Source organism: Rhinolophus sinicus, chromosome 5, assembly GCF_057876585.1.
Source record: "Rhinolophus sinicus isolate RSI-liver-muscle chromosome 5, RSI-T2T, whole genome shotgun sequence".
Taxonomy (NCBI): Eukaryota; Metazoa; Chordata; class Mammalia; order Chiroptera; family Rhinolophidae; genus Rhinolophus; species Rhinolophus sinicus.
Genome location: NC_142505.1, coordinates 69,537,697 through 69,681,328, shown reverse-complemented (window position 1 = coordinate 69,681,328; position 143,632 = coordinate 69,537,697). Strand labels below are relative to the sequence as shown.

The following is a 143,632-nucleotide window of genomic DNA, read 5'->3' as shown; positions in this document are numbered from 1 at the left end:
ATATAAATTTGGGCTTCCATCCAATCCCTCACCTCAATTTCCTTAGGAGGAATTGAGTCATGGAAGCAAGCAACACAAAATTGTAACCACAAGTGACTGCACTTTAAACATGATTATCAATTTTAGGGGACAGAGACACATGAATGATTTGTAATACCAAACTTAAATGAAATGGGTTACGAAAACTGCAATTCATCCCCCTAGCATTTCTATAGGTTGGTGTTATTTCTGCAGGGACAGATTAATATATTAAATTAAGCCAAGATTTTGAAGACTGGCAAAGTTCTATGACTCTATTTTAAAAAACAAAGATGTTTAAAAACAAAACAAAACAAGTTAGTTGCTTCATGTTACATTTCACAACCATTATGCTAAATGCTTTCTTTCTACAAACACAGGGTCCTTTATGTCACAACTGCACTTATTTACTGCTAGATGTTTAAAGTTACACGGGCTAGTGTTTGACTGGAACCTGTTGAAGGTGACATCTGGAGGTTTTCTGAGTTTCAACCTAAGGTGTGTCAAGTCCTCTCCTAGGACCACACTTGCAGGGGAAGGGGAGGGAGGAAATCACAGATCAAGTTCTTAAGATAGTTTCACTCTCTTCGCGGTTTTCTGTTTCTTGGTGATCTGTTCAAAATTTCATCCTCCTGTTGGTTGAAAAAAAACAAGAAATTCACTAGGATTAGCATTAAAAGGATCAGACACCATGCCTTCACATGTTATCTTGTTTAATCCTAAATGATCTACTGGCCTGTGGGCACATGAGCCCCATTTTGGGGCTGAGAAAGTTGGGTTTCATAGAGACTGAAGACTATCCAAGCCGAGTGCCACAATACTCAAGACTACAAGCCCAGTGTTTTTTTCTATTCTACACAGTGACTTCTTAGTGTGGGAGGAAGCCTGGGAATTTATAAAAAGGCATGTGAGAATGGTCCCTACCTGAAAGAACTCTGCATTCTAGTTGAGACAGAATATACCCATTGAAAATATAAACAGCATTGACCTTCATCAGTAGGAGCGCTGAGCTGTGGGCGCTATAAATGGACACTGGGTAGTTCTCCAGGAATAAACAGAAGGGAGCTGAGAAGTGCTTGGAAAAGGCACCTTGGTAGGAAAGGTGTGGACTACTCTCTTTCCCTCATACCTCATAACCAATCCACCAGAAAATCCAGATCCAGAAGCCCCGAGTTCTCACACCCTTCTTGCCCATCACCCTGCTCAGAACCACCGTATCTAGCTTGGATTATCACAGCAGCTTCCTAACTAGTCTCCCTGATTCTCCCTGCTCTGTAGAAAACATAGCAGCTGGAGTAATCAGACCGGGTCACTCCCATTTCACTAAGAGGAAAAGCCAAGCCTGTTCAAAGCCTAGGAGACCCAATTAACACTTTGTAAGCGGGCATTTTCCCGCCAAATCGCGTCGCAACGCGGGGCTTTTTTGACATTTTCTCGCCAAAATTAGACTTTCCATAAAATATTCGTATCTTTAGATCTATTTGATATTTTTCTATGAAACTTTCAGTGTTTTAGTTTAAAAAGAGGTGCAAAATATGTGTTATTCTCGTCTCCCACGCTTTGGTATAAAAAGCGATATGACGAGTTCACTCGTTTCCCGCAAAAAATGTGTTTAAGTGAGGACCTAACCTGGAGCCTTTCCCATACCCCGCTTTTCTCTGCTTGCTCACTCTATCGGCCATACTGGCCTTCCCGACGACCACTTCAGGCCCTTGTACTGGCTGTTCTCTCTGCCAGGAATGCTCTTCCCATAGACATCTCCATGGAAAAGTCCTTCTTGATCTCTTTCAAATCTTCACTCAAATGTCACCTCTTCAACGAGGCCTACCATTTTTAACACTGCGGCCTACCCCACCTCCAGCACTTTCAATACCTTTTCCTGGCCTACTTTTATTTTTCATGGCCTATCGCTTTTTAGCATACTGTTCATTTACTTCCTTTTGTCTACTGCTTAGTGTTTCCTCCCACTAGAATTTAAGCTCCCCAAAGGCAGGGTATCTTTGTCTTGTTCACTGATGATGCTTGGCACATAATGAGCACTCCACAAATATTTGTATTCTGAATAAATTAATGAATCCATGAGCAACAGGGACAAAAATTTTAGAATGCAGTGATTTGTGCAAGAAATACTTTTTAGGGGCAGTGAGGAGAGGTGGATGAAGAGACAGAACGGTAAAATAAAACAGTTGCCATCTTAGAAAGCATTTTATTTGTTTTTCCCTATAATCTTCTACTTATTCTAAAAATCATTTTCAGCACAAAAAAAACTTGTGAGATTCAGATGTAATGTGAAGTTGTAACATGCTGATCTGTATTTTTAAGAAATTTCACTTTTGCAAAACTGGCTATAACAGAATTTACAGCTACAGCTATTAAAATTACCCTATGAAAATACTCCCTCTACTTAACTGTACCTTAAAATAGAAAATGTACCCCTTTCTGTTACCTCTGCTTTAGGTTTCCTATCTTCCTCCTCTTGACTGACAGTGCCACCATCTTCTTCAGCATCACTTTTTTGTTTCTCTTCTAAGACAGAAGTCAAAGTAAAACAACTGAGCAAAACCTTACACTTGTTTTCAGTAATTAGACAATTAGCATTAGAACGCACCTAAAACCACCTTTACAGTAACTCGCTTAGAGGGGTTTGAAACAACTTAGGGTCTGGGCTTAAAGCAGATACTGTGGGATCTACTTCTTACCAAGTTTCTCTTCACCTTCTTCCTCCTCATCTCCCTTGTCCTTTTCCTCTTCCTTCTCTTCTTCCTCCTCCTTCACATCTGGCTGAGGAGCATCTGTCTTCTTGTACTCCACAGGACTGGACTGCTTCTGAAATGTTCCCAGAGGACAACAGTTTTGTCCCCACTGTTATGCAGCATGTTAGACAACAACTGAATGCCTATGAGCCATGCTCTGTACCAGGCTGCAGACTGGGGCAGATACACAGAAGTGCGTAAGGTGGCCTTCCCGCCCTGGGAACTTTCCCTTGGGTGAGTGTGTGGGGTTCAAGACAGAGGGAACAGTACGAACAAAGGGGTCAGGCAGAAACGTGCAGGTGTAAATAGTCAAGATGACTGAGGCACAGATTTGCGGAATAGTGGTGATGCTAAGGCTGGAAAAGGCACTTTGGGACCAAGTTATAAAGCATCTTGAGTGCAGCAAAGATGCAGGTGAAGCAACATCATTTAATAGAAATAGAGAGCCTAGACAAAATTTTCTTCTCTTTTTGATTGCATGTGACAAAGGATGAAAAAGAAAAACTAAAATAAGGCTGTACTACTCCCACATGTATTTTTTGGGGAAAAGCGTAGGGATGCTGAGGGAAGAGTGGGTAATGAGAAATCAAGAATGAACTATAAAGTGTATAAATAGAAACATCTATGCCAGAGGAAAAGCTGGTTTGTGCCCAGATGGCTGGTTTTATACATAAGTGTTTTTCTGTTGTTTCCCTCCCCACCCCAGAAAGCTGCTGCCAAATATTAAGAGTAATATAGTTATTCTTAAACACTACTAGAAACAGAGGGCTACAAATCCTACTCCCATCTGGGCACAGCCCATGGCCACTGAGAGTAGTGAATAAGGCTTCAGAAGCCAACACCAAACGGGGCCCAGTCACTACTGAGTTGCTACAAAGAAAACCTCAGGCAACAGATCTTAGTTATTTTTTTTTTAACATCATAAGAGTTCGTTCTAAAAGTGACTCAAAACCAAATCAAACCTCATACCTTTCCAGAACAGCAGAAGAGGATAACGAGAAACACAGGCAGCGCTACCGTCAAAATGTAGACCACCCAGAGCCAGGGACGCTCCTCCGCTGCCTCAAGCATCTGCCCCACTACACCTGGCTGGAAAACAGGACAGAACGACCTTAAGTTCTGGCTTTTGACACCAATACAGTCTGCACCGGACTGCTGTTCAGTGACTGTGTGGCACGACTCAGGCTCCGTTCAAAGAGTTCAAGCCAAGATGTTCATACAGCATAAAAAGGAAAGAAGAGAAAAGCCTGCATTTTCCTGTTGTCCTTCTCATCAAGGTTCATTTCCCTTTCACAGGTGTAAAAGCTGGTTTCTTAATCACCAGCAAAAGGCTCTCTTAATTTCAGGAACCAGTGTATGAAGAATTTTTTTATCTTAATGTCTCTAGGTCTTTAATTCACAGCTCAGTCATATGACCAACTGCTTAAAAATTCCACACAGTGGGTAAACCAAGATTCAACAGTTAAGAGTGCATTAAAATATACTCTGAATGGCAAATTTCGTTAAATATATTTTAACACAATAGTAATAAAAGTTCCCTACATGAAACACAGAGATTCTAAAGCCACTGCATCAGATTAATGTAATCATGTCCCAAAACCCAATATTTTGTCTTTAGCAGCCGTAAGATTATTTTTTATGCCAGTATGCCCAAATAAGGGAAAAGACAAACCCTAAAAGATAGGTTTTCACAAAAGTAGCAACTAGTTACCTGTAATTACTAGTATAAATGCTCAAGAAACAGCCAGCACAAACCTCGGCAGCCCCATCGGCAGCTTTCTTCAGACCCCATCCATCACTGGCCCAGTCATCAACTACTCTTCGATCGCCACAAACGATAAAGTTGTCAAAAAAAATGTCCGAGGTCATGGACCACAGTTCCAAACCAACAGCACTAAAAGGAGTCATTTTGAAAGGTTCCAGATCTTCAAAGAAATCTGGATTTGGTATTTTCCGGGGTTTCCAGATTCCCTAGAGAAAAATGTTTTTAAAAATAATTCAGGTAATGATCAACACAATTTACGGTTAACCTAAATAAGAATTAAGATGAATTCTGCATGATAAATGAAGATAAGTGCCAACTTTGTGAAATTTAATTGAGTAACAGGAAGAAAACAATAAATGCTAATGTTTAAGCCCATATACTCTGCCTCTAAGATGTCTGGACTCCAAATGCTTTCCATTTCTAGTAACATCCACCTTGATTCAAATCAACACCTCACTCTGCCTGGCACATCCCAACAGCCTCTATCTAGTCTTAGCAGCTAGTTTCCTCGTGGAAGTGGGAGCATATGTGGGTGTAGACTTCTTTAGTGGTGATTTAAAATGTACGTGGTCAACAAGCCATTTCATCTCGAGGTAACTACCTAGAGAAACGGCCACCACGTGCACCCAGACATGTACAAGGATGATACTGCACCAAGGACTCAACAAGCAGAAAACGGCCACCCGCCTAAATGGCCGTCAACAGAAGAGGCAAAGGGCAGTGTTTTTAAAGGGCAGTTTTTAACCTTACTGTTTGACTGCACAATTAAAAAATACATTTTAAAACAGAAAAGTATACACATGGCATATGCATAGACACAGACCTAAACCTTACATTTTGAAGTGCAACAAAGTGGAAATTAATGATTATAAATCATTTGACTAGGATGGAAACAGAAACGAGGCCAGGGTCTGAGTGATTACACATCCATAGTAAACATGAAGCTTTATAACATCACTACCTGTATTCTCATCATCTCATTTGAACCTCACAGTCTTTCTCCAGTTCAAGATACTGAAGTCAAGCAACGAGCTGACTGGTGGTTGGGAAACCGACTCCCAGTCCCCTATCCACCCCACCACACAGATTGCCAATTTGCATCCTGTAGCTGCAGCACCGCACCACACGATAGCAGGGTGCCCAAATTGCAAGTCGGCCATTTTCTTTCTTTGCTTTTAAACATAGTTACAAAGCAATTATGAAAGCTCTTCTTTCTAGTTTCTAGGTTTATCTTTTCAACACTGAACACATTAATTTATGAAGTTTACTTTGTAATTCAATAGCTTGAAAATAGTGATCAACCTGGTGGCCTCACTGCAGAGAAAACCTCTATTTGAACACAAGCAGATCAATGAAGCACATCCAGGGCACACACCTGATAGTTAGGATTGTCAATCATGGGGGGCTTCCATTTGCCCTTATAATTAGGGTTGTCAATCATAGGTCGCTGCCAGACACCACACCCAGGGGCCGACTCGCACTTAGGGTTGGCAATCTGAGGAGCCTCCCATTCTCCATCCATATCTTCATCCCTGTGGAGACATAAACCAATTACAAACAGGTTCTGTGATGCAGGATTGTGAACTGCCATCCCCGGCTCCCTCGAAGGCCTGTAAGAATGCTTTCAGTGTCATACTATGAGCATCATCTCGTTTCTGCATTTCTAGTAACAAGGAGTTTTCACAACGTTAAAAGAGAGACACGAGGGGCGGCTGGATGGCTCCGTTGGATGGAGCGCGAGCTCTGAACAGGGTTGCCGGTTCGAATCCCACATGGGCCAGTGAACTGCGCCCTCCTCGACTAGACTGAAGACAACGAGCTGCCAGAGGGGCGGCCAGATGACTCGGTTAGAGCGCGAGCTGTCAGAAACAAGGTCACCAGTTCAATTCCCCCACGGGATGGTGAGTTGCGCCCCCTACAACTAAAGATTGAAAACGGCAACTGGACTTGGAGCTGAGCTGCGCCCTCCACAAATAAGATTGAAGGACAATGACTTGAAGCTGATGGGCCCTGGAAAAACACACTGTTCCCCAATATTCCCCAATAAAAAATTTAGAAAAGAGATACGAAAATATAATTAAATCTGTTGAGCTCTACACTTAAGTTTGGGCACCTGGCGGTACTCGAGTATAAACTGTTAGTTGCGTCAATAAGGAGCCTGTCATTTAAATAGCTGACTAAGGCACTCACCAATCCTCTGGCTTCTCCGCATCTGGGTCAGCTACATATTCAGGCTCATCATCCAACCAGCCGTCAGGCTTGGTGGCTTCTTCATCAGGAATCTTAGCAGGGGCATCTTCATCCCTTAAACACACAAGAAAAAGCCAGTTACAACAACACTGGCCAGAGAATCATAGTGCGGTGCCAACAGGGCAATCTAAAAATATTTAGATCTTAATCTCCAAACTTAAAATTCTTCCTAGAAATTATTTGTAAATCATCTATCTAATGAGGGCTGAGTATCCAGAATATATAAAGAACTCTTACAAATCAATAATAAAGAGACACCCCAATTTAAAAAACGGCAAATAATTTGGAAAGACATACAAATGCCCAAAAAGCACATGAAAAGATGTTCAGCATCATTAGCCATCGAGAAAATACAAATCAAAACCACAATAAGATGGCACCTCACACCCACTAAGGATGGCTATAATAAAAAAAGACTGACAAAAACAAGTGTTGGTGAGGTTGTGGAGAAAACGAAACCCTCATACATGCTGGTGGGAGAGCAAAATGGTACAACCACTGTAGAAAACAGTGTGGCAGTTCCTCAAAAAGTTCAACACAGAGATACTGTATGACCCACAATTCCACTCCTAAGTATATACCTAGGAGAAATGAAAATGTATAACCACTCAAAAACCTGTATAGGAATGCCCATGGAAGCATTACTTAAAACCATAGCCAAAAAAGGAAAACAACCTAAATGTCAATCAACTAAGAGATGGATAAATAAAACTGGTATTATCCACACAATGGACTATTTATTCAGTCATAAAAAGGAATGAAGCACTGATAATGCTCCAACATGGATGAACCTTGGTAACATTATGCTAAGTGAAAGAAGCCAGACAAAAGGTCACAAGTTATTCTACGTGCAGAATACGCAAATTCATAGACAGAAAGTAGAGAATGTAGAAATAGGGAGCGACTACTTAATGGGGATAGGTTTCTTTCTGGGTAATAAAAATGTTCTGGAATTAGACAGTGGTGATGGTTGCATAACAATGAAAGTACACTAAGTCACTAAACTGTACAATTTAAAGGGGTAGATTTTAGTATGTGAATTACAACTCAAAATAAGAGTTCATGAAGAAGTACCTACTTTTAAAGTTTCACACAGTTGCTGCAAGATGGTGCCACTTTAGTTGGAAAGCAAGGACATCATCTATCCTTGCTCAGAATTATGCTTATTTTTGAACTATGCTATTTTAAATTAATTGTGTGAGAACTGAACTTGTATAACATTTTAGCTGACCCTTTTAAGCGCAACATTCACACCCTCACCCTCAAAATAAAACAGCTAGGCCGGCCCTGTGGCTCAGGCGGTTGGAGCTCCGTGCTCCTAACTCCGAAGGCTGCCGGTTCGATTACCACATGGGCCAGTGGGCTCTCAACCACAAGGTTGCCGGTTTGATTCCTCAAGTCCCGCAAGGGATGGTGGGCAGCGCCCCCTGCAACTAAGATTGAACACGGCACCTTGAGCTGAGCTGCCGCTGAGCTCCCGGATGGCTCAGTTGGTTGGAGTGTGGGCTCTCAACCACAAGGTTGCCAGTTCGACTTCCAGGATGGTGGGCTGTGCCCCCTGCAACTAACAACGGCAACTGGACCTGGAGCTGAGCTGCGCCCTCCACAACTAAGACTGAAAGGACAACAACTTGACTTGGAAAAAGTCCTGGAATAAAAGTCCTGTTCCGCTTCCCCAGTAAAATCTTTAAAAAAAATAAAAAATAAAAAAATAAAACAGCTAGTTAAGGAACACAATACTGAACAACAAGGCTGAGTCCAAAACTAATGTTCACCAAATACACAAATAAACTTGGCATTTACACAAGGTGTAGCATAAAAGTTCAGGTACCCATATTTTAATTTTAAGGAAGGAAAAATATCAACTAGAATTTCACTGCCAAGCTTAAGGGGATACCTTTACAAATGAAGATCCGCTGTATCATTTGCTTGTTCACTTTCTGACATTTCCCAAAGTCACTGTATCGACTTCACACATGGTCACATACAAGACACTCCCCAGTCTGTCCCCTACATCAAAGGCCACATGTACCCCACTGCCCTCACACATATAGAGCTCACTCCTGCTCTCCTCTGCTTTAACACCTCAAGTTCTTCAACCAGGAACACCATTTCCCATCTTCACCACATAGTTAACTCTCCCCACTTCCTAGTCTCAATTTGATTGGCGCTGCTCTAAGAAAACATCCCTGGATTCAGTACACCTGGTGCCTTGGTCACTGAGTAACACCTACTATTAGACCACTCACATATGCATGCCAACTTCATTCACCTGCCTCACAACAGAACTGGGAGCTGTGTGGGCAGCTGGGGTCCTGTGGCTTTGGATTCCACCACCCAGCACAGAGCAGAGATATCTCGAATTTTGTTTAAATAGGAAGACTATTTTTCAAATTAAAATTTAAAACTTCAGGACTCTAGCTTCAATGTGAATTCACACCCTGTTTCCCCCAAAATAGGATCTAGCCGGACCATCAGCTCTAATGTGTCTTTTGGAGCAAAAAGTAATATAAGACCCGGTATTATATTGTATTATAATTATAAGACCGGGTCTTATATTACTTTTTGCTCCAAAAGACACATTAGAGCTGATGGTCCGGGTAGGTCTTTTTTTTGGGGAAACACGGTAGAAGCACTGGAAAGGCCAGGCCAAGAGACCCAAGGTTTTGCCACAAACCAACCGTGTCAGCCACAAGCAAACTCTTATCAATTTCAGCATTTTGTTGACTGCAAAATGTGGAGGCAATCCAGGTGATCAATATGGCCCCCTTTCAGCTACAGTGGTCTATAGTTTTCCTACCATTTATTTAGACTGACTGCATCACAGATTACTGAAATTATCAGATCTCAATCAACATTCAGCTGTTCAAGCCATATGGAATACACAAAATGCTCTGCTGTACTCAAAGACTCACCAGTCATCTGGTTTGACAGCATCAGGATCTGGTATTTTTGGTCTTTCATCCCAATCTTCGGGCTTCCGGTCTTCTGGGTCTTCAATTTCACGTGAAGGATTTACAGGAGGAGTCATGTCATTTAGTAGATTTCCACTGTTCACAAGAGACTGGTCCACTAATATTTCAAAGCTATTATCTGGATTCAAGACTGAAAAACAATTAAATACAATTTTAAAGAGTTAACTAACCACTTATTCCAAGCTCTCCTTACCACAAGTTACCACAAAACAAAAGACTATTTTTCTAACAGAAGCGGAAGGAAGCACAGAGTAAAGACCTCAGGCAACAGAATCAGAACAGGGTCTTGGGGCCTTCGGCCAGTTAATCCTCTTTTCCTTATCTGTAAATCCTACAAGCTCAGATCTTTAGGAATTAAAACAGATAAAATTTAAAACACTAAGACTTCATTTAAGGACATAAAAAACATCCAAAAACCCAAAGGTACATAAACTAATGTAATACTGGCCTGACACAAATGGTTATACACCAGTCAATAGGCAAATAAATTTATAATTATAATCATCCCAGTAGAAAAGGTCCATTTCCTCACTTTTTGAGTTGCCACCAAAATTTCAAATCACACGAACCTTTTTATTTATTAAACCACATGTCTACGTATGGTTGTACTTTTGGAGTCCAATGGAGAATGAAAAAACACAATTTTAAATCCATAAAGGCATCTTAAGTGTGACTTAGGCTAAAGTCTGGATCCCACACCTAAATGTCTCATTGGCAACTGACTGGGTCACAGCACTTCTAAATACCATATTTACCCGAAAACAAGACCTAGCCAGACAATCAGCTCTAATTCGTCTTTTGGAGCAAAAATTAATATAAGACCTGGTATATCATATCATATATCATATAAGACCCAGTCTTATATTATAGTAAAATAAAAACGGGTCTTATATTAATTTTTGCTCCAAAAGACACATTAGAGCTGATTGTCCTGCTAGGTCTTATTTTCGGGGAAACATGGTACTATAGAAGACAACAGAATACTATGCCATTGCTCTCAATGGTGATGAAGGTAGCAGTGTTATCAATATGTATTCTCACATTTGTAAAGTTAAGAGAGCAAGTGAAATATAGGATGTTTAACTTTCAATGAAAAATTACATGTGTTTATACATGTACACGTGTTTATTCACAACTGGCTAAACACATATCACAATGTTAGTATTTCAGATAATTCTGAATGTCTTTATATTTATTTCTATCTTCTGAATTTGTATATTGAATATGTATTACTTTGTTACATAAAGAAAAAAGGTCAAATATATGGTGATGGAAGGAGAACTGACTCTGGGTGGTGAACACACAATGGGATTTATAGATGATGTAATACAGAATTGTACACCTGAAATCTATGTAATTTCACTAACAATTGTCACCGCAATAAATTTAAAAAAAAGAAAAAAGGTTATTTTATTCTTTCAGAGGCATGTCTCTATGTGATCTCAAACCAGCAGAAAAAGCTTCATTAAAATAAAAAAAATCCATTTCAATGTCCAAATGATTAAACTCAACTGTCCAGGTGTTGGAGCATCCAAGCAAAGTTCAACTAAAAGGTAATTTGAAAATACTGCATATATTTCTACTGTATGTCCTGTGACTTAACATTTTATCAACAAGAAAATAAACAAAGTGTAGAAATGAGGGCATCAGTGAAGAAGCTCTTTATGGAACATAAAATTGCTTCAAACCCCAATTCTCAATTCAAACTGGAAGAGAAACTTTTTTTCGTGCTGAGAAATGAAGCTCATTTCACCACTAAGATACTAAGTCAATAGAGACTCTGATTTGCAGGCTTGATTGAGTCTTCTCCAGGAGTGCAATCTAAGCGAATGATAAACCTGTAGGGCCATAAAACCCCCAAATTAAAGGTTTTCCTTACTTAATGTATAAAGATGTGTTTTCTTATCAGTAAAATAGGTCTTCAGATCTGCATCTGGCCTCTTAGCGTGCTTTTCTTCATAAATGCCTGTTTTGGGGTTTTTGTGGCGGAAGATGAAGTGCAATTTATAGTCCTCTCCACATTTATCTGGACCAAACATGATCGTGTAAGGGGTCTTGTCATGGAACTCGTCCTTCAGAAATAAAAATGGATTATTTTAAGTAAATCAAAGTGTTCAAATAACTTTTCAAAAGTGTGTTACGTCCTTTTATAAAATCCCAAATAAATTAGTATCACATTACAGGGAAAGCTGGTTTGTTTATGAGGTTCATCTAAATACCAGTGAAAAGGAATAACCAGCAATTACCAGGAAATTTTACATGAGAAAAATAATGCATATATATCTAGATAGTTACTGCTTCTTTCATAAAACAAAGAAATACGTTTGCTACAACTAACAATTACACAGAACAGAAACCAGGGATAAGACAGAACAGCTCTGAAATTCACATTTCAAATTAAAAGCACAGAAATGTCAGTCATTATTCCCTACCATCTAAAATATTTCAACAACAGAAGAGGCCTTTATTTTCACAGGTCTTACAAAATTTTCTTTCCGTTTCTCTAAGACTCTTAAAAGGTAATTGTGGATGGCCACATAAAGAAATAGGAAGTACCCACCAGGTTGAGTTCTGGGGTTTTGGAAAGCAGTTTCACATACGCACCACCACATTCTATTCCATTTTGGAAATTAACCTCATACCTAATTTCAGAGAGAAAAGCAGAAAACCATATGGCACTTTGAAAGATCAAACTTCTTATTGATTTCCCCTTTCCCCATCTTGGTCACAGGTTTTATCAAAGGTCGTATATTTATCCTCAAGAAAGATTCCATATTCTGTTACTTTTGAATGGCTTCCCAATCCCCTCCCCCTACACACACAAAATAAGTAAAATAAAATGAAAGCTTAATGCAGATTTCCAGCAAGTATTTTTTGCGAAGTCCAGAAGTTCATTTGCTATCAAGAGGAAGACTATGCAGTTTCTTTCAAAATAATTTATTGGGTAGGAAAAAGTATTAGATTACAGGATGCTTAAATACACTAAAAAATCCGTATTGTAACACAATAATTCTCATAGTTTGATAATGACTTCTGAGATCACCCTTCCTAGAAAGCTTCTATAGAAGACGTGCTTCACTTACTGAACAATAAGAGGCTTGGTATCAAAGAGGAAGGGCTTGTTCAGTTTAGCGGAGATGGCATGATGCTTGGCCCGAGACATCAGTACAAGTCCTTTATCACCTGGAAGCTTTGTGTCCTTCATTTCATCTACCTCCCATTTTCCTACAAAATATACACAAAAAGGTCCACTCCTGAACTATACCTTGAAGGATGTTTAAATGGTAACAAACAAAACTCCAAGTTGTGCAAGCATATCATACTGGCATATTTTAATATATTCCATGTACCTATGGGAGCTGGCCTAGTAATATTAAACACACATATATTTGACAAATATTAGGATATGGTTTTTAAAAACCTGTAGCATATTTATTTTACTAATGCCTAGAAAAGACCTTCCACTTCCAACATACAACAGCACAGCTGATAAATTACATGTCTATTTTATGGCCTGAGAGAGACAGGTCTAACCCTATAAAACATAATGGAACACATAAAGACAGCAAAACTTCTAAGGAAAAATCTTAAAATGTATATATACTCCTTTTAAACTAGTCTTAAGCGATACCATGGAAACACTTCAAACCTCAATGTGTTATTATATTTAAATCAAATTTAAATCTCACCGTCATATTTGGCAATTTCATCATCAGTGTCATCTTTCTTGGCTTTGGATAAAACCCACCTATAATTAAGACAAACCCCAACATTAAGATCCAAATGACAGTTGACCTGTGAAAAGCAATGTAAATACTAATAAAAGCAATTAAATACTATTTAGGAAAAACTATTATTTTCCTTAAAAAACACACACAAAAAACCTAAAAAAAAACAACAAAAAAATAAATACTAAAAAAAAGGAAATACTATTCAGCTCTTCCTTGCCTATTTAACCACTCTACTTTCAACTTTTAAATCTGCCATATTTAAGTAGCGATATTGTACTCAATTCACAAACTGGTAAGAAGTACCAAACCCATGAAAAAATTCCACCATTTTTTAAGGCTCAAGAGAAAAAAATTTTTCTCAAAAAACAAAACGTACGGTGAAGAGGAGGGAGAATGAGAGTGAGAACCACCTCTTTAAAAGATGACTTTCCCAAACAGGCATCAACAGGGGACACAAAAATTAGACATTTCACTATGTAAGATGCTATACTTAAAGAAATCTAGTATTCCACCTTATTTACATGATGTTTGCCTCTAAGATTTTTTTCCCCCGTAAGAGACACTTACCCCGACAGAGTTCCTCTGTCAAAGGAATCAGCAAAATACACTTCCCCTGTTGGAATGGGAGCTTTGTAGGTGACCTGTGTTAAATGTAAAAATGAATTGAGAATTGACATTTTCAACAACATTCCTTTCTTAGTAGGATTTATTCTCTTGGTTTGCTTCCCATTATCACAAAACTTTCATAGCTGGTCCTTGAATTCAATCCATATAATTTATCTTTGGCAAGATGTAACAAAGGCTGCCAGAGAGATCAGTAAGTATTTTAGCAGATTTGCTCTCCCTCTGAAAAGGATGCAAATGTATCTTCACCCTCTGATTCTCTCAAGAAGTAAGGCAAATAGATTCAAAGACCACGTCAAACCTTGGGAGATGGAGGAGTGCTGGTCTCTGCTTTCGGTTTCGAGTCTTCTACCTCTTCAATGACATCATCAAGGTCATCCTCAATATCAATCACATCGTCGTCATGTCCCTCGTGAGCCTGAATGACAGCACTTCCAAGGACCAAGAACATACACAGCAACCACTTCCCTTCCATGATCTACATAGAAAAAGAGTAAAGAAAGTCAAATGTATCACCTCCTTTTAAAAATTGTGTGAAGACCACGAACCCCTCTCTTATTTTAAATTAAGGCTTTCAAATTAGAGCTAAAAGGAATTTTATTGGGAATATTTCATTTTATAGATAAAGAAAGCCCAGAGAGATTCAGGCGTTTTCCTAAAATAAGTTAGTCAAAAGATTCAATTTCAAGAAAATTTCAAAAGAAAACTCAAACAATTGTCCTCACAGAATATGTTAGCTACACAGATCTAGAATGTTCAAATACAATTTCAAACTAACCTCTTGCATTTGTAAAAAGCCTGACAATGGGCAAAAGCCCCTTTCATGTATTAATTTATAATGAGCACTGATTAAAACATTACAATGAAATTAGACACTAGCCTCACATTACTTAACACAGATACTGCTGCTGTTGTGCAAAGATCAAGTGTAGATATAGTTTTAAATGAGTGTTTTAAGACTCAACAACAAAAAATATTAAACCAAGGACCAGCTACTTTTCTCTCTTATTTTCTAAACACTTAAGTGCCTTTAGTATTGTTGTTAGACTCTCATGGGTGGTTGGGGGTCCTCTTTCCAAGGACCACAGGAACTGAGCCACATGGATGCACAAAACATGGTAGTATGTAGTACAGAATTCCAACTCTGTATGATGAAGAGTTCTGGAAATGGAGGTGACAGGTACACACTAATGTGAGTGTACTTAATGCCACTGAACTATACACTTAGATGGCAAATCATATGATACGTGTGTTCACCACAGTTTTAAAAAAGGGCTTAATTTTTTTGGTCTCTTGTTTACAATGGAGACCTTTGTTTCTCAGGCAAAAACAAAGAAAAACAGAAAAAACTGAAGTCGGAGCTCGTTCATCAACTTCAATGGCCCCAATTCACAACCATGGCTGCCATCTGACCAACTACGTGTATAGGAAAAGTGTAAACAGTTATTCTAATGCTGAATTCAATGCCTAACTCCTTGTAAACCCTAACCCTTTAAAGTGAGTAACTCAGCACACAGAACTAGACTTCCGTGTATCATTTGGTGTATCTAGCATCTTAGGACTGTGTTCACAAAAATGGAAGAAGGTCAAGTTCGCTAGATTTCTAAATGTTTAGAACTCAATAAAACAAAAGTGCTCAATAAAACCAACCTTTCTGGGAACTGGTATTTTTTAGAAGAAACGCTCTATGTCAACATTCTGCTATGGTTTCTTACATATGTGCAAAATACCAGCAATCTTTTATTCACTGGAAAGACTCCTATTGTCTGCCGTCAAAATAATATACTTGGCGTAGCAATATGGCTTTGTTTATTTACAACTACAAGAGGTTCTCTAAAGCCACACAGGCTGATTCAACACTTTTATCTAAATCAACTCTACACAACTCCCAAGTTCTCTCTCTCACAGAAGCCATGCTGTAAATGGTGGTTGGATTCCCAGGGATAAGCTACAAACTAAATTAGCCCAAAACATAGCTAAAACAACATATGGTTACAACTTTTTAAAAGTAAAACAAAATGTGGTCAAACCAGCAGTAATTAAGTAAAGCACAAAACCACAGGATTAATTAGGGCCAAGTATTGGTGCTGGAAGACTTGCACAAGGAAAAGCTAGTCAGGGAGATGGTCCAGTCAGCTATACTTACCTTTAAAAAGGACAGGACTGATTGTTTTCTCAATAATTTTTAATTTGCTGATATACTGGTGTCATGGACTGAATCACGTTGCCCTAATTCATATGTTGAAGCCCTAACTCCCAATGTGACTATACAGTAGTACCTCGGTTTTCCAACGTCTCCGTTGATGAACATTTCGGTTTACGAACGCCGTAAATTTTATGGATCTATGGTATCATTAGATAGTAAAATTCATGCTAAATTTGCAGTTTTAGGGGTTGATTTTAAAGGTCTGGAACGGATTAATCCATTTTGCATTACTTTCTATGGGGAAACCGTGCCTCGGTTTTCGAACATTTCAGAACTTGGGCTTCCGGAATGGATTACGTTAGAAAACCAAGTACCTCTGTATTTGGAGGTAGGACCTTCAAGGAAGTAATTAAGTTCAAAGAGATCCTAAGGGTGGGACCCTACTCCAGGAGGACTGGAGTCCACATAAGAGTGCTTGCAGAGGAAAGTCCGGTGACGACACAGAGATGGCAGCTCTCTGCTAGGCAAAGACAAAGTATTCACCAGAAAAGGACCCTGCTGACACCTTGATCTTGGACTTCAGCCACCAGATCTGTGAGCAAATAAGTCTCTAGTGTTTAAATCTCTATTGTTAAGTCTGATATTCTGTTACGGGAGCCAGAGCAGACTAATACAACTGTCCTTAGGTTTTTAAGCATAATGCTGTAAGACAGGCAGCAGTGTCACCTGGGGGCTTGTTAAAGCAGGCTGCTGGGCCTTACCCCGAGCCCGTCTGGGCTGGGCCCAAGGCCCAGATTTCACCTCCTAACAAGTTCCATGGGATGCTGAGGCTGCTGGCTCAGAAACACACTTTGAGAACTAGTGATCGAGGTTTATGAACAGTCCATTTGCACTTTGTGTTCCAGTTTATAAAGCACTTTCACACACACTGCTTCATGTAAGACTCCCATGAGGTATTACTCTCATTTTGTTTTTACACATTAAGAACTAAGACGTAGTGAAATTCGAATAACCTACTGATTAGCACAACTAATAAGTGAGTCAAAGACTCCAAATCCTGTATTTCTATTACTAGACCCAATGTCACTATGTAGCTGAATAATGAGGGGTGTGACAGAGGACAGGAAGACCAGTCAGGCAGAGCTGGAATAGGGGGTGTTCAGGGGAGGTAACGAGAGGGAGGGTGTGACTGCACAGCACCAAGGAACCTGGGAGCGAGGACGCATCCCCACAGGGGGAAGCAGAATGACCCCATTAGAAAGGAAAAGTTTTCAGGTCGCAGCGGCTACAGGCCAGTCAGGAACAGACAGAAAGCCGCAGCAAACCAGAAGTGTACTTCTCTCCCACCACCATTTCCCCTACACCCTGAGTTGCAGACCTACTCTTTTAGGTAAGAGAAGTAAGCGCACAGCTACTCACCCATTATTTTCACAATATTCAGAGGGTTGTTAAAGCTATGAGGAACAACTATTGCCAAACCGTGACAAATTGGTTCTCACAGCTGCGCACTTACAAGCCTCAGCCACTGCTGGCTTTACCTATGATGTTTTAACAACTGTAATTTGCCAATACTCCCAAGAAAATGCGACAATAAACAGGTGTAGTTCCAAGAGCCACTATTAAGCCATCTTAAATGTTCCAAGTGTTGTTAGAGACCTGTCCACACTTACAATTGAAGACTGTATTTTAAGGTGATCTTAATTTAATACTCTGCTTTGCTACGGAAAATCTGACATTATCAGGAAACAAAATCTTCCCTCATTTCAGTACTACCCATACTCCTTGTATCAAATGGAGTCCTTTTAAAAGGTATATATTTTTACATATTTAATATAAATTAAAAATTAATATAAACACATACCTACTGGGTAGGTATATATAAAAAGGATACTGCACTATTATGCTCATTAGAAGAACACACAGGAGAACATTTAGCTGATTTGGGTTTGACAACAAGTTCTTAACACATCAAAAGCAAGACACATGGGGAAAAAAATCAGTAAGTTGGACTTTATTAAAATTTAAAACCTCAACTCTGAAAAACATGTAAGAGAATTAAAAGACAAATCTGACCCAGAGAAAAAATTTGCAAAATGCCTATTTGATAAAATACGTATCTGATCAGACTGATTTCCAAAATATACAAAGAACTCAAACAACAAGAAAAACCACCCAATTAAAAAATGGACAAAAGATCTGAACAGATACGTTATAAAAGAAGATGTTCAGATGGGAAATAAGCGTATTAAAAGATGCCCCACGTCATTTGCCATTACATAACTGCAAATTAAAATGAGATAACACCATACATCTATTAGTATGGCTAAGATTAAAAACAAAAAGCTGGCAAGAATGTGAAGCAACAGAAACTCACTGCTGGTGAAAATGCACAATGGTGCAGCCACACTTCGTAAGATAGTTGGGTAATTTCTTATGAAGCTAAACACAGTCTTACCATAATATCCAGCAATTGTGCTCCTAGATACTTACCCAACTGATCTGAAACCTTACAAATGCACAAAAACCTGCACTCAAATGTTTATAGCTGCTTTATCCATAATCACACCAAACTTGAAGAAACCAAAACGTTCCTCAGTAGGTGAATGAATAAACAAATTGTAAGACACCCACACAATGGAATACTGGTTCAGCAATTAAAAGAAATGAGCTATCAGGCCACAAAAAGACTTAGATGAATCTTAAACGCATACTGGTAAGTGAAAGAACCCCGTCTGAAAAGGCAACATGCTATATAATTCCAATTACATGGCATTCTGAAAAAGGCAAACTCTAGATATAGTAAAAGGATCAGTGGTTGCCAGAGGATCGGGCAGGGGTCAGGTTGATAAGCACAGTGAAACTAATCTGTACGATGCTATAATTATGGATACATGACACTATGCATTTGTCAAAACCCATAAAACTTTACAGCACAAAGAGGGAATCTTAATGTATGAAAAAATTTAAAAATCATCTAGGAGTTCGAGTGATCCAAGGACAGTATGCAGGATGTGACAAAACAATCGAACTGTATTACAGATATATGAAACAACTTCACTTAAGGTGAAGGGAAAAGATGCTGAGCAAAGTCACTTTGGAAGTGAGTACAATCTGTAAAACCAGACCATACGATAGCACTTTTCTTAGCTGATAGTTGTTTCACGTTGAGTGTGAAGGTTAACAATCCCAATGCTGAGATACATGTATATTGGAATGGAATTATTAAGTAAAGAAATGGTGGAAGCCATTTTCATGTTGGATGTGGGAATTTACAGATAAGCAAGAGAAAGAGGCCAGGGTAATCCACACGGTAATGGGCAAGAGCTGGAGACATCAGAATGAAATCATGTTTTGCTTAATACAGAGGGTTACATACAGAAATACTTATAGATATGTGCATATATACCAGTTAGTTTACACACATGTATTTCCTTGTCCTGTCAGCTGAGAGGGCCTAGAAGAAACTACACCCCAGTAGCAATAAATACACCTGGTACTGGGATATTGGTTTCTAATCATCTCCAATAAAAGGAAACGGGGCTCCTTGGAGAAACACCGGATTCTAGAATCAGGGCAGAAAATATACAACATGAGCCTGACGTATCTTGTAGCGCCAGAAAGGAAAGAACGTTCAAAAAAGATAAAACAAAAGGCCCACAATTATGGGGACTGTGTCACTGAACATAAGGACTCCGAACGGCCAAAGTGGGAACAGTACGAGCATTTAGTATTAGATCATGCCAAAGTATAAAATAAATGCCCATAAACTACACTGATAGGTATGACTAGGTAAATAAATAAATGGGAGAGAAGATAAATTTCCTGTGCAGAAATATTCCAAGTAATGTCTGTAGCTACTCCATTCTCAAGGCATTGGCGCCTAACACCCCACTCCTTCAGTGTGGGCTGCACATACTGACTTCTGTCCAGAGGCCAGACAGATGGGAAGGGGGAGAAACAAACTTTACAGAAAAACCTGGCAAACACACCTTAGCCAGGTGATCAAGGTCAACATCAACAGTGACAGGTCATGTTGATAGTATGTGCCCTTGATACAATGTGATGAAAACAGTACTTTAACCTCTGTGGTCTTCCTCCCCAAAATCCATATCCCTAGTCTAATCATGAGAAAACATCAAACAAATCCCAATAGAGGGACACTCTACAAAATAACCTGACCAGTAGTCCTCAAAAATGTCAAAGTCATCAAAAACAAGGAAAGCCTGAAAATCTGTACCAGCCAAGAGGAGCCTAAGGAGACATACTGTAATGTGGATCCGGGAACAGAAAAAGGACAGTGGGTAAAAACAAAGGGCATCTGAATTAAATATGGACTTTAGTTAGTAATTAGGTATCAATATTGGTTCATTAACTGTAATAAATGTACTTTCCTAATATAAGTTGTTAACAAGGGAAACTGGGTGTGGGTTATATGGGAATCCTCTGTACTATTTCCGTAATTTTTCTGTATATTTAAAACTGTTCTAAAAATTAGTTTATAAAAAAAGAAAAAAAAGGATATTCTACTATTATGCCTCAAATGGTTGATCTTCCCACTCCTCCCCAAAAATCCTTGGGCTGAAATGTGCGCGTACTGTTGGAACCTAGTCTAACTCTCCTTTTGTGAGAGGAAGCTGAGGTCCAGAAATTAACTTGCCAAAAATCAGATACTGGCAGAATCTGGATCCAAAGCCAAGGTTCCTATCTCCCAATACAGTGCACCCTACCTGGTCTGGTAATTCTATACTGTTTTTGTCTTAAAGACACAAAATGATTTTCCACGTATTTTAAGGTGTAAGAGGATTTCGTAGGGTTTTGTCACTTTTTAAGTCTTCATTTGTCTTCACATTTACACAATCCTAAACAGAAGGCATACTTGCTTCTTTGTTACCCACTGTTTCTAAGATTATCAAGAGGAAATATGTAACAAGTGGCTCAACAGTAAATGTTTTTAAAAAACAAACACACCGTCCTGTCAACTTCCCCCAAACTACAGATCAGGTGGTCCCTAGATTAGGAATGCTCAAGCATACAAGTGAATCAAGATATTACCTTTAAACCAAGTCACGCTGTCCTGTACTGAGAAACATTTACCGCATCTCCTATATTCCCTTCTACTTCCCAGTCCCTGCTCATTAAGATGCATTAGCTCCTCTAGGGCAAGGGTTCTTGCATTCCTGAGTGACATTATAGCAGTTCCCCCCCCAACTGTTATTTGCTGCTTGAAAGCAATTATTTTCTTGAAGCACTTCATTTTCTGGTTTACTTTTAGGAGCCATTTTCTCTTTCTCTCATACTTTTTATAACTGCCAGATTGTTACCTTGAACTCTACAGCAGCTGGGATGCAAATGCTGGGTGGATGTGTAACTCATAACTAGGTGACTCAGGGCTATCCGACTCTCACAGTGGGCCCATTTAAACTCCAGTCTTGGCCAAATCACTAATTACTGTACTATAGGCATAGGGCTCCAGGACAGCCAGCAATGAAAAATCAAAGCAAGCACGCAGTAGAGACACACAGATGTCAAATTATAATCCTGTACCCCTGAAAATTCTGTTATTAACCAATGATACCTTAATACATTCAATTAAAAACTAATGATATTTGAATAAAATATGGACATTCGTTAATAATGTTTCAATACTGGTTCATTAATTCTAAGAAATGGATCATAATGTGGGATGTTACCAGAGAAAACTGGATGTGGAATATTTGGGACTTCTGTGTGCTATCACAATTTTTCTGTAAATTTAAACCCTCTAAAAAAAAATTAATTAATGTGTTAAAAACCAACGACAAACCTGAAAATCTTTTAATATCTTTGAATCTACAGAAGTGGACAACTTTTCTCAAAAATATCCTTGTTATATGCAATGTGAGTTTTGTGTGGCTTTCTTATAATGATATCCCTTATGTAAGCAAAGGCTAAGTCAGTAAAACCAATACTATGGGGGCCAATGCTGTAAATGCCAAGTTCCGATTTCTGTTGATGTAGACCTTGATCTAAAAATAAAACTTACAATATTTATGTTCTAGAGAAATGAACAGATGGCTTATCCTTCAAATACTCATCCAGAAATCTCTTAACTGGGCTTTTGATAAAAGTTGGGTGGCAGAGTTCAAGACTTTTTTGGCAGTCACAGGCTTGAACTGTGGGAATTCTGTGCTACAAAGGAGTCAAAGGAGAAAATGCATCTGATGCACATCAGAGAGCCTAAAACTCACTAAATGCAAGTTTGCTGATGGAGTTCAATTCCATAAGCGCCAACTAGATAATTATTATTATTATTTTTAAAGATTTTATTGGGGGAGGGGAACAGAACTTTACTGGGGAACAGTGTGTACTTCCAGGCCTTTTTTCCAAGTCAAGTTGTTGTCTTTTCAATCCTAGTTGTGGAGGGTGCCGTTCAGCTTCAAGTTGTTGTCCTTTCAGTCTTAGTTGTGGAGGGCGCAGCTCGCCTCCAGGTCCAGTTGCCGTTGCTAGTTGCAGGGGCGCAGCCCACCATCCCTTGCGGGACTTGAACCGGCAACCTTGTGGTTGAGAGGACGCACTCCAACCAACTGAGCCATTCGGGAGCTCAGCGGCAGCTCAGCTCAAGGTGCCCTGTTCAATCTTAGTTGCAGGGGGCGCTGCCCACCATCCCTTGTGGGACACAAAGAATTGAACCGGCAACCTGTGGTTGAGAGTCCACTGGCCCATGTGGGAATCGAACCGGCAGCCTTCAGAGTTAGGAGCATGGAGCTCTAACCGCCTGAGCCACCGGTCCGGCCCCGATAATAAGTATTTTTTTTAAGAACTGGTCTCTAACCTTCAGGAGCTCAATCTATACAGGCATACGAAATCTGGAAACATAAACATTTTTTTTTTACAGATTAAAGGTGACCTTGATGACAGTGTATATTTGCCCATGTTTGCAGACTTTATGAATTTACTACATTAGTTCTAAAAATCAAGTTTTTTGGGCTTTTTTTGTTAATATCAAAATACTCATTATAATCTATCTTTTATCTAATGTTAAAAAATGCACACAGGTTTGCTAGTACTACTTAAGACTCATGCTACTATTTTCCTTCTATAAACAACAATGCCAAGAGAGTGAAAATTTCAAAAATGAATTACTGACAGAAAACTACATAGAACTATGTACACACAAGGGTATGTAAAGCCTGGTGAAATCTGAGTAAGGTCTGTAGATTGTCCCAATGTCAATTTCCTGCTTTTGATATTGTACTATAGTTGTGTAAGATACTACCATTGGGGGAAGCTGGGTGATAGTCAAAATGGATTTTTGCAATCTCTTGTGGGTCTGTAATTTTTTCAAAGTTAACAGCTTTTAAAAATATATATATTATTGGATCATTGAAGACGGTTCTTTAAATTTGATCAAAGTTGTCTAGAAACCAGCTTTAAACTGACCTGGTCCTCTAAAGCACAAAACAACAGAGGAAGACTCAGAAATGTGCGCTGGATTAGAAATTTAAACTTGAAGAGGTAAAGTCTTTCTCCCTTTCTTCCAGTTGATAAGGGCTTTGCTTTTAGTAATTAAATATAATTATCTACCTATACCCAAATCAATCTCCACCTTCTGGGATCACATGGACAAGTGTACACAAAGCCAAGAACACGGGAACCAAACACATGCACATGTATAATATACACTTACAATATAAATGATTTCGGACTTGCTTCTAAATTTCCCAAGGACAGGGGAAAAAGCCCAGCACTCAAAATCGGAGGGTCAGGAGGATTCAAGAGCATCTAATCTACTCTTAATTTCAACCCACTCTTAACTCAAAAGAGTGACTTTATCTTGCGTTCTGGAGATGGAAGTTTCCTATTTTAAAACTGATGATTCAGAAAATTAGTTCCTTATACTCAAGGCAGTATGATATATATATATATATATATATATATTACATATATAATCTGTCCCATCAGAGAAACCTGGGTCCCTGACTCTCCTGCTCCTCTCTGTGGCTTTGGTCAGCTTACTGAACTTCCAAGAGTCTTCTGTCCTTATGTTACGTGCATAATAGTACTACTCACTCAAAGGCTCGCTGTGAAAACATACAAAGATAATACAAAGTCTATCAGATAGACATCAGAATCTAGTACTTTATAGGTATACCCAAGTGGTTTGTTCTTTGACGCACAGAAGTACAACCAGTGAGTACATTTTCAATTCTCATACTGGACCAAAAGGTCTAATATGCCTGCCTACTCCTCCAACATATTTCAACAAAACTGAATGATTTGGGGGGTGGCTGGTTAGCTCAGTTGGTTAGAACACGATGCTTCTAACACCAGGGTTGCCAGTTAGATCCCTGCATGGGCCAATGTGAGCCGCGCCCTCCACAACTAGACTGAAACAACTATTTGACTTGGAGCTGATGGGTCCAGGAAAAACACTTAAAGTAAATAAGTTAAAAAACAAAAAACAAAAACTGAATGATTTTGCATAACAAGAAAAACTCGCTTTCCTGCAATTACATTATATGATTTCTTCTTTAACTCTTCCTTGCAATAGTGCATATACAATCTTAACATTTGGATATGGAAATGTCCATGTTTATCGATTTCCCCCCCTGCTTTGTCACAAATTACTTTTCTTTATGAATTCTCCTAAATTTATTTTTGGTTAATAATTCTGTTCGCAGCACACATTCTAAAAAAGATAGTCCATATTAATTTACTATACACATTTAATAATGTACATGAAACTTCAATTGAACACAAAATACTCTACAGAAACAGACACATTCTGCATCAAATTTTAGCAAATTCAGACAACTATTTAGATCAACTTTAGGAATGGGCAAACACTAAAGAAATATTAAACTTGTCACCTTCAAAGGCAGAAGCTTTATCCTCAATTAAGGGTCCCTTATTGAAGGGACCTATTAAAGAAAAAAACAATTCTGTTAAAGAAAGAGATCTTTAAAACAAATGGAGGTTCAGATTATTTTTAAGTTTATTAAATAAAAGTTTTTGTATTTTATCTTTGTGTCTACTTTTGCATCTATTTTCATGAGATATTGGTCTATGGCTTTCTTTTCTTGTGAAGTCTGTCTGGCTTTGGTATCGGGGTATAATCATTGGCTTCACAGAATGAGCAGGGAAATGTTCTCCCTGTTCTTCTATTTTTTTTTTTTTTTTTTTTGGAAATTTGTGAAGGATTGGTGTTAATTCTTCCCTAAGTATTTGGTAGAATTCACCAGTGAAGCCATTTGGTTCTGGGCTTTTCTTTGTGGGACTCTGTTGGTAAATTCCAACTCTAATTCCTTCAATCTATGAGAAATTAGAAAGAGGAATAGAAGAAATGATCTAGCTAACGTTCTTGGTTTTTTTTAAAAAAGTGATTTTTTTTTTTTAAAGGAAGTATGTAACAAAAGGTGAGGAGGCAATCTTTCATGTAGGCTACCCATTCATCTTTTTAAAGTCTTTTTGGGTTTAAATATCTTAGGTTGTCTGATTTAATCCTCACAAAAATCCCAGGATGTTCTTTCATACCCATGTGACACAGGACGAATTTAAGACTAAGCACATAAGTTACACAAACTGTCCAAGGTCACAGTTAGACATACAGTATTGTTTATGAGCAGGAACTCATCGACTACTTAGGTAGTAACTTGGCATACTGGGTGAATTACTCGTTTCAGGGCCTCAATGTCTTCAACTCTAAAATGAGAATAATAACATCACTATATACTTCTTAGGGTTGTGGTATAAACAAAATGCATGTGAGGCGCTTACGAAAGTGCCCAGCTCACAGCATATGCTCAGTATCAGCAGTGAGCTCTATTACTATGGCTGCCAAGGGGTGCCATTTAAATTTTAATGGTTCTAAAGCTCTAGAGTTTTAAGGCAAATAAATTGTTCAATCTTAGACTAGAAAGGAAGCAGTTAAAAGATCTGATTCCGGTCACAGATAGACTGTTTTACTTTTACTACCCTTTTGTGCCTTCTGATTTTACCACGTGCTAGTCAAAAAACAAAAGCACTTAAAGGGGAAAAACATATATAAAGTTCCAAGTGGTCTTTATTGTAAATGCTGATCCATTTAAAAAGAGATTCGTACTATCTTTAGTTTTGAATTTTGTTTTTCAGACAACATGAGAATTGATTTTTCCATAGTACATTCTTTTTCGTTATAAACTACATAGGTTTAAGATGTGAACACTCAAAATATACTGAAGATCGTCTAAATTCTTTAGAAAACAAAATTCTCCAATTTTCACAGCTCAGTATTAAGCTTAATTTAAAAGTACATTATGTTGCAGTAAACAAAGCATTTAACCAGCACTTTCCTGACAAAGTTCAACAGCAAGCTACACATAGTTTACAACTCTGTTTAGGCACTTTTAGTATTTCCTGGGAATTGTTCTGAGCTGCCAGTTGTTTGCACAGTTCATTACACTATTCAAAGTAATTTCATGTTCGTCATCCTAGCTGTCCCTCCCAATAGCCCCCTAATGGTAAGGTAGACAGAAGACTTCTCATTTCCATTTTAAAGATGTTTAACCAAAGTATTTCATAAGCTAGTTACCCATGCTGGGCCTGGAATGCAAGTCTCTTGAGCCTGCACTGATGCTTACCAACTGTCACTTCATCCCTTTAAGCTATTTGTGGGGCATAGTGAACTCTGTAACAAAAAGGATGCAATAGCCTGATTGCCAAAACTGCAGCAACAACTTGTCAAAACGTTTACCCTTTGTGGTCCTTGAAGATAATGTGCTAGTTGACACTGTTGAGTTAAGATAAGATAGTAAGATGTAGAGGGATGCTGACACCCATTTTCAAATATGTCAGAAAATGTTTGCTGCAGGACACATTCACTCCCATGCAGTTCACCCTAGCCTTCTTATGATCGTTACCCGGCTTGTTTGCTTGTGCACCGGGGTTGGAGCGCAGAACTCCCACCGTTCTCTACCTCTGTTCTAAGTATAATTATAATGTATGTACAACATGGCAGTGATTCTATTCATGACCCTCAGACACTGCTGGAAAAAGACTAAGCTACAGAACCGTTTTAAATATCAACACAATTCTTCCCTTAAAAAAAAAACCTTTTACTTATTAAAAATATCAAGCAAAATGTTCCATTTCCTAAATGAGACTTAACTGTGGCTCACCTTTGTCCTCCTCAGCTTTTAATATTCAGCTCAGTTTAACTTCCCTCAACCAGCATTCAGTGTCATGCTCAGCAGTTGATCCACTAGGTCCAGTTTTTTCCTCTCGTTGCCATAAATATGACTGCAGGCCATGGGAAACGGGACTTAACCAACTTTAAGAGTAGGATGTCTGTCAGTGTGGAGGACCAACAGCATCAGACTATAATTTATTGCAGAAATTTGTTGTGTAGTTAATATGTATCAGATATCTTTGCCCTATTTTATACACACCTTAATTTAATTCTAGTAACTCCAACAGGTATTATTATACCAATCACTTGGGGAGAAACGTGGTACAAAAGGTAAGTAAATTGCCCAAGTTCACACAGCAAAAAATGGCTGATGAAGGCCATGAAACAGGGCCTTAACCTTAATACGCAAACTGCCTAGCCCTCAACTATAATCCCAATGTGATCATAAAATTAACTGTATGACCTTGGGCCAGTCATTTCATGGCTTTGGGCCTGCCTGTTCCTCCACTATCAAACGACCTGCCACAGTGAGCTTTTGGGTGCTTCCCTGCTTTTAATGTCCGGTGAATTTGCGACTGGGTTTCACCCCACCCCGGAACAGGTGAAAATGTTAAAACAAGTTTTTCAACCACTGCGTGTTCTAGCACATTCTCTTCAGGGTGCTAGGATCCAGTCTTCGCCCTGCGGTTTTATTTTCAAATATTGAACCTGTAACACTAGTCCTAAATATTGTCTCTCGGTCCGATATCACCTTTCCCACTACTAAGGGTAGTGACTAAGCCCGATCCCACTCCAGATCTATACCCGGTTACTCCAGCCCACCTCGAGGCTTCTCAGGCAGTCAGCAAAAGGCCTGAGAGAGCCCTGCAAGCAAAGCCATAGAAAGAAGCTGGCTTTCGCTGAGGTCGAGGGAGGCTTCAGGGCACCTGCCACGCCTCCCAACCCCAGCGGCGCGGCCTGCGACTGGCTCCCCAACCAAGGCGTCCCAGGTTCAGGCTCGCCCCTCACGGCCGGAGCCGAGCGTCGGCCCGGGCCTGAGCCCTCGAAACCCAGCCCGACCCCTCGGCCCCGGCCACGCCCGACCCCTCGGCGGCCGCGGGGCCGCGCACCAAGGCCCCCGGGGTCCTCACAGGCCCAAAGACACCCGTAGGCCTCCAGTCTCACCTCGAGCCTCCCCGAGACCGCCGGCGGCGCCCGCACCTCCTCCTGCCCGCACACCTGGCCCCACGCTGCAGGAGAGACAGCAGCAGAGGCGGCACGACCGTCACGTGCCGCAGAACCGAGAGGCCTAGGCTGCCGCTGCACCTCGCCAGCGAGCACCCCCGCACGAAACCCGGCCCCACGTCCTCCCCTCGCTCCTGAGTAGCTACGGCTAGTGCCAAGTTCCGCCCCCACCGCGCCAGCTCCGGAATGCGGTTGGTCAGTGTGGCCATCGCTCTAATCACCTTCCCATACGCCCCCTAGGGCTATTCTTCGTGGAGTGTGGGGGTTGGCTGGGAGTGAGGCAGGAAGTGGCTGTTGGTTGGGCGGGAGGGGAAGGGGCGGGCCACGGCCGATTGGGCACCGCGGGCGCGCGCCCTGGGGCGGGGCCGGCCGGGCAGGCGTTCTCGCGCCCCGTTGCCCTGGTGTCTTAATGGGCAGACAGCCGGCGTTTCATCCCACCCCTGTAGTTTCGACCCCTCGGTTCCTGGATCCGGACCTGGATACGGGCATGCCGTTCCCTTCGCTGTGGGGGCAAATGGCAAGCGGCTGGAGGAGTGGGCGGCCTGGCGGATCATCGGGAAGGGCCATTACCCCTTGTAGCGAGTGCGAGGCCCAGACAGGGTGCAGGCGGAACCCGCACCGGCTCCTTCGGCGCGGCCTGCAGTTGCCTGCACAGCGCTGTGTAACCACGCGTCACCGTTCCTGCAGAGTCATCGCTCTGGGCCTAGCAGAGTGCGGCCTCCACTTTACCCATGGAAAACTAGAGTCCAGAAAGCTTTAATCCAAGGTTTTTTCAACTTTCAATTTGTGATGTTTCCTGAAGTACAATTAGACATAAGGTCACAGACACATGGCAGGATTGAGAGAAAAGGATGGTGCAATGGTAAAAGATTTCAAACACACCACAATTTTTTAAGCCCACTTTTAGCGTATCTTCGCTGGTCAATATGCCGCATCAGGAAATGGAAGTAGCTTCAAGTTTTCTTAGACCCTTATGGGTCCTGGTCTCTGTCTTCCGTTTGTTTGGATACCCAGAGGCTGAAATGGAAATGGAAAAAACGAGAATCAATAGGTGTATTACCTATCCTAGAACAAGCTTTATTCCCTCATGCCACCCAGTAGGGGAAAAGAGGTGTTAGAGTGTGGTGTTTGCATGTTTGCATGAGTTTAATATTCTTAAACTCCCAGCCCCAAAATTTGCGTAACGGAGTTTTGCTTTCTTGTTTACTTGAGGACGTGGATATTCAAGGCAGCATAATATTCTGGATGCCACATGTTCCAAACAACGAGCTTAAAATGTAGTTACAGAAACTATGTGAGCAAAAGAGCTACTCCAGCAAAGGTATATGCTAAAAGATGGTGGTACTAAACAGAATTTGGTGGGGTTTTGAGTTGGGAGGAACTGCTTTTCACCTGTAATGGACCGGGAAATAGGTAAGATTTGAGCTGGGCTTCACAGGATGCGCAGGATTTCTATAGGTGGAGAGTTGGAGGAAGGCTTCTTTACATGAGGGAACAGCATATGGAAAGGCAGGAAAATGGGTATCGTGTGTTTGGGAACACCATGTATGGGAGTGTTTGAACTGAAGAAAGGTGCTCACGAAAGTCAGCTCCAGAGTTGGTTAGGAGCAGACCTTGAAGGCCTAGCCAAGGATTTGTAGGGAGAGTTTTTAGATTTGGATCACGATTTAGATGTTTTTCAATCATTATTTTAATATTATTCAGGGAGGTCTAAAAGAGAGAGAGACTAGCAGCTGTGAGGCTGGATAGGAAGCCACTTTTTGCAGTTGATTAAAGTGCAGGATTAGGAAATGGTAGGTTTATGGAAACAAAAGCATTAACTGTCGATGCTAAAGAATGGTCCATTGAATTCAGGGGCTAGGGAAAGGGCAACCAAAGCCAACACTAAGAGTGTGAGCCTAGGGAGGCCGCATAGCTCAGTTGGTTAGAGCCTGGTGCTCTTAACAAGGTTGCCGGTTTGATCCCTATATGGGCCACTGAGAGCTGTGCCTTCCACAACTAGACTGAAACAGCTACTGGAGCTGATGGGTTCTGGAAAAACACACTTAAATAAATGAAAGTTAAAAAAAAGAAAAAAAGAAGAGTGTGAGCCTAAGTGATGGCAGGTGAAGTGTGGAGCCCCCAAAAAGAGGGAATTCATGCTTGGCTGGTCCTGGGGATCCTGGGTCTGGGCTCAAGACACAGCAGGCTCAAGACAGTGCAGGACTGGAAGACCTGCAAAGGATCCTGCCAGGGATTTTTCAGCTAAAGCATAATGTTTCAAAGGAGGAAGCCAAGGACAAACTTCCAAGGACAGAAATAAGATTTCCTTTCCTTCCTCTCCTGTCCTCTCCTGTCCTCTCCTGTCCTCTCCTGTCCTCTCCTGTCCTGTCCTCTCCTCTCCTCTTTCCCTCAATTTGAAAGCAGTCACTGTTTATTAACTGACCAAATTACAAAAATAATCATGGTAAACATCTCAGTTCATCCTTCTAATAAACCTGTCGATCCAGTTTCTCTTGGAAAAGATAATTTGCAGGCCGCAGGAAGTTGAAGGTTTTTCAACGGTATGGATCTCATGAATCAGATCCTCCATGCAAATGATGCCATATTTACCATGAGACGGAACAGTCTAAGTGTTATCTCAGGGCAATTCACTTCCTGTTGATTTTGCCATAACCACACTTATAGATCCATTCATTTCTGACTTCAGGTTTGGGTACCCCCATGCAACATATGGTTGCACGCCCCCAGCATGTTAACTGAAGTTTTGTTGAGCTTAACAAAGGTGCCATTGAAGATCCAGTGAAGGCAAAGAAGCTGCAACACCTTTCAGATCCTCATCTATGTTAACATTGAATGCTTTTAATTCCTGAGTAACATTCTATTGGACAAGTATGCCATTTGTTGCTTTTGAATCATTTGTTGCTTTTAATTCCTGAGTAATATTCTATCGTATGAATGTGCCACAGTTCGCTTATCCATTCATCAGGTAACAGACACCTGGCTGCACCCAATTTTTGGTTATATGATATAAACCTGCTATACACATGGTGCACCACTCTTTGTATAAACATATGTTTTAATTTTCCTTTAATAACCTTTTTCAAGGTCTACTACCTCAGTTGGTAGTTACGTCCTCCGGCTGCTTCCTGAGAAAGACTGTGTAGTAGTTTTTTGGAAATCTTGCACATCTAAAATTGTCTGTATTCTGCCCTCTGACAAGGAGAAAATTCTGAAATGTCCTAAATTAAATTACAGCACACTAAAGGGTGGCAGGAAGAGACAAGAGCGATTAATCAAATAAAAACTGCAGGGCAGGGGCCGGCCCGGTGGCTCAGGCGGTTAGAGCCCCATGCTCCTAACGCCGAAGGCTGCCGGTTCGATTGCCACATGGGCCAGTGGGCTCCCAACCACAAGGTCGCCAGTTCAATTCCTCGAGTCCCGCAAGGGATGGTGGGCTCTGCCCCCTGCAACTAAGATTGAACACAGCACCTTGAGCTGAGCTGCCTCCCGGATGGCTCAGTTGTTGGTTGGAGCGCGGGCTCTCAACCACAAGGTTGCCAGTTCAATTCCTCGAGTCCCGCAAGGGATGGTGGGCAGCGCCCCCTGCAACTAAAATTGAACATGGCACCTTGAGCTGAGCTGCCACTGAGCTCCCAGATGGCTCAGTTGGTTGGAGTATGTCCTCTCAACCACAAGGTTGCCGGTTCGACTCCCGCAAGGGATGGTGGGCTGTGCCCCCTGCAACTAGCAACGGCAACTGGACCTGGAGCTGAGCTGCACCCTCCACAACTAAGACTGAAAGAACAACAACTTGAAGCTGAACAGAACCCTCCACAACTAAGAAAGGACAACAACTTGACTTGGAGAAAAGTCCTGAAAGTGCACACTGTTCCCCAATAAAGTCCTGTTCCCCTTCCCCAATAAAATCTTTAAAAAAAAACCACAAAAACAAAACAAAACTGCAGGGCAAAACCAACAAAACTGCTTACATTCCTGAGTATATGTTGAAACTAAATTAACTTCCAGGTGACTATTTGTACAATTATCTAAAGAGAAAGTCCAGTCACCAGTACTTCTTGCTTACACCTTCTGGACTGTTGCCCACCATCAGTCTAAAGGAGCAAACATGTCTTCCTCACAGATTCTGCACATAACCCAGAACTCTTCCCGCGTCACCATCTCCCACTCTTTCTATCTAGAACCAATGTAAATTCTTTCAAAACAACGTACATGTTTCTTCCCCAAACTGTTTCCATAAAAGCCCATCAACCCCAGGATTGCAGATATCTTGCGTTCTCCCTGTGGCCCTGCTGGTGGTGATTCAGAGTGCATGAGCAGGCCCTGGTCCTTTTCTGGCTAGTGTTTTGGCTAAGTAAACCCCTTCCTTCAGAAAAGCTTTTGGCCATGAAATGTTTTTTAACACCTTACATCATTTTTTAAAATCTTATTGAAATATAATTTACATACCATAAAGTTTGCCTACTGTAAGTAAAAGATTCAATGATATTTAGTAAATTTATAGAATTGTGCAACCATTATCACAATCCAATATTAGAATATTTCCATCACCCAAAAGTTCCTGTGTACCCATTTGCAGTCAACTCTTAGCCAACCTCAGGCAACCATTGAACTGCTTTCTCCGTCTATTGATTTCCCTTTTCTATATATTTCATATAAATGGAATCATACAATATGTGGTCTATTTGATTTCTTTTACTTAGCATAATGTTTTTGCAGTTGATTCATGTTGTAGCATGTATCAGGAATTCATTTCTTTTTATTGCTGAACAATATTCCATTGCATGTGTGGGGGAGGCACAAACTATCCTCTACCCTCAAGGTTCTATCAGCTGGTCTAATAATCAAATAGACATGAGACAGATTAGCAAGAGAAAATAACATTTAAATCACACATATGTATGGGAGCCCCACATACAGGAGAGGTTCAGAGATAGAAAGGGAGGTTGAGATACATAAGATACCAAGCAAGAGATGATGTAAGGTGCCTTCCGGGCCTCAAAGGGTCATTGCAGGATGATAAGAGCAGGCACTCAATAAATAGAAGTTTGCCCTGCCCTACAGATAGGTCAAAAGAAGTTCTCTCTGATAATCGCTTATGGACAAGGCCTCTAATTCAAATTCTTCTAGGTAGTTAAAAGAGAGGGGCAGAAGTTTCTCTTGAGACTAAAGCTAAAATTGCCTTTAGCTCAAAGTAATCTGTATACCACTGAGGCACATCTTGGGGTGGCTCATTCTGGACCCCCACACATGGGTATACCACATTTTGTTTATCCATTGAACAGCTGATGGACATTTAGATTGTTTCCAGGTTTCAGCTATAATAAGTAATGATACTATGAACAATTGTACACGAGTCTTTTTTTTTAATTGGGGAAGGAGAACAGGACGTCATTGGGGAACAGTGTGTACTTCCAGGATTTTTTCCAAGTCAAGTTGTTGTCCTTTCAGTCTTAGTTGTGTAGGGCTCAGCTCAGCTCCAGGTCCAGTTGCCGTTGTTAGTTGCATGGGGCGCAGCCCACCGTCCCTCGCAGGAGTCGAACCAGCAACCTTGTGGTAAAGAGGACGTGCTCCAACCACCTGAGCCATCTGGGAGCTCAGTGGCACCTCAGCTCAAGGTGCCACGTTCAATCTTAGTTGCAGGGGGCAGAGCCCAACATCTCTTGTGGGACTTGAGTTGAACCGGCAACCTTGTTGAGAGCCCACTGGTCCACGTGGGAATCAAACCAGCAGCCTTCGGAGTTAGGAGCACAGAGCTCTAACTGCCTGAGCCACCAGACCGCCCCCTGTACACAAGTCTTTATGTGGACATAATTCCATTTTGTTTGGGTAGTACATCAAGATAGAATTGCTGACTTGTATGGTAAGTTTGACTTTTTGAGAAACAAAGTGGCTGCTTTATTTTGCATTCCCCTGGAAGAGGGTTTCAGTTTCTCCACATCAGCACCAACAATTGCTATTGTCTGTCCTTTTGATTACAGCCATTCTAGTGGGTGTGTAGTGTGATATCTCACTGTGGTTTATTCCAAATCCAGGAGCTCCCTCTGGCAGTGAAGCCATTGGCTTTTGCAGCCTGCCCTGTCCCGGTACAGCTTATCCTGCTGACCAAGCTGGGGACTGTGAGCAGCCCCAGGCAAAAATGCCACAGATTGTTACTGTTCTCACCCAGGTTTCAGCAGTTATTCATGGATGAGTGCGTCTCAATTTCTTGGTTGCTTTTGGTCGATTTCCAGAGCCCTGTTTAAAAATTATTTTCTCCAGTTTTATAATTGTTTTCTGGAGAGAGAATTTGCTGACTTTCTCACTCCACCAAACTGCTATTCTCATACTTTTAGTTTAAGATTTTTTAATCTCTACTTTTCCCTGTTTCCTCTAAGTCGCTTTTTTTTTTCCTTTTTTTCTGTTTGCTTGCCTTGGTCTCCATGTTTTACATTGCAAGGCTTGTTTGCACATTAGCTTTTAAAACCCCAGTGCCCAAGCTATACCCACAGAACATTTCATCAGAATCTCTGGGGGAGGGCCCAGCCATTTGAAAATCAAAACAATTAAGTGAACTATGAAACACTGAAAAATACAACTGTCAACACATTTTTAAAAAGAAAAATAGAAATTAATGTCTATACCTGTAAAGAGAAAACCTACTGTCGTGCAGGAGACCCTGCTCGCTGCGCCATTTGTCATGCGGGGGACCCTGCTCGCTGCGCCATTTGTCGTGCCGGGCGTCAGGCGGAGTCTCTGCTCCCACTCCCCATACAAGAACGCAGGATATGGTGGGGCCAAAAAGGAACACCCACGGAGCCATAGATGGGGGAGTCATACCACTATATTCTCTCTGGCGGCACTATACTCTCAATGGAGGCTGGATCCACACTGTCCGCAAACCGCCATCCACGCTTGCCAGCCCAGCCGCCATCTTCTTGCTAGCCCCCATTCTTCTCTCCCTTCTCTCTGCTAGCGTAGCCACAGCAGTTATATTGTGGCCAATGGCTCACTGGTTATAGCTGACGGCCAACTAGCCACAGCTGATGGCCATGCAATCACAGTTGATGGCCATTTACTACCTGAGCCAGCACTTGTCTATGTGAGGCCGAGAGCCTGGAAACTACTTTCTGGGGCTCAGTCCCCACACCTACACTATTCCATGTTTCTCCTGTACTCTCACACTACTACCACACTCACACTTCCTACACAAAATGTGCGGGGTTTCCCCCCACCAAGCAATTCTCTGACACCCACTGGATGTCCTACAATTTAACTCAATTCTGATACTACCTACCTGGAGACAGCATCAGATCACACAGAGTAAGAACTCAGTCCCAAGAGACCCCCCCCCCCCACCTTCAGGTGCCAATCACATGTAATGGGTCCCAAGTTACCCACAACTTCTGCCGAACTTGGATACAAATCGGAGGTTCCCATGACCCCCTCCCCCTTGGATTCGGTTATTTGCTAAACAGCTCACAGAATTCATGGAAACACTTACTGTGGGGGAGAGAGACTATTCTGTGATGGAATCGCTGCCTGTCTGCTGGACCTGCCAGCTAGATCCGGGCCAGAATGGAGACTGCTTCCCGAAAGTCCCTTCAGAGACTGTCCCATGGACCCCTCCCCGTGTCCCACCTCATGCTTGTTCCTGGAAAAGGTCGTTGCACACACATCCCACCTCAAGCATATAAGGCGTTTTCCCCTTATCTGGGGCAGGTCACACCCCAGTGCCCCATTCATCCTGCCCTGTCCTTAGTGCCTGTCACGTGGCCTGGAGGATATCCATGTTATCTCGCTCCCACCCAAGACGAGCCACCTATGTAGGTTCTCTTAATAAACTCTTGATATAATGCTGGAATTGTCAGCCCTCACTATGGTCTCTTGGCCCTGGGAAATTTTACATAACACTCACATTTACCAGTTTATTAAGGATATGATAAAGGATACAGATGAACAGCCAGATGCAGTGACACAGGGCAAAGTCTGGGAGAGTCCCAAGTGCAGGAGTTTCCGTCCTGTGGAGTTGGGGTGTGTCACCCTCCTAGTATGTGGATATGTTCACCAACACATGGAAGCTTCATGAAGCTAGTACTTCAGTAATTTTTTTTTTAAATTAATTGGGGAAGGGGAACAGGACTTTATTGGAGAACAGTGTGTACTTCCAGGACTTTTTTCCAAGTCAAGTTGTTGTCCTTTCAATCTTAGTTGTGGAGGGCACAACTCAGCTCCAGGTCCAGTTGCCGTTGTTAGTTGCATGGAGCGCAGCCCACCATCCCTGGTGGGAATCGAACCAGCAACCTTGTGGTAGAGAGGACGTGCTCCAACCAACTGAGCCACCCGGGAGCTCCGCGGCACCTCAGCTCAAGGTGCTGTGTTCAATCTTAGTTGCAGGGGCGCTGCCCACCATCCCTTGTGGGAGTTGAGGAATCGAACTGTCAACCTTGTGGTTGAGAACCCACTGGCCCATGTGGGAATCGAAACAGCAGCCTTCAGCGTTAGGAGCATGGAGCTCCAACCGCCTGAGCCAACAGGCCGGCACTTTCCGGGATTTTTATGGAGGCTTGATCAAGCATTAACTCCATTTCCAGCCCCTCTCCCTCTTCAAGAGAATGGGGGAGGGAGTGCTGAAAATTCCAATCCTCTAATCATGGCTTGGTCTTTCTGGTGACCAACCCCTCATTCAGGAGCCCACCAAGAGTCACCTCATTAGAACAAAAGACGTTCCTATGACCCAGGAAATTCCAAGGGATTCAGAAGCTCTGTGTCAGCAACAGATGTCAAAGACCAAATATAAGAACAAAAGATGCTGCTAGTGCTCTTATCACTTAGGCAAGTACAAGGATTTTAGGAGCTCTGTGCCAGGAACCGGGGGCAGAGATCAATATACATGTTTTCTATTATCTCACAGTGACAAGATTGGAGAAGGAAGATCTCATTTAAAGTAGAATTCTGAGAGCCAACTGATAAATATGAAGTGAGCGCTAGTGTTGGAAAAGCATCATTTGGCAACCATAATAGTAAAGATTGGATCAGGCAAGAATCACCAATGGATGTTAACCATAGAGGGAAATTTTGATGACGACCAGGATATTTAGGTCGTCTTGAAGTATCTGCCCACAATAGAGAAGGCTCCGTGGCAATACTTAAATGCAATACCTATTTCTAGATGGGATCTGATCCTGGAGGGACAAAAATGCTATAAAGGGGCCAGCCCGGTGGCTCAGGTGGTTGGAGCTCCGTGCTCCTAATGCTGTGGTCACCGGTTGGATTCCCACATGGGCCAGTGAGCTGCGCCCTCTACAGCTAAGACTGTGAACAACAGCTCTCACTGGAGCTGGGCTGCCGTGAGCAGCCGGAGGTTGGCATGAGCTGCCAGCTGCCACTGGCTGCTGTGTGCTGCCGGGAGCAGCCGGCAGCCGGCGAGAGCTGCCATGAGCTGCAGTGAGCAGTCGTCGACTGGAGACCAACTACCCCAGCCGGGAGGAGCGCAAGGCTCATAATACCAGCATGGGCCAGGGAGTTGTGTCCTACACAACTAGACTGAGAAACAACGGCTTGAACCGGAGTGGGCGGGGCGGGGGGGGGAGGCAGAAGAAAGGGGGGAAGAAAAAAAAAGAAGAAAGGGGGGAAGAATGCTATAAAGGACATTATGAGTGAACTGATAAAAATGAAATATGGATGGTCATTGTGGGGACAGAGCCCCAGAGAGTAGTTTACAGGCTCTCGGCCTCACGTGAGGGGGTGCTGGCTCGGGTGGTGAATGGCCGTGGGCTGTGGCTGATTGGCCGTCGGCTGTGGCCGGTTAGCCAATTGGCCGCTGGTATAACTGCTGCTACGGAGGGCCGAGGAGAGCGGAAGAGGAGAGCCGAGAGAGAGGAACAGAGTCGAGAGAGTGGAGGAGAGTCGTCGGTCGGTCGGTTGGCAGAAAGGCGGACGGCAGGTCACGCGTCCGGTGAACCCAGCCTCCAGTGAGACCGTGGTGGTATGACTCCCCTACCTATGGCTCCGTGGGTGTTCCTTTTCGGCCTCACCATATCCTGCGTTCTTGTGTGGGGAGCGGGAGCAGAGACCCCGCAGGCCGCCCCGCCTGAAAGATGGCACGGCGAGAAGGCCTCCGCGCACGACAAATGGCGCAGCGAGCAGGGTATGGTACCGGCCGAAACTCACCGAAGGATGGTCGAGCAGTTTATGCGTACAAAAGTTCAGCTTCGGGAGGCCCGCGAGGAGCTACGCCGGGAGCGGGAGGCACGATCTGCCTGGGAGACTCGAGCCTCCAGATGGCACACCTCCCTCTTGGCCATGGACGGCATTGCCTTCATTTTGGTGATCTGCTGCGGCCATAAGCTCCGAGGGTGGTGGACATCTTACACCGAGGCCTCCACCCACTCAGACACCTGGCACAGTGAGCAAGATTCCGACCAGGTAGGAATGGCGTCTGACTCTGGGCAGGAGGACGTGTGGCCCCCACACAGTGTATGGTGTTCGGTGGCTACTGTTCTCAGGAGTTGGACCCCCAAGGAGGGGTGGGAGGACATGGACGGCTCTCCGGCCACTGTGGAGAGGGCCCTGCAGGCTCTGGCTGAGCGGTTGCCGGAGGAGGAGAAGGCTACAGCCGGCTGCGTGGGCTGGATGTTCCTCACGGCCTTGAGTCTCAACACGGAAAATGGGCTTAATGAAGTGTCCCGGGTGTCCCGGTTGGAAGGGCTGGAAGCCCGGGTCCGCCTGTTAGAACAGGGGCCCCAAGGTGGAGACTCTGAGGCAGAGGCGGAGGAAGCAAGTGGAGACAATGTAGCTCCCAACCCCCAAGCCCGGCCAATCTTTAAGCAAAGGGTAAAACGTGAGCAACCTTTGGGCCCTGGGGGCGTTGCTGCCGGCAACCCAGCTGTGACTGAGTTCACAACCTACACCCCATACACTCCCACTGAGTTGCAGGAGCTAGGGATGCAGTACAGACAGCGCCCTGGAGAGCCAGTCTCGGCTTGGCTATTACGTTTATGGGATGAGGGAGCAGACAGCATTCTCTGCTCCCCAGGTGAGATGGAAAAGCTAGCCTTCGTGACAGTGCATTCGTCCCTGCGACAAAGGTTACAAAACTGCCATAGATTGGCCAACAACCAGGGCAACCATTCTCTAATGGCGTGGCTCACTGCTGCGGTACGCACCGTATGGGAACAGGCTGGCGAGCTGCCAGACAGTGTGAGTCAATGGCAGTCATATACAGAACTTACGCAAATAATCCGTGAAATGGGTATGAGACATGCTATTTTTAACCTCAACATGCAGGGCCCAGATGACGAGCTTTTTACTGCCAGCATGAGAGATCTGGTTTTGGATACTGCACCTGCGAGTGCTTTTGGATCCTTGGTTGCTATTCTTACACCGTATGTAGGGCGACAGATCCATGAAGTTACAACTGCCATGGCCACCCTAGGGGATGTTGAAAGCCGGAGGCGAAGGAAGTTAAGACAGGAGGTCTGCACAGTTGAGACCTGGAAGCCCAAACCAAAGGTAAAGGGGCAAGGTCGCGGGCCTCAGAGAGTAACACGCGCACAGATGTGGCGTGATCTCGTGGCAGCAGGGGTCGATAGGAAGAAAACAGACCGACAACCCAATGCACTCCTGCTAGAACTTTGGAAACAGTTGCGTCCGGAACAACAATTCCAGAGAAACATAAAGGAGGAGTCTGGGAAAGCGCGACCCGTGTCCCTCCAGGACTTCATGCAGCTGCTTGAGGCTGACCCCTTGCAGCTTGATTAGGGGTGGGGCCAAGGTACCCGGTCAGAGGGGATGAGCAGGGACCGGAGGCCCCACGTGGAACTGTCCGTACATTGGTCCCCTTCGAATGTACAGAGGGTTTTGGCTCTAGTTGACACTGGCGCCGACTGCAGTCTCGTTTATGGGAATCCAGAACTGTTCCCTGGACCAGCAATCTGCATTGATGGCTACGGGGGAAAAACTGTGACTGTGAAAGCCGTTTCCTTACCACTGGGTATAGGAAGGCTTCCTCCTCGTACCTACAAGGTTTATGTCTCCCCCGTTCCGGAATATATTCTAGGGGTGGACGTGCTACATGGCCTCAGCTTACAGACGTCGGTAGGAGAGTTCCGTCTCCGGATCTGGGTGGTGAAAGCGGTGACACGCGGGCATGCTCACCACCCTCCTCAAGTGTTGCCACAGCCCTGGCGCGTGGTTACAGTGCGACAGTACCGCCTGCCAGGAGGACAGGAGGAGATTGGTCGTACAATATTGGAATTGGAGAAGGCACATATAGTGAGGCCAATGCACAGTCCCTTTAACTCCCCAGTATGGCCTGTCAAGAAGCCAGATGGGACCTGGCGAATGACTGTGGACTATAGGGAGTTAAATAAGGTGACGCCACCCTTGCACGCTGCAGTGCCTTCAATTCATGATTTAATGGATCGTCTGACTGTCCGCCTGGGGATATATCACTATGTAGTGGACTTGGCCAATGCTTTTTTTCTCCATTGACATTGCACCCGAGTGTCAAGAGCAGTTTGCTTTTACGTGGGATGGGCGGCAGTGGACTTTTCAAGTCCTTCCGCAAGGATACTTGCACAGCCCCACTATCTGCCACGGGCTTGTGGCCCAGGATTTGGCACAGTGGGATCACTCATCCTCTGTGGCCTTGTTTCATTATGTTGATGACATTCTGTTAACCTCAGATTCTCTTTCTGATTTAGAGCAAGAAGCTCCCTCTCTTCTCCGCCACCTGAAGTCACGTGGCTGGGCGGTGAACGAGGAAAAGGTCCAAGGCCCTGGCTTATCCGTCAAGTTTTTGGGTGTTGTGTGGTCGGGTAAGACAAAGGTTATACCTGAGGCAATCATTGATAAGATACAAGCCTTTCCCCGGCTGACCAAGGTCTCTCAACTGCAGACGTATTTGGGTCTGCTAGGATATTGGCGGGCATTTGTACCCCATTTAGCACAAATGGCAAGGCCCTTGTACAATATGATAAAAAAGGGGGCCTCATGGGATTGGACTGAGGCTATAGAGCAAGCCTTCGTTGCCACGAAACGGGCAGTGCAGCAGGCACAGGCTCTGCAAGTAGTGGACCCCGGCCGCCCATTTGAACTTGATGTTCACGTAACCCAAGAGGGGTACGGATGGGGCCTCTGGCAACGGCAGGAGCATCTCCGGTTGCCAGTGGGATTTTGATCCCAATTATGGAAAGGAGCGGAGGTTCGCTACTCTCTAATAGAGAAACAGCTGGCTGCTGTGTATGCAGCCCTAGTGGCCACAGAAGCCATCACAGGAACGGCACGCGTGTTGGTTCGAACAATGTATCCTGTCCAGGGGTGGGTCCGTACATGGACCCAGGGACCCAAAACGGGGGTGGCACAGACCACCACCCTCGCCAAGTGGGGTGCCTACTTGGAGCAACGTAGCACCTTTAGTTCAAGCCCTTTGAGCACAGAGCTACAACAGGTCCTGGGGCCTGTGGAGCTTGTAGCCCAGGCTCAGCCAAGTGCTCTGCCTAGAGGGGAGGACTTGGAGCCCTCGCCCTACAAAGAAGGACAGTCCCCAGTACCTGAGGATGCCTGGTTTACTGATGGTTCTAGCCGAGGGGCTGCAGCTGTTTGGACGGCTATTGGTGTACAGCCCAAAGCAGACACCATTTGGTTTGATACTGGGACGGGCCAGAGTAGCCAGTGGGCTGAATTACGGGCTGTGTGGATGGTGATCAGCCATGAGCCTGGGCCCCTAGTTATTTGCACTGACAGCTGGGCGGTGTTCCGGGGCCTAACGTTGTGGCTCCCTACATGGAAACACCAAAACTGGTTGGTGGGACACCGTCCACTGTGGGGTCAAGCCATGTGGCAGGACCTCTGGGACCTAGGGCAGAGAAAGGAGGTGACTTTAATGCATGTCACAGGTCACTCCCCCTTAGTGTCCCCAGGTAATGATGAAGCAGACGCCCTAGCACGGGTACGATGGTCAGAGCGGGCTCCTGCCACTGATGTGGCCCATTGGCTGCATAGGAAATTGCAGCACGCTGGAAGCCGAACCATGTGGCAGGTGAGCAGACGCTGGGGCCTGCCTTTGAAATGGCAGGAGATAGCAGATGCCTGCTATGACTGTGCCGTCTGTGCCCAGGACAGCCCCCAAAGGCGGAGGCTCCCCTGGGAGACACAGCAGATTACGCGAGGGAGAGTGCCCCTCACTCGCTGGCAAGTGGATTACATTGGACCCCTGCCTAAGGCCCGCAATGCGATATATGCATTTACAGCAGTGGACACTGCTACGGGGTGGATGTTTGCTTGGCCTTGTCCGGCTGCGGATCAGCGGCATACAGTGGTCGCCCTTACATGGCTGTGCACCCTCTATGGGCGCCCCCAAGTCATTGAAAGTGACAGGGGTACCCATTTTATGGGGCAAGAAGTGCAGCGCTGGGCTGCCAGGATGGACGTGCAATGGTTGTTTCACACCCCGTACAATCCACAAGCAGCTGGCATGATGGAACGCTATAATGGCCTTTTGAAGCAAGGTCTCCGGGTGTCAAAACACCCTCCCACGATGCGTGACTGGGCCTCTCGTCTATGGGATGTCTTGAGAGTCCTAAATGAGAGACCACGGAAGGGAGGGCCTGCACCAGTAGAAGCTCTGCTACATCAGACGGCTGCTCCCATTCAATTACAAGTTGCCACTAGTGAGACTCTGTTAAAGCCAGGCTACGGCAGAAATGGGAACATTTTGCTGCCAGCACCCACATGCTTGAAAGCAGGGGAACGGCAGCAATGGACTTGGCCCTGGCAGGTCAAAAGCCCCCACTGTCGGTGGTTGGGTCTGATAGCCCCATGGGGGGCCGGTTTGACTCATGATTTGCAAGTGACGCCAGGGGTGGTGGCTGAGTGGCCACCGCAAGTGACTAGTATACAGAGGTCCCGATACCGGGATGATTTTGCGAGGAAACTATGTGCTCTCACTATGGCCTATTATGGGGTCCCCTGTTCTGTTACATGTTGAAACTATGCAAGGGACCCCAAGTACTGCCATAAAGGTCTGGTACCACAAACCGGGAAAGGTGCCAGTGGCAGCGACCCTCCTTTCCCAGGACAAAAAGCTAGCATGTATCCTCCCAGATGGGAGGGATTTGCCATTGTTGGTTCCTAAGACTACCGTTTCTTTTCGTCCGTAGGTGTCAGTAGGCTAATATGGCACAGGGACCCTCGTGGAAGACGCTAGTCGTGTAGATTGTGAGGCGAGACCCTGTAGGGGTGCAGTGTGGGGACAGAGCCCCAGAGAGTAGTTTACAGGCTCTCGGCCTCACGTAAGGGGGTGCTGGCTCGGGTGGTGAATGGCCGTGGGCTGTGGCTGATTGGCCATCGGCTGTGGCCGGTTAGCCGATTGGCCGCTGGTATAACTGCTGCGACTACAGAGGGCCAAGGAGAGCGGAAGAGGAGAGCCGAGAGAGAGGAACAGAGTCAAGAGAGTGGAGAAGAGTCATCGGTCGGTCGGTTGGCGGAAAGGCGGACGGCAGGTCACACGTCCGGTGAACCCAGCCTCCAGTGAGACCATGGTGGTGTGACTCCCCTACCTATGGCTCCGTGGGTGTTCCTTTTCGGCCTCACCATATCCTGTGTTCTTGTGTGGGGAGCGGGAGCAGAGACCCCGCAGGCCGCCCCGCCTGAAAGATGGCGCGGCGAGAAGGCCTCCGCGCACGACAAATGGCGCAGCGAGCAGGGTCTTCTGCACGACAGTCATTTAAAGTACTGTATCAATATAAATTCACACAGGGGCCGGCCCGGTGGCTCAGGCAGTTAGAGCTCCGTGCTCCTAACTCCGAAGGCTGCCTATTCGATTCCCACATGGGCCAGTGGGCTCTCAACCACAAGGCTGCCAGTTCAATTCCTCGAGTCCCGCAAGGGATGGTGGGCTCCGCCCCCTGCAACTAAATTGAACATGGCACCTTGAGCTGAGCTGCCACTGAGCTCCCGGATGGCTCAGTTGGTTGGAGCGTGTCCTCTCAACCACAAGGTTGCCGGTTCGACCCCCGCAAGGGATGGGGGGCTGCGCCCCCTGCAACTAGCAACGGCAACTGGACCTGGAGCTGAGCTGCACCCTCCACAACTAAGACTGAAAGAACAACAACTTGGAGACAAAAACAAAACAAACAAACAAAAAAAACATATATATATATATATATATATATATATATATATATAAATTCACACAACTACTGTGGTTATATACGAGAATACTCACTGAGGTATTTAAGGTCAAAGGGCCATAATATATGTAACTGGCTCAGAAATGATACATGAAATGGGGTAAAATGTTGACTGTAGGGGAATCTGGATAAAATGTATACAGGTGGTCCTTGTACAATTTTTAAATCTACAACTTAAAAAAAAAAGCCAGGCTCTCACAATTTAAGACAATTATTTAGAGCCTATTTTGGAAGTTAAAAGCCCAGAAAATGTTTCTGTTTTCTGCAGAAAGCCTCAGACTTTCATTTAAAAGATAACAGGTACCTGTGTAAAAGGGAATTATTTGGGACAAACCATCCATGAGCTAATGAGTTTAACCCTCCATACTCTTGTTTAAATACCTCTACGCATAAGTCCACACTGTACATTCATTTATTTATAGCTCGCATACAAACATAAAGCCATAAGGTTACACCTAGAAAACAAAAATATTCAAATTAACATTTAAATGGGACAACAAAAAACTGTGTTTCTGCTGACAATGAGTGTGTTTGACCGGTGACCTGGTCCCAATGCCTGAGGCAGATGTTCTGAAGTCCAGCTGGCTCATGCTGTGTGGTGTGCCACGATGCACACTCGGTCCCCTTTTCACTCTTCAGACTCTGAAATCTCCCATTCACAGAGAAGCTCAGCACTCCCATGTCTACTTGCCTTCCCCTTGGCCTCTGCCACCCAAACCCAGATGCATCCTCTCAGGTTCTGTGGCGCTTCCTAAAGGTGGTTATCTCAAGCAGATAGAACATCATAACATTTTTTTCAGATTTTTTTATTAAAACAAAAAATTTAAATACTCAGAGTATTGCAGAGTCCAAAGGACTGCATGGAACTAATTTTAAGGCATAATGGGTAGGGAGCCAGCTACATGGGGGCAAGGGATCAGTGTACCCCTAGACACCACTGCAGTGCCACCCACTGCTGTCCCCACCCAGCCCAAGAAAAGCTAAAGAAAGAAAAGCCCAGATGTGGGGGCAGAGCCCCAGAAAGTAGTTTCCAGGCTCTCGGCCTCACATAGAAAGGTGTTGGCTCAGGTAGTAAATGGCCAACTGTGATTGCATGGCCATCAGCTGTGGCTAGTTGGGCGTCAGCTGTAACCAGTGAGCCATTGGCCACTAATATAACTGCTGTGGCTACGCTAGCAGAAGGAGAAGAGAAGAGAAGAATGGGGGCTAGCAAGAAGATGGTGGCTGGGCTGGCAAGTGTGGATGGCGGTTTGCGGACAGTGTGGATCCAGCCTCCAGTGAGAGTATAGTGCCGCCAGAGAGAATATAGTGGTATGACTCCCCTACCTATGGCTCCGTGGGTGTTCCTTTTTGGCCTCACCATATCCTGCGTTATGAGGGGAGCGGGACCAGAGACCCCGCAGGACGCCCTGCACGACACATGGCGCAGCGAGCAGGGTCTCCTGCACGACACCAGGAGAGGACTAACCAGAGGGGTTCGTATCCTTTCCTGCTAAATTTGCTCTTCCTAAGAAGGCACCTTGCAGAAAAGGATGTGTATAACCAACGCCATAGACAATGGAGGTGCTGGGTGAAGTGTGTGCATTTTTTATTACTGTGCTTTTGTTTTATTTCTTGTTTTCAGCAAGTTTTATACAAGTGCAGAATGTTTTTTTAAAGCTGTAATAGCACAGAGAACACCTTATTATTTCCAGGAAGGGCCAATGTCACTAACAGAATATCTTAGCAGCAGAACTGAAATCACACGATTTTGCTTCCTAGGTTTTGGAAATATTCCTCTCAGTCACCAGAAGAGATTCATCGACATACACAGTGACTACGGCATTTACCTATGGTGTGGGGAAATGGAAATTCATTTAGGTCCTTGTGGGGGCAGAGTCCCAGAAAGTAGTTTCCAGGCTCTCGGCCTCACATAGACAGGTGCTGGCTCAGGTAGTAAATGGCCATCAACTGTGATGGGATGGCCATCAGCTGTGGCTAGTTGGCCGTCAGCTGTAACCAGTGAGCCATTGGCCACTAATATAACTGCTGTGGCTGCGCTAGCAGAGAGAGAGAAGAAAATGGGAGCTAGCAAGAAGATGGCGGCTGGGCTGGCAAGCATGGATTGCAGTTAGGATGGCAGTTTGCAGACAGTGTGGATCCAGCCTCCAGTGAGACTATAGTGCCGCCAGCGAGAATATACTAGTATGACTCCCCTATCTACGGCTCCGCGGGTGTTCCTTTTTGGCCTCGCCATATCCTGCGTTCTCTTGTGGGGAGCGGGAGCTGAGACTGCATGACACCCTGCACGACAGTCCTCTTCTCCTTTCCTCTATGCCATCAGAATGAATCTCACATCCTTAGATCTCTTGGGACCTGGCACTCCTTTTCTCACGGGCTCCAATCTGGTCTTTTCAGTGACAACATTAAGATGGAGTCCATCAAAGGAGCGAGGACTTATTGTTTTAATTGTGGATCTTCAAATTTTGCAGTTTTCATTAAATTTCCTCAAAATCAAGGTCTGCTTGTGAAAGGAGTTAACATGTTAAAAAGAAATTGTTCCTCAGCTCCATAACCTTTTCCTGGTCAAATTATCAAATAAAGACTTCCTTGCAGCTTTTCCTTTTTTGAACACGGAAATAAGAGAAATTGAAAGTTGTTGTATCCCATTGGGTGGGGACAGAGCCAGGAGTGCAGTTTCCCAGCTCTCACCCTCATGTGGAAAGGTGCTCACTTGGGTAGTAAATGGCATCAACTGTGATTGCATGGCCATCAGCTGTGATTGGATGGCCATCAGCTGTAACCAGTGAGCCATTGGCCACTAATATAATTGCCGTGGCTACGCTAGCAAAAAATGGGGGCTAGCAAGAAGATGGTGGCTGAGCCTTCAAGCGGCACAATGAGGGTTGAGAATTGTGTGGCTCCTGTTTCCTGTTTCTCCAACCCAGTCGCCAGCGAGAATACAGTGGTGTGACTCCCCTATCTATGGCTCCGTGGGTGTTCCTTTTTGGCCTCACCATATCCTGCGTTCTTATGTGGGGAGTGGGACCAGAGACCCCGCCTGACACCCTGCACAACAGTCACCCATGATCTGCCTGAAATATCGTGATTTTTAATGAAAATTAGCTTTAATAACACAGATACTCTTGGGGGGGACGCGAGGGGCAGGGAGAAGGAGAATATGAATAAGAACGAGTCACAGGCTTTGTTATAATACTCCTAGGTTCCGGTTCCACATCCATCAGGCAACCTTCTGAGGGCTGATCTGAGCTCTCAAGTGTCCTGATGATAGGAAGAGAGAGCTGTGGACACTGAGCAAGAGGGTTTAATTTGTGGAAACTGACATTCTAATTTTAAAGCTAGAATGCAAATTCAGTTATCTGGAATTGAAATTACATGGAAATTCAAAGAACCTAGAAAGCCAAAGTAATCTTTTAAAAATATTGTTAGAAGATTTACACTACCAGCTATCAAGACTTACTGTAAGCTACAATAATTAGGAAAATCTATTGGTGCAAGAATAGAGAAACCAATGGAAGAGAAGGGAGCTCCCAAGAAGAGACAGTCACATGATGAACAACAAAGACAGGACTACAGCTGGGGGGGGGGAGGCTAGTCTTTTTTATAAATGGCACTGGATCAACTTGACATGTATATGAAAAAGATGGACTCCTGCCTCCACTATAAACAAATATTAACTCAAAATGGAGCACAGATCTAAATGTAAAACTAAAACCAGAAAACTTCTAGAAGAAAACAGTGGAGAAAATCTTACTGATTCTAGGTTTGGCGAATTCTTAAATATGACACAAAAAGCATAAACTACAAAAGAAAAAGACTGATAAATTGGACTTTATCAAAATTAAAAACTTTAAAAGGCAAGCCACAGACTGGGAGAAAATATTTGCAAAGCATATTGGACAACTGTGTAGCATTAAAGAACTCCTTACATCAATAAGACAAACAATCCAGCGGGGAAAAAATGGGCAAAAGCATTGAATGTCACGAAGGAGGGTAACAAATAGCACCTGAAAAGACACCCAACCTCATCAGTTGTGAGGAAAATTAAAACCACAATTTAGACAACACCCACGCGAATGACTAAAAGTAAAAAGGTTTACCATAAAAGGGGTGACAAGTATGTGGTGGAACAGAAACTCTTTCACTGCTGGTACAACCATTCTGGGAAAAGTTTGATAGCTTTTCATAGAGAGGTTTCATATATACCTATCATGTAACCCATTCAAAAGAAATGAAAGCACATGGACACACAGTACATGGGTGTTCATAGCAGCTGGACTTGCAATAGCCCCCAAACTAGAAACCCAAATTTCCATCAAGTGGATGGGAAAACACATTCTATATAACGGAATACTACTCATCAATAAAAGGAATGAATTGTTGATAAATGCAACAACATGGATGAATCTCAAAATAATTATGCTGTAAGAAGCTAGTGCAAAACAAAGTACTCAATAATTGCATCTATATACACTCCAGAAAATGCAAATGAATCCATAGTGTTGGGAGCAGAGGAAACTTCTGAACATAATGGATACCTTCACTATCTTAATTTTGGTAAAGATTTTTATTTTTTATTTTGGTGATTTCATACATTATCAGAACATATCAAATTGTACATTATAAATATATGTAGTTTATTGTCAATAAAACTGTTCAACAAAAACGTTTTCCAGGAGATGGAGCTACCTGGCTCTGCCCCCGGGTGTGAGCTCCCCTGGAGCTGGGTCTGATCCCTAGTAGGGCCATGCAGGAGGCAGGATTAACAGGGAGGCCCTTGGAAGAGACCCTTGGAGTCAGAAATTCCAAATAGAGGTGATGGCAGTCAACGAGGTGTGCTTGGCAGGTAGGGTTGACTTCACTTCCTTCCACCACCTCAGGGGGCTTGTCCTTCAAACATGCCCAGCTCCTTCCTGCTTCTAACCCCTGATCTTCATGTAGTTGGGGGTCTCATTACTCAGCTCAGCATGAATGTCAATCAAGTGCCTTCACTGAGCACCATGTCTATTAGTGCCTACCCCGCACCCTGTCCTAGTCACTTTACTCTCTATTTTCTTCATTGTATAGATCACAAATTTTTACTCAGTTCATCTTTATTATGTAGTCTCTTCCTCCTCCTCTATGCTGTTGGCACCTCACAGATCCCTTTTACTGGGGGTGCACCCACCCCATAGGGGCCTTAAGTGTTGGTTGACAGCTCACAGCTCCCCTGCCAATGACTGAAATGAGAGGGCACAAAAGACTGGGTCCCCGTGATAAGGAGGCCTGCCGTTGTGGTGGATTCTAGTTTCCAGTGGGATCAGGCTGAAGACAGTCCCCCCGGGGCCACACTCTTGCTTAGCTTTGGCTCTTTTCCCTGCCTGTCCTGCTTTCCTCACTTCCTTCTTCCAAGAGCACTTCCCCAATAATTCACTCAAACAAGAATTCTTATTTCAGACTCTACTTCTTGGGAACCTGACCCATGGCACCCTACATTAGTAGCTTCATGAGGGACTATCTTGTTCACTCTGCCAGAACAAATGCTTATCTCAGGCTCTGCTTATGTCCCCTTCCAAGAATGATAGCTTGACGATGGCATGTCTTCACATTTTCTAGAACAGTGCCTGGAACACAGTAGGAACTCAATACATGTGCTGACCAAATAACAGGGGAGAGCCTAGGATCTGTTTTATGGCTTGGCAGTCAGCACCCCTTTTGTTCTGGGCTAATCTGTCCTGGAGACATTGTGAGTCATAGCAGGTGGACATCAGCGGAGTGGTTCAGAGATGGGGCCAGGCCTGGGACAGTCGGCACCTCCAACATATCCTCCAGGTGAGGAACAGCATGAAGTGAGGCTTCTCAGGAAAGAGTCCTCTGGGAAGATGCAACCTCAAGGGTGGGCCTAGTTGCACCTCTTGGGTCCTCTGCAGGCTTCCCAAAACCTGTCCCTGAGCCACAGCTAGGGGATAGCACCTCCCAGCCTTTACCCAGCTATGTGTGAGGAATAAGCGTGTGTTGAACTGATGAAGGCATGACAGAGGGAACACTGCCCCAGGGTTCTTTCCCTTTTCACCCTTCACGGTGAGAAGAGGAATTTCAAAGAGGGCATAGTCCTCTTCTCACACAACAGAATTAGCACTTATGGGGGGTGATGGGGAGGAGGAGGGAGAATGGGACCTGGACTTTAGCTTCTCTGAGGATGTAGTCTGCTTGGAACAAAAGTCATGCATAGTCTGCACAACTCGTTACCTCGAGCCCTAAGCAGAGGTCCTAGCCCAGGGCTCAGTTACCCCCAGGATGTAACTGAGCACACTGGACTGTGAACTATCTACACACACATCTGGCTTCCCAGCTGGACCAGCAGCATCTTGAGGGCAGGCATAGACTGTGCTGGGTGGGGCTCCCTGCCCAGACCAGGGCCTGAAACGGAGCATGTGCCAGTTCGAGGTTGTAGAATAACTCAGTGATGGGGGCAGTCACGCTGCTGGTTATGCTGGACATCCCACCAAATACTTTTCAGAATCCAGATCCAGCCCTGGCTTTGTAAGCCTTCAGCGTTGCCCTCTTCCCCGTCCAGCTTCCTCTTCTGCTGTCCCCAGCTGAGTACCTTACACAAACCCCACCCTAAGCTCCTCCTCACCTCCGGGAACGTGCAAGCCTTTCCTGGCTCTTCACTCTCCCTAGAGGCTCTCTTACCTATCCCCAATCCACCTGGCAAAGTCCTGGGCACCTTCGAAGTACCTGGGTCTATCATTCCCCCCTCCCCAGCCGCCGCCCAGCCCTCAGAGAGCAGTGATCTGGTCCTTCATTGGCATCTCTGTCCCCAGGGCCTAACCCAGAAGTCTTTGGGGAAGGTGGTTTCGGGAGACTGCGGCTACAGCAAGTGTGCATGGATGGGCTCCTCAGTGGCCAAACCCTGTCCACCGAGCCTCGCGGTTTTCGGGGGCAGTCGGCACCGAGCAGGCTGCTCAACCGTACCTTTGCTCTCTAGCAGTGCCTAACCTTCATCAATCAGGACACCGGGGTCCCGAGGCAAGGGCCCAACCCCTATCTCCTGCATCCTCGCGGCTCTGTTCCGGACACCCCGCGCGCCCCCTGGGTGCCCACCTGGCCCTAGCCCTGGAAGCCTTACGGTGCCTGGCCTTGGGCCACGCCAGCCGCCTATGGGAGGAGTTACAGCAGTTCTGGGCCGACCACTTCTCGCGGCGCTTTTCGCCGCGGCGCCCGCCGCTACGCCACATCTCCTCCATGTCCACCTTCTACCTGCTGGACCACCGCACGCGCCAGGCCGAGCTGGGCCTCAACTACGGCGCGCCGCGGACACGCCTCAGCAACGAGGCCTTCGTGTTCCGCGACGGCCGCTGGGCGGCCGAGGACCCGCCTGGGCGGTCAACGCCGCTGCCGCCGCCCTCGCCTACCGTCTCGGGCCAGAACGCACAGGGGCAGCGCGCCAAGAGCCAAGTGCTGCTGGAGGAGAACAACTACCTGAAGCTGCAGCAGGAGCTGCTCATGGACATGCTGACGGAAACCACCGCGCGCATGCACCTGATGGAGAATCAAAGCAGCGAGACCAGCACTGCGGGCTCGGCGCGCGTCTGGCGGACGGAGCAGGCGCGACGGCGCGCACGGCGCGCCCACGCTGGAGCCGCGGTGACGCAATAAAGGCCGTGCGGCGTTCGCGGGCCTCTTTCCTCGCGGCGGCCCTGGCGCCCTGGTGGGGCCCGGCGTGGGAGGGTTGGAGGCTGCGCGCCCCCGGGAGCCGTATTCCGGTTCCTGGGGTGGAAAGGTGGTTCAGCTGGCAGCCCGTCTCGGGACGGGGCGATAGGGCCGTGGAGTAGGGTTGTGTGTGGCCCGCTAGGAACACAGTGGGAGCTAGGCTTGCAGCAGGCAGTGCCGCGGGCGGGAGATGGCAGGGGTGGCAGGCAATGGCATTCTTGGCCCAGGGGACAGAGGACGAAGTCCGGGAGGCAGCGAAACCTTGGGCTCTCAGGGATGGAGGGTGCGGTGAGGCGGCCGGCAGATCGCGGACCTTGCCCTCCCAGCCTCGAGGTGTTCGTGGGAGGGGTTTCAGTCTGAGTCCAGGGCAAGTGTATTTTAGGACCAGGAAACTGTTCCCCTAAAGAAGCTTTCTGGAAACTTTGGGCTCTGCCTCCCTACCTGGCTGGCTTTTGAGGAGTTGCTTCTCTCCTGCTGACCGCCTACGTGGAATGAGGGGTGTCTGCCCGACCCAGGATATAATCCTGTATAGATAGGATTTGCCCAAGCTACGCTATTTTAACATTCTGTGTTAGTTGCCAGCATTTAAGAATTCGGAGTATTTCTCATAAAAAAAATCTAGATTTCCTGTGTTCTGCAGAAAAACCAGAAGACTTGGCCACCCTGGACCTTCATTCTACCCAGCAGCAGTTCCCTTGAGCTGAATTGCAGCTGTCGCCGCCTAGTCAGCTTCACTCCTCTTTCCTCCTATCGGTGGCTGATTTGGGTGTCGCTCTAGATGGGTGTTCTCCCGCAGGACATGGGGGAGTCCATTCCCCCAACACACACATACACACACACACACACACACACACACACACACACACACACGGTATTGTATAAGGTGCTGTGTGTGTGTGTGTGTGTGTGTGTGTGTGGTGAGTGATGTAGTTGCACAACATCACTCAAAAGGTGATGGATGACACTGGTCCTTGCAATGTACAACCTTTTCCCCTGGAATGTAGACAGGCCATTTGGGCATCCACCAGAAACTTGAGTCTGGTAGGACTCTGACCCATTTTCCTAGGGCCATGTGAAACGGTGAGAGAAGTGGCTATCCTGCCTCAGCCTAATTTGCTTTCAGGAATGGGCTAGGGATTACTAAACCACTACTTTGTAGTGTCGACGGAAAGTTGAAGGTTATAGGTGCCAATTCAACAACAGGAATCCCCAATTTGGAATGTGGTGAAGGGGGAGAATTTATTCAGTGAAAACAGCTCAGTCGTAAAACAGCTCTGATGTGGAACAGCGTGGCTCTGAGACAGCCAGGGCAAGGAGGCCTGTGTTTCAGCTCAGCTCTGGTGCTCCAGCCCATTGGCTGAAATACAATTCCAGGAACTCCTTTAGAAGGACTGGCTCAGCCATCTGGAACACAGCAGGCAGGCAGTTCAGCGCAGGCTTCTCCCTGAAGCACAGAGAGTATGAGAGGCCCCCATTTAATGATGGTTGCTAGACTCTATAAATTTTAGCCCAGTTAGCCATCAGAAGTCCTTAACAGGCACATCATTCTCGGGTTCACAGTATAAAAATGTGGCCTTATGAAATTAGCAAAATGTCACTAAACACGAACCTTAAAAACTTTTTTGAATAGTGTTTTTGTATTTTAATTCTGTATATTAGTACAGACCAAATATTTAAAATAGTTATAATTGTGAAATAAGATTTAATTTTAAAATAAAATTTAAAAATACAGAAAAGAAAATGAGAAGGGAATAAAAATGATACACTAGGAAAAAAATGAAAAAGAAGGCATTAATGAAGAAACTAAAGTGAAAGAAGCAAGACAAAGAACCACATTGTATGATTCTGTTTATATAAACTATCCAGAATAGGTAAATCCCTGGAGACAGAAAGCAGACTGGTGGTTGCCAAGAGCTACGGGGAGTGGGGTGAAGGGTGTGACTGCTTAACAGGTGCAGGGGTTCCTTATGAGTTGAAGAAAAACTTCTTGCAACTATAGTGATAATGGTTGCACAACATTGTGAATGTTCTAAAAGCCACTGAATTGTACATTTCAAGTTTTATGTGAATTTTATCACGAAAAAAATTTTAAAGGCGGAAAGTGATTTACATGTAAACATGAAGTAAAAATTATATAATCTGGGGAAATAGCAAAAATAATAAAGGCGATCCAAGAATGACTAAAGTTTAGGAACTATTGTTTTGGCCTGAGTACTTGAAAACAAGTAGTTCTAGAGTAACAAAAAGCATCTGCCTGCCAGATCAGCAGCAGGCAGGCAGAGTGCCCCATGTTTAGGGAGGGGCATCCGAGTGGTTAAAGGGCCCGAATTAAATGGGGCTGGATAAGATATTTTGAGATATCTGACTTCTTTCTGCTCTGGAATTTTACCCCCTGAATGAGGTGGCCAAGTTCATTGCCCCTGGGAGGGATGTGACAGAGCAGAAAGCAGGAACAAAGGAATCTGTGGCTCTCACCACCTACAGTTCAGAACCCTCTGGGGAACAGACCTCTGTAAAAATGTTTTTTGGGCTTGAGAGAGGGCACAGTAGCTGTAGATATGTCTAGAGCAAGAGGAAAGATGAAAGGAAATAGGAGTAGAGATCCTGCTAGGTCTCCCATCTTGGAAAAACTTTTCTTGACTCTACATTAGTTTCCAGCTACTGCCCTAGTTTTCTGCTTCCCTTTATAACTAAACTTCAAAAAGCTGCTTATATTCACTGTCTTCAATTCCTCCTCCTCCCTCTTTGCTCTTAATCCCCATCAGTTTCGGACTTCTCACCCCGCACTCTCCCCAGTCTGCTCTTGTCAAGGATGCCATTGACCTCCAATGTTTTCTGTTAAGTCTTTTGGCCAATTCTCCATCCTCATCTTGGCCCATCAGCAGCATTTCTGACCCCTCCTCCTTGAAACACTGTCTTCACTTGGCTTCTAGGGCCCCGCACTCTTCTGGTATCCCTCCGACTTCGCAGTTGCTCCTCGTCAGTGTCTTGCTGATTTTTCCCACTCACTTCCTTCAGGTGTCTGTTTAAATGTCACTGTTTCAGTGAAGTTTTCCCTGATGATTTTATTTAAAAGAGTATGCCTTCTCTCCACCCCTAACAAACTAGCACAACTTGTCCTCGTTTCCTGCCTTGTTTTCTAGCGTCTGTCACTATTTGACATGCTATACATTATATTTATTGTCATCCCCCCACTAGAATGTAAGTTCCATATGGCTTTTTGTTCTCTCCTGTATCTAAGTGTAGAAAAGTGCTTAATATTTACTAGGCAGGTCCTCTCCAAATATTTCTAGAATGAACAAAGAGCCACAAGAGATAGGCATCTGAGTGCCAGGGAGCAGAAGGTTTTTGGCCTTAGTTATTGTCACAGACTTCTGATGCCTAGGAGGTGGGGAAGGTGTACCAGATACTTTGGAACTTCTGGTTACATCTGATTAGGCTTCCTCTGGTTTTAGCCGCAGCTCTGGTGGATGCTGTGTACACTGTTGGGGCCTCATTTCAAGTGTCTGCTGTAGTTTCTCTGCCTTCTGCCTGGGAGTGTGGAAGAGTGAGTGCCTTCTGGGGCAGCCTCAGCCAGTAAGGGACAGAAGTTGAAACACACTTGGTTGGTAGGAAGTACAAATTGGTAATTACAAAATAGTCATGGGCATGTGAAATACAGTATGGGGAATCTAGTCAGTAATGTAAAACCTATGTATAGTGCCAGGTGGGTACTGGACTTATCGGGGGATAACTTCATAAATTATATAAATGCCTAAACATTATGCTGTATACCTGAAATTAATATAAATTATTGAATGTCAACTAAAATTTTAAAAATATATGAAGGTCTGACAATTAAGTTTGCATACTTGTTGCAATGATGTTGCTAACCTTTTTTGATATCAGAGGGATTATTCATTATGAATTTGTACCAATTGAACAAACAGTTAACCAAGTTTACTATTTGGAGGTACTGAAAAGGCTGCGTGAAAAACTTAGACGACCTGAACTTTTCACCAACAGTTCATGGCTCTTGCGTCACGACAATGCACCAGCTCACACAGCACTGTCTGTGAGGGAGTTTTTAGTCAGTAAACAAATAACTGTATTGGAACACCCTCCCTACTCACCTGATCTGGCCCCCAATGACTTCTTTCTTTACCCGAAGATAAAGGAAATATTGAAGGAAGACATTTTGATGACATTCGATACATCAAGGGTAATACGATGACAGCTCTGATAGCCGTTCCAGAAAAAGAGTTCCAAAATTGCTTTGAATGGTGGACTAGGCGCTGGCGTCAGTGCATAGCTTCCCAAGGGGGAGTACTTTGAAGGTGACCGTAGTGATATGTAGCAAGGATGTATGTAGCACTTTTCTTGGATGAATTTGCGAACTTAATTGTCTGACCTCGTGTTAGCTATATTTTAATAAAAATTTTTAAGAAAAGAGATGGTTGCACAACAACGTAAATGTATTTAATGAAAAGTACCACTGAACTGTACACAAAAATGGTTAAGACAGTAAATTTTATGTCATGTGTATTTTACCACAATAAGAAAAACAGGAAGAAAAAACGGTTAGTGGTGACTGTGTAGAGATTGGGGTCCAAATGCAGTATTAGCCAAAGGAGCATAAGAAGCAGCACAGCTATGAAGAGGAAAAACAGATGAATATCTATCAGAAAACAACCTTTAAATCCCAGGACAGAAGTGCTTGAGAGAACGCATGTAGGATGAAAGGGGAGAGGAGCTGATGTGATTGCCTAGTCGCATACACAATGGTCATGGGTCTGGGAGGACCAACGCATTGGTCTTATGTTGGCTAGGACAGGGCTGTGTCCTCCTGCCTTTCCTAGGGGACTCAGCTGCTGGATCAAGCTGACCTGGAGTGTTCCCAGAAACCCTCCTGCTTGCCCTGTGTCTGGCCAGTAGCAAAGACTCCCAGCCTCGCCCTTTGCCTACCTTCCCTGCTCCCATCTAGCTGAACTCAGAACAGCTTCCCATGGTCACTTATCCTTGCTCCTGCCTCACCCATCAGTTCTAACACGGGTCTATGCTCCTGGGACCACTCCTACCAGGACCCCCTCGCCCGAGCAGTCTGGGAGGCCGGTCGGGCACTGCCTTGCCTGCTGTCGGTTCATGTCTAAATATGTCTAGCACAGGGACAAGATCACTCAGCAGCCTGTGCCATGGTGTTCCACGTGAATCTACACATGCAGGATGGGATAACTGCAGAAGCCTGTGGTGACCGGGGGGACTGGGCAGGGACCAAAGGCCCACAGAACCTGCATGGTCACCAGGAACAGTGCCATTCGGGAGGTAGGGGGCCTCGAGTGGGACCCTGGAAGCAGGAGTTGCCTATAGCTGGGCCTGGCACTGGCTGCCCCTGGAGCCACACAGCAGAAGCCCTGCCCCCTGCCCCTTTGGAAGTCCGTTGCTCTCTTCCCTCCTAATACATTGCACTTGCAAAATTTAACAATACTGTATATCATCAAATACTCAGTCCGTTTTCAACTGGTCCATGTCCAATGTGAATGTATTTGATGCCATTAGCCAAGGCTGAACTGAAGGGAAGAGGGTGGTGGGCTTATGTGCACTCAGCAGGGACAGGCGCAGGGTATCAACTGTTGAGATCCATGTCCTGGGGCTCCACTGGCTGTACCACACCCATACAGGGAGAAAGTGCAAGGCGGGTGACCACTGAGGAGGTCCTGCATGTGGCAGATGGGGGTGTGGCGCCTGGACCCTCAAGTCTCGGGCGGCCTATGAAGAAACTTAAGAGACATATCAACCAGTCACAGTTTATACATTATCTGGCTCCTGATTTTCAAATAATGAAACTAAAAACAAAAATATACCACCAACAAAGGCAATGCATAAGACAATCAGGGAAAGATGAAAATGGACTGAATATTTTATAATATTACATACAGACTTGTTAGATTTGTGCAGGTGCAATATATAAGGGTTATGTTTTGTGTGTTTTTAAATCCTTATCTTTTCGAGAGACTTACTGGAATATTTCTTGACAAAATGATAAGATGTCTGGAATTTGTTTCCCAATAGTCTAGGATGTGAGTAGGGGTGGTGGACAGGGGTACAGATGAAATAAATTTGGTCATAAATGGTTAATTGTAGAGGTTGAGTGATGGGTACATGAAGGTTCATTATACTCTTCTCTCTAGTTTCATGTATGGTTGATATTTTCCATAATAAAATTTTTTGGAAAGTAGAGAAAGAAAGGAATCCTGAATTTTCCTTGAACCCATTAGAAAGATTTAATTAGTATTTAGAAACCACGAAGAAAATACTAAGCCCAGATGGCTTCATAGGCAGACTCCATCAAACTGTCAAGGAACAGATCATTCCAACCATAAACGAACGAACTCTTCAAAGAACAGAAAGAGAGACAACAGACTTCCACTCTTGGCCACTGTAACCTTGAGAGAAAGCCAGGCAAGGACTGCAAAAGAAAACCACAGGCCATTCACAGTAGGAACAGAAAAGCAATTAAATTAGTAATAAAAAAGATAAATGCAAAAATCTCTACAAATTATTAGCAAATCAAATTCAACAGTGTATTAAAATGACAAGTGTCATGATCAGGTTGAGTTTATCAGGAATACAAAGGTGACTTGTTGAAAATCTATAAATATACTATAGAAACAGATTAAAGGAGAAGAGCCAGATGATAATCTCAACAGATGCTGAAAAAGTATTTGATGAACACTTCACCTGAAATAAAAAATGTTACTAAAAACTGAAAATAGAGGGGGCAGCCAGATGGCTCAGTTGGTTAGAGCGTGAGCTCTCAACAACAAAGTTGCTGGTTCAATTCCCACATGGGATGGTGGGCTGCACCCCCTGCAACTAAAGATTGAAAATGGCAACTGGACTTGGAGTTGAACTGCGCCCTCCACAACTAGTTTGAAGGACAATGACTTGGAACTGATGGGCCCTGGAGAAAACACACTGTTCCCCAATATTCTCCAATAAAAATTTAAAAAATTAAAAAAAATAAACACCTGAAAGTAGAAAGGAATTTCTAATTGGATAATTGGATAGAAGATATCCTCCAAAAACTTACAATATTCATTGTTTTAAAATGTTTAAGTATTGTTTATTATCCCATCCTTTTTTGAACAAATTAACTGTCATAATTGAAGTGTGCAATTGGATGAATTTTGATGTATGTCTACACCCATGGAACCATCGCCACAATCAGGATAATGAACATATTCATCACCCTCCAAAGTTTCTTTGTGGCCCTTATCTTCCCTCTCACCCTGCCCACAGGGCATCACTGATATACTTTTTGCCGTTATAGATTAGTTTTCATTTTCCAGACTTTTCTGCAAATGAAATAACACAGTATGCATTTTTTTAAGAAACCTAGTTTCTTTTATTCTGCATAATTATTTTGATTTTCATCTATGTTGTTGTGCACATCAGCATTCCTTTTTATGACTGAGTAGTATTCCATGGTATAGAAACCTACAATTTGTTTATTCATTCACCTGGTAGGTTGTTCCCAGATTTTGGCTATGATAAATAAAGCTGCTATGAACGTTCATGTACAAGCTTTCCTGTGGACATATGTTTTCATTTCTTTTGAGTATGTGAATCCTGTGTTTACATTTTTGAGGAAATAGGACTATTTTCCAAAGCATCCACACCATTTTACATTCCCACCAACAATGTTTAAGGGTTCTGTTAACCTAAGAGTAAAAGGCCTTTCAAAGTGAGAGGCAACAAGTATTTTTTTTAGATCAAACAATAGCTATTTGGGAATCACTGATTCAAACAGAAATCCAAGTAATGTTCTGATTATGAGACAAAGGCAATGGGTATTTATGAGAAAAGGAAGGGGAACAATTACATCAATAGATGGAAGGTATTTCTATTGGTCCAGATAAGTTAACATAGTGATGTTAATTCTAAATAATGTTTTTAATTTTCAGTCCAATAGTTATCAGTCCAGTAGTCATAATAACTGCTTATGCTTGCAAACAGTTCTCTGGGGCACCATGCTGTTTTAGGCTCAGTCCAATGGTCATTTTGCCCGTTTTAACATCCCAAAGATTTGAGGAATAAGATGTGCAAGGCAGCAGCTATCTACTCTAGACTCTGTCCCTGGCAACTCTTCTGCCAGTGTTTCTCCCCTTAAATAAACTTTCTGACTTCTATAAAAATAAAAATAAAAAGACGTGCAAGGCAGTTCCTTTGGGTAGCAGCTCCGACTCCATTTTAAAGTGGCTCCATTTATTATTTTTTTTTACATTTCCCCCTTTTGAACAAGATCATCAGTGATCAATTATTGGAATGCAGTACAGATCAGTTATTAAAAGCATCGTTGGTCCTACACTGTCAGGGTGGCTCATTTTCAGTATGTCACGCTAATGTTGGTCCGTCATCACTAGGAAGTCTCATTCCTGGTATGTCATATCCCAAGTAGAAGGGAAAGTGGTTTTCTTTTTTTTTTTGAAGCCTTAGGCCACATTTGAACAATAAGAATAGAGGGAGACTTTACTGCCATGTTTCTTTAAGGGGAAACATCTTCTGCAGTTTCTGGAGGTCTCTCTGATTACAAGAGAATAAAATTAAAAATTAACAGCAGAAGCAAATCTGGAGATTTCAGAACTATGTGTGAATTAAACACTCTTCTTGTGTTCACCTTAAAAATACAGCAGTTAGTTATTTCTCCAGCAAGAAATGGATTAATTAAGAATATCAATGAACAGCAATTCAGGACATGCAAGTTAGCTGAACACTATAGGCAAATCTGGAGGAAAAAAGAAAAGAATTTTAGGCCATAAAGAAGAATGAACTGTTACCATTTGCAATGATATGGATGGACCCAGAGAACATTATGCTGAGTGAAGTAAGTCAGACAGAGAAAAACAACTACGATATAATCCCACTTGTATGTGGAATTTAAAGAACTGAATGAATGAGCAAACTAAACAGAAATAGTCTCAGAGATATAGAGGAAAAACTGATGGTTGCTGGTTGGGAGAGGGGAGGGGATGAGGGAGAAGTTGAGGGGATTAGCAAGCAAAACTGGCATTCACAATATTGTCATGGGGATAGGAAAGCTAGTTCGAGAACTACAATCAATAATGTTGTAAAGATTATGTAGGGTGTACAAAGTCTCACAGGCCTTAATGATCATCTCAAAACATTGAGCAACCATTATCGGAGTGATGTCTTTATAACATCAAGCTGTGCAAAACAAATAGAGTTTTATAACACAAAATTTTCTATAATAACAAACAAAATGCTAAGTTCAATTTGAAGAACAGATTTGAACCAGGAAGTAAGTAATGCCTGAGGGCAGTCAGCTGAAGCTATTAAAGAACCATGAGGTGTCAGTGGACACTGTATTTAATCATTTGGTTTGTGCCCAGATTTTATCTAGTTCCATCTCTAGTTTACCAGAGGTGTTTTATTCAAGTACAACAAGAGGTACTAACAACAGAGCAAACCCCACCTTGCCTAGCTAGGATATGGTCAAAAGGAATTCTGTTGTCTAATATAACTCATGCAAGGGAATTTAAGATTTGTCTGGTTGGCTATTGCTGTGGTGGTCATTAAAATACCTGCCCAAGGAAAAAGTGTTTTTCTGAGCTTGGTCCCTTCACTGGGGCTGACATCACTGGACACTGAGCATCCTTGACTACGTGGATGACCAGTTGTATGTTTTGACCTGTGAAATAGGTTTAAAAATGATGCTCAATGTTGAGTTATTTTTTTCAGTCAGAAATTAAGGGAAAAAGAAACAATAACTCTTAAAATGAGTGCTTGGCCTCATGTATTATTTGTGATACAGGAAGAAACTAAAGGGAAAAAAGGAAAAATGAAGGTGTAGGTTATACAGGCCTGGTCCTGAATCATGGGTTAGCTGTCCAAAACTGATGTCATCTACTTCACTTTCTAGTTACTTTTCATTTCAAATCCTGTGTTGGTTGAGCAGTCCAGTTCGGTGCAAGAGCTTTCTTTAAATTGAGAAACTTGAATCTAAGAATCAACATCTTTAAATTTGGTAACACATGCATTCCTTAAGAGTACCTGAAATTTTGGAGGGATTAGGTACAAAGGAAAAGATAACTGTTATTTTATTTGCAAAGGTATGACTTACCAAATTGCTGTAGGTCATAGGTAGCTTAGGAGGAAAAAAAAATCTTATATCTGAAAAACAGATAAGTTTAAAAACCAGTAATATTTCATATAAAAAGTTATGAATATGATATTCATCCTTATCAGTTTATTTAGTCCCATGTTATTAATTCTTATTGCTCTTGATCTTTTTGTTAGCAGTTTCATGAATGGAGTTTTCCTTAGAGTTCTCTAAACCTTTACCCAGTTCAGTGTTATGTTTTTAAAGTTATCAGAAACATGTATTTTACAGTACTCGTCACTTTTTTTTTAATGAATCTTTGAAGACAAAACATATCTGTAGGAACATTTTTTTCCCCAAAACATTGGAGTAAAACAATTGTCTGTAAATGATAAAAGACTTTTAAAAATGGCTACGGTTAAAGATCTGGTGAGAGCTTACATATGTAAATATAAAGAATGCAATTGTCTTAGTTATCTATTCCAACGTTAATTACTTCCTGAAGATCCCTCCCTCCATGAACCTTCTGCAACTTCCATATAACTTTTAGTTTTTGTCCTATCTTTTCCTTTCTTACTTTGAAACAATAATTTTACTTTAGGACAAAATTACTTTCCTTTATAAAAAAAAAAAAAAAAGAAGTCATTTTATTCTCCTTTCCCTATACAAAAATGCATCTCCATGCTTTGTACCTTCTTCTACTAAAAACATACATCCTATTTTCCATATACAGTAGTTTTGTTTCATTCTTATTATTTTCTAGTAGTTTTGTAAAACACACACACACACACACACACACACAAAAACATAGCTCTTTTACAAATTACTTTTGGCAAGGGCACTTACACAGCAATCTGTATTTTGAAAAAGTCCTCTTTTTTTCCTTCAATCTCTGTGGGCAATGGCTAGTTCCCAGGAGTTTACATTTTCAAGACATAAGAGTTACAACAGAGAAAGACTGTTTTTTTAATATATCAAGATGTCAGAACTTGTGTAATTTAATATATCAAGTAAGCCTAATTAGTTTAACTTCCCCATTTTAAAAAGTGAGAGAACAAATCTTTTGAGGTGTTCTAGGGGGCCTCTGGAACACACCCAAGTTATTCTTAGGTCAGTAAAACTTAATTTAGAATCTGATCTTGGAATGTTTGTCAAACATATCAAAAGTTTTAAAACATTTGCTCAAATGGAATCATAGGTCATTGTGGAACACTTAATGAAATAATACTTAATTATCCATTTAAACAAAGTGACAATAAAAAATTTTAAAGACAAATACAGGTTACATAGTTGTAAGTAAAATTTTAGCTCTCTTAATATTAAGAAGACTCAGTTTACTTAAGCAATTAAAGACCTGATGATAAAGTGTACAGGAAATCATTTAAACAAAACAAAATATTTGCTTTCTCCTTTTAATCTCTTATTAAGAGTATATCAGGGGCAGCAGGATGGCTCAATTGTTTAGAGCTCAAGCTCTTAACAACAGGGTTGCCAGTTCAATTCCCGCGTGGGATGTGGGCTGCGCCCCCCCACAACTAGATTGAAAATGGCAACTGGACTTGGAGCTGAGCTGCACCCACCACAACTAGATTGAAGAACAATGACCCGGAGCTGATGGGCACTGGAAAAAACACACTGTCCCCCATATTCCCCAATACAAAATACAAAATAAAAATAAAAAAGAGTATATCATTAGTACAGGAAAATTTTGTTCCTTTTGGGGTGGGTGGGGGGGTGGGGGGTGGGGGGGTGGGGGGGTGGTAATACCAGCATGGGCCAGGGAGCTGTGTCCTACACAACTAGACTGAGAAGCAATGGCTTGAACCAGAATGGGGAGGGGGGGAGGTGGAAGAAAGAGGGAAAAGAAAGATTTTGGGAAACTGTTTTTAATTTATTTTATTTACATCTATTTAATTTATTTGTTCTTAACAATTCTCATCCCAAGCTATTTTCCTGCTGAAAAACCCTGTAACAGAGATAGCATAAACTTATATTTTTGTAAACCCAAATAAAATAGCAATATTATATTAAAGTTGATAACTCTAAAGACATGTCTGTCTTAATTAAACCAATGCACTTAAATCAGCAGCTTAATTTTAAATAATTTTCCAGATCATGTGATACTGGAAAGGATTTGGGTTAGTTTCTGTTATATTTCTTTATTTATATAAACATTTAATTTCTTTAAGCCAATTAAATAAACCTCTTTATATAAGCCAATTCTAATAATTTCCTCCAGAGGTAGACATACATACACATACTATATAGACACAACCAGAGACCTCATACTTTCATTAAAAAAAAAAAATTTAGCCATGAGACAGGTACAACAATAAGGCAAAAAGCCATTTATCCTTTTCTTTTTTAATTTACCATCTTAATCTTTTTTCCCCTTCTTCCGCCTCCCCCCCCCCCCCCCCCCCCGCTCCCCCGTGCCCCCACTCTGGTTCAAGCCATTGTTTCTCAGTCTAGCTGTGTAAGACACAGCTCCCTGGCCCATGCTGGTTATTAATGAGCCTTGCGCTCCCCCAGGCTGAGGCAGTTGGTTCACAATCTTAGCTGTAGAGGGCGCAGCTCACTGGCACATGTGGGAATCGAACTGGTGACCTCGGCGCCTCGGCGTTAGGAGCACAGCGCTCTAACCACAATCACCTGAGCCACCGGGCTGGCCCTTTCTTCTCTCTCTCTCTCTCTCTCTCTCTCTCTCTCTCTCTCTCTCTCTCTCTCTCTCTCTCTCTCTCTCTCTCTCTCTTTTAATTTTATTGGGGAATATTGGGGAACAGTATGTTTCTCCAGGGCCCATCAGCTCCAAGTCGTTGCCTTTCAATCTAATTGTGGAGGGCGCAGCTCAGCTCCAAGTTCAGTTGCCGTTTTTTTCAATCTTTAGTTGCAGGCACGCAGCCCACCATCCCATGTGAAAATTGAACCAGCAACCTTGTTGTTAAGAGCTCACACTCTAACCAACTGAGCCATCTGGCTGCCCCTCCAGAAGCTTAGGGGAAGCTCAGCAGCAGTTCCTTGTCTTCAATGTAGTTGTGGAGGGCACAGCTCACTGGCCCATGTGGGATTCGAACTGGCAACCCTGTTGTTCAGAGCTCACACTCTAACCAATTGAGCCATCCGGCGACCTCAAAAACCCATTTATCCTTGATAAACAATTCTTTAAGGAGACTGGGAGGGGGGCTACTTAGGCAGGGGAAACTTTTCAGCCAATTGTGTTTTAAAAAGCTTTCTTCTCCTATATTTTCCTTTGGTTTGTTTAGTCTCAGGCAGTTGTGGGCTTGGTTTATATTTTTGATTATCAGTAGGGAGACCTTGGAAGTTACTGAGGAAAGTTTAAAAAATCCTATTCAACTTCTAATTTTGCCAAATTTCTGATCATAGTTATTAAATTCTTTGAAATATCTTGTCAGGTTTCAAGCAGGACAAACAGTAAGAAATTTTTAAGCACCTGCTCAGATGGCCAAAGTTTCATTAAAAGAAGTTATTTTGTCTTTTAGAAACTTCTTATTAATCAAAGAATGCATTCCATTGTTCGCAAAAGTTTTGGATTCCTCTCCTTATGAAATCTCTTTCTTATGACAAACAACATAACAGACAGAGACAAGAAAAGGAAACAAAGAGCACAATTAAATGAGTACTCACCTAACAGAGAAATCCCTGCCAGCTGCTTACCCTCCCCACCCCCACTTTGTGTAAGCGTGAGAGCTGTGAAAAGTCCCTCCTGAAAAAAAAAACTTCTTTCCCATGCGGTGGCAAGCTCCCCTGGCATCTCTCCACATGCTGGCACCTGGAGTAATAAGCCCCCCTTGATGGGAAAACCCCTCCCTTGAGGAAAAAAAGTTCCTCTTGATCTCAAATAAAGGCATTTGACCTCTGGCTCCATTTGTCATTTTTTTGTTTTTGTTTTTATAGTTCCAATTTCTCCACATCCTTACCAACACTTGTAATTTTCTTTTTAAAAAATTATATCAATCCTAGTGGAAGAAATCTCAAAAGTCACCATCCATGCCCCTCTCAAGTCACACTTATCAAGATTGCAGAGAAATCAATCCAATTAACTCTACATTGATTAAAATTTTTAAAGATTATGTGCACATTTACATGTTCCCTAAGACAAAACTATAAAGCAAGTATGAATGGACAGATCTAGCTGCACCCATGGCCCTTCTACCCTGATCCTTCCTCCTTCTCTAGGTAAATGTTTATATGAATGTTTTATTTACCCTCCCATTGTTTTCATTTGAAAATATAAGCATACAAGTATATATTTGTATTTACTCCCTTTCTTGGCTACTGTAGCATATTGTGAAACCGTAAAGCTCCTCACTTAGTGACCTATCCTAGAAGCCACACCTCAGTAGGACATAGAAATGCCCCTCATTCTTTTTCATAGCTGTATTGTGTTCTGCTGAGTGAATGTGTGCAACTATCACCAATACCCATCTCCAGAACTCTTTTCATCTTGCAAAACTGAAATTCCGTACCCATTAAACAACTTTTCATTTCCCCCTCCCCCAGCTCCTGGTAAGCACCACTCTACTTTCTGTCTCTATGAATTTGACTAAGTATAGTGATTGTGACTGGCTGATTTCATTTAACATAATGTCCTCAAGGTTCATCCACATTATAGCATGTGTCAGAATTTCCTTGCTTTCAAGGCTGAATAACATTCCATTGTGTGGCTATACCACATTCTGTTTATCCATCTATCTGTCAGTGAGCACATGGGTTGCTTTCACCTTTTGGCTATTGTGAATAGTGGTGCTATGAGACCCTGCTTCCAATTCTTTTGGGTCTATACCCAGAAGTGGGATTGCTGGATCATATGGGAATCCTATGGTAAATATTTTTAGAAACTGCAACACTGTTTTCCATGGTGGCTGCACCATTTTACATTCCCACCAACAGTATACCAGGGTTCTAATTTCTCCACGTCCTCGCCAACACTTGTTTTTTTGTTTGTTTGTTTGTTTAAATGGTAGCCATCCTAATGGGTGTGAGGTGGTATCTCATTGTGGTTATGTGTTTCCTGTAATTTGCTAACACAATTGGTATTGCAATGAAAAGCTTTGTGCATAAAGTGGAATACTCCATTTTGCTTATAATAACAGAAATGCAAACTAAAAATGCACTAAGATGTCATTTCTCAGCTAAAATCTAAGGGTTTGCAGCATACTCTGCTGGCAAGGCTGTGGGGAAGCAGGCATTCACATAAGTTGCTGAGGGAAATGCAAAATGGTCCAATCAGCTGTTTATGCAGGTTTGACAATATGCAGCAAAGTTGCATGTGCCTTCATCCTCTGAACAAGCCATCCCACCCCCGGAATCTATTCCAAACGTACATCTTAGTATAAATGGCCCTGAAGCGAAGAGCTCTGTCTCGATTGTGGGTGGTTTCCTTAGGCTCCCCTTGATTCCTTTGGGTCTCTTTCTTGGCTGACGTTCTGAGATGCACACGAGCTCTTCAGACCCTCTCACTCACCTTTTCTCCCTGCCAGCCGCCACTGGGAGATCATTCTGGGCACGCTTTGCACAGTTGCAGCTGGACAGCGTCTCCCCTCAGGAGGGTGTCAGGAGCCCTTGGATAAATTCCTCCTCCTCCAAACCAGGAGGATAGTTCCCAGACACACTTCATAAAGTGTCCGAGTGTCCTGGGGGACTAAGCGGGAGATCACCTTGGTAACGCGGGCTTGTGTTGGCTCTCCTTCCTCTCCTGGTCACTTATGTTACTTACTGTCACCTCCTAAATCAACTCACACAGGCTCCGTTTTCAGCGGAACCCAGGCCAAGTCAGATACAGAACTGTGAACTCGATCGTATTAATACAAGTTTATAAATGTCAACCAGTATGTGTAGTATTAAAAGAGCAGGATTTAAAAAGAAAAGCAAAAACGAAAAGTCCTACTCCTGCCCAATGAAATTCCACATGGGAATCAGTGATTCTAGTATTCAACCACTTTCTTTGTACAAACGAAAAGACTTCGCTGGGCTCCCCAAGCCCAGCCCACCCACAGCCTTCTCCAGGGTTAGGATGGGAGCACGGAAATAGGGCGTCCCCTGCTGGTAATGCGGAGAGTAATGAGGCTTCTGGGTTTCGCCTCCAGAAGCCTCAGCACCCCTCCTTGCGCGGGTAGTGCTGGGGATGGGTTTACTCCAGCGTGCTCCTGGGGCTGCTTTGAGATTCCAGGAACTCCTCTCCCTTAGGTGCCTCACCACCCAGGAACCCAGGGTTTCTCCCCCAGCTGCAGCCTTGGAGTGCAGTCCCACCTTCTTCGCTGGAGCTTGCAACTCCTTTAGTGTTCGTTTTGAGCAGGTGCCCTTGGCCCTCCCAATGGGTGAAGCTGTGGAAGGAGTGCTGGATTTGGACACGGCCTGGAGTCTAGTGCCGCCCTGCCCCCTCACTGGATATCTGACTGTTTACATCTCTGAGCCTGTTTCTTGAAGATTTGGGATTGCTAAGAGGCCCCAGTGAGACAGAGAGGGTGAAGCATCAGCTTTGGGTCTGGCCTTGAAATACTCATTGACCCAACTGCCTTACCTCCTCCCTCCTCTCCTCCCCTCCGTTCTTTTAACTTGTGACTGTTCTGTTCCTTCTGCTCAGCTGGACTGTACACACAACCCATTCCTTCCAGAACCACTCCGAGTGACTTTGCCCTGCCCTTAGGCCTGACCATGGACTTCCCTTTATCGTTTGCTCAGGGTCATAAGGAAATCTTACATTTCTCCAACTCATTTGACTCAATAACTCAACTCTAAAATAATTATTTGTCAATTTCAGGACCAAAACACTAGGTCTTATCAGTTGACAGACTCAGCCCTGAATGGGGAAAACTCAGGGGGAAGGGTGTGGAAGGTGAGGAAACCTAGGGCTTTAGTGCAGCATGGGTGTGGAGGCAGCCTGTCTCCTGACTGATTGGGTGGATGGGTATTGATTGAGGTGGATCTTTGAAAAGCTAAATTTTGAAATTTAGGTTGGTCGCACCCCTATTTTATTTGTAAGAGGCACTTCCTCTTCAATGTGTGTATACAAATGCCCCACCTAGGGTGGTCATTCCTATTGTTCACTGATACTTCCTTTCCTGGCCTCCTGAGCAAGGGTTTGGCCATGTGACTTATTTGGTTAATGAATTGTTGGCAGAGATATGTTAAAAAGAAAAGCTACAGGCCAAGATGGCGTCACTTGTGCTAAAAGCATGTAATACCAAACCTAGATTTAGTACCTAACCTAACAGCAGTTTTAGACTCTCCCAGGAGTGGAATTTTAAACCACTAGGTCAGGAATTTCCTAATCCACACTAGTGAGGTAATCTGTCTGATAAGACCCCCTGCTGTCCCCTAAGGGAAGTTCTCCTTGCCAGAAATAATCCAAACTTCTTAGTCCCACCCTTGTTCTGACTATAAAAACCTTCCATTGTGTACACCCCCCTGAAACACCCTTTAGTTGCCAGATGGGATGCTGCCCGATTCATGAATTGTTTAAGAAAGTCACTTCAGATTTACTCGGTTGAATTTTGTTTTTTAACAGGCAGATGTGTCACTTCTTGGCACAGTGGTTCTGGATGGTGGCAGCTCCACCAGCCTGAGTCCTTGAGGCAGGGAAGATGGAGCAGAGCTGCCCTGACCTAAGGACATGTAATACTGAGACAGGTTAGTTAACATGTTGTTAGGCAGACAGGAAAGATCCCTGGTGAAATTAGCAAAAGGCAGCCATATCCTGAAACTCCAGGTTCTGGAATGTCTCCTTCACTTCAGGACAAAAATATGCCTTGAGGTTAATAAATTATCTCATAAACCCCTTTTTGGCCAGACAAAGGAGCAGATCTGATAGATAGGGATGGGTTCGTTAATCCCTTTAGGGGGGCAAACAGGACAAACCTGATAGACAAATTCCATTAGAAGGCACCAGCCCCCTTTCCCAAGCAGGCAAGGGAAGGTATAAAAGCAAGAACTTTTGCCTCAGTCACTGGGCAATACGGTCGGGACTCCCTCTCGTTTCGTTCCCAGAGTTGCGGCTTTTTACTCTTTACTTTTAATAAACTATCCTCTTTTAAAACTCCTCGCCTCTCCTTGGTCTGTGCTTCCAATCTTCAGTTTCACAAGACACGATCCTGGCACAAAGAAAATATCCTACATCAGTATGAGTGTGAGAAATCAATTTTGTCATGTGAAACCACATGACAAATTTGGGGGCTGTTATTGCGGCATAACCTAGCCCATCCTGACTAATGCATTCTAAATCCTTTCTGAGACAAAACAGGATACAAGCAAACTAGCAAATGGGCAGGCAGACAGATTATTTCCCTTGAGACTATGTGCCCTAAGAATCCAGAATTCTTGTTTGAAGGATGGATGGCAGGACAAAGTGTCCTTCAGTGGAGGCTGGCACACCTCACATTCATACTGAGCTTACACTGTGTGAGTTTGCCCACTCTGGGCTGGGGCTGAGGTCACAGGTCTTCAGTGAGGCTAGCCTGTCACTGCTCATTGTGCACATTTGCACAGCAGCCCTGGGGGCCCAGGCTGCAGATGGACTCCCTCGGGCTTTGGGCCATCTCACAGTTCTTCCTCCAGGACTGCTCTGTGCCTCCAGCTGTCAGTCAGCCTCCTCCCTATCCCGGTTGTTCTCCTGTTGTTTGTTCACGAGTGGACCTTCAAGAGTGGCTGCAGCCTCTACTGAGCATTGCCATCTGCACCACTGTGTGTGTGGCAGGGGCGGCTCGAGTGGGGGATATGTATACACCTGCCTCAAATGGGAAAAATGCAATTTTGTTTTTGACTGGGGAGCACATCCCAGTTGGAGCCCCATTCCTGCTGGAGGGAAACTGAGCTAACTTGCTCTTTAATGGTGACAGACAATCTGGATTTAATTTAGTCTTTTTTCCCTCCCCTCCCCGCCCCCCACTCCAGTTCAAGCTGTTGTTTCTCAGTCTAGTTGTGTAGGACACAGCTCCCTGGCCCATGCTGGTATTATGAGCCTTGTGCTCCCCTCAGCTGAGGCAGTCGGTCACCAGTTGTTGGTCAGTGGCCCACAGCAGCTCACGGCAGCTCTCAGCGGCTGCCAGTAGCTCACGCTGGCCACTGGCTGCTCATGGCAGCACATGGCAGTCCACGGCAGCACACGCTGGCTGCTGGCCACTCACGCTGGTCACCAGCTGCACATGGTGGCACATGGTACCTGCGGCAGCACTCAGCAGCACACGGCAGCCCACACCAACCTCCAGCTGCTCACAGCAGACCAGCTCCAGGGAGAGCCATTGTTCACAATCTTAGCTGTAGAGGGTACAGCTCACTGGCCCATGTGGGAATGGAACCGGCGACCTCGGTGTTAGGAGCATGACATTCCAACCACCTGAGCCACCGGGCCGGCCCTAATTTAGTCTTTTGGGTAATAGACACTGGGTTGCCAGCATAACCTCATTCCCTGCTTCTTTGCCAATAGAACTGTGAGTGGGTTTCATCCTCACTGGTGTCCCTTGTCTTGGATCAGGGATAAAGCCAGTCACAGCAGAGCCATCTTGGCCTTGGTTGGCTGTGGCTCAGCACATGACCACGAAGACTAGAAGTGTGGCTATTTACCATGGTGCTTGTTGCTAAAAAGAAACACAAGTAAAGAATTGAATTAGTTATCCAAACCTTCCCAGAAAGAAAAAGGTCCAGATGGTTTCACTGGTCAATTTTATCAAGCAGAAATAAACAACAATTACACATGAACACTTGCAGAAAACAGGGGTGGGGAACACTGATGGCTCAGTTACTTTTCTGAGGCCAGCATCACTTAGGACAGAAACCTGGCGAAGTCATTGGAAAAAGAAAACTGCAGACCAATAGCCCTTGTGAATATAGACTTAAATGTCCTGATAAAATATTAACAAATCAAATCCAACATTATATAAAAAGATAATACATGACAACTGAGTAGGAATTATTTCAGGGATGCAAGGCTGTTTTAATTTTTGAAAATTGGCTAATGCATGCTTCTCTCACTCTGTATTTTTGCCAGCCCTGGAGATTACAGATCTATAAGCTTGTAATAAAAATCATTACATATATTTCAGAATGCCGAATTTCCTGGATTTTAGGAAATAATATGACACCCCCAGTGGGCTCTGAGGCAGCATCTCCTAATCAAACACATTCACTAATGGTTCTGCAACAGAATAGAAAGAATACTCTCACCACACAAGGTGAGTCGAGACTGCAGAGAGCCCAGGTGAGCTCAGGGTAAGTCTTGCTGCTAAATGAATTGACCTTAAACTTAACTAAGTCCAGACAGCTTTCTGGTTGTTAGAACTTTATGAATTTTAGATTGTGGGTAAGGGACTATGGATACAAATCGTTCTTTAATCTTTGCCAATACTACTACTACTTTAACTTGCATTTCTCTCACTACTTGTGAGGTTGAATCACTATTCATAAGTTTTAGGCCATTTGCTCATCTCGTTTTCTTATTGGTCTGTTAAATACTGTAGGTACCATTGCATATATTAAGACTTTGACTCTTTGTCTTTCATGTATTTATAAATATTTTCTTAACCTATCATTTACTTATATATTTTCTTGATATATCTTTTTCTAAAAAAATGTAAAATTTGTGTGTAGTCACACACACACACAAGGTCTGACAATTAAGTTCGCAAACTTGCCACTGTGCGCTTACGTTGGCAGCACTGTACAAACAGCTGGGTAAGGTTTCATAACCTTGGTATATCAGTGTCTCACAGCTGTGTTCATGTCGTCGTGTGACAGTGTCTTGCTGAGTGATGTTCATTATTGTTGTGTGGTTTTGTGTGTTGTCGCGAGAGCTCTGAACTTGAATTAGAGCAATCAAAAAATATTAAATTTCTTGTTAAACTTGGCAAGAGTGGAAGTGAAATTAGGGACATGTTAGTCCAAGTTTATAGGGATAATGCCATGAAGAAAACGGCAGTATACAAATGGATTAAACGTTTTTCTGAGGGGAGAGAATGTGTCACTGGTGAAGAGAGGTCAGGGCGACCAGTAACCAGCAGAACTGACAAAAACATTGCAAAAATTTGTTGAATTGTGCGTCAAAATCACTGGCTGACTGTGAGAAGCATAGCAAACCAAGTGAACATCAATAGAGAAACAGGAAAATCTTAACTGAAAATCTTGGCATGAGAAAGGTGTGTGCAAAAATAGTCCCGAAGGAGCTCTTGCATCACAACAATGCACCATCTCACAGGGCACTGTCTCTGAAGGAGGTTTTGGCCAGTAAACAAATAATTGTATTGGAACACCCTCCCTATTCACCTGATCTGGCTCCCAATGCCTTCTTTCTTGACCTGAAGATGAAGGAAATATTGAAAGGAAGACATTTTGATGACATTCAGGACAACAAGTGGGTAATACAGTGACAGCTCTAATGGCCATTCCAGAAAAAGAGTTCCAAAATTGCTTTGAAGGGTGGACTAGGCATTAGCGTTGGTGCATAGTTTTCCAAGGGGAGCATTTTGAAGGTGACCGTACTGATATTCAGCAATGAGGTATGTAGCACTTTTTCTAGGATGAGTTCACAAACTTAATTGTCATACCTTGTGTGTGTGTGTGTGTGTGTGTGTGTGTGTGTGTGTGTGTTAGCTTCTTGGTTTCCAGACTTATTTAGGGAGACTTTTTTTCCACCCCAAAGTTATGTAAATATTCTTTTGTTTTTTTCTCCTAGTATCTCAATTTCTTTTATAGCTATTATTTATTATGAAACATTTAACACATTAGAAAGGTATTTTGGGGGCCGGCCCGGTGGCTCAGGCAGTTGAGCTCCGTTCTCCTAACTCCGAAGGCTGCCGGTTCGATTCCCACATGGGCCAGTGGGCTCTCAACCACAAGGTTGCCGGTTCAACTCCTTGACTCCCATAACGGATGGTGGGCTCCCCCCCTTGCAACTAAGATTGAACATGGCACCTTGAGCTGAGCTGCCTCCCAGATGGCTCAGTTGGTTGGAGCGCGGGCTCTCAACCACAAGGTTGCCAGTTCAATTCCTCGAGTCCCACAAGGGATGGTGGGCTCCCCCCTTGCAACTAAGATTGAACATGGCACCTTGAGCTGAGCTGCCTCCTGGATGGCTCAGTTGGTTGGAGCGCATCCTCTCAACCACAAGGTTAGACTCCTGCAAGGGATGGTGGGTTGCGCCCCCTGCAAGTAGCAACGGCAACTGGACCTGGAGCTGAGCTGCGCCCTCCACAACTAAGACTGAAAGGACAATAACTTGAAGCTGAATGGCACCCTCCACAACTAAGATTGAAGGGACAACAACTTGACTTGGAAAAAAGTCCTGGAAGTACACACTGTTCCCCAATAAACTCCTGTTCCCCCTCCCCAATAAAATAAAATTTTAAAAAAAGAAAAAAAAAGAAGAAAGATATTTCAGGTTGTTTTCCCCCCCCTTCTTCTGCCTCTCCCATCCCCCTCCCCCAATCCGGTTCAAGCTGTTGTTTCTCAGTCTAGTTGTGTAGGACACACCTCCCTGGTTCATGCTGGTATTATGAGCCTTGTGCTCCCCCCAGCTGAAGCAGTCTGTCCCTGGTGGTCCCTCGGCTGCTCATAAAAGCTCATGCCACTCACAGCAGCCCAGCTCCAGGGAGAGATGTTGTTCAAAATCTTAGCTGTAGAGCACGCAGCTCACTGGCCCATGTGGGAATCGAACCCACGGCCTTGGCTTTAGGTACTGGGTGCTCCAACCACCTGTGCCACTGGGCCCACCCGGCATTTCAGATTTTTTTTTTTTTTTTTAAGATTTTATTGGGGAAAGGGAACAGGACTTTATTGGGGAACAGTGTGTACTTCTAGGACTTTTTTCCAAGTCAAGTTGTTGTCCTTTCAATCTTAGTTGTGGAGCGTGCCATTCGGCTTCAAGTTGTTGTCCTTTCAGTCTTAGCTCTCAACTCAGCTCCAGGTCCAGTTGCTGTTGCTAGTTGCAGGGGGCGCAGCCCACCATCCCTTGCAGGAATCGAGGACTCGAACTTGCAACCTTGTGGTTGAGAGGATGCGCTCCAACCAACTGAGCCATCCAGGAGGCAGCTCAGCTCAAGGTGCCATGTTCAATCTTAGTTGCAAGGGTCAGAGCCCACCATCCCTTGCGGGACTCGAGGAGTTGAACTGGCAACCTTGTGGTTGAGAGCCCACTGGCCCATGTGGGAATCGAACCAGCAGCCTTCAGAGGCAGGAGCATGGAGCCCCAATCGCCTGAGCCACTCGGCCGGCCCTATTTCAGTTTTTGTGTTATGTTAGAGCAGGGTTTCTCCACCACAGCACTACTGACATTTGGAGCCAGGTAAGTTTTTGTTGTGGGAACTGACTGGCCTGTGTACTGTAGGGTGTACTGTACTGTAGCAACATCTCTGGCCGCTACCCACTAGATGGCAATAGCACCCTCCAGTTGTGACAACTAAAATGTCACCAGACATTTCCAACTGTCTTCTGAAGACAAATCCCCCCTAATCGAGAACCACTGGGTTAGAGTCCAGTTTTAGTTTTTTTCCCTATAAACATAGCCAATCATGCCAGCACCATCCATCAAATAAATCATCTCTTTTCCACTCAACAGAAATGCCATCTGAGCCATATATAATATTAATTAATTCCCTATATACATCTGCAGCTATTTCTGAATTCTGATTGTCTATTTCTTGGCCAACCCCACTCCATCACCATTCGTCTACTCAAACTTTTGTTCTTCCCATTGTATCACTTAAATCTATTCTAACTGCACTGTCTACTAGATGATCCAATAGGATCTTTTCTAAAAATTTTTTTTCTTTCATTTTTTAAAAATTATTATTATTGGGGAACAGTGTGTTTCTCCAGGGCCCATCAGCTCCAAGTCATTGTCTTTCAATCTAGTTGTGGAGGGCGCAGCTCAGCTTCAAGTCCAGTCGCTGTTTTCAATCTTTAGTTGAGGGACGCAGCCCAGCATCCCATGCGGGAATTGAACCGGCAACCTTGTTGTTGAGAGCTTGCGCTCTAACCAACTGAGCCATCCGGCCGCCTGGTCCAATAAGATCTTAAACAGAAGTGGGGACCCATGTCTTGATCCTCGTTTTAGTGGATACAACTTCGGTATTTCCATTATACTTTTGGTTTTAGTAAATAATGTTTATCATATTTAAGTATTTTCCTTCTATTCCTGTTTTGGTTATGATTTCATTAGGAATAGACAGAGAATTCTATCGAGTGCCTTTTGAGTATCCATGGATATAATCATGTGATTTTTCTTCTTAATTTGTGAGAAAATGAACCATCCTCTTTATTTCTTAGAGTAAATCCGTATTCATTTCCTGTTGCTGCTATAACAAATTAGCACAAACTTAGTGGCTTAAACCGACACGAATTTGTTATATCACGTTCTGAGAAGGGTGTGTCGATGGATGTTGCATTTGTCTCCCCTCAATCTCCTCTGCTCTCCAGTCTGCCATCGCCCCTTCTGCTCTTGCTAAAGGCACCCAGACCTCCACCTTGCCAAATTCCAGGGCCGCAACTCCTCTTGATTTTCTGAGTCCTCTCGCCAGAATTTGCTGCTGCTGACCAGACTTTCACCTGAAACCCTGTCCTTTTGTTTCCTATGTCACCCTAACGCTTTCCAGGCTTTACTGTGTCTCTGGCTACCCCTGTTCAGCCTCCTTTGCTGTTTTCTCCTATTCGTTCATTCATTCTTTCATTGACACAACCTCCCAATCTATAACATGTGTGATGCCTGATGTTAGAATCCCTGAGGGCCTCTTTTCAAAGGTGAGCCCCTTTACTCATCCCTAAGGTTTTCAATATCGTCTATCCAGGAACATCCAGATTTATATACCCAGCCTAGATTACTCTTTTTAGCTGTAAACTCGTAAAACTCCAGCTGCTTATATGACATCTCCACTTGGATATCTTGGGGGCATCTCAAATTTAATGTGTTCAAAATGGATCTCCTGGCATGTCCTCTCCTTCCTACCTGCCTCCAGCTCTCCCCATCTTAGCAAATGGTCCTTCATTCACTCCAAGTGCTGACCTTCACATGTCCTCTCCCTCCTTTTGTTAGTCCTCCTCTCATCCAGTACTTCTTGTTGATGCCAACTACATGCCCGGCACTCTGTCTGGTACTAGCAATATAACTGACGTCTTGTGTGGGGCACAGGCAATGAAGAATAAGCCCATAGAGCGGATGGGTGAAGAAGAAGAAGGGATTCAGAAATACAAATTGTCTGTTGTAAAAACAGTCATGGGGGTGGTGGTGGCCGGTTCGCTCAGTTGGTTAGAGTATGATGCTTGTAACACCAGGGTTGCCAGTTTGATCCCCGCATGGGCCGGTGTGAGCTGTACCCTCCACAACTAGATTGAAACAACTACTTGACTTGCAGCTGATGGGTCCTGGAAAAACACACTTAAAATAAATGAAAGTTTAAAAACAAATAAATAAAAATAAATAAAAATAAAAACAGTCACGGGGATCCATTTTGAACACATTAAATTTGAGATGCCCCCAAGATATCCAAGTGGAGATGTCATATAAGCAGCTGGAGTTTTATGAGTTTACAGCTAAAAAGAGTAATCTAGGCTGGGTATATAAATCTGGATATTCCTGGATAAACGATATTGAAAACCTTAGGGATGAGTAAAGGGGCTCACCTTTGAAAAGAGGCCCTCAGGGATTCTAACATCAGGCATCACACACCATAGGGAATATAGCCAATAATATTGTAATAACTATGGTCTGTATGGTGCCGGGTGGGGACTAGCCTGATCAGGGAGATCGCTTTGTAAATTATATAAATGTCTAACCACTATGTTGTACACCTGAAATGAATATAATATTCTATGTCAACTGTAACTAAAAAATAAGAGTAAGCTCATAAATAAACAAGACAATTACAGAGTGTAGAAACACTAGGAAGGAAATGAATAGAGGAATCTGATAGACAGAGACCTGAAGAAGGAGCTAGTGAATCAGCACTTGGGGGAAAGTGCTCCAGGCAGAGGAAACCCCATTTGCAAAGGCCAGTGGGTGGAAAATAGCAGAAAGGAGGTCAGTGTGGCTAGAGCGTAGATAAGAGGGTGGAGATGTAAGGAGAAGAAGACGGCACAGTTTGAAGGAGTCACACCATGCAGAACCCTGTAGTTTATGGCAAAGAAATGACTTAATTTAAAGTGCAGTAAGAGGCACTGGAGCATTTAAAGCAGGGTAATTACATGCTCTAATTGGCAGTTTTGAAAGATCATTCTGAAGTGATAATGGATGAGGGGGTTCTTTTTGGGGTGATGAAAATGTTCTAAACTTAGAATGTGGTGATGGTTGCACAACTATGTGAATATCTTAAAAAGAATTGTGTGGTGTGTGAATTATATCTCAGTAAAGCTGTTAGCAGGGAAAAAAAATCATTCTGACGGTGGTGAGAGTGAGCAGGCAAGGGACAGGAGTATAGCCAGCGAGATGCATCGTGCTCATCAGGTGACACAGGGATGATGGGGCTTGGGCCAGAGAGGTGCCTGTGGGTATCAGGCAGGATGTGGTGAATGTGGGGTGCAACGTGTGGAGGAAGGAGGTCCCCTTATCAAACTGTTCTCAGCAGTACAGCAGAGAGAATAATCTGCGAAAGGTGTAAATTGGATCATGTCACTGTGCTGCCTGAGCCTTCAGTGGTTTCCCACTGTAAGTAGAACTAACCTCTCCCACCCTTCCAGCCTCCGGGCTCCATTCCTGCCCTCCACCCTCCAGCCTCAAAGTCGAGTTCCCTCTGCCCTAACCAGGCCCTATTACCTGTCAAATCTCAGTCTAAACACCACCTTTTCAGACACTTTCTCCAACTCCCAAATCAAATTAGGGTCTGTTGCTATCCTGCCAAAATCTGTAGTCGTGGAATGAATTGTTTAATTTTTCGTTTTTTGTTCACCTCCCCCACTAGATTGCAAGCTCCTTCAGGGCAGCAATTGATCGTGCCTCCAGTGCTCAGTCCAGAGCATGGCACACAGAATGCACTGGAACATTTGTTGGGTGAGTGAACATATGAAATGAATGCATATGTGGGAAGCTAGTAAGCAGTGGGTCAAGGAAGCTTCGAAAAGGAGAATGAAATTACAAAGACTCAAAAATGTAAAGAACAACCCACAGGATGAGAAAAAAACATTTGCAAATCACATATCTGAAAAGAGATTAGTATCCAGACTATAAAGAGAACTCCTGTAACTCAACAACAAAAAAACAACATACAACCCAATTCAAAAATGGACAAAGGACTCGACCGGACATTTCTCCAAAGAATATATACAAATGGCCCATAAGCACATGAAAAAGTGGTCACCATCACTAATCATTAGGGCAATGGAAGTCAAAACCACAGTGAGGTACCATTTCACACTCATTAAAGTGGCCACTATGAAAAAGAACAAAACCAAAACTAACAAGTATCGGCAAGGAGGTGAAGAAATTGGAAGCTTCATGCCTTGCTGATGGGAATGTAAAATGGTTCAGCCTCTGTGGAAAACAGTTTGGTGGTTCTTCAAAAGTTAAACATAAAATTACCATATGAACCAGCAATTCCACTCCCAGGTATTTACTCTAAAGAATGGAAAGCAGGGAGTCAAACAGACACTTGTACACCAAAGTTCATATCAGCATTATTCACAATAGCTGAGAGGTGGAACCAACCCAAATGTCCATCAAAGACGGATAAACAAAATGGGGTGTCGTGCGGGAGACCCTGCTCGCTGCGCCATTTGTCGTGCGCGGAGGCCTTCTCGCCGTGCCATCTTTCAGGCGGGGCGGCCTGCGGGGTCTCTGCTCCCGCTCCCCACACAAGAACGCAGGATATGGTGAGGCCGAAAAGGAACACCCACGGAGCCATAGGTAGGGGAGTCATACCACCACGGTCTCACTGGAGGCTGGGTTCACCGGACGCGTGACCTGCCGTCCGCCTTTCTGCCAACCGACCGACCGACGACTCTCCTCCACTCTCTCGACTCTGTTCCTCTCTCTCGGCTCTCCTCTTCCGCTCTCCTCGGCCCTCCGTAGCAGCAGTTATACCAGCGGCCAATTGGCTAACCGGCCACAGCCGACGGCCAATCAGCCACAGCCCACGGCCATTCACCACCCGAGCCAGCACCCCCTCACGTGAGGCCGAGAGCCTGTAAACTACTTTCTGGGGCTCTGTCCCCACATGGGGTATACTCATATACAAACCACACAATATTATTCAGCTTTAAAAATGAAATTCTGACATGTGCTACAACACGGATAGACCTTGAAAACATTGTGTTAAATAAATCATACACAAAATTTAAAATATTGTACAATCCCATTTATATCAGGTACCTAGAACAGGCTAGTTCCTAGAGACAGATAGAAGTTACCAGGTGCTAGGGGAGGGGGACTGAGGAGTTAATATTTAATGGGTTGAGATTTTCGCTTGGAGATTGAAAAGTTCTGGAGAAAGATAGTGGTGATATCTGCAACATTGTCAATGTACTTAACACCACTGGATTTGTTTACTTAAAAATGGTTAAAATGGTAACTTTCATGTTATGTATATTTACCATAATAAAAGTTTTTTTAAATGATATTAACCACCAACATATATTGAACGCATGGCTGAAAAATTCAACCACAATGAGTGACCCGGCTGAATCCTGGGGAAGCCAGGACCAGTACCTGACTTCAAAACCAATGGTTGTCACACTCTGCCTGAAGGACTTGGGCGGAGCGGATCGAAAAGGACGTGTTAGGATCCCTTTCCAAGTCGCTACCAGCCGCAGGCCCCACCCCTCGGCCTGCACGCTCTGCCAGTGGTCCCTTTGCGAGCGCCAGCCACTCGGCCAGAACGCTCTGCCAGTGGTCCCTTTGTTTCCAAGGCTCAAAGTATCTGAATTCACATTGAGTGGTTTAAAGGGTTAAGGAGCCCTAAGGGGGCGTGGGAAGAGCTTTCTTAATTAGGAAGACCGTAATCACACAGCTGGAAGGACACGGGCCACGTCGCTGGGGACTGAGCAGTGGGGGTGGGGGTTGGGGGTGCTTAGGACCCCATCCCGGACTCTAACCACTGGTCAACCGTGTCTATCATTGCTGCCTCCAGCTTCAAAATATGCTGCTGGGAAGATGCGAGGAAACACATGGTGACGTTCTTTATCCTTATCACTCAGAGAATTGTTAAGTTTTGCTATTTACAAGTAATAAGTGTTTAGCATTAAAACAATTGAAAATACTTAGAATAGAAGGAAAAAAGATCACCCATGCTCCCACCACTTAAAGATAGATTAAGCCACCCACATAAACATTTTGGATTATATTTTTTCCAGATACACATAGAGGGTGCCAAAAAAATGTACACACATTTTAAGAAAGAAAAAAACTGAGTTAAAATTGTAATACTCAATATATATGGATAACAAAAGATGAATACAAGTCACGTTTGACTTCTGCAATTACAAGAGGTGTTCAAAGTGGTTACCATCAGCGTAATTTTAATACCGGTTTTTTTTTCTTTCTTAAAATGTGTATATATTTTTTTGGCACCCTCTGTATATATTCTATGCATATGCATAATTATACCTAGTTCCGAAAACTGAGCTGTACTATGTTATTGTTTCATAATTGATTTTTTTGCACTTAAGGAATATTGTAAACATCTTTCAGTCAAAAATATACTGTCACCATTTCTAATAACTGCAGAGCATTCCGTTATAGAGATCAGTTTTTCTCAATTTTTTTCATGATCGCCATCGAAAAAAGAGCCTTTTTAGATAAATTTTCCCTAATTCTCTCCCACATGAAAATTTAATAGCATAGATATATGGTATATCTTTTTATGTTCTGTGCCCTTTGAAGAGCCACAAACCATTGTAATAGCTAAGATGTATTCACACCCTCTCCCCCACTCAAGAACCAATTTTTGCTCCCTGGGGGTGATATTGCCCCAAGTGAGAATTATTCAAAGCATTGGACATTTGTTTTCTAAAATGTGCCTATTTCATGCGTTGGTAAACATTTTTGCAGTTTAAATCTATGTAAAGTGGAAGTGGAATGTATGGGTCAAAAGGGATGTGTATCTTTAAGACTTTGAATATATATTGCAAGTAGCCCTCCAGAGAGTGTTATCAATTTACATTCTGGCCTCAATGTGCATGCATGGCCTCTCCCTGCATCCTTTCCATCTCTAGTAATGACTTTTTTAAATGGTCATTAATTTGAAAATGAATGGCTAAAGGTGTTGCGTTAACTTGGCTTTTTTACCACCAAGACATGCTTTTTATGTATATTGATCATTTGCATTTCTTCTTTTGCAATTCCTATTCCTCAGAGGCTGTACGGTGAAGGGTGGTCTGGAGGTCCTAGCAGACTAGTGAATCAATCCCTGTTCCACTGTTTATCAGCTGTGTACCAGAGCAAATTTCTCTTTAAGCTACAGTGTGCCTATTTGTAAAATGGGGATAATTATAGTACCTAAGTGCTATTGGGTTGTTTTGGGGATTAGATGAGATACTGTATGTAATACACTGGGACAGAGTAAGCATTTCTTATGTCTATATATATATCACACACCACACACACCCCTTTTGTGTTTTATATGTGTTGCAATTTTTTTCTGTTTGTTTGTCTTTCAATTCTCCCACTTTATTTAATACAGAATTATTATTATTTTTTTTAATTTATTGGGGTGACAATTGTTAGTAAAATTACATAGATTTCAGGTGTACAATTCTTTTTTTTTTTAAAGATTTTATTGGTGAATGGGAACAGGACTTTATTGGGGAACAGTGTGCACTTCCAGGCCTTTTTTCCAAGTCAAGTTGTTGTCCTTTCAATCTCAGTTGTGGAAGGTGCTGTTCAGCTTCAAGTTGTTGTTCTTTCAGTCTTAGTTGTGGAGGGCACAGCTCAGCTCCAGGTCCAGTTGCCATTTCTAGTTGCAGGGGGCACAGCCCACCATCCCTTGTGGGAGTCGAGGAATTGAACTGGCAACCTTGTGGTTGAGAGCCCACGCTCCAACCAACTGAGCCATCTGGGTGCAGCTCAAGGTGCTGTGTTCAACCTTAGTTGCAGGGGGCGGAGCCCACCATCCCTTGCGGGACTCGAGGAGTTGAACCGACAACCTTGTGGTTGAGAGCCCACTGGCCCATGTGGGAATCGAACCGGCAGCCTTCGGAGTTAGGAGCATGGAGCTCTAACCGCCTGAGCCACTGGGCCGGCCTCAGGTGTACAATTCTGTATTACATCATCTATAAATCCCATTGTGTGTTCACCACCCAGTCAGTTCTCCTTCCATCACCATATATTTGCAATACAGAATTTAAAAAATTATTTTTATGTAGTCAAATGTACCAGTCTTTCCTTTTGTGGTTATGTCTTTGATTTCATGCTTAGAAATGTCTTCCTCACCTCAAACATTTATAAATACATACACATATTTTAATACCTTTAGCTTTAGCACTTTTAAACGCTAATGAAATCTTTCTAATCTATTTAGAGTTTATTTTGATGTATGCTGTGAGACAGACCTCTAATGCTATCATTTTCCCAAATTGCTAGTCATTGATTTTAACACCATACATTGAACATTCTTTCCATTCTGATATGAAATGTCACCTTATTGAATGCTCAATTCTCAGATACACTTTGGACTTATTTCTAGATTTTGTTCCCATTAAGTACTCTCTTTCTGTGCTGGTGCCATAGTGTTTTAATATAACATTAACATAATTTTACATGGTTGACATACTACTTGTTAATTTTGTATTCTGCTGTTTCCCCACATTCCATTATATCACAAACATTTCTTCACAGTATTATAAATCTATAAAACATAATTTTAATGGCTTCAGTATGTCATCATAAAAGTTACAGAAAAATATCGGATATACCAGTTTCCATCAAGTCTAAGATGTCATCAATTTTAAGACACACCATTATTTTACATACTACTAAGAATGCTGCCAATTAAACTATGACATGCCATTGATCTTTAAGATATATCTCTAGGGCCGGCCCGGTGGCCCACACCATTGGAGCTCTGAGCTCCTAACTCCGAAGGCTGCCGGTTCTATTCCCACATGGGCCAGTAGGCTCTCAACCACAAGGTTGCTGGTTCGACTCCCGCAAGGGATGGTGGTCTGCGCCCCCTGCAACTAGCAAGGGCAACTGGACCTGGAGCTGAGCTGCGCGCTCCACAACTAAGATTGAAAGGACAACAACTTAACTTGGGGAAGAAAAAAAAAGTCCTGGAAATACACACTGTTCCCCAATAAAGTCCTGTTCCTCTTCCTCAATAAAATCTTTTTTTAAAAAAGGATACATCTCTATTTTAGAGAGGTTAAACTATAAAAAAATGTGTTTTAGAATTGATGAAAAAAATAAATGAATAAATATGTACGTCATCTCTGGATGGGGAAGGGCTTTCTAAAGACCAATAAACTCAAAGGAAAGTGTCCACGACTTTGACTTCATCAAAATAAAAAACTTCAGTATGTCTAAACATTAAAAAAAAAAGACAATAATTAAGATAAGTGAACAGAAAAATGTTTGCAACAACTATGGCCATAGATGAATAGCCTTAGTAAAGATCAAAAGATAACTGGAGGAAGAAGTCAAACTGACAATTTATATAAGGGAATTGGCTATAAACGTGTAACATTTATTCCACCTCACTGGGAATCAAACAGATACAAACTAGAGACATGTTTTTTTCTCAGTATGCAATTAGCAAGTTTAGAGGAAAGGAAATTTTCGGTGCCAACAAAACAAGGGGACATGGAACACTCACATACCAGAGAAGATTGCTAAATACTATACCATTTTATCATTAGTATCCTTTAAAACACTCAGATCCTTTCATTGAATATTTTTACTTCTAGAAATCTATCCTGAGGAAATGATCTAATTTTTCTATGATGATTATGCATTTACTATTATTCTGGAAGAAAATCCCAGAAAACTATAGGGAAAAAAACATTTCAGAAGTGTGGCCATGTTATTAAAAAGTTAGAAACATTTCTTTTTTTAAATGCACTACCGAGGTGATCAGGGTTTTCCCCTCACCTAATCAGAAACCAGTGTTCGTAGGTCGGTAGTAGGACCACAGCCCTCAAATGCTATGACCTATTAAGACATCCCTAGGAGGTGTCTTTGTGATGTCCTGTAGAATATCCAAGAACAAAACGTGTTCTCCTTGCTTTTGAATCACCCAGAGATAGACCTCCTGTCTGGAACACTTGGGAGTACCAAATTTTGGTGACTTCAGCCAAAATGCCTCCCATTCCTCTAGCTCCGTTTGCAGTTGAGGGCAGGCATCATTCATCTGTTTGTTCCATTTGCATCCACCACAGTGTTTCTTACAAACAGCTCCTATTACTCCGCTGAAAACCTGCCAATGCTTGGAGTTAACACCCCTTCCTAGTTAACACCCCTAAATGACCTTTGAAGATTAGGCCCTGCCAACCTCTGGGATCCTATCCTGGATCACCCTCCCCTTTTATTGCATTGAGGTCCTCTCTACAGTTTTCTCAAACCTGTCAAAACTGGATTCGGCCTCCAGACCATGGCATGGGTGAGAACAGCCTTGGCCAGCATCTTCCCTTCCCTAACCGTGGTACCCTTGTGGCACTGTCCAACACTGCCTTATTATTAATTTATTGTCTGTGTTCATCAAGCCTGGGGTGGGGCGGGTGGCCAGGATCAGACAAGGGGAGGTCTCGGAGGCTACGGGCATCGTCCGTTTCCCGCAGTGCTGCTGGAAATCACAAACATCACTAACTCGTGCCATATGCGCACACGGGAGACACTGGAGTCTCGCCGAACTCAGGGCCTGGCCTCCACCTGGGAAACAGTCATAACCGTACCTATAGCCTTGGAAGCATTAAGCGGGAACCTGCTCCGGAAAGCAGAGTCCGGCGCGCACCGGCGGCTCACCCCGCGCTCACGCGGCGCGGCTGGACGCGGCATCCCGCCACACCTCGTGAGAGCGCCGGCGGCGTTCAGGGCCGCCGACCCTAGGGCGGGGCAACAGGGGTCGCAGGGTGCGAGTTCGTTAGGGCAAAAGCGGGGTGCCGGCCTGAGACGCGGGCACCGGGACCCCGCGCGGGCCGGGGCCCCAGGCCCGTCGGCTGCAGGTACACTCGCTTGTACGTGCTCCAGGCGCCGCGGGTCTGGTTTCGGACGCGCGGAGTGCGCAGACCCCAGGAGAGGCCCAAGTGATCACGGGCAGGCTCTGGGGAGAAAGAGGAGACAGAAGGCGGGAGCGCCTGTCCCTTCGGGTCAGCCAGGAGCGCAGGTAGACAAGGGATAGGGGTAGGAAGACGGCTACCTCAGCCCAACACAGAGCCCGGGACTACCTACTGTCCCTAGAGGGAACTAACTGCCGCCATTCCCCTCCCCCACTCTGGCGGGTTAGGCGAGAGAACGGTTTGAAGTAAGACGCATGCGCATGAAACTGAATTATAAGCCGCGGAGGCTAGGTGTTCAATAATCGCGACAAGACGCAGGCGCAAAAAAACCCGGAGGGTTTACGCAGGAGGGAGAGACTGAGCCCCAAACACTTGCGCATAATAACTTGCTGGCTGGAAGTGGGCCAGCTCATAAGAGTACGCATGCGTCTGAGCTCTGTGTGACGCAAGGGGGCGGTGCGGGCACCTGGCTGCGCTTGCGCAGAGCTTGTTCAAAGGGCCTTATTTAGGATGCGCAGGCGCCCGCTGGCCATTTTTTCTCAGCCACGCTGAAGCCGTATATTCAGGTGAGTGTTTGTTGCTCGATGTTTTCCGCCCATCAGCCCCTCAGGGTGCTGTTTTTGCAAGGATTGCTTGCTCCCAGACCTCTATAGATCCTGGGGGGCCTTGGCAAGGAGCGGGCTGCCGCTAGGAGCCAGGAATGGCTTGCCGAGCGGTGGCAGGGCCGTTGGGGCCTGCAGGCCGCGCCGTCTCTATTGTGTGAGATGTCGGAGGAGGCGGAGCGGAAGCGCGGCCGCCATTTCCTTGCTTCCACGCTGGCGCCAGGCCGGACCCCCTGTGGCTTGGGTCTGCGGTAACTGGTGCCCACGGCGGCTTTGGCGGCCCGCCCATTGGCCAAGGGGGTATTGGGTGTTGGAGTCGTCAGGGTTGACGTGCCCGCGGGCTCTGCTCTTACAGAGGTGCCGTGGGCCCGTGGGGAGCCTCACGGGCAGTTTAATTTTTAAGATTTCCCAGGTTTGAACCCCATCCCCGCTTTGCAGTCTGTCTCGACGCCAGGACCAACTAAGAGACAATGATGTTGGGCACCGAAGGCGGAGAGGGATTCGTGGTGAAGGTCCGGGGCTTGCCTTGGTCTTGCTCGGCCGACGAAGTGCAGCGGTTTTTTTCTGGTGAGTTTGAAGCGGAGGCGGGAGTTCGCGGCCCGGGCTTGGTATGGGCGGGCGGGCGGGCGGGGAGGGCCTGGGCGCCCCCTGGCGGGGGGCGGGCCGGGGGGGGGCGCGGCAGCGGTTCCCGCTGGGCTGCTCGCACCCTGGCGCTGCTGTTACGCAATGGAAATTGCGAAAGCCCCGCCCTAGGGGCCCTCTTGGAGGAGTGCGGCCTCTGGCGGATTTTTTGTTGGCTTTCCCTTCCCCGGAGCGCTAGCTAGCCCTTTGTGGACGTCTTGAAAGATACATGGGATTTCCCCTTCAATCTTAAAAATACTGTCCAGTAGCTCGGCAAATAATAGCAGTACTTTGCAAAATCTTAACGTAGAACGTCTTTCCAATTTTGGTTATGTCCTTGAAAAGAGGCATTCTGATTTGGAAAGTTAAACTATCATTTCTTAATTTCAGACAATTTTCCTAACAGGATTTGGTAATTGAAGAGTTGTTATTCATCTAGTTTTTGAGCTGGCTCACTTTAACAGTTGAGGACATTGAAGCCCAGGGAAGTTTACTTGCTCATACAGCTTTTTCCCCCCAGTATGTAGGTTTCTTGAGTAATTTCTACCAAAATGTCCTTGTTCTCATTATTAGTGTAAGATTAGACTGATAACAATTTGGAAGAAATCTACAGGTTTTGGAAGGACACTTGTAGTATTGACTTACTGTCTGAATTTAGCATTGGTAACGGAAAACGACCTGTAAAACAAGAACCAAGTACACTGGAAGCCACCTTGCAGTGGGCAAGACTGGGTTTGGCTTCAGCTGTGCAACTTGGAGCATTTTAGCTTGGTAACTTTGATGCCTGTTCAGGTGAGTATTGGTCCTGTGATTTGGATTTGAAGGAGAAAATTCTAGTGTTACTGCTAGCAAGGTAAAAATGATCAAAGGTCCCAGACTGAAACTTGAAACTTAAGTATATTTATAAAGTGCCTTAAAATAACAAGGTCCAGACTTAATTTGCTGAGAAGTTACAAATGTTAAAGGAGACATTAACATTCATGTAGTGAGAACTTGGAGATAACTTCAAGAAACTGCTTTGAATGTTGGGTTTTATCGAAGGATTGGGAATATATCATCTAGGGAGTAAAGTTTGATCTGGGGAAGATAACTGCTTAATTACTGCAAAGAGACCTAGGAGTTGGTAATATCTTGGTCATTCTAGGCTTTCACCTAGGCTTTCTAGGTCGTTCTAGGCATATCATCTAGGAGTATATGATATGCATGTAGTGCGGGCTTGAATACGCATTTCATCTATATCACCCAGAGGTGGTTTTAAGTTTAAAATTCTGTATATTAACGGTTGTTTTCTTTCCAGACTGCAAAATTCAAAATGGGGCCCAAGGTATTCGTTTCATCTACACCAGAGAAGGCAGACCGAGTGGCGAGGCTTTTGTTGAACTTGAATCAGAAGATGAAGTCAAATTGGCCCTGAAAAAAGACAGAGAAACTATGGGACACAGATATGTTGAAGGTTTGATTTATGTTGCCCTAGTAACAGTAAATAAACATTAAACACATAGAGATCTATCTTACCCTTCTGAATTTTAGGTATTTGACCGCATGGAAATGGTATCTAAGGGAGTTTGTGGCAGCTCTTCCTAGATTATCTAAAGACCCAGGAAGTCTGAACTTTGTTTTCTAACTTTCCAAAATTGACTAATTCTAAGCACCTCTTACAGTATTCAAGTCAAACAACGTTGAAATGGATTGGGTGTTGAAGCATACTGGTCCAAATAGTCCTGACACGGCCAATGATGGCTTTGTACGGCTTAGAGGACTCCCCTTTGGATGTAGCAAGGAAGAAATTGTTCAGTTCTTCTCAGGTATGTAGTCGTGTTTGTTGCTGAGCAGTGAGTTCTGGCTAGCTTCTGGCAACGTGATTTAATAGACCTTAAGGTTGAGTAGCTTAGATATTTAAATAGGTTGTGAGTCTATGCAGGTGAATTAATGTTTTCTTCTTCCTGGAGACCTTCAAATAATTTAAGCCCATCTTAAAGGTGGAAATTAAGTACTTCTAAAATTCTAACTTCGTTTGTATTTAGTATTGTAGTTCAGAGTAGATCTTTGAGGATTCTCCTCAATAGCTTAACTTTTCCTCACAATGCTGTTCAGCAAGAGTACTTCAAGTTAAAGGTAAGATCCCTTAACGTTAGATTAGTATATGAGATAGGTGGTTGTAATTTATGGCAGGTGTCTGTGTAAGACACATTGGGTCATGGGAGCAGAATTGTCTAATGGTTTAATTCTTTTTATGCAGAAAAACTTATGGAAGCAACTGGTTTAGCCAGGGAATTATAAACTTAGCCTAAGAGTAGGTTGAATGTATAGTCTTAGAAGCTGAAATACAGAAAGTGTTTTGCAGTTGTTCTGGGCCTAAAGTATTTGAATGTTTTTATGCTGAAGAGCTGATAAAATTGCATGTTTTTAGCAGAATGTTAGATTATATATCTTATACTATTACTTGATTATTCATGATGTGATAAACTGGAATTAACAAGAAATCCTTTCATGGTTTAGTGTAGTATGTGTTAAAATCCTGACTTATATATAAATATGTATCGAGTCCTATATTTTGCCAGAATTTTTGAAATCAAGTCTGTTTTGATTGTTTTGTCTAAATTGGTGAGAATTGAATGCTATCTGTCAACGTTAAATATGAACATAATTTCATATCTTCTAGGAAAGTGCTTTAAGCCCTTTTTGTAAGCTTGGGAAAGTATCCACGGAAAGGATTTTTCATAGACGGAATTTCCAGAAGTGAATCATACTACTGTTAGAGCATAAGAGTGCATGATTGTGCTGTGTAGATCAGTTGTTTGTTGAAAGTTTAGATTGTATGTTTGTGAATATTAACTTAAGCAATGTTTCAATTTGTATATGCAATGTTTAAATGTGTAAATTTTTTTGTACTTGAAGTTCCACTAACTTAAAACATTGAACTATAAAATGAGGTAAAAGGTGTGTCTTGAATTTAGTAAAACTGTTGTATTTAATGCTTGAAACTTTATTAAATTCTTGTGTAATTCTCAACATTAAGTTGCAATAGATTAAGTGTTCATAATTGTAGAATTCTTAATGCATCCTGTGTCCAGCAACTGTTTTTTTATATACTGTGCCATGGGGTGTGTTAAGAATTGAGTTATACTTAGTAATAATGGAACTTCATATTACTGCAATGCATATTTAAAAAGTTCTTGTTGAAAGCATACCGTTCGCCTAAAGTTAAAATTCTGGTTTATTTAAAGCTATAAGAAGAATCATTTCTGGGCTTGTGATGTTAATATTGCCCCCCTACTGGGGTTATTTGTCCTTGGGTTGAAGGGTTGGAAATCGTGCCAAATGGGATAACATTGCCGGTGGACTTCCAGGGGAGGAGTACGGGGGAGGCCTTCGTGCAGTTTGCTTCACAGGAAATAGCTGAAAAGGCTCTAAAGAAACACAAGGAAAGAATAGGGCACAGGTGGGGATGGATGGTTGGTTGGATTTGTCACTTTTCTTATGGTAAACAATTAAATCCATATTCTCTCTGCTTAGAAGGAAGAAGTTAATCTATTTCCTAGTCCCAGTTGATGTTTGGCCACAATTTTCAAACTTTTCCTATGTCAAAGTCCCATAATGTATTCAGGTGAAATTTTAGGTTTTAAAATTGTCCTCAGTTAAAATTTGGTCTACTTTGCAATTTTGTAAGAATCCTAATTAATCCCACTCAATGGAGTTGAGAGACTATGGCTTTAAAAAGATGTAATGCAAACCTGGCTTTAGCTGTAATAACACCCACCTAGTAAATTAATATTACCATAAGAAAATGTGATACTTTCTGATCTTGTTTTTAAAGTTGAAATGCAACAAACTTTTTCTTGCTGTATAAATATTCTGCATATGTATTAATAAGCATAGCTTTCAAGAAATTGTCACACAAGGTTTTATTCTCTTTGCTTGTGACTATTTTTCATTGAAGCATGCGCTTACCTATGCTGATTCCTACTAAAAGCATAGGCTGGGGTATTTATTGGCGAAAGGAAATGTGTAGTGTGGGCTGGACTGTTGGTGGAGGCTGGCTTTTTAGCCCACTTGCTATACATAATGCCAAAAGATTTAAGACATGAAATGTTGAAAGTTGAGTGGAATTCTTCCCTCCTAAAACAATTTACAGTACTCCTCTACCCCTAAGGTTGGGCTCTTTGCCTTAGAGGAGTGAGTTTTCTATAAAGTTTACATGAAATTGTCTTATACAATTGAGTGAATTTCTGGTCATTGCCTAATGCAAATATAAGAAATCTGGCTGTAAATATTAGTCAGTTTCATGGCTATGACTACATTGTTTTCTTGTGTAACTATATACCTGTATGACGTGAACTAATGTTTTCTCTCCCTATCCCCTTTCCTCGTGAACAATGCTTTAGGTATATCGAAATCTTTAAGAGCAGTCGAGCTGAAGTTAGAACTCACTATGATCCACCACGAAAGCTTATGGCCATGCAGCGGCCAGGTCCCTATGACAGACCTGGGGCTGGCAGAGGGTATAACAGCATTGGCAGGGGAGCTGGCTTTGAAAGGATGAGGCGTGGTGCTTATGGTGGAGGTACGTGAGAACATGCAGGCCTCAGGAGGTGGTGCTCTGTGTGTTTTCATTTGATTGATTGTACTTTTTGTCTTTCAGGTTATGGAGGCTATGATGATTATAATGGCTATAATGATGGCTATGGATTTGGGTCAGATAGATTTGGAAGAGGTAAGGTAAGAATTGAATTTCTCAACTGAAGGACACTGACACTCTTGTCCATCTAGACCTCAATTATTGTTTTTCAGGAATGTCTGACCACAGATATGGGGATGGTGGCTCTACTTTCCAGAGCACAACAGGACACTGTGTACACATGCGGGGATTACCTTACAGAGCTACTGAGAATGACATTTATAATGTAAGTGTAAGATGAATTTATAAGCCGGCTGTATCAGTAAAGTAGTACAAACTTGGTTATTTTGCTTAAGTGAAACAGCATGTTAAAATTTTGTTTTTGTAACATTAGAAAGTTGATTTGATTCTCTGAAACACCTTGCATTTAGTTTTTCTCACCGCTCAACCCTGTGAGAGTACATATTGAAATTGGTCCTGATGGCAGAGTAACTGGTGAAGCAGATGTTGAGTTTGCAACTCATGAAGATGCTGTGGCAGCTATGTCGAAAGACAAAGCAAATATGCGTAAGTGTGATTTAAGTATCTTGGGGACTCTACAGGTGGTTGTGTGAGTAACATGAGAGGAAGGAGGACTAGTAAGGAAGTATGAGAAGTTTGTTCGCTGATAATAGGTTAGCTCTTGTTAAAAATAAAGTTTGGGTTTTTTAAATTAGTGTGACTGAAAGGGATTTGATAAGAATATTGACTTAAAGTATACCCTTAATTAAAAAGCAATTTAGGTGAATGTTTAAAACAAGAGGCTAGTTTTTGGAAGCTGCATGATTCAAGTAAATCACCTGAGAGAAGTTTTTTTAACCAAAATGTATTTGAAGTGCACAGATCTACTTGTTTAAGAACTTAGTGCTTGTTTCTTTCACCAACAAACATTTTCAAACTTTTTTTTCTCATTTCAGAACACAGATATGTAGAACTCTTCTTGAATTCTACAGCAGGAGCAAGCGGTGGTGCTTACGGTAGCCAAATGCTAGGAGGCATGGGTTTGTGTAAATATCACTTTAGTGTCCTTTTTTTAAGCTAACCTTGTATACCTTTTCTCTCATTTCAGAACACAGATATGTAGAACTCTTCTTGAATTCTACAGCAGGAGCAAGCGGTGGTGCTTATGGTAGCCAAATGATGGGAGGCATGGGCTTGTGTAAATATCGTTAGTTTTTTTAAAAACCAAAACATATCTATATAAGTCGATTATATAAGTTAAGTTAATTTATATTTAATGAGTTTAGTATAATTAAGTTAAGCAAAGGAAGTTTTGATTTGAATTTTGTGTCTGGCTTACATCTTTGAGTAACATAAAACTGCTTAGAATAGATAACTAAATAGTTGTAAAAACTTATGGGGGAGGGCACTGTAGAAAGTAGTAGAATTGTCTGTAAAGTATATATCTAAAATTAATACTTAAATGAAAAGCACAGGATCAAAATAACTGAAATTTGTGGATATAATTAGTTGGGTATAATGAGGTGTTCAGTGATACCTGTGTTTTGACATAGCCTTATATCGTTATGGGGAACAGCCCCACTAAATCCAGTTAAGCAGTTTCATAAGGAATTCTCAAAAATGCCTCTATGGAATCATGTGGATTTAGTCCTGCTGAGGTGTATACTGTTGGCCAGTTATATAAATGTTTGACTAGCTTAAGTAATGGATAGAAAGGTAGTCTCGTCATAGAAAATAGGCAAAGAGTAATAGTAATTAAGGTCAAGACTGGAAAATCATAGATTTAGAATTACAAGCCCGGTACCACCAGGTACCACATTACATAGGGAACAAGGTTCTAATGTTCTCTTAACTTAACAGCAAACCAGTCCAGTTATGGGGGCCCGGCTAGCCAGCAGCTGAGTGGAGGTTACGGAGGCGGCTATGGCGGCCAGAGCAGCATGAGTGGATATGGTAAGCATATTTTTAAATATACTTAGAATAAGTTTTAGGCAGGTTTCTTTAGTTGGGGGAATATGCAGGCTCCTTTTGGTAAAATTGGGGGTTATTAAATGTATGCTTTTGATCCTAAAATAACTTTTTAGTAGCTTAATTTTCAGAACCAATCATTGGGTGGGGGAAATGTTATATAAGTTAAAAATAGTTATTGTTGCAACTTGGAATAATGTTGGGCCAGAAAACATCTGCCTCCATTTATTAAAACATTAAAATAGTTCACTTTTTCTGTCTCGGTTAGCGTTAAATCCATTTTAGATGGAGGGAGAATTTAAAATAGTAAAATGGTGGTTGGGTTCAGGACCGTATTTACTAGTCAGTTAACCTAGGGTTGGTTTTATTTATTAATTATTTTTTCAATTGGTCTAAAGAATGGTGATTTTGGTATTATAGTCTTACCCTACAAAATCCTTTTGCAGACCAAGTTTTACAGGAAAACTCCAGTGATTTTCAATCAAACATTGCATAGGTAAATATTTTCTCAAAAAATATAATTTAAATTCCCAATAGCAAATACTGATATGTTGTGATAACACTATTTCTATAGCAGTCAATGGCTCTGACTTAACTCCATGGAGGCTGCCATTTTGGGCACAGTGAGTTGCCTTTAAGTCCCACTTTGTTGTCTCACTTCCTGCCCACCGTGAATAGGAAAAGCAAGAGACTGCCCCTGTGCTCCTATTCATACATGCCATTCGATGGACACATTGTGAATGCTTATGGTAAATTTTTTTTTTTTAAATGCCTTGTTTAGTTGTAAAAACAACATGAAGTAATTTTGCAATTTTTGAAAAACACTAGTTTTCCTTTAAACTTAATTTTCCACGTGGATCCTGAAGCTTCGCTTAAATGGTAGCACAAGAGTCTGGCAAGTTGGTACTGCAGAGAAAAGGGGTTGAGACTTGTTTGGAGTCGGGTGTCCCCTTTCCCAAACATGCTTCTCGCCACTTGGACAGCAGCCATTTGTACTCGTATACTTTTTTCCACTTTTTCCTGGAATGCTTTATTTTACTTGCTTGGTAATGTGATCCTTCTCCTGACTTGTCAAATTGATCTCTCTGCAGGCAGCCAAGGAGCAGTGAGCAGCAGCTACTACAGTAGCGGAAGCCGTGCATCTATGGGCGTGAATGGAATGGGAGGGATGTCTAGTGTGTCCAGTATGAGTGGTGGGTGGGGAATGTAACCAGCCCCATCACTGACTCCTAGGCAACATTTTTTAAAGAAAGAAACAAAACTTAAGTTTAACAGTTTTACAATACCAGCTTGTGATTTATGCTTACTCTAAGTGGAAATCAGGATTGTTTTAAAGACTTAAGGTTCAGTATTTTTGAACACAAACATTCATCTAGGATGTAACAACTAAGTTGAGTATAACTGTTAAACAATTTTTAGCTTTTCTCAAGTTAGTTCTATTGTAGGATGTACTTAAGCAGTAAGTGTATTTAGGTTAAAGCAGTTGAATTATGTTAAATGTTGCTCTTACGTCACATTACATTGAACACTTTGGGTGCATGTTGAAAGACATGCTTTTTTGTAAAACTCAGTATAGGAGCTGTGTCTACTATTAAAAGTGAAACATTTGGCATGTTTGTTAATTCTAGTTTCATTTAATAACTTCTAAGGCACGTAAGTTGAAGCTTTTTTTAAGTTAATGGGGAAAATTTGAGACGCAATACCAATACTTTAGGATTTTGGTCTTGGTGTTTGTATGAAATTCTGAGGCCTTGATTTAAATCTTTCATTGTATTGTGATTTCCTTTTAGGTGTATTGCGCTAAGTGAAACTTGTCAAATAAATCCTCCTTTTAAAAACTGCACTTTGTCTTGTCTATGCTTCAGTGTCATGTGGACTGTTTCTTGGTGCTCTATTCCTGCCTGGGGCCTAGGTGACAGTGGTCCATGTCTCTGGCTGTGGCAGAGAGGCTCGGCAGTTGAGGCTGTTATGTAGATGTCTTCAGACTTCCAATACACCCGAAGGTAAATAGCTTTGGGGCCCTGTGGAAGGGCTGTGTGTGGCCTGGCTGCACAGACCCCGGTCTGCACTGCCTTCCACTCGCTAATCATTTGCACAAAGCAGAGGCGGAAGTGACCTCACCGCATGCTCTGCATGTGCACGGGGGCTCCAGGCATGGCTGAGGGAAGTGCCAAAGGCCGGTGGCCAGGCGCTGCCCTGCCCTATCGCATGGCATTTTGAGTTGGGCTTATATGAGGTGTCTTAGAAGCCAGCTCATAGAAGGCTTTCAAATTGAAAGAGGTTTGAATCTATATATTTCTGTCTCATTCCTAAAGATAAGTCCACTTGAAAGCAAAATTCATTTCTTATAAAGCTCCTGAGGTGGAAGACCATGTATTTGAGAGTAAAAATGACTAAATCAGTAATGGAGATCTATTGGTTTTGGTGGACTGGAACTCAGATTTGACATTTGCTAGGAAATATTCCAGCATTAGCAAGCTAAAGGTGTGGTTCTAGACACCCTTCTGTAGAACTTAGAATTTCAGCTGCAGACAACATGCTTGTACTGTTGGAAGCCTGGTGTGTGTTCACCTTGCTGTGAGTGCTGAAGGTTTTCTCGTATCTGGGTGAGATGAGTGGTGGGTGCGCTCGATTCTAATAGTCTAGGTGGCAGCATGGCACAAAGATGGGAGTGAAGGCCCTGCAGACCCTCCTCTCCCTGCCGCATGCCCTCTGCTGGCAGGTGCTGCTCCATGTTGGACTGCACACAGCTGTTGTGCTTGGAATGTGTCCTGCAGGTTTAGGGTGTGATGATCCTCGGGCGGCAGTGAGCACTGGTGCTGAGCTGCGCTCCAAACCTGGTACTGCCCCTGCCATCTTGGCTGAGGTACTCCGTGTCCTGATGGGAGATACGTGGTGTTGAGAAGGTACACGGAGGGTCCCTCCCCCAAGTCCTTCAGTTAACTTGTTTCACATACAGAACATGTTGAAAAATGTGGAGGAATAGGGGACTAGAACTAGGAAGGCAAATAAGCTAATTCAGAACCATTTGACTTTTCAAAAATGAACCTAGAACCACTCTGGTTCTTGGGAACCTTGTATACCGTGGACCAGCATCTTCACCCGGGAGCTGAAGAATGCCGGGAACCTCTGCCCAGGTAATGAACCTGTGCACTGAAGCTCGAGAAGCACTGCCTTAAACCATCTCCCTCATTGCCCAGGTCAGGGGGAGGCTGCCAGGGCAGAGGGTTCCAAAGCTCAGGTGCGTGTTTGATGTCAGGAGAAAAGTTCTCTTCCATTCAGCTTAGTACTGGCAACTGGCACAGGGGTTCTTTGTGAATAATGCTTGTTGAACATTTATTTGTTGCTTGGGCTTGGGGTGGGATGGGGAGGGGAGAGCAGACTGCCTGAGCTGTCAGTCTGAAGTAGGGAGGTACTGCCCTGCTTCCTTTTGTATGTGCAGATGAGCTAAGGCTCCGAAGTGAAGTGACTGCCTAAGGCTCAGCAGGCTGGAGTCCAAACTGGGTTCACTGAAGACAAGGGACAGATCCCTGACGCCAGACCAGTTTGGGTAGTGAAGCAGGCTACATGGGCCCTGATGAGATCTGAAGAGCTCAGGTTAAGTGAGGGGAACTTCTCCCAGCCTGAAACCCACAGCTTGGAAGAAAGGAAGGTTGGGCCAGTTTTCACAACCCACAGGTAACTCCCATCCTAGCTGCTAAAATTCAGATCCCGCAGGAGCTTCCCCAGAGGCGTCTTCATCTGCCACCATCTGTGTCAACTCCCCAGTAAGTAAGGGTGGGTGACAGACAGGCTTTGGTGACAGGCTTAAGGTCACTTCCTCTGTGCCCGTTAATAGACTTAATGGCTGGAATTGTCCTGGGCTCACCTGGGCAGAACATAGCCTGTACCCCAGTACCCAGCAGATTCCTTGGCTGTCACTTCAGATGTAGCCACTGAAGGGCTTTCTGTCCTGGAAATGGGGGTGGGGGGTTGCTCTGAGGTACCCTCCACCTCTGAAGTCAACACAAACTCCATTTCTGCACCAGAGTTAAAAATATGATTTTATTGCGGGGTCAGTGATAGATGTTCATGAGGGTATGGAATGGCACATCTTTCGCCTCTGAAGCAGGGAAGGCACACTGGGCAGTGGGCGAGGAGCTGATGACTCACTGCACTAGTGCAGCTGCTGCCAAGGAGGTTAAGCCTTTGAAAAGTGAAAATGATAGTAAAACCATGACCCGTAACCAGTGACGCAGCCTAGCCAAGAGAAGTTTCAATCTCGAGTTCATTCCATACCGCTTGTAGCCTGGGCCTGCTGTGTTCGAGGATCACCCTTTCCTTGGCTCCCCGTGAGCCTGGAGAGCCCGAGCTGTCCCCAGGCCCTAGGAGCCAGTGGAGGAGCAGCCCTGTAAGAGCAGGGTGTGGCAGCTGTCGCACACACGCACGGGCTTGGGGTAGGAGGGCAGGGCCAGCTCGTTGCTGGAGCACGTGTTGCAGAAGATGTGGCCACAGTTTCGGCAGTGGTGCTAGGGGACAGAAAAGCGGCAGTCACAAGACACCAATCTCCCCCGGGCTGCACAACCCTCCCCAAGAGGCAGGTACCAGTTTGGAAAGGGTTCTAAACCTTGGTGTTTGCATTTATGTTCCTGTAAAATCCACGGCGTGTTGGTGGGGTGGGCACTTGCAGGAGGAAGGTTACTGGGCTTGAAGAAAAGAGCCCGTGTCATCCTGTGACCACTGCTCCGCAGGCCCCTCCCAAGGGGAGTCTTGCTTGGTAAACAACTGCCACAAACCTTGGGCACAGTGCATGGCACACGCCTGTGCGCCTCTGCTCTGGGCTCTATGTCCCTTCTGCCATCCTGTCCACATCATCCAGCTGTGGGCACAGCCAGACCTGTGAACAAGGCAGCCTCAGGACGGCTGCTTCTAGTTCTGACTGAAATTTGGGAGAGGTTTCGCTTCCTCTTCCGTGAGAACGTGCATCCACAAAGTAGTGGGGTGGGGTGGTGCTGCCAGTGTGGCAGGCATTTACCCCTTTTGGTAGACTCCCAATGTTGCTTGGGGTCTGTACCCTACCCTGTTCCTGCCCACCTGGTCGGTCACGGCCCTATCAATCCTGGACCAAAGGCTGGGTCCAGCACGTTCTGTTCTTGGAATCTGAAGGCAGGTGACATAGGCAGAGGCAGATTTATGGGGAGCAAGTGCGCTGCCCAAATGGTGTGTGAGCATTTGGTGCCACTTGGATGCCTGTCCTGAGACCTGCTGCTCGTAGGTTCCCCATAGGTCCTGTTTTTGACTAAGTTAGGCGGATTTTGGTCCTGTTTACAAAGAATTCTCAATGATACGTTCCCCTAGACCAGTTCTGCACACAAGCAGCCTCAACTCCCAAAGAAATCTGCCAATCATTTAAAGGACTAGGGGGGACAGGGCCTGTGACTGACTGAGCAGGGCCCCCAGAAAAGGGGGCAGGGTGGGAAGCCGTCTGAATGGGCCATCAGACCAGAGAGGGCCTTCCCCAGAGCCAGAGGAAGGGGAGTCCCGAGCTGGCCCTGGGCGAGTGCGGAGGCCGGCCACATACCTTTCTCCGGGAAATGGAGAACTCCTTCTCACACTGCTTACAGCGCGTTGCTTCGTCATCTTTCAGCCAAGTGTGGCCCTGGAAAGAACACAGTGATGCCTTGGCTCCCGATAGACATGTAGCCTAGTATCCGTTGTCCCTTCCTAATAGCACCCGGCTTCCTTTCGAGGGACCACCTTTTTTGCAGCTGATGGTGGCCTCACAGGACTGCCTCCACCTGACCACAGCTGGAATGCTGTGCTGCAGACTGGGCCTGACCCTGGCTCTGGCCTCCCAGCTTCCTGTTAGACTGACACCCACCCCTCTGTAAACAGTCAGGACCTGGTGCTTGCAACTCCAACCCTGGCTGATACCCTCCAAGTGGCTCCTGCCCTGGCGGGAGGGTGGAGGGCCCACCCTGTCGGCCGGACTATGACAGTCTGCTACAGTCGTCCTCGCCAAAGACAAGGCCACGTGCCACGGAGCTGGAAAGTCCCTGCCACACACTCCAAGTGTCTCCATTCTGTAGAGGAGGCAACTGGGGCTTTGAAAGAGGCTCTAGAGTCCTGTGTTGTGACTTCTGTCCCCCTGGCACTGTGAGTACTGTGCAGGGCTGGGGACACAGATCATCAGCTCAGCAGTTACTTTGAAGGAGCTTTTACTCTGCCAGGGAGGGTAAAATAAATGGACGGTAACTCCCAAGTCCAGGTGCTGTACCGTGTTTCCCTGAAAATAAGACTTTGGAGCGAAAATTAACATAAAATAAGAAATAAGAAAATTATAGTAAAATAAGACCGGGTCTTTATATATAATATAGTATAACACCAGGTCTTATATTAATTTTCGCTCCAAAAGATGCATTAGAGCTGATTGTCCGGCTCAGTCTTATTTTTGGGGAAACAGGGTAGGTGCCATCACCCTTTGCTGCCTCTGACCTGCATGCACTTGGGGGTGAGTTGCCCAGTCATTAGGTCTCTGTTCCAGGGTTCTCTGGAGGGCGCCTGGGGAAGTGGCTGCCGAACAGCTGCCACCGCAGAGCTGAGGCCCAAGGGCTGGAACTCCTGCCACAGGTGGGCTACCCGTTCTCTGAATGACCCTGGGAGGGGGCAGCTTGGGGCATCTGCCCCTCCTTCCCCACTGTCCCCACCCCAGGAGGCCAGCCTAGCACCTGCACTGAGTCACCTGGTCCTCGTGCTCCTGCTCTCAAGTGATGTGCGTCATTCTGTCCTCCCCAAATGGTCCAGATACTTGCCCTGTTCAGGGCTCGCACGGCCTCCAGAAAGGGCACGGGCACTGCCATGGGGCAGGGTGACCTCTGGCCCCTCACTTGGAGGAAAAGTTCTCACAATATTAAAAAATATCCGTAGGCCTCTTTCTGCCACCTTTGCTTCCTTCATTAGGGCACCTGTGATCTAGGCCTACTGTCATTACAGCTGATGGCAGAGGAACAGGACAGAAGACCTAGGTTCCAGCTGGGGCCTGTCACTTGTCGGCATCAAGTGACATGGCTCTAAGCAACATTTTATCTGTAAGTGACCAGAACCAGCACGAGCACACATTTCCCCACTGCTGGGAGAAAGCCCAGGCGCACAGTGTGCGAGTGGGATAGCAGCAGGAGCGGCTCTTACGCTGTGACACACGTAACTCAGTACCTTCAGGGCCTTGTTCACTTCTTTGATGTCTTCCATCTTCAGCTTTGACCTTAAGAAAAGGAGAGACCATTCACAGCAGTGAGAGAGGCTCTTAAACTCGAACAAAGAACTCACAGCGGTGGGCTTTGCGAGGAAGCTGAGATGGTCTAAAATGCTTTCTATCCAGTTTTCTAATCCCAGTCACCTCATCCACTGGCGCACGTACGCTGCAGTCTGAGGCTGCGTCTGTGGACTGAATCTGGCCAAAAACAGACTTTAGCCTGCAAGGGTTGAAGATGACTTTGAAATTATTTCAGTCATTTAAAAATTGAGAATTATCTCAGAAGCCCAGATTTCTGGCTTCTCTGGGTAACCATTCTTGCATGTGACGTGCTTGGTGTGTGTGGGGGGTTGTGGTGCTCCTTTATCAGGCTCGGGCTCTCCCTGGCCCTTTACTGCTGTCTGCTCCATCTAGAACATTCAGGCTCAGAGGGCATGGTCATTTGTTCTTGCTCCATTCTTGTTAATAAGAACAATTCATTAGTTGTCTGCATAAAAGACGGACTGAACACAGTCTAAACGGGCAGAATTAAACCAGATAAAACCAAACAGTGTATTTGTAACTTGGGAGGGAAGGGGAATGACCTGAGCCCTTTCTTAGAAGCTGAGGTTAGCCTAAGCTACCACTGGACTGCCTAAGGCTGTGTCAGGGCTCTGACACAGGCTAGACTTCTGGGAAGGACTCAGGAAACAGAGCATCAGGGCCTTGGGAGACCCCATGGCCCTCAGGAATGACCATAGGCACAGCTTCCCTCCTCGTACCCGCTGTGGAAAGAGGACAGACAGCCAGATCAAGAGGGCACCATGGACGCACGAGAGCTTCCCTGGGAAATACAACTTAGGAAGAACCCAGATGTTCCTGCAACAGCTGGGCAGCTGTGTCTGTACTGGGTGGGGCTCTGAGGATATGCTTTGCCTTCTCCATCACCTGGTGTGGGCTTACGAGAAGGAGAGGGGAGACAGCACAGAGGCAACGCTATGGGTAGCCCTGCTTACACTGCGCAGCCCGGCTGAGGGGAGCCAGGCTGAGGGGCATTCTGTAGCTGGTCAGGTGATAGCAGTTGGGGCCTACCAAAAGCAGGGGTTCCTTTTCCTGATGAGGGCCCACCCACGTTTCTGAGGCCCCCATGAGAGGAGGGTGCTCTGTGACTCTGCTTGCTGGCTGTCCAATGTGAAGAGAACAGGCAGGAGAGAAAATGGCGCTAGCTGAGAAGGGGGGCGCGTATCGGGCCACAGCAGACCATGCCCGAGGTGTCCCTCCCTACCTCTGAATATGATGCAAACCCAAGGAGCCAGCTGTGTACCAGCCTCCACACCTGGTGCTCGTTAGGCTCACAGATGCCCTCAGAGCTGCCTGTGCTCCAAGACGAGGTGGACACCTGGCTGTGCCCACTCTCCAGGAGCCCCTCAGGGAGGGACAGGAGAAGGCAGCAGGCCGGCCTCACAATGGAAGGGAGGGGTCAGTAGCCCTGAGCTGGTCTAGAAAGACACAGTGAATGGGGCAGGATTTCCACCTCATCCCCACGAGGGCCATGCATTTCCTTTCTTCTTAATACTCTTGTGGGCCGGCCTAGAGCACTGCTTTATGCAGACTTGCCAACTTTCCAGACAGGAAAATCCAAAGGTGGTGCATATCTGTGTCCCACTTCAGTGTTTCTAGTTTATTCTCATGTTAGTCCCACCTGTGGCCCTTACAGGTCAGTGTATTCAGTGCTGGGCCTGAGTTCAGGCTGTGCTGGTCATGAGAGCCCCCATCTCTCTGGTCACCGTGCTGTGTCAGGATTCATGTGGGAACAGTGAGTCAACCTAGGGTCTCTGTGGGGACGATCAACAAGAGGAACCTCTGTTCCTCTCCGAGACGGCTTTGCTGGGCACCATTGTGCCCCAGTGGGGCGCAGACCCACCTGTCAGGCAAGCAACGGGCAGGATAACAGAGGTGGGAGGTAGAGAATGATTCTTGATGGCCTTTTTCTTTTTTTCTTAAGCCAGTTTGAGGTGGATTTCTGTCAGATGCAACCAAGAATCCTGACTCATAAGGGGACAGAACTGCCCATTGGGTTTGGAAGTGTAGTGATTACACAAAGGGACAAGTTCCACAATCTGCAGTGTCACCCATCAGACTGTCCGGACAGGAACACCAAGGAGAGCTGTCAAGTCGAAGGGGAGACAGAACTGCCAGGGTGTGCTCTGCCAGGTGACAGACAGGCTGGCGGGTGAGGGTCAGTCCTGACAAAGGCAGGCGCACGGCGGCAGGTGCAGTTCCCAACCCACAGAACTGCCCGGGTCTGACTGCAGGCTGAACAAGCAACGCTCTCAGCACCTGTCTGGTCCTCCTGGGACCTAGACGCTGAGTTAGTGAACATGAGGGTTTCGGTCACTAGAAAAGGATATCCTTAACAAATCAATTAAATCTGCAGTGTCCCCGAGGCTTGACTTCCTAGGGAGGGGATCACCCTTGAACAGGCCTCCCTAACCGGCTCTCCCTCCTGACAACAGGACATAGGTTTGGGGCTCGAGTCATGTGGTGGGCAGGCTGGTGTGGCTGTGGGGAGAGAGGCCCAGTGGCCCTGATGCTGGCTCTGGTGAGGGGAGCAGGTTCTTACTGGCTGAGGTGCAGTCCCATTTCTTGGAGGGCTTGCTCCTGCTCATCACAAACCTTCTGTAACTCTGCTTTCTCATCCTGGAGCTCCTGCAGCTCCTAAAATGAACAAACCAGATGCCTGACACAGAATTGAAAGTCCTTTTTTATAAGGTTTAGTAATCACAGCAACAAGCAGGTCAGAATGTTTTTCAAGAGCAAAAGGCAGTTTTCTTGTGTTAACCTCCTTCAAGACAGGGTGATTTCATTAGCTAACTTCTCTAGAATAGGCAACTGGAAGGTGAGGCCGCCCTGCAGCGGAGCACTGACATGGGACAGGAAGCAGCTACGTCCATCAGGCACATTCGAGTCGCCCTCACAGGGCAAACAAGGCTTTGCCTATCTGAGTTTCTATTTAAAAACAAAACAAAACAAAAACCTCAAAAAATACACAGTGAACCTTATACAGAAATGAAGCTTGCATCAGTGAAGGCTCAACTCTTTTTGAAAAGGGCTGGTCGGGCCGGCCCGGTGGCTCAGGCGGTTAGAGCTCCATGCTCCTAACTCCGAAGGCTGCCGGTTCGATTCCCACATGGGCCAGTGGGCTCTCAACCACAAGGTTGCCAGTTCAATTCCTCGAGTCCCGCAAGGGATGGTGGGCTCTGCCCCCTGCAACTAAGATTGAACACGGCACCTTGAGCTGAGCTGCCTCCCGGATGGCTCAGTTGTTGGTTGGAGCATGGGCTCTCAACCACAAGGTTGCCAGTTCAATTCCTCGAGTCCCGCAAGGGATGGTGGGCAGCGCCCCCTGCAACTAAAATTGAACACGGCACCTTGAGCTGAGCTGCCGCTGAGCTCCCGGATGGCTCAGTTGGTTGGAGTGCGTCCTCTCAACCACAAGGTTGCCGGTTCGACTCCCGCAAGGGATGGTGGGCTGTGCCCCCTGCAACTAGCAACGGCAACTGGACCTGGAGCTGAGCTGCGCCCTCCACAACTAAGACTGAAAGAACAACAACTTGAAGCTGAACAGAACCCTCCACAACTAAGATTGAAAGGACAACAATTTGACCATTGTTCCCCAATAAAGTCCTGTTCCCCTTCCCCAATAAAATCTTTAAAAAAAAAAAAAAAGAAAAAAAAAAAAAAGAAAAGGGCTGGTCAAATTTCCGGAGACTGAATGACCAAGGCATATTTAGGCCAAGATCTGGGTTCTCATCGTGGCCAAAGCATGGACGGCAAGACCTTCCGGAGGCCCTGAGACTCCATGTAGGAACCATGCACATGGGGAGTGAGAAGCATGAGGAGACAGTGTCGGTAAGGTGTGTAATCTGGGGCCAGTGCACCTGCTGGACACAGGCTGACAAGGACAAAGACGAAGACCCAGAAAAGTGGGGTCCAGGGCAGACCATGGGCAGCAGTGGGCATCCCTCCCTCCCAGCCACCCCTGGGCCTTCTGCCCTAGAGCCTGTTCACACAGGCTCACAGTACCCTGAGGCTTACTGGTGACACTAGGCACATCATTTTATTTCTTTGTGTGTGTGTGTAGGAGAGGGTGTGGAATTCAAAACTTAGACCAAAGTATTTTGAAGTGGAATAAAGGGGGCATGTTCCATGACAATGTAGAACTTTCTAGAAGTCCTCTTCTGCCCTCCGTTTCCTCTCCTCCCCTCTCCAAGCCAGAGTGGCTCTTCAGGAAGCGGTCCCCACCCCTGGCGTAGCGGGTTCTCATGAGAGGCTCTAAGCACTTCCCAACAGAAATCAAAAGGGGCTTTCAGGCTCATTCAAATTGCGCAGTGGTACCCATTACTGTGTTCACAACAAAATCCAGGTCTGGAAGCTGTCCTGCCTGCCCCAAGGATCGTCCTTCAGAGGTGACATGTGGGAACGCCACCTGTGGGTTGGTGGTCCCCTGAGCCTGGCACCAACCCCACCAGAAGAAGCCATGGAGGCCAGAGACACCCTCCAGCTCCCCAGGCGGCAGCCTGCTCTGACCAGAATTGTCAGGCCCCTTGCGCCTTCTGGGGACATGTCTGGTGATTTTATAGTAGGGGAAAAACTGCAGACTAATTGAGTTTCACGGGAGGTCCCACTCCACAGCCAGACGGCAGTGCTATGCTGGCACCCTACTTCCCTGCTCTCTGAAGCTTCACCACATTATTCAGGCCACAGGTGAGGTGAGGCTCCCAGAGGAGGAAGATGACTCCAGGGAGAGACTACGGGAGTTTAGGGCCCTGGTCCTGTCAGCTTCCTAGGGATGACCCAGAATAGGTGGCTCTTGGGACCCAGGATCTGTGGCCCTGGGCAGAGTGGCCGACCCACCTCTGGGGTGAAGGTGTGGACTGGCATTTGCTGACCATGTTTACTGGTTACTGCTAGTTTGCTCTCTTGCAAGCTCACCACCCATTCTCCACAAAGCAGCTGGTGACAGTTTTCAAATGACATGGGTCGTGGCCCTCTGACAGCCTCATATGAGGCTCAGAAGAAAATCCAAACTCATTCATGTGGCTCCGAGGACCCCGAATGGCTCTGCCCACCCGAGGCCTCAGCTATGGCACCTCCTTCCTCAGCGCATCACACTGCAGCCATGCTACTTTCTGCAGCTTCATCATGACAGCCTCGCACTTCCTGAGGGATGCTCAAATCTCTGCCCGGCAACTCCTTGCTCGTCCTTCAAGTTTTGCCTGTCACTGTTTTCCCAGACCACCCCCCAATTACTCTTCACAGCACTCATCACTGAATCTCTGGTTTGCTCACTGGCTCCGGGGATGTGGGGATAGCACCTCCAGACCCCGAGCCGCCGCTGCTGGGCCCGGGTGTGCTAGCAGGCTCTTCAGCAGGACTTTCTGGAGATGCCAGAAGCCCTTTCCTCCCAAGGACAGGCCACCTTACCTTTTTTAATCCTTCTACTTGCTGTAGTTCTGCTCGGAGTAGAGACGAGGTGTCTTTCTCACACTGTAATTCTCGCTGCAGAGCTTGTCTTTGCTCCTTTTCTGATTTCAGCTCCTTCTCTAAACTTGAGCTATTGCCCCAAAGTGACAATTCTCCCATTAGTCTCAATGGGAGATTTCATGGAAAATCCACAATCCACAGCCCAGTTTACCACCCAGGAAATGGGGAATTCACAGGACTCTGAACTGCCACGTGAGCCTCCAGACCCTTCAACAAAGCATGGCCACAAGGTTCCGTCTCCTCCAGGGCCACCTGTACTTCCATAAAACCGGGGACACATGAGAGAAGCGGAAGAGCTCTCGGACACCTGGGAACACACCGCAATCCCCACTGACATGGAAGAGAGCACAGCGCTTATTTTGTCTTTTCCACCCTGGAGCCAGCTGACACAGGAGGATGCTAGGGGGTCAGGTGGGGAACCCGAGGCCGGTTTCTCACTTGTGAGATGCTGAACGCAACATCTCTCATCATCGACCTTTTCACTTTTACTTGGCACACATGCTCTCACCCCAATTCTGCCTTGCAAGGGAGCCCTGGAGTGGGCCACTGGGACACTGCCTCCCACCCCCCCGCCCCACCTGCTGGGGCACCTACCACTGCCCGTGCAGCTGGGACAGCTGCTGCTGCAACGCACCGGTCCTGCCACCCAGCTCCTGCTGCAGGGCGTGGCTGCGTGCCTCGGCGCCCTGCCTCGCCCGCTCCGCCTGCTGCACCCTAGACAGATGGATAGAGCTGTGGGAAGGCCCAGTCCTCACGACTTAAGGAATGGATTGCTCATATTTGTGCTGGTATGCGTGTCTTCTTTTATTTTTAAGTGAATATATGGTAAAATTGACGTGTGTGTGTGTGTGTGTGCAGTTCCATGAGTTTTAGCCACCACAGCCACCACAACACAGCACAGTTCCGTCATCCCTGAAAATGCCCTAGTGTTGCCTCCCTCTTGCTACCCCCTGACCCCTGGCAACCACTGCTCTAATTTCTGACACCATGGCTTTGTCATTTTGAGAATGTCATAGAAATGGAAGTATATTTCATATAACCTTTTGAGACTGGCTTCTTTCTCTCAGCATAGTATGGCTGAGATCAAGCCAAGTGTTCGTGTGTAGCAATGGTTCATTCCTTCCTATAGCTGAGGAGTATTTCAGTGTATAGAGCCCCAGTTGGTTTATCCATTCCCCCGATGAAAGACATCTGGGATGCTTCTAGTTTTTGGCAATTATGAATAGAGCTGCTACGAACATTTGTGGACAGGCTTTTGAATGAATGTAAGTTTTTATTTCTCTTGGGCGAATAGCCAGGAGCGGGACTTGGGTCATACGGTGAGAGTATGTTCAGCTTTATTCTAAGTAACTGTCTTCCAAAGTGGCTGTGCCATTTTGCACTCCCACTACTAATATATAAGCTCTACTCACCCCGTAGCCTAGCCAGCATTTGGTGGTGTTGTCATTAGCAAAATACTTTGCAGCTCTAATGTGTGCAGCAGCATCCGAGCGTGATTTTAATGTGCACTCTCCTCATGGCTAGTGATGTGAGCATCTTTTCGTGCACTTTTCGTGCCATCCTCTGTAGCAAAGTGTCTGTTCAAGTCTTTTGTCCATTTTTAAATGGAACTGTTGGTTGAGTTCTGAGAGTTCTTTATATATTCTGGATACAAGTGCTCTGTCAGATATGTCAGGTGCAAATTTTCTCCCAATCTGTAATTTGTCTTTTTATTCTCTTAACCATGTCTTCCACAGAATAAAAGTTTACATTTTGATAAAGTCCAATTTATCAAGTTTTTTTCTCATGGATCATGCTTTTGTGTCATGTCTAAGATCTCTTTTTGTAACCCAAGGTCACAAAGATTTTCTCCTATGTTTTCCTTTAATAGTTTTAAGTTTTACGTTTAGACTTATGATCCATTTTGAATTAATTTTTTTATAAAGATGTGAGGATCATTTTTTTGCTTATGGATGTCTAACTGTTCAACATCATTTACTGAAAAGACTATTCTTTCCCCATTGAACTGCCTTTGCACTTTCGTAAAACATCGGTTGCCCATATTTGTGTGCGTCTATTTTAAGACTCTATTCTGATCCACTACTGACTTGATGTTGAAATGTGACAGTAACAAGGAGCGCACCAGAGAGTCCTGACCCCCTGAGAGGACAATGGGACACAGTAGCCCAAAGGCTGATTAAGTGACTACGTGCTGAGGGAAATGGGGAATCCAGCCCCCTTGATGAGCAAGACCACAGACCTGAAGGACCGCCATCCCAACTTGTCTGCACTTTTGAGAGAGACTGTAAGTCCCCAGGCCCAGAGTATGCCCAGCACCTTCAGGGGAACACCTGCCAGGGGGAAGTGATTACCTCTGTTCCATCTGTTTCATGCTGGACATAGCTTGATTGATTTTTTCTTCAAAAGATGTGATGGCTTCATTCTTCTGCTGTAAGCTGCTCTCCGCATCCTGCAAAAGCAAGGCAAGTGGGTCAGACTCTGCGTCTCCCTCACCCCCAGTTAAGCAGGGTTTGACTGTTTACCTGGTATTTTTATAACACTTTCAAGAGTGTTTCATGAACTACTGCTCTTCTCCACAGCCCCGGAAGCAGACATGGCCATAACTAAAGCAACACTTGTGGGTAATTTTTAACTTTTTAAAAACTTGTTATTATTTTTTAAATTAAATTTAGTGGTATACCATTGGTTAACAACATTATATAATTTTCAGGTGTACAAGATATTAATTCAACATCTGTGCATGCTATAGCATGCTCTTTACCCGAAGTCTAGTTTCTTTCCATCACTGTATGTTTGACCCTCCTTTACCCTCTTCACTCTCCCCCCACTTCCCTTCCCCTCTGGTAACCACCCTTCTATTGTCTGGATCTGAGTTTATTTTTGTTTATTTTGTTAGCTTGTTTGAAACTAACAAAAGAGAGGAGATATTTGCAAATGATACCTCTGATGAGGGGCTAATATATAAAATATATAAGGAACTCATATGACTTAACATCAAAAAGATAAACTGATTAAAAAATGGGCAGAGGACCTGCACAGACATTTCTCCAAAGAGAACATACAGATGGTTATAGACATATGAAAAGATGCTCAACATCACTAATTATCAAGGAAATGCAAATTAAAACCACAATGAGGTATCACCTCACACTTGTCAGAATGGCCATCATCAGTAAATCAACAAACAAGTGTTGGTGAGGATGTGGAGAAAAGGGAACCCTTGTGCACTGTTGGTAGGACTGTAAATTGGTGCAGCCACTATGGAAAACAGTATGAAGGTTCCTCAAAAAATTAAAAATAGAACTATCTTATGACCCAGCAATTCCACTTCTGGGTATTTATCTGAAGAAATCCAAAACAATAATTTGAAAAGAAAAGATACATGCACACCTATGTTCATTGCAGCATTATTTACAATACCTGAGATATGGAAGCTACCTAGGTACCCACCAATACACAAATGGACAAAGAGGAGGTGGTGCATATATACAATGGAATATTACTCGGCCACAAGAAAGAATGAAATCTTACCATTTGAAAGAACATGGATGGACGTAGAGGGTATTATGCTAAGTTAAATAAGTCAGACTGAGAAAGACAAATACCATATGACTTCATTTATATATGAATCTAAGGAAGAAAATAAACCAAACAAAACAGAAACAGATTCCTACATACAGAGAAAAAAATGATGGTTGCCAGAGGGGAGGGTGGTTGGCACTGGGTGAATAAGATGAAGGGATTAAGAAGTTTAAATTGGTAGTTACAAAACAGTCATGGGGATGTAAAGCACAGCACAGGGAATATAGCCAATAATGTAATAACTATGTATGGTGCCAGGTGGGTACTAGACTTATTGGGGGGATCACTTCTTAAGTTATATAAATGTCTAACCACTGTGCAGCACACCCAATTAAACTAATACAATAATGAATGTCAACTGTAATTGAAAAATAAATTTTAAAACATTCATGTACTCAAAATGGTAGTTTCAGACAGTATAAATACTTTAGAATGTTGGCGTAGAGGAAGGAGGATGGGAGTAGGGATGGGAAATAAAAGGAAATAAGAAAATAGAGAGGGGGCCAGGCCAGCCCAGTGGCTCAGGTGGTTGGAGCGCTGTTCTTAAGTCCGAGATCACGGGTTCGATTCCCACATAGGCCGGTGAGGTGCGCCCTCTACAGCTAAGATTGTGAACAACAGCTCTCCCCGGAGCTGGGCTGCCGTGAGCAGCCAGAGGTTGGCGTAAGCTGACCCGGGCAGCTGTGAGCGGCCGACCGACGGGGAAGCACAAGGCTCACAATACCAGCATGGGTCAGAGGAAAAAAGAAAATAGAGAGCTGTTTTATTATAGTGTGTTCCAAACTGAGGGATATGCTTGTTCCCTGAGTGCCCAAACCCGGTGAGGGGGAATGGGGGTGAGAAAGGAAAATAAGCTACCAGAGGATGTGGGGCAGACGAGGCCACAGGAAATCTAACTGTTGCAGCACCGACTCAGCAGTCAGGAGTCTGGCCCTGTCAAGCAGACTTTACAAGCTGGAGAGTTGGTGACCCTTGTTAGTTATGGCAAACAGTAAAACTGTCACTGGCCCAAACTTGGCAAATGGAGTCCTTGCCAGCCATGCTCCAGGGGGGTGGTTGTCAGGTGTGAGAATGCCAGTATGTGCGGCCGGGCTTGAATCAGCACTGTATACAAGAGGTGTGCAGAGAGATAGGCAGGAGGAGGCCAAATGTAAGGGCCTCCCAGGTTAGAAAAGCCGCTGCGTCGGACTCTAGGAGGGCTCCTGATGCCCTGCAGGAGAGGTCAGGTTAGAGTGCTTCCCTTACCCCTCGGTCAGCTGTTTGAGGTGACTGGCCATTAATATGAGAGAGACTGGTAGAGCAAGAAAGTGAAGTGGGAACAAAAACTGGGTTTAATAAATCAATCAATAAACTTTGGTCACGGGCACATGGACTGAGTGGAAACACAGAGCGGAGGCAAGGACTGAGGGTACTGTGTGGCACATGAGTCAGGCTTGCAAAGTGTCGGAACTGATCCCTAACACAGCGTCCAGGCCGGCAAAGCGACAGCACAAGAAGCTGGCCAGAGAAACTGTGGAGCTGCCTGGAAAGCCCTGCTCCCCAAGAGCCTGGTAATGTGCCACAGACGATGGTGGGCCTCTCAGGGGCCACAGAGGAAGGCCAAAGCAGGGGAGCCAGACAGCCTAAGAAATGGTGCCCCCTGACCATCAGGCAGCATTCACACTTCCTGCCCAGAGGATGCGATTGCCAAGGGCCACTTCCCTTGTTTGCCCTTTCCAAACAGGCATTTCTCCTGGGTACCCTGTTTGTTCTACCATTAGATGCTGAGCGGGCTGGGTTAATGTGAGAAAGACAGAGGTCTTGTGGTTCAAATATAGGCCACGTGGGCCCTGGGTTGCGGACGTGGAGAACCTGGGCCGGACTGCCTCGTAGCTCTGTGCAGCCGACTGTGGTCGGGACAAACGTGTCTGCCAGCTTGTGCTCCCCTACATCCGACCTGTAGCGGAGAAGTGATAGGCCCAGGCCCCCGAGCGTGGCCCTGCTGACTAGCCTTTGTCTATGTGCCGAATGGAAGGATGTGTGTCACTGCCTGAGTGCAAATCCCTGGCACTGGACTTCTTCTTTTCTCCCCCAGCTCCTACTGGCAAGAATGGTGATGACTAGAGAAGCCTGCAGAGCTGGCGCTGCCATTAGCTGGGTGCCTGAATGACCGTGGCAGCCAAACTGCTGCTCTGAAGTGCTCTCCTTGGAACTAACTATTATGTAACAAAGACACAAACTTTCATATTTTTAAGCCCCTCTATTTCAGGGTCTGCTAATGATGTCAGGAGTTCAGTTTCCCCTGACACACATTCACATTCTGTCTATATACTGACCCCAAACAGATGAAAACATGAAAAAGTTAAAGCAGACACTTGGTTAGGAGGGTAAACTCCTTTTCTCCTTTTTGATTTTCACTGCTGCTATTATAGTAAGGACCACGTAAGTTTTAAAGACAGGACAGAATAACACAGTTTATTTGGACTCTGCACTCAGCGTCTTTGGCATTGATGACACTGCAAGTGAGCTTGAAACCACAGCCATGGAAGAGGAAGTGGAACCGTTTAGGCACTAAAATAGGAAACAGAACTTCAAAAAGAAATTTTGAGAAGGATCCAGAGTGGTCCTTCTGGACAGCTTCTGGGCAAGGAAGCGTTATAGTTTTAATTTTTCGAACTCTGGCATGATGGGTTCTTTTTGGGTTAGCTCCCTTGACCACTCTGAAATGACAGGTGAGGCGAGTAGCTCATCGTGTGGCCTAGAAACTCAGCAAGACAAACTTAATTGCAAACCTTGAAAAGACAATACAAACTTCTATCATTAATCCACTTCTCCATTCCTCGGGGCAAACAATTAGCCACTGAAGCAGAAACATGGAGCAGGGAGCCAGTGAATGTACCGTAGTTCAGGTTTGGCTCAGTTTCAGCTGTGTAACCAGGACTATGTGATTCAGCCACTCGGTTCTACCTTGTCACATTTTCCCCATTCTATAAACTGTTCTCAGGGATTGCTGGGAGACTCAAATAAAAGAAATGCAATAACATGTACCAGGCCCTAGGACCAGGTCTGACACATACTAGGACCTCACAGATGTGTCTATTCTCTCCTCCTGCAGGAAGAATGATGGAAGACTGAAAGGCAGCCTGCGACAAGCTCCCCCACTGTAGACAGCAGCAGGAACCAGGTTGTGACGTCGACACATAGCCGATTCCCACCTGAACTTTGTGGAACATCTGCAGATTAATCGCTTTGACTTCTTCCAGCTGCTGGCGGAGGGCCACTAGAGTGTCCTGCTTCTCGTGGGTGTCCTTTTCTAGTAACTTCATTGCAATCTCCATTTCGGTTTTCATTCCAATTTGTAACTCCAGTTCTTTTTCTAGTTCCTTAAGGGGATAGTAACAAGGAAAACATTACTAAAATAGATCACAGAAATGAATTTAACTGGGGTTGTATCTTGGGCAATACCTGAAATAATAAAATGAAGGTCAGAATAGGTTAGGCAGATTTAGGAAAGTCTGTCTGGAGCATAACTAGGTTAAGTTTTTTCCATTTTCTCATTTCACAATGAAAACTGGCTCTGCATCAAGTCAACAGAAAGCTGGTAGGTAGCAATATGAGCCCAGAGTTCCAGCAACCACGTTCTTCAAACCCTAAGGTAAGAACATATTGTTTTAAAGAGTTTTCTGTCTTGTGTTTCAGTGCTAAAGCCATTTGATGTTGCAATTTATGGATGTTAGAATTTCTGGAATAGTTTGCTAGTTTATGGGAGCAAAGGTGCAACCATTTTGAAATGGTTCTGTCCTGGATAACTCAGGACACATGTTCTCCACATCCAGGCAAAGGAGCAAAAAATTTAGGCAGGTGTAAGAACTGTGCTTAATAAAAACACTGATCGCTGACACGTAGATTGGTGGGAAATAAAAGACCAGACAGAGGCTCTGACTGAGGGAAATGTACTGTCAAAGAGGCCGAGTGTCTGGTTTCACAGCAGTCCCTGAAAAAAGGCTTATAAACTTGGAAAAATATAAGTGACAACGCAGAACTGAGTGGTAAATGCAGTCTTTTTTTTTTTTAAGGGACAATTTTGGACTATGTGTGTGTCAGCAGGTTTAAGCACATATGTGAAAAATGCTGGCAGAAATAACTTAGGGGGCTTTTGGAGAATTCTTTCTAAAGACACTTACCAAACGGACTTTCTTCTCTTCTTTCAGCTGCTTCCACACATCGCTATACATTTCATCCAGACCTTGCCGAGTTTGCTTGTAAGTCTCCAGCTCAACTTTTGTATCCTGTTTCGTTATCTGTATCCAACAAGAACACCGAGAGGAAAGGTTTGCTTGTGGGAAGCAAGCTAACTATAAAACACTTAAAAATATACCATAATTTTAAAAAATGTAGCATAATTTCTATTTTTAAGCATAATAGAGAAAGGTTAAAAATTTACACATATTTTGAAATATCTTTGAACTTGAGGATGAGAACAAGCCAATAGATTTTTTAAAAGAAAATTTAGGTTCAGAAAACAATTTATATTTACTTTTCTTTAAAAGAGAACAATCATTCTTAGTGGGAAAGGCCTCCATTCAATCCATCATTCAGTATTTATTGAGCATATTTTCAGCACTGGCTAAATCCTGAGAGATGAATCAGATATGGTCTCTACCCTCATCAGGTGAGATAGCTGCAATCCAGCAAGTCTACAAAACAGCAAATGGATTCTACAAAGGAGGGATGTGCAAATTGCTATGGGAACATGGGAGGAGGGTGGCCACGCGACTGATGGGCACTAGGGACGGCATCACAGAGGACCCAGCACGTGAGTGGAAGTTGAAGAGTATTCAGGAACTTTCGTGTGCAAAGACCCAGCGGTGAGGGAGCAGTGAACCTGGGACAGCCCAGGGGGTCCAGGTGGCCTAAAATGACAAGGGAGGGTGTGGTGGCAGGAGGCACCCTCTGAGGACTGGGTCATTATCACACACTGAGCTTGAGATTTATGATGCCATGTCTGAGTGAGAAGTATGCTGCCAACTGTGAGGTTAATGTCTCACCTCTACACTCTTTTCACTTCTTTCACGGATTAATTCATTTTGTGCTCGTAATTGTTGCTGTTCTTCTTGAAGTGAACAAATCCGGTCTGTTGCAGCTGAAAGCTGATTAAGAAAGATTTTTATATATTTTTTAACATCAAAATGAATCTTACTGTTCAAATTAAAATCTAACATTTGGCATCTTCACAATCGACAATTTATTTCCAAATATTTGATATTTTATTTATTTTACTTCCTTGTTTTGAATAGGTAATACATTCACATGGTACAAAATTCCAAAAGTATAAAAATTATACAGTAGAATCTCTCTCCCACCCCAGCCCCTAGCCATCTCTGCCCTTCCCAAATTTTCTCCTTTTATGAAAATGATAGCATATTACATAATGTGGGCAAAGATTTATGGACACAAAATATTAGCAACAGCCTGAATGTCCAGTATTAGAGAAATGGTTTAATAAATTACAGTGGAAGCATAAAACAGAAATATGTAGTTATTAAAATGTTTACAAAAGCTTTTGATAACTTGAGAACATACTTACAATAACCAATACAGAAATAAAATAGATTATATAGTATGTCCTTACTTCTAATTTAAAAAAATTAACTATGTTAAAAAGTGCTTAAGAAAAGATGGGGACTGTATATATACCACATGAGAAAGATGGGATATGTATACCACATGATAGAAACAGCTGCCATTTAGCCAAGGGATTATGGGCTTTTTTTCTGATTCTTCATTCTCTTCAGTTTTTCTAGCCAATGAGCAAAAGGACATTTATCATGAGAGGGAGAATAAAGAATTCTGGGGTGGGAAATCACAACCACACCATTAAAGACGTGCCTGAGGAAGACATCTTCCTCTCCTGAGGAATGAGTTATCACCATTCAGAAAACAGCTTATAGAAGCAACATGCCTTCCCGGACCTGCTGAGGAGAGGCTAGCAGGAGGGGCAAGGTAGAGGAGTAAATACAGCGACCAACCCCTCCTTATCCAGCTTCTGAACACAGTCTGGAGAGAAAGAGAGGCTGGAGAAGGAGAAAGAAGCAAGATATCTGCCCTTGGCACCTGGCTGTGCTCTCAGCATCACTCACTCATGGGGGCCTTGAAGCACTGAGCTCTTCATCTTGGTCAACAGCGACGAAGTCCACTCCAACTCAGCACCCAGGACAGGGCCCTAACCCCGCCTGCCACACCCCAGTAAGGACCTTTAAGGCTATAAAGGGGGTGCTCGTAGCTACAAGGGAAGACACAGGCAGAACTAGTTCCTGTTCCACTCTCTGAAGATGTACAGAGCACAACCTGAAGAGAGGTTCACTTTTCTCTAACGCACACTTTCTGTTACAACTGTTTGTCTGAAAAAAAAGTAGCCCAGTTGTTCAGTTTCCAAAGCTAAACCAGATTTTCATTCAAAGCATGCTACCTCACCTAGGAGAACAGAGTGAATTGGTTTGTTCTAAAATCAACTCATGTCTCTTGAGTGCTTTCCACACACCAAGTGTTGTATTAGGCACATTTATGTGATATTACTCCAATTTAATATTGATAATAGTGTACGGTTTGGATTGTCATCCAGTATGGAGATGAGAACTCAAACACGTGCTGCTAAACTGAGGTCCACAGGCTCACCACCCACGGTGAATCACCCCACTGGGAGTCCTCCAGTGAGGTGAGGTCTCTCCTATGACCCTAACTATGAATGCTGCCTTTGAATTTCCTTCTCTTCACACAAATCTGAGTTCCTCTCCTGAACACTTCTCAGGGCTGGCCCCTTGGGAGAGCAGTCAGTTTAAAGTGAGCCCTACACTGGGTCTTCCGTCACAAAGGCGGGCTCTCCAGCCCCCTCTCTCGGCCCTCTTCCTCCCCAGTGAGACTTAGCGGGGAGGCCAGAGCAGGCAGGGACTGCTACCTGTGGAAAGCCTCAGAAAGGCTGAGCAACCCCCCTCCTGCTAACAGGAGACAAGATGTGTTCACCAAGGAGACTGCCGGGCAGCTGGCAGCAAGCTTTCTTCCTCGGCCTCAGCCCTCCTTCTTCCTGTCCTTTCATTCTCTCTCTTCCTAGTGAGAAAGCAGAGAAAGACCACACTGTGGGGAGACTGGTTCCATGCTCCTGAGAGGCCGCAACACAGAAGGGGTGGGCGAGGGTGCTTGGATCTCGGAACAGTCTGTGCCCTCTGCGCAGCAGAGAGGCGCACTATACCATAGGACAGGTGGGGACAAGGAGGACAGTGCATTCACTACAGGAGCTGGGCTTTCCCAGTGAGGGTCACTGAGGCCACAGAAGTCACTGAGAACCGGCTCATGGTCAGCTGCACTGAACCGGGGGAGCCCCCCACAGGGCAGAACACATCCTGAGGGCGCCTGTCCCACGTGCAGCTCAACCAACGTCAGCAATCCCCAATCCGACCAGCGAGTAGCTCTGGTCACAAACACCAACTGCACCATCTCTCTTAACCTTGGGATGTTCTGTTTTAAGAATTTCAGTAAGTACAAACCTCTTCTTGAAGCTTTGAATTAGTCTTTTCCAAGCCATCTATCTTGGTTTGAAGATCTCCAACTGTGCAGCTATGGAAAATACAACATTAAGTAAACGTGAACTTATAAAAATGACTGTTCTCCCAACCTATAAACAAAGAATAGCGATGTCCAGATTTCCTGTATGAAATGGAGTCAAAGGGTCTCCAAGTAACCCAGGGATAAGAATTCTAAATATATATGTATGTATATATGCATTTATTGAAAAGTTTTCAGTGTTTTCTCCCCAAAATATGCTACCCTTTTTTTTTTTTTTAAAGTTAACTGGAAAGAAAATAGTTTTTTTCCCTAACACAATAAATGGGAACCAAAATGTGTTGGCAGTCACATATCTACAGTCATATTTGTAACAAGATATTGGTACTTTTGGGTAGTAGGTTCAAAGATGATTTTTAAATCTTTAACCTTTGTCCCATTTTTCAAATATGTGAAAAGCTAAAGTAGACTTGATAAGCAATATAACAGTAACTACAGCAACAGAAGTACTAACTTTCTCTTTGGACAATGTGCCAGGCCCTGTTTGTTCTAAGCACTTTAAATGTATTGACTCGTGTAACTCTCCCCACAATTTTGTGAGGTAAATCTTATTGTTAACCTATTTTACAGACAAGAAAACCGTAACTTTACAGTGAAAATCTGAAGTGCACATCCTTGTAATGGGGCGCCCGGATGTGGACCCAGGCAGAGAGGCTGAGAGCCCGCACCTGTAGGCAACAAGCCCTGATGCCTTCTGCACATGAGGGCCCAGGAACATGCCTGGCAAGGCTAACGAGTCAGGGCCCCAGAGCTGGCGGGAGCTTCTCGGCAACTGTGAAGCTGGGGAGATCCTGGCCAGGCCGAGGACGCCGGATCTCACTGTCCTTCCAGCCTTTTGACCCGACCCTAAAGTCCTTCAATAAAATTGTTTGGTTCACACTCCCACCCCCTCAAAAAAGTTGGGTGGGAGGAAAATAAAAACACAATCATGCAAAGTGAAAAAGGGAACAAAAGATAGCGAGGAAATGAAAAGTCGAAGGGTATACAACTGTCAATTCTATACCAACTACATAACTGAGAAAATATTAATAAAATTTATATATATACTTTAGAAAACCTAAATTACCGAAAGAGATCCTGCAGAGAAAAAACCCACACGAACTAACAACTGAGGAAACACTGAGACCCTGTGTGGGGACAGAGCCTCAGAAAGTAGTTTACAGGCTCTCAGCCTCATGTGGAAAGGTGCTGGCTCGGGTGGTGGATGGCTGTCGGCTGTGGCTGATTGGCCGTCGGCTGTGGCCGGTTAGCCGATTGGCCGCTAGTATAACTGCTGCAGCTACGGAGGAGAGCCGAGGATTGCCGAGGAGCCAAGGAGAGCGGAAGAGAGTGGAGGAACAGAGTCGAGGAGAGTGGAGGAGAGTCATCGGTCGGTTGGCGGAAAGGCGGACGGCAAGTCGTGCGTCCAGTGGGCCCAGCCTCCAGTGAGACTATAGTGGTGTGACTCCCCTATCTATGGCTCCGTGGGTGTTCCTCTTTGGCCTCACCATATCCTGCGTTCTTATGTGGGGAGCGGGAGCAGAGACCCCGTGGGCCGCCCCGCCTGAAAAATGGCGCAGCGAGCAGGGTCTCCCGCACGACACCCTGGCAAGGCCCTGCCTCCCAGGCTCCGAGCTCCAAACATTCAAGAGCAAATGTGAACTAGAAGGTGTTCGTTCCCAGGCACAGAAACCGGGCAAAGCTCCCTAATTCATTTTGTGAAGCTGCTTAACCCTGGTACCACGCTACACGGAAAGAACTACAGAACAACCGGGTCAGGTTACACGTTAAGAGAACAGCGTCTCCCAACACCGACAACCTCCGCCCAGTCCCCACCAGCACCTCCAGTGACTAGTGTTTCCTGAGACACAGCAGCAGCTTTCCAATTAAAATACAAAATCAAGAGAAAGCTGCCTGCAATGGCTACTGACTTGCTCTAAGGTCTGGCCCAGTGGTTTCCAAGCCTTTATCCCTGCCCCAGCACACTGCAGGGGTCTGTGCTGACTCCCAGCGGTGAGTGTTTCCCATGGCGGTGACTTCCAACCAAGTGGCTGTGGGGTGAGGGGTAGACATTCAAAGTGTTATTTAGTTACTCTGTAAATTTTACAACTGCATAAAACAAAGAACCAAAGAATTCCCAAAAGCTTTTTATCAAGAAATCATACTTCTCCAGTCTGTACATGTAAGCACAGCATGATAATTTATTTTCTTGGTTTGGGAAAAAAGTTAGTTACAAATATACGGCAACTCAAAAAAGTTCCATGAAACGATTATCGGGTACTGGGAATGAACTGTGACACTGGAAAGAGGAGCCAGCCCTACCTTAAGTGCCGGTTAAGTTCTTCCACATAATTTTTTTGATCAAGGACATCAGTAATTCTTTCGTGCCTTTAAAAACATAAAAAGAAATTCTTTTTACTGAAGGTTAACACTTCGTAACTGTCCCCAACCTTCCAAACACCTTGTAGGAAGACCAATGGCATCAGGAAACCAAGAGATGGTCAGAGCTTAGTGATGTCTGCACAGCCCTGAGTGACAGAGAGCAAAGCTGGCGGGAATTTGGGGGATACAGAATCATGCCGGAAACAGGAAACACGCCGTCTGGAGATCAGGCTCCCTGCAGACACCCTCCCACCCCTGAGACTGGATGGGCATTTGGGAAGAGGAGAGAAAGCCATCGGTGTGCAATGGCTTTGGCTGTTGTCGTGGCAGGTGAAGCAACCCTTGCTCTACTAAAGGAAGAAAGCTGGCTCAGAAAGGGAGATTATGACTTAGCAAAACACAAAGCTGACCAGTCTGGGTTAAAAAAAAAAGGACTAACATTTTAAAGTTAGCCCCTCCCCAATTTCTTTACATACATATGTACAGATGTACATAAATGGGGTCATTCTACACAGGTTCATGCCACAGGTGCTGGACTTGTTTTTCTGTGCTGTCATTTCTTTCCTTTTACCTGTTCTGCCCTTTACATAGCTCTCCCAGGTGACCCATATTGATACCGTTGAGTACCCCATGTGCATATATAATCATAATATCTATCTATCTTGTATATGTATATAGTATATTTATAGTATATTTAATTAAAATATAAAACATATACTAGGGATTTTTGGGGTTTGTTTTAAAAAATGAGATATATATATACTTCTCGGTATAATACTTTTTTTCACTCAATAACACCTTGTAGAAATCCCTCTAAGTCAACTACACCAGTGGGTCAAGTCTATCCTTGTTTTAGGTCTGCATGATATACCAGCGTGGAACATTATGGATGTTCCATAATTCCTTCAATTTTCCCTAACTGATGGATAATCTGTTTATTTCCAGTTTTTTTGACATTAAGAATGTATTTTGTTTAAATTTAAAGTAGGTGAATCCTTGTACCTAGGGTGCATGAAGCATTAATAGGGTTCCTCCTACTGGTCCCTTCCTTGGTAAGGTGTGTTGCCAAGGTGTTGAGACTGGGGGTCCTTGTCAGGAAGACGTTTGAGAGACAGGCACCAGATACACATGGTAAAGTAGTCACACGCGATCCATGGGTTTACAGGGACAGTCCCTCTCGTCCTCTTTCCCCTCGGGCAGCACTGCTGTCAGGTCTATGTGTCACTCTAGAAATGGTCCATGCATACAGAAGCACAACATACAAATAGGGGTGTATATTCTTTTTTATCATACATACATGGTAGCATGTTATATACATTGTTGGCTTTTTTTCTTTTTTTCCGCAGAATAACTCCTTTTAAAAGAATGCTCTTGTTAACAAGGATGGGGGGATAGCTACCTGTGGGATGAAAGAAATCCAAGACACACTAGGACCAAAGAGCAAGTTCAAGGGCAACTTACAGATGTAACGGTACCATCCCATTTACATTCAAACAAACTGTGCAAAAAATATGGGACCGACAAAGATACACCTGCGGGGTGTTCAAAAGGCTCGGAAGGAGACGTGAGTAGCTTCCAATGAAAGAGGAGTGGGAGTAGAACTGACATGGAGATGAGGGACAATGTGAGGGAGGAACTTCACTTGTACTCAAGTGTACTCCGCAGAGCTTAAGTCCTTAAATAAGGGGAAAACGACTGTATTACCTCTGCAATTAAAAACAGCCAGATAAAAACTAAAATTTCAAACAGCAAAAACAAGTGCAGCATTCTCTGCCAGAACTTCATTAAAAATGTGACGCACAGCAGCGTGCATCACAGGACTTACTCTCTGCCACCATCGAGCTCCTGCACATCCTTCAGGTAGAGGGAAAAATCGATCACTCCAACCTGGGCAAGACAAAATGTGTGAGTTTAGATAAAAACTAACTTTCCCGCGTTCCACACAAACCTTATAATCTTTAAAATTCCAGGTATTTACATTCCTGTTGTTTTCCTACAAACATTTAGTTAGGCTAAACGGCTCTATAAAACAGCAATCAAGCGAACAAACCAAGAGAAAAATAACCCCACCATCTTTTAGAAGAAAAACGTACTGAAAATCAGAATTTAAGGGAATATTCTGAAATTTTGCCACCTAGCTAAAATTAGCTTTGTGTATTTACTCAATAATCAAGTTGTTGACAAAGTTCTTTGAGTACAAAGTAATAATAATAATGATAAAAAGGAGCCCTGGACCTCTAGGCTACAGTGGTGACCTTGACTGACACCAATCTTCCTTCCCCAGGTTGTGGTGAACTGTCCAATCGGTACTCCGGGGAAATTCTCTGCAGCTGCAAGACCCTCACACATGTCAGCGTCAAGGGCTCTGACTGGACATAAAGCACTCGAGAGAGAGAGTGACAGTCCTACTCTGCCACCGTCCATTGCAGCATGAGTAAGTGAAGCCATTCCTACTTGAAATATAAGGATATTGGGTCTATCAGTAGACAAAGTTTTCAATCAATATTTTATAACCATACCACAGAACCCTCGGCAACCGTAAGAAAGAATGCAGCAGATGGCTGAGCAGATATGAAGAAAGCTCCAGGATAAAATTTTAAGTCAAAGTATAGCATGTACAGCATTAGCTCCTCACAGTCACCCCACTATGTTAAAGCCAAAGCTATGTGGGATGGTTTGTGCAACCGTTCTGTTGTACCTCCCACCAATCTATACTCCCGACCCTTGAACCTGGGTGGTTTTAGGGCCCATCCTGATGAGTTAGAAGGCAGCAGAAATGATGCTCGAACTTCTGCAGCCAGGTTAATGAGGGTGAGACAAGCTCCTTGGTGCTTTCTCTCGGGGCATACACCTCTGAACTTTTGAGCTTCATTGACAGAAATCTGGCTACTCAGAGGCCATGCCGGCTGGACACTAAGTGGAGAGACTGCCTGTGGACAGAGATGACAGCTGCACCTGTCCCAGCCCCCAGCTCATGGCGCTCCTCCGTCCAGAAGACAGCCAAGCGAGAGCAGGCCTTCTGTGATTCCCGCCCCAGCCACCAACTGACTGCAGACATGGGAGCATTTAGGAAGAAGCGCCCCTCTGGCCCAGTGGTAGGCGGTACAGTGACTGTTATTATGTGCCTGCTCACTGTTACACAGACACAGACAAAACCTATGTGTACATAAATGCATAAAAAGTAGAAAGAGTTCTAGAAAGGTTCCCCCTCAATTTTTCCCAGTAACTGTGGGGACGAGAGTGGGATTGCGGGGGAAGGGGAAAGGACAGTTTGAATTGCATGGATTTCTTTTGAAATAAAAATTAAAGAATAAAAAGGAAATATTCAACTGGAAAAAACCAACAGTAGAAAGAGAAAGAATTCATGCCCAATGTAGAAATTAATGGATTAGAAAGCAAATAAAGTCCTCCTCTCAAATCAGAATTGATTAGTAAAAGCAAGAGTGGGCTCTTTGAGTTCAACAAAACAGGCCGACCTCTACCAAGTACGATCAGTAGTTAGCAAGTACACAACGTTACAACTGAGAAAGATGAGGTTTTAAGAAGCTGTAAGAGAATCTGCTCAAATAACTAATAGATCTGAATGAAACAAATGACTTCTGGAAAAATTTAAATGACTGAAAAATTGTCCTAAGAGTTAGGACACCAATACATTGGCCAAAGGCTAGGAAAAAACTTAATGTACTCTAAGAAGTAAGAACAAAAAAGGCAGGAAGCTGAAAAGGTCGTACCAGCAAGTTCTTACAAACCTTTAATGAAAAAATAATTTGTGCTCTAGTAAACTGCTGTAGAAAGGAAGAAAGGAACATTATCCAGCTTATTTTATGAGGTTAATACAATGCTGACACAAAAAAGTGACAAAGATGGTGCTGAAGAGGAAAATTCACAAGTGTCACTAATAAGTGGAAACACAACAACCCCAAATCCACTGCACGCATGTTAAATCGGGAAGTACTGCAAGAATAACACGTGACGACCAAGCAGGGCTTATTTTAGGAATGTGGGCATACCATCACAACAGGAAACCTAGAATTAACTCTATGGGTTAAAAATGAATACGACATTTTAATAGATGCCAAAAAAGGTCTTTGACAGCAATGTTTTTTTTTAAAATAAAAGTGCAAAGTACATTAGAATAAAACAGCACTTTCTAAACATGGGAAGGAGGACCCCTAAGACACCAACAGCAAACATTCCTACTTTATGATGACAGATGAAAGGGACTGTGTTAAAGTACCGACCGGGGGCTCAATTACATCTACTGTTTAATAAAATTCCCAATTTTCATTTTGGAATTTGACAAAATTCCAAATGATGTTCAAGTTCATCTGGCAGGACGGACAGCCTGAACCTTTTCTGAAAAAGAAGTACAACAAATCGGGCAAGGGGTGAACTACCAGAGTGTAAAACATACTATGTGGTTCTAGAAATTAAGACTGTGATACCGGCATAGGAATAAAGAGATGCAGGGACTAAACAGAGAGTCCAGAAATACCTCAGTGTATTCTGAATATTTCACACATGATAAATGCGGAATTTCAAATTAGTAGAAAAATAATATATCATACGTGATATTGAGAAAACTGGTTTACTACTTGCAAAGAAATCTAGACTCACACTGCACACTGTGTCAGAAGAAATGACAGATTATTTAAATGTAAAAATTACACAGTTGATTTAAAAAGTAAAGTAGTTCTTAGATGGGGAAGGATCTTCTAAGCACAGTACCTCAGAAGGTATAAAGGAAAGCCCATTAAATTTGATTGCAAAAAGACATAAAATAAAAAAATCAAATTCCAGAGAAAATCCACCAAGAAACCAGAAAAAAAAATTGTAACAAAAAATTCTGACAGTTAATATCATTAATCTATAATAAAGGAATGGAAAATTCAGAAAACTAGGCAAAGAATATAAACAGGTAGTCACAAAAGCTGAACCACCAATGGCAAATAAAACATGAAAAAAATACTTCACCTCCGTAGTTCTCAAAAATGTAAACTTGAGAAGAGTTGTGTTGTCAGTTTGAAAAAGACCAACAAGGCTCATTGTGACCCCACAGCAGTCATGCAGAATGTGGATACTTTGACATAGCAATCCCCAAGTTAATCCCAGGAAATGACTGGACAAGAGTACAAAGAGGTATAAGGATGTTTATAATATTGTTGTTATAATATGGAAACAACCTAAGTTAATAAGTATTGGTTAAATAAATCATGGTACGTTCATATAACGAAATACTATGCAGCCATTTAAAATGGCTTATATCTCTAGTGACATCAAGAGTTATGTGAGACATACTGTTAAAAAAATTTACAAAATCGTGTGCTTGGAATAATTATATTCTGGTTTAATAAAAAAAGGAAACTCCAGGGAAGATGTAGATGCCTGATCACTGCACTGTACACCTGAAGCTGAAGCTAAACAATGATGAATGTCAACATATATGTATATAGTTACAAGAAGCAGAGCACAGCATTAGGAATAGAGACAGTGCACATGTAATGGTTGAGTGCAATGTCAGAGGGACAGTGGATGGGGGGAGGGGGGTTGACAGTGTGAGGGATATAAATGATAAATGTCTAAATATTACTTTGTTTTGTGCACCTGACTGATAAAAAACAAAAGGAAACTCCAAACATCTCTCTATAAAATACACACACACACACACACACACACACACACGCTTATTACGTGCTGGAAGGCCATATACCAAAACACTGAATTAGTTGTCTTTGAGTAATGGGATTATGTGTGATGTTTAGTTCTTTTCAAAAATACACCTCTGTATTTTTTGAAAACCTTTCAACAAGACTACCAGAAAAAAAGGGGAAGGACAGTTTACAAAAAAAAAAAAAGCTGACCTGGGCATGGAAAGGTTGGGGAAGCTTTAGATTTGTCTTTGTCGGGTCCAAACACGTGGCGGGAAGAAGGCTGGGCAGTGACCCCACCACAGCGACAGATGGCCTGAAGAGGGAGGTGGGGATGGTCAGGGTGTCTGTCCCCCTCAGATATTTACAGGTCCCGTGGCTGGGAGTTCAGGCCTCAGCCCTGGTCACCTGGTCCCATGCGGGAGGAAAGCCCATCCTAAGAGGGCCGCCCCACCCCACAGGGCACTCTGCACCTTCCTATGTTGCTTTGCGCCCCATTTTATCAACCTGATTTCCCAAATCTCTCCTGACTCTCTCTCCCAACGCCACATCCCACCTTCTGGGACTCCTGGACTTGTCCGCTCAATGTTCTGCTGTCTGTTCTTGGCCACTTCTAACTCGTGCCCTGGATATTGCTAGGCTGATCTTTCTTAAACCCTGGCCTGATCATTTCAGTGTTCTGTTTGAAAGCCTCCAACCACTTCCCAAAGCTCAAGGGACAATGCTAAGCTTTTCCCATGGCCCGATGGACCAACAATTGGGCCCAGCCCCCTTCGCCTCACTCACGGAGCATCCTGTGTTCCAGCCACGGAGAACGGTTTTCCTGTTCCCAACATGCCGTGCCTTCTGGGTACCTCTGCCCAAACTCTCTCTTCACCTGTCTCCAGCTCTCTCCTCTGCCCAGCAGAGCACCTTGCACAGCCCTCCATTAGACGCCCTTTGTCCGTTTCTTAGATTCAGCACTGTTGGCAGATCCGGTGTAAGATCCCTGGCCTGGAAAAGGCATTCCATCTGGAGCCCAAGTTTTACCTGAGAATCCAAGTCTTCTCCTTTTAAGCAGAGATTGGCATCAAGAACATTGAGTCCCACCAGCAGACCAACGATCACCATCCCCTCTTCCTCCATCATCAATGCCTCGGGCTCATAGAACTCACTAGAAGAGAGTGAAGGCCAGGGAGCTGCTCAGGAATGCCTTCTCCACCACTCTCCCCACCGAGCTGAGCCCTGCCTTTTCACCTCTCGGCTCCTGGCCTGGCTGCCAGAAGCTCGTTTGTGGGAATTTCCTTCTGCCTTTCATTTCCCTCTGCCACTGCAAGTGCCGCTATTCCTTCTTGGGCCTCTCCTCCCACCTGTGGTCTAAGGTTAATTCCCGGATTTGGACCCTGGACCCCAATCCCTCTCATCTCTTGGCTCCTGCGTTCCTGACCATCACTCGGCCCCTCCTGTCCCCACTGCTCCTTCTTCTGCATTGCTGTGAGCTTCTACACTTACTCTCATGTCAACAGAAGCGGACCCCACAGTGCCCCCACATCCAAGAATAAAATTCTTCCCTCTTCCACGTGTCCCTTGGAGTAACACCAGTTGCTTTCCTTTCTTTACCGCCCAGTCACTTCAGCAATTTGCAGTGGGGCTTCACCCCCCATCTATGACTGCTTCTGGTTACCAGTGACCTGCTCATTTACCACTGTGTGCGGGGGGATGCATGAGAACTTACTGCCTTAAGAATTAGTTCCTTAGGACAAAACTATACCTTGAAGTTACTCAGTGTAACTGTGCTCAAAGTACAAAGGACAGGAAATATTTGAAATCAGAATTCCATGTAAAGATATATTCAATAAGCCACGGCTTGAAAACAATGAAAAATTTTGGGTGGCAGGCCATACTGTAAGAGATATTTTTATCTCAATTAGATAAGAGAATTAATTCTAGAGGGATTCTTCACTTATAAATTCTCATATTCTAGAGAAAATTCCTTTCACAATGATTAATTTTGCTTACAGTTATAAATATCAAACATGAACCAGTCCTACATTTCAGAGATACCTAGTCTTTACTGATGTTAAGAGACATAAAATTTTACAAACTGGATATGGAATCCTAAAATAGATAATGTATTACAAAAACCAAGGTTTTTATACTTTAAAATTGCCCACTGCATCTAGTTCTAAAGTCATCCTGTTATCATCCAATCTAATAAATATAATTTGGTTGAAACTAAATGTAGTATGTTGTCAGTTACATAATCTTAAGTATTTTGAAGAATTATCTTGAATTTCAAAATGAAAATATAAATCTTCATTTATACTGACTTTCAGATATCAGTGCTCAAAAAATGAACTAGTGGGCCCGGCCCAGTGGCTCAGGCGGTTAGAGCTCCATGCTCCTAACTCCGAAGGCTGCCGGTTCGATTCCCACATGGGCCAGTGGGCTCTCAACCACAAGGTTGCCGGTTCAACTCCTCGAGTCCCGCAAGGGATGGTGGGCAGCGCCCCCTGCAACTAAAATTGAACATGGCACCTTGAGCTGAGCTGCCGCTGAGCTCCCGAATGGCTCAGTTGGTTGGAGCCCGTCCTCTCAACCACAAGGTTGCTGGTTCGACTCCCGCAAGGGACGGTGGGCTGCGCCCCCTACAACTAGCAACGGCAACTGGACCTGGAGCTGAGCTGCACCCTCCACAACTAAGATTGAAAAGACAACAACCTGACTTGGAAAAAAAAAAGTCCTGGAAGTACACACTGTTCCCCAATAAAGTCCTGTTCCCCTTCCCCAATAAAATCTTAAAAAAAAAAAAAATTGAAGTAGCACTATTTTGAAACTAAATCACAGAACATTTATGATAAATAATAATTAGAATAAAAGCTCTGTACATTATAGACTCCTGTTTTAATTCAAAATGATCTACAGAACTATGTTCTAATTATTTACAAAGCAAATGACAAGACAAGACAGGTGATGAAATACCTTAAGAGGTGTTTATTGTCTATAAGCAGTTTCAGATAATCTGCCAGTTTCTTTTGCATAAGCGCAAGATAAAGCCAAGCTCTGCCTCTTCCCACAGCTGTCCTAGAATTCAAACGGAGAATCAAACTGTTGTGACATAACAATAACAACAAAAAACAAAGGAAAAAAACAATTTAGCCAGAGATACACAGTCGGCTTGTGAATGCAGAGGACGGTGTAAGAACAGCCGTTCTGGGGGCTGAGGGAGCACACCATCTGGGAACCCCGAGGACTGGCTCACTACACACCTCTGGGTACTGTTTAAACTTTGTGTCATGGCCATGTTTTAGTTATTTATTTTTTTGACAAAAAAGGAAAAGAAAATCTTTTTTTCCCTGGTACAAATGTTTTTACTGCTATCACTAATACATGTACTCAGGATTGCCAATAAGCATTTTAATACAACTTGGTGATAGAATAAATTACATCAGTGATATAATTACTCCAAGTTAATTAAAATATTGTTGGCATATATTTTTCTTAAAATTCAGGAGTTAACCCTATGTTCCTCACTATTTGCACTAATTTTAGGGTTTTAGTCTCCATGATATTTACATATAACTTCTTTAAATTAGTTTCAGGTGTACAAAACAATGTAATAATTAGACATTTACACCCCTCACAAAGTAATAACCCCCTTAATCTACTACCCATCTGACATCGTTACAATACCACTGACTACCTTCCCTATGCTATACTCCACATCCTGTGTCTATATATACCTATGTATTTAGTTATAGTTGACATTTAATATTATACTACTTCAGCTTCCCACGTATAGGGCAGTGGTCAGGCATCTACACAGTCTATGAAGTGATCCCCTGATAAGTCCAGTGCCTGATAAGTCCAGTACCCATCTGGCACCTTACATGATCTTTACAACATTATTAATTATGTTCCCCATACTGTATTTCACACCCCCTTGACTATCAATTTGTACTTTCTAATCCCCTCACCTTGTCCTCCATCCTCACCGTCCTCCCATCTAGCAACTATCAGTTTTTTCTCTATATCTCTATATTTCTGTTTTGTTTGCTCATTTATTCTGTTCTTTAGATTCCACAGGAAAGAAAATCTTAAGCCACAAAAATCTGATTTCTGGAATACAATAAGATAAAACTGCACATATTAATAAAATTTCACAGAGTCAGGAAATATTAGTTTTGTATAATGGATATTCTTTCAGAAGATTAATACATAGACTGTCATTAGTGCTTGTTAAAGTGTTGAAATCTCAGAAGGTTCCTAAGGCATCAGCTCAAAGGTGCAATTTTGAAAAGGCCTGCTTTAAACTTTAGAAGAAAAATAGCCTCCCAACTATAGATCTAACACTTGCTTAAGGAAAAGAAGATTCTGTTCTAAGCAGAGTAACTGCATTTGTAACATCCAGGAAAGTACCGTGTTTCCCTGAAAATAAGACCTAACTGGAAAATAAGCCCTAGCATGATTTTTCAGGATGACATCCCTGAACATAAGCCCTAATGCGTCTTTTGGAGCAAACCTTTATATAACACCCGGTCTTATTTTCGGGGAAACATGGTATGGAGGAGCTGCTGTGATCAGTACTGCATCAGAGGGGGCTCTCAGGGCTGAGGCCTTGCTGTGCACCTGCGTGGGTGTCAGGAGCCAGGCCCACAAGGGTTAACCTCACTTCACCAATACAACAGGCTTTGAACACCAATGCTACCCCCTAACCCTCTGCCCTCGCAAATAAATGATATTTAACCAGAGTTAAAAGGAAAGGAAATAAAGTCAGAAGAACAGGTATTTAACGTTGGCATGCGTAGAAGATGGACACTGACACATGCAGCTCAGCGGGGTGTAAACTGGCACAAGTCTTCTAGCAGGCAGTTGGATGGCCGCTGGACGCAAACTCTACTCCAGTAACATATCCTAAGGATGTAATTTAGGACCTCCACAGGAGATATGTTTGGGTCACCACCGTGCTGTTTGGATAATGAGAATCTGAAGACAACTACAAAGCTCACAGGGATGTTACAGAAATGAGCTATACAATGGAATGCTATGTGCCCATCTCAGAAACGGTGTTATGGATGGATGAGTCTTTCAAACGGAAAGAGGTTTAACATCTAAGTACTAAATGGAAAGGCTACAAAACAGTACGTACAGTTTAATACTTAATTTTTTCCCCTGCTTCCCTTTCCCATACATTAATATACTGTTTTTAGTTTATATTTACTTCCAAAACATTTTTATGCACATGAAAACAAATATAAATTCTTATTTTTCTCCCTTTTACAAAAAAAATTACCATGTTATACATACTATCCTGCAACTCACTTATTTCAAAGGGCTCCGCAGCAACAGGGTTTAGTGGGATTTAGCAGGTTTCAGAGTCCAACAGACCTGTGTTCTCTTCCTGGCTACCACTCACTTCCTGCCAACGGACCTTGGGCAACTTACCCACTCTGCGCCTAAGTCCATGCTTGTCCATGGGGATATCTACGAACGGCATTCCTAGAGGCTTTTTGTAGACCATTAAATGAGGTAATAGAATGTCCTTAGCAGGATACGTGGTACATGGCAGGCCCTTAGTAGATGGTGGCTATTATTATTATTATTATCTGAAAACGGAACAGGTTGGCTCCACAGGAGAAGGGTCAGGCAGAGGCTGGACAGTTGCAGGGGGCTCTTTTGCACAGGCCAAAGAATCTCTAGGGTACCTTCTAAATGCAGACTGACACCTTCTTTGTGCTCTGTCCAGTGTTTGATTTTGAGCCTATGATCAGGATACCAAGGGCAAACCCAGATACAGCAAATGATTTGTTAGTCCCAACCTTTTCACAAATGTCTCTTATCCTGGAATCTAAAATCTGGCCTGAATGGTATTATTCAGAAAAACTGCCCAGATGTATCGGAAGTAATGATCCCAGGAATGTGACTCCTTTTCCTCCTGTAACTGCTCCTCATGTGACAACGCCTTTTCAGCCTATTTGACCTTGCGTGACAAGCATCACAATCCCCATTTTAAAGAAAAGGAAACTGAGGCTCAGGGTAAATCTTGTTCAAGGTTGTGTGGATAATGAGAAGCAGAGCTAGGACTAAAGTCTAAGCAGAGTGTCGCTCATGCTGCAATTTGTTCTAAATCAGAAAATATTTTATCAGCAAGGAATTGAGAAATGGGTAAATATAAGGGAGTTTTTTTAAACATCAAATCAGTGTAATGACTTTTCACTCACTTTAATTCTGGCAGATTTCTGACACTAGTGGCTATATCTGATGCTTCTGGACAAAGTTTCTCCACCAGCTCCAAAGGACCAAAGAAAGATTTATTTTGGCCAATAAAACTCTTCTTAACTAAAAGGGAAAACAAAAGTGTTATACATAAGAACAAGACGTAAAATGTCTTCAGGGGCCCACAGTCTCTTTCCCAAAAGCCAAATGAATGGTTCAGATTCATCTTTCCACTTAATTCTTCTGATTTAGTCTTGTGGACTGGGAGAGGCCAGGTAACAAATGAGCTCTCCCTTCCTCTGGAGACAGGGACTCTCTGATCTACCCACTATGCGCTTTCTCCAAGTATTTTATTTATTGCCCATGAAATAAAAGTGCCTCACATGATCACTTGGGAAATCCTTCCCCTTCCTCCTTCCTATCTGATGCCAAAATCAGTGCTTGATTTCAAATGAACATTCCCACCATCCCTCACCTGAAATGCTGTAATAACCTCCTAACAAATCTTCCTGCTCTAACATTGTCACCTCTCCACCCTTATGATCTGTACTCCATGTAACTGGAAGTTCTTTTAAAAATGTAAGTCACATCATACTCTTGGAATAAAATAATAAAATCAGTTCCTCACTGGACCTTTAATAACCGACATGACCCAGCTCTTCCCACCTCCTGGACCTCATCTCCTCCCTCTCAACACATCTCAGTTACCTGGTGTCTTCCTCAAACCAAGACTGGTCCCACTCAGGACCACTGCACCTGTTTTTTTGCTTTTCCCAAATCTTTGCATGTAGGACTCCGTCTTCTCCTGTAGGTATCAGCTCACATTTTACCTCCCCAGAAAGATCTTCCCCTCTCACTCTAGCTGAAAGGCTTTTTCCTTGATTCTCTATCATCTAGCCCACTTTGCTTCCTTGAATTTGTAGCATTTTGTAGTTGTTGATTAGCTTCTGAATTTATTGTCTGTCTCCTCCTCCAGAACTGTGCTGTCCAAGGCAGTCACTAGCCACATGTGCTACTGAGCACTTGAACTGTAGCTGGTAGTGCAATGGAGATGTGCTGTAGATGTTGAGCACAGTGGATTTTTAAGCCTTAGTATAAAAAAGGAATGCAAAGTATCTCATTAATACGGCTTTTTAATAATGACTATGTGTCAAAATGATAATATTTTGGATATATTGGGTTCAATAAAATATATCATTAAAATTAATTTCACATATTTCTTTTTTTTTTAACACAACTACTACAGCAGAACATTAGAAACTGCTCATGAGGCTCGCATGGCAATTTCTACTGGACAACGATGCTCAAGAACGTCGGGTCTGTGGGCCGGGATCTTGTCTGTTTTGTATATTGTTGTTATCCCAGCACCTCAGAACAATGTTTAGCACTGATGAATACATGCTGAGCAACAGCTAGCCTAACTTAACCCCCCGCCCCCCGAACGCCCCCAGGCTCACCTTTCAGCCCATGTTTGAGGCAGTGCTCCATCACCACAAAGAATTGCTGTAAGGGGGCATGATCCGCATCCAGGCTGCGGCCCAGGCTCAGGGCGGACTGGAGCAAGACCTTGATGCTGAGTTTCATCATGTGCATCAAGTTGGCCCGCTCCTCCATCATCTGGCACTTGGAAGCTGTGGGATAGGATAGAAGCAGGGACAGCTTCGTTAGTGGACTGTGTTCCGGGGTTAGGAGGCTGGACAACGGAGGCAAGACGGGCAGGGGGCAGTTGGTCTGCCAGGAGCGCAGATGTGCGGATAACTGGGGTTCGCAGCACCCGGACTCTGATCACTGGAGGTCAAAACCACAACTAGGTGTAGGGTCAGACTCCCGAGGCCTCTCAGGCGGCTCTGCGCGTTGCTAAGGCTACGTCTCTACCAAGACTCGCCGCGATTGGCCTCTCCTACACTTGGTATTCAGTTTTCTACCCACCGAAAGGCGCAAACTCCTGGAAGCCCTGCCCCAAGCATAAGGAAAGTGTTCCGCCCCCGGACGCTTCTATTGGACGAGCCCAGCCCTGGGCCACGCCCACGGAGCTGGCGGGCGCCATTTTAGGCCGTCTGGCGGGTGCGGTGGTCCTGCCATTGCCCAGATGGCTTCTTAGGCCTGCAGGGTTGCTTGACGGTGCCACCCCAAGTTCTTTCGGGAAAGCACCTGCCCCCTCCGGTTCAGGCTCAAATTCTCGTTGTTGCCCGCCTTTCGCCCACAATTAGTGGTCAATTACGAGTTTTACACTTTTTTGTAAGTAAAACCGTTCGAATAAAATAAATTCACCTGTCTTTCCATTTCAACGCCATTAACCTTGTTTTGTTTGAGGGTTAAAAAAGTTGTCTTCAGTCAGTATTAGGTATCCATGACAAACGCTTACCACATGGCCGCTCAAACCCAGAAACTTGTCATTCTAGAAATTAGATAAAAATGTAGACCCCAAACAGTCCTGGCAGGAAAAACAACCCCGAGCACGAAGGGGGCCCGACCTCGTGCGTCGCGCCCCTCTCCGCATGCGCACCGACCTTCCACCTTTAAAATATTCGCCAATTGGAAGTGGGGTGGGGGATCCTATTTTTTTAGTTTGCTATTGTCTGATTACAACAGAATTGTCATGTTTATTGTCTCCTAGTCTGTGAATTGCTTGTTAAACTAGGAGACAATAAACATGACAATAAAAGTCATGTTTATTGTCTCCTAGTCTGTGAATTGCTTGTTAAACCTTAATTTGGATTGATCTGTGTATTCTGGATGTTAACTGTGGATTAATGTTCAAGGACATTAATATGGACACAAGAGCAGCATACACAGAGGGTACCAAAAAAAGAATACACATTTTAAGAAAGGAAAACTGTATGAAAATTGTAATACTCAATATATACTGATAACAAAAGATGAATACAAGTCACATTTAACTTCTGCAATTACAAGAGGTGCTCAAAGTGGTTACCATCAGTGTCCAGACACTTCTGATTACAGTGAACTACTGTTTGAGTAACGTTGACCAAAGTGTCCACATTTTTTTGGCACCCTCGGTATATGTGTAGCTAAATTGAAAAGGACGATATTATTACTGTGAATTTATAATAAAGGCATTTGCTAATAAATAAATATTGAGACTTGAGACAGTTTGGGATTCAATATTCTCAATTTTCTCGGCAAAACCTAAGACACCTCCTGGTAAAGAGAAATTGGTTTAAACATTTCATATCAGTTGTGGAGAGAGAAAAATGGGTTAAATAAAGCATTTGGGTTGGGGTTGTTTAATTATTATTGTTATTTTTTTTTAACAGGACTTTATTGGGGAACAGTGTGTATTTCCAGGACTTTTCTCCAAGTCAAGTCATTATCCCCTCAATCCTAGTTGTGGAGGGTGCCGTTCAGCTTCAAGTTGTCCTTTCAGTCTTAGTTGTGGAGGGCGCAGCTCAGCTCCAGGTCCAATTGCCATTACTAGTTGCAGGGGGCGCAGCCCACCATCCCTTGTGGGAGTCAGTCGAACCAGCAACTTTGTGGTTGAGAGCCTGCGCTCCAACCAACTGAGCCATCCGGGAGGCAGCTCAGCTCAAGGTGCTGTGTTCAATCTTTAGTTGCAGGGGGTGCTGCCCACCGTCCCTTGCGGAACTTGAGGAGTTGAACCAGCAACCTTGTGGCTGAGAGCCCACTGGCCCATGTGGGAATTGAACCGGCAGCCCTCGGAGTCAGGAGCATGGCGTTCCAACAGCCCGAGCCACTGGGCCGGCCCCTGTTTAATTATTTTTAAATTTTGAGAGAATGCTATGTATTACATTTATAAATTTGAAAACTTTAATGAAATGGATAGGCAAAGTAAATAAAAATTGTAAAACCTTATCAAAAGGAAGGCGAAATCCTGACTAGACCAATCAATAACCATACAAGCAATTTGTAAATATTTAACATTACATAAGACCCTGGGCCCAGGTCTATGAACTAGTGGTCTTCCAATCAGAATACATATCCAGGAAGTCTTGCAGAGGGCTCGGCAGGCCCAGGTGTTTTAAAGAAATCAATTCCCAGGTCTTCATGTTTCACAGGAACTCTTTCTTCTCTCAGTCCACAGAAGAGTGTCAATTCACTCCCTACCCCATATCTTGCTCTTGATGCATTGACTTGGGATCCCACACACCCACATGGGGGTGAAGCCTCATTCCATGATTAATCAAGCCACCAACAGCATGAAAAGCTTCCAGTCTCTCATTGCTTTATTGCACTTAGGGAAAACTGGTGTTGGGGATGGGGTTGATTTCTAGCCCTCTGCTGGGTATCTGAATTTAGAAAGTAAAAACAAATCCCCCCCCCCCCCAAATATAAATATGTAATTATTTTCAGCCAGTCTCAATACTCTCAGTACCCTAGGACATGCCATTAACCTGATGGACATGTTCCATAAATTAAATGAGCCAAAACTGTAGCTCCAAGTTTTTGATAAAAATGGATTTGAAGTGCATGTAAACTAAGTCTTTTTGTAAAAAAATATGTACTTTATTGGCAAAGGTGTAATGAAATAAGCAATATTTAGATGTCCCCCACCATTTTGAGTGTTCTGGGTTAAACAAGGTAACTACATGAAAGAATTACAAACATAATTATCACTTGATAAACTTGGTAAAACCTTTTTTTGGGAACTTCCCAGAGGTTGAAAAATCATATATTTCTTTAATATGACTAGGTTGCATCATTTACTGAAAGTCAGGTGATTTTCATCAGTCAAAAATAAAATATAAATGTCAGTCTAAAATCACTGACATTAGATCAATGTGATTTGGGGCATATAACTTTATATTGCTCTAACTCTCCATTTATATTTCTCATTGGAACCAGGTTTGTCAGGGATCACATCTATGAAAAAAGGAATAAAATTCATGCTCAGTCCTATCATATTTTATCAGTAAATCATATATAGTCATCTATAGATACAGGTTAATGAAAAAACCAGTATCATTTAGCTCATTAAGAGAAGCAATTCCAAGGAAAATTTATGTATAATTATTTATAAAATTACATTTATATGCTTTTTATCAGTTTACCATTATTAATCATTTTAATGGTAATTCACTGCAGAAGAAAAATTTTTATACACTTAGAGCTTTAGTTACAAGAAAAGTTTATTAAATATTAATTCATTTACATATTTTTGGCTGAGACATACGATTGGATGACCAATAAAAAATTTTAAAACATGGAAGTGGAAATTCAAGTTCAAGGAATAAAATGAGGTAAAAATATTTAAAATATGAAAAATAACTTGTTTATTTTTAAGATGAATGGTCGTGCTTAACAAATCAACGTATTTATGTACATACCACATGATACACTTCAAAGTGATGTAACAGTTTTATTTCAAAAAGTCAGTATTTACAATAAGCCAGAAAATGTATTCATTTTAAAATTATCAAGAATTTTATGTCAGCTTTAAAAGTTGAATTTTTTTTTTTTTTTCAGGAGGTCATGTGAGCAAAAAATGTGAAGACGTGTTTTAGGTGGTCAGAACTGGGTGGCAGTGGCTCTCCACACCGTTCCTGGGGACAAGGCAGTGTATGTCAACCATTTCATCCACCCCCCTGCTCAGTTAGTCGCCTATTCACATTCATGCTCAATTTAGAGAGTTATGGAAAATTCAAGCTGGAACAATCTTTAAGCTGGTCCACCTCTGAATTTTACTACCGTGTTTTCCCGAAAATAAGACCTAGCCGGACCATCAGCTCTAATGTGTTTTTTGGAGCAAAAATTAATATAAAAATTTTAAAAATTAATATAAAAATTAAAAATTATATAAGCCCAGGTCTTATATTGAGACTGGGTCTTATACTATATTAAAATAAGACCTGGTCTTATATTAATTTTTGCTCCAAAAGACTCATTAGAGCTGATGGTCCAGCTAGGTCTTATTTTGGGGGAAACACGGTCGCTTTGTGACCTTGGCCAAGCTGTTAACATCTCTAAGCTTCATTAATAACAGTTCAACACCACACACAGAATGTCACAGAATTCTACACTTATTGAATTGTCAGATAAATGATCTGATCAGGGATCTCAACCTAGACCCTTGTAGAAAGCAGCCAGGCCTGTAACCTAAATGAGCGGCGCAGAGAGGCTGAGCTGGAGAGAACACGAAGCCAGCCACCCTCTTGCTGGAGGAATGCTGTCATTAGTGCCAGATTGGAGTTTTCAAGAGAAGCTGGTAATCTGGATTTTTATGTAAAACCTACTAATTGCCTTAAAAATGTTTTTAAAAATTGTTTCATACTGTGCAGGGTAGAAAAAAATGCAACTACCAACCACAAACAGCTCAAAGGGCTGCCAGTTTGTTGTAACATTTGGTCTAGAGAATAAGCACTCAGGAAGGGGAGTGGGCTGTATGGTTATTTTTGTTGGGTTCTAAATTTTAGAGAATGACTAGATTTTTATAGATTTGAGTTTTAGTTTTGAGTAGCCCTTTGGTTTCTTGAAACATAATTCAGTATGGTGTTATCATGTACTGACAACAAAGGAAACTGTTTTTACACTTTTGTAATTGTCAGGAATATTCACTTATCTTAATGGCTAACTTAAGGAATTTAGCAATGTGAAGTGGAAAAAGTTGTGCTTCATTTTGGAAGGAGCTGCCCCACAAAATAAAATTTGTCATGGGAGAGAACAGAAAAAAAAGGCACAATATGTACCACCTACTTAATGGCAAATATAATTTTAAAATCAAAGACTTCCTTCTTCAGTGAGTACCCACTGTGCTGGGCTCTTTAATTCCATAAACATGTATGTTTTGTTATTCATCCTTTAGGAAGAGACATCACTCTAGAAAGCCAGATGTGGAACTTTGTGTGTATGTCCTGTGTTTTTCATGAAAACTGTGTAGATGAAAGGATAGCTACAAGCACACACACCCTCTGAAAGATACAACAGGATTGGGGGCAGTTTCTGGAATGAAGGACTGCCTCTATACCAGTCTCCTTTAGTATGGTTTGATTTTTTTTTTTTTTTTTTTTTTTTTTTTTTTTTTACCATGCTCATTTATTATCTTAAAAAAAAAATCAGGGAGGCTGGATGGCCCAGTTGTTTAGAGCATGAGCTCTGAACAACAGGGTTGCCGGTTCGACTCCCACAATGGCCAGTGAGCTGTGCCCTCCACAATGACTTGGAGCTGATGGGCCCTGGAGAAACACACTGTTCCCCAATATTCCCTAATAAGAAAGGAAAGAAGGGAGGGAGGGAGGGAGGGAGGGAGGGAGGGAGGGAGGGAGGAAGGAAGGAAGGAAGGAAGGAAGGAAGGAAGGAAGGAAGGAAGGAAAGAATATTTAAAAAATAAAAAACCAAATAAGACAACTCTGTGAATGCAATTGCGGTGGCCTGCTGTGCTACCAGACCTCATGTGGGATAATGCTGTATAACAAATACTCAGAGGATTCCACAACATTCCACAGCGTTTCCCTTTAACCTTTATTACCCCCAATTTTTTTCTGGCAAGGGGCCTGCTGACACCCGACCTCTGCTCTTTCACTGCTCCCTCTGACAACCCTGCATCCTCATCACTTATGGAAGCACATTGGTGGGAAAGACACGAATGAGCCTGCTGAAGCGGGGCCACTGTCTTCTCCTGACCTGCTGTTCGGGGGGGCCTCTGCCCAGCCTGGTGCTGGGTCCACCTCCTTTCCCCACCTCCATTCCTGTCCTATTGGATGGCTCCAAATCCTGGTTACCTTCGTGGACTAGCCACACAGCTTCTCCCAGCTGTTTCCCACATTTCAGCCCTTGTTCAGTCATGTTCACAATTTTTGCCAGATCTGAGTGGCAGTTATTTAATATTTTCATTAAAATATTAAATCTAATTTAAAAATCCATATGCATATATTATGGCATTTTACCATAAAACTATTTAGAGGTGTCGAAGCATTGAGGTGTTGTGACTAAGAGCATGTGCTTGAGAGGCAGGTGTCTTGGTTCAAGTATGGGCTCTGCCATTTCTAAGTTAATTTCTCTTTAAGTCAGTTTCCCTCCTTTCTAAAACGGGGATAAAATGGTACCTATCACATGGGCTGGCTCTATGCGCAAAGGCGAGGAAGTCAGTCTCCCCTTCGTGGGTTCTAAGGCATTGCAGCTTCCTGCAGAGATGCAGTCTGTATCTGGTTGGTGGGGAGGTGAGAGGCCCAGTTGCCTGCCTACTGTGCTGTGGCACTGCCAGCCTGGTGCAGCATGGCAGTGGACACCTTGCCCTACTCTAAGATTCAAAAGGCATGACCCCAACCCTGCTTAGGCCAGCAGTGCCCCAGGGTAGTCTGAGTGGGCCAGGGTGGCTGAGAACCTGTCCCCTGGAGGCAGTGGAAGGTGGGACCACACGTGAGTCCGACTCCAAGACCCCTACACACGCTCCTTTGTTCCACCGGACTTCACTTACAAAACACAAATTCAGAGATATAATTACTAAGAATTTCAAGCATGGGTCATTTCTCAGTGCCTGTCCCTGTTGGACCACACTAACCAAAGCCTGCATCGATTACACACCATGAAGCCAGTCCTGCTACTATGTAGGATTACTGTGAGGATTAAATGAATTATGTACAGATCTAAGACTAATATCTGGCACCCAGTAAGCACAATACAAGTGTTGGCTATTATTCATAGCACATAAATGTAAAACAAGTATTTTTCAAATATGCATTTGTTCAAATATTTATTATTCTGAGCTAGGCACTGTTCTAGGCACTGGAACATTTTATCCATCAGTGAACAGCTAACATTATTTGCTTACTACCTACCATGAACTACCTGAGAGGCCTCCAGAAGACCCCAGGCCTTGACTCTGGGACTGACTACCAGTGGGTGGGTGTGCAAACACTCACTGACATGCCCAAAGCGGGCAAGCTAGTGGGGACCAGATTCCTGGGTAGAGTAGCCCCTCATTACCTTTTAGTCCTACTTTCCATTGTCAGAATCTGAAAAGAAGTCAGATTTTAAACTTTACTCCTTAATCTTTCTTAACCACTGAGATTCTCAAAATTCAGTATTCTGGAAAAGTTGCCAGTGAGTAGGACAGAATCAAGAAACCGCCAAGGCACACTAATACTTTTTAGAGAGCACTCCAGTCTTTACTCAGCTCTGCCCCACAGCACTTTCCTATGCAGAAGAAAATGTCCCCAGTGCACTATGCAATACGGTAGCCACAAGCCCCCGCCTCCCCCCCTCCCCCCTGTGGGCCACTGAGTCACACATTTAATGTTTCTAGTCTTCTCACTAATGACAAGGGCTGAAAGCACTGTAGGGAATCACTGGGTGAATCAAAACTCCCCATTTTACTGGCTGGGAAATGTGGTGACTTGACTCTTTGGGGAGAGTGGATGCGCTGTCACACCTGCCAGGTGTGAGCTGGGCTGGCATTTTGAGATTTACAGCAGAAGTCCTGGATTTACTTAAGTGCTTTTAAATCCCATACAGATAATCTGAGCTCAAACTCGTACATTTTCTTAAGGTCCACCAATGAATAGAACGACGTTGTCCGGGGAACACAAGTGGGAGTCACAACCCAAGCCACGCGTTCATCTCTGCGCAGCCGCAGAGTGTAGAGTGTAGAGAAATCAGAAGAGAAGTCAGGCGCGTGAACACGTTGGCTTCTTACGACCAGTCTAACAGGGTCCCGTCTGCCCCGCTCCTACAGCCAACCACCCACCTGACCCGTGCGGAGAACGCGCGGGACGCGCCCGCCGGACCTACCTGCCGGCGCCGCGCCGTCGGCGCCGCCGCCCGCGCTGCCCAGTCCCGCGGCCGCACGCAGCGCGCTCCCGCAGCTCGCCGACAGGTTGCCGGTGGCCCTGCGCGCTAGGGTCAGGATGGGCGCGGACCAGCCCTCCGCCGCGGCGCGCCGTCTCGCTGCACTCCGCAGCTCGCCCGGGCCCGGCAGCTGGCTCCGGTCCACGATCTCGAACTCTTCCCCCGGCTCCGGCTCCGGCTCCGGCTCCGGCTCCGGCCCTGGCCCGAGCTCCCGCCCCGCCGAGCAGCTGGCTCCCCCGTCGGCCATCTTGGCCGCGTCACGTGGCCGAAGCGGGCAGCGTGCTCCGTGCGGGCGGGCGGGCGGCGGGACCGGCGCTCTCACACCCTTGCGATCCTGTTTTCCTGTTCGCGACGTCGGGCTTCTTCTTCACCACCCTCCCTCACTCGCTCCCACTTTAAGTAGGTTTAGGAAAGTACCGGTCACAACCTAAGCAGCACCCCTATTCCCACCAGTCGGGAGGACTTTTTTCCGTGAAGTTACTCTTGGGCCCAGCCTAGAACACAGCCCACATGGCCTTAGTTTTCTTTGTGACACGAGTTCCTCTTTTTTATTTTCATTTCATATTTTACTTTTTCTACTTCACTTTTCTGCAGCAGCCTTCAGAACAAGCAAAAGGGCGGGTAAGGAAACGGACTGGAGAGGCAGGAAACAGAATTTTTTAAAAAGTAGGGACCTAATGCCACAGCTTGGCAGAAAATCCACTGAGGTGGACTGGAAATCTGAAGGTCCGGATTCTGCTATTAATTGGTTAAATGGGGACAATAACAACCTACCTCATTATTTAAGTAAGATTTTGCAGTAAGGAGCACAGAGCAAATGTTAGCAATTGTGATGGCTGTCACCCAACTATGTGGCTTAGGCAAAGCATTCTACTTGTAACGACTTACAGCCTGTTTTGGCACTTGGAAAAGAAGGGAATTTGACAAAGAGAAACTCAAATTGCACCAGCATTTGACCCTTTTTTTTTTTTGCAAAGTGCTGCACGTGGGCACCATCAAACAAGCAGAACTGTTTGGTTTGACTCCCAGAGTGCTTAAATTTTAAATTTAAAATTTTTAGGTTGTTGCAGATATCTAGAAATCAACCGATTTTCCATAAAAAGCTGGATTTTGGCTGTCTCTTAAAGCATCGGAAGATTTGGCAACTCAGTATGTTTGCTGATGGTGGCGAACTGGTGGA

The 143,632-nt window shown here is 44.1% G+C and overlaps 4 protein-coding genes across 14 annotated transcripts in view; 2 read left to right on the top strand and 2 right to left on the bottom strand.

The window, feature by feature from the left end:
• Positions 1-28,875, bottom strand: part of CANX (calnexin) — a 30,578-nt gene extending 1,703 nt beyond the window's left edge. The window contains exons 1-15 of the mRNA XM_019716979.2: positions 28,573-28,875; positions 14,418-14,594; positions 14,060-14,133; positions 13,451-13,509; positions 12,845-12,986; positions 12,322-12,403; positions 11,641-11,833; positions 9,702-9,891; positions 6,727-6,840; positions 5,912-6,068; positions 4,527-4,742; positions 3,741-3,860; positions 2,718-2,844; positions 2,465-2,544; positions 1-650 (exon numbers count right to left, since the gene is read on the bottom strand). The exon at positions 1-650 is cut by the window's left edge and continues 1,703 nt beyond it. Coding sequence (XP_019572538.2) covers positions 597-650; positions 2,465-2,544; positions 2,718-2,844; positions 3,741-3,860; positions 4,527-4,742; positions 5,912-6,068; positions 6,727-6,840; positions 9,702-9,891; positions 11,641-11,833; positions 12,322-12,403; positions 12,845-12,986; positions 13,451-13,509; positions 14,060-14,133; positions 14,418-14,591 — 1,782 coding nt within the window. The 5' untranslated portion in view covers positions 14,592-14,594; positions 28,573-28,875 and the 3' untranslated portion in view covers positions 1-596. The remainder of the gene's footprint in view (positions 651-2,464; positions 2,545-2,717; positions 2,845-3,740; positions 3,861-4,526; positions 4,743-5,911; positions 6,069-6,726; positions 6,841-9,701; positions 9,892-11,640; positions 11,834-12,321; positions 12,404-12,844; positions 12,987-13,450; positions 13,510-14,059; positions 14,134-14,417; positions 14,595-28,572) is intronic.
• Positions 28,876-29,119: 244 nt separating this feature from the next.
• CBY3 (chibby family member 3) lies at positions 29,120-52,463 on the top strand. The gene is made up of 2 exons (XM_088798883.1): positions 29,120-29,343; positions 51,626-52,463. The coding sequence occupies exons 1-2, from the start codon at positions 29,120-29,122 to the stop codon at positions 52,446-52,448; spliced, it is 1,047 nt and encodes a 348-aa protein (XP_088655009.1). The 3' UTR covers positions 52,449-52,463.
• Positions 52,464-86,404: 33,941 nt separating this feature from the next.
• HNRNPH1 (heterogeneous nuclear ribonucleoprotein H1) lies at positions 86,405-96,394 on the top strand. 10 transcript variants are annotated; one of them, XM_074313329.1, is made up of 14 exons: positions 86,405-86,688; positions 87,783-87,911; positions 89,263-89,418; positions 89,627-89,770; positions 91,269-91,407; positions 92,351-92,529; positions 92,608-92,679; positions 92,736-92,869; positions 93,015-93,150; positions 93,540-93,599; positions 93,692-93,781; positions 94,444-94,536; positions 94,998-95,047; positions 95,643-96,394. In XM_074313329.1, exons 2-13 carry the CDS (start codon positions 87,815-87,817, stop codon positions 95,045-95,047), a joined length of 1,350 nt encoding a protein of 449 aa, XP_074169430.1. In that variant the 5' UTR covers positions 86,405-86,688; positions 87,783-87,814; the 3' UTR covers positions 95,643-96,394. The 10 variants fall into 10 exon arrangements, 9 of the variants coding, with proteins under 9 accessions (XP_074169430.1, XP_074169432.1, XP_019572518.1 ...); XM_074313331.1 differs by lacking the exon at positions 86,405-86,688 and adding an exon at positions 87,169-87,308 and having other exon boundaries at positions 93,692-93,751; XM_019716959.2 differs by lacking the exon at positions 86,405-86,688 and adding an exon at positions 87,169-87,308.
• A 2,187-nt stretch (positions 96,395-98,581) lies between these two features.
• RUFY1 (RUN and FYVE domain containing 1) lies at positions 98,582-142,798 on the bottom strand. 2 transcript variants are annotated; one of them, XM_019716956.3, is made up of 18 exons: positions 142,396-142,794; positions 134,148-134,321; positions 132,696-132,813; positions 129,457-129,558; positions 127,525-127,648; positions 122,673-122,734; positions 120,788-120,853; positions 118,411-118,480; positions 115,918-116,019; positions 115,054-115,170; positions 114,085-114,252; positions 109,660-109,757; positions 107,903-108,022; positions 107,249-107,378; positions 104,385-104,479; positions 101,743-101,791; positions 100,112-100,189; positions 98,582-99,059 (listed from the first exon to the last, which is right to left on the bottom strand). In XM_019716956.3, the coding sequence occupies exons 1-18, from the start codon at positions 142,697-142,699 to the stop codon at positions 98,916-98,918; spliced, it is 2,121 nt and encodes a 706-aa protein (XP_019572515.2). In that variant the 5' UTR covers positions 142,700-142,794; the 3' UTR covers positions 98,582-98,915. The 2 variants fall into 2 exon arrangements, 1 of the variants encoding a protein (XP_019572515.2); XR_002136272.3 differs by lacking the exon at positions 104,385-104,479 and having other exon boundaries at positions 98,920-99,059; positions 142,396-142,798.
• Positions 142,799-143,632: the final 834 nt, after the last annotated feature.

Bases quoted from the DNA above. Each gene is read 5' to 3' on its own strand.
- CBY3 (XM_088798883.1), top strand. From the start codon at position 29,120: ATGCCGTTCCCTTCGCTGTGGGGGCAAATGGCAAGCGGCTGGAGGAGT. The intron at 29,344-51,625 runs GTGCGGCCTCCA...GGCCTAACCCAG, and splicing joins ATCGCTCTGGGCCTAGCAGA to AAGTCTTTGGGGAAGGTGGT.
- HNRNPH1 (XM_074313324.2), top strand. From the start codon at position 87,815: ATGATGTTGGGCACCGAAGGCGGAGAGGGATTCGTGGTGAAGGTCCGG. The intron at 91,408-92,350 runs GTGGGGATGGAT...ACAATGCTTTAG, and splicing joins AAGGAAAGAATAGGGCACAG to GTATATCGAAATCTTTAAGA. The intron at 92,870-93,014 runs GTAAGTGTAAGA...CCTTGCATTTAG, and splicing joins CTGAGAATGACATTTATAAT to TTTTTCTCACCGCTCAACCC.
- RUFY1 (XM_019716956.3), bottom strand. From the start codon at position 142,699: ATGGCCGACGGGGGAGCCAGCTGCTCGGCGGGGCGGGAGCTCGGGCCA. The intron at 120,854-122,672 runs GTAAGTCCTGTG...ATGTTTTTAAAG, and splicing joins GAGCTCGATGGTGGCAGAGA to GCACGAAAGAATTACTGATG. The intron at 115,171-115,917 runs GTGAGACATTAA...TGTTGGATACAG, and splicing joins GAAGTGAAAAGAGTGTAGAG to ATAACGAAACAGGATACAAA.